The sequence below is a fragment of the Cornus florida genome, unplaced genomic scaffold (genome assembly GCF_030987335.1).
Source record: "Cornus florida cultivar Cherokee Brave unplaced genomic scaffold, ASM3098733v1 CherokeeBrave_3.0.0_Hap2_Chr08, whole genome shotgun sequence".
Lineage (NCBI taxonomy): Eukaryota > Viridiplantae > Streptophyta > Magnoliopsida > Cornales > Cornaceae > Cornus > Cornus florida.
The window spans coordinates 30986545-31112884 of NW_026775578.1; the positions used below are offsets into that span (position 1 = coordinate 30986545).

At 34.4% G+C, this 126340-nt stretch overlaps 8 protein-coding genes across 18 annotated transcripts; 3 read left to right on the forward strand and 5 right to left on the reverse strand.

Moving 5' to 3' along the window:
* The first annotated feature begins 21732 nt into the window (after positions 1-21732).
* Positions 21733-28122, forward strand: LOC132271094 (glycerol-3-phosphate dehydrogenase SDP6, mitochondrial). Its single transcript, XM_059772358.1, has 6 exons — positions 21733-22235; positions 23168-23641; positions 24105-24436; positions 25388-25548; positions 25910-26168; positions 27396-28122. The coding sequence occupies exons 1-6, from the start codon at positions 21854-21856 to the stop codon at positions 27693-27695; spliced, it is 1908 nt and encodes a 635-aa protein (XP_059628341.1). The 5' UTR covers positions 21733-21853; the 3' UTR covers positions 27696-28122.
* A 438-nt stretch (positions 28123-28560) lies between these two features.
* On the forward strand, positions 28561-32520 carry LOC132271095 (uncharacterized). Of its 3 annotated transcripts, none has more exons than XM_059772359.1 (7): positions 28561-29149; positions 30553-30668; positions 30742-30830; positions 30937-31011; positions 31253-31360; positions 31782-31877; positions 32134-32520. In XM_059772359.1, exons 1-7 carry the CDS (start codon positions 28731-28733, stop codon positions 32398-32400), a joined length of 1170 nt encoding a protein of 389 aa, XP_059628342.1. In that variant the 5' UTR covers positions 28561-28730; the 3' UTR covers positions 32401-32520. The 3 variants fall into 3 exon arrangements, with proteins under 3 accessions (XP_059628342.1, XP_059628343.1, XP_059628344.1); XM_059772361.1 differs by having other exon boundaries at positions 29018-29149; positions 30540-30668; XM_059772360.1 differs by lacking the exon at positions 30937-31011 and having other exon boundaries at positions 28563-29149.
* Positions 32521-33257: 737 nt separating this feature from the next.
* Positions 33258-34226, reverse strand: LOC132269986 (uncharacterized mitochondrial protein AtMg00810-like). Its single transcript, XM_059771212.1, has one exon. It carries the CDS (start codon positions 34224-34226, stop codon positions 33258-33260), a length of 969 nt encoding a protein of 322 aa, XP_059627195.1.
* Positions 34227-38331: 4105 nt separating this feature from the next.
* On the reverse strand, positions 38332-42234 carry LOC132271096 (uncharacterized). Of its 2 annotated transcripts, none has more exons than XM_059772362.1 (3): positions 42088-42234; positions 41277-41347; positions 38332-39375 (listed from the first exon to the last, which is right to left on the reverse strand). In XM_059772362.1, exons 2-3 carry the CDS (start codon positions 41282-41284, stop codon positions 38571-38573), a joined length of 813 nt encoding a protein of 270 aa, XP_059628345.1. In that variant the 5' UTR covers positions 41285-41347; positions 42088-42234; the 3' UTR covers positions 38332-38570. The 2 variants fall into 2 exon arrangements, with proteins under 2 accessions (XP_059628345.1, XP_059628346.1); XM_059772363.1 differs by lacking the exon at positions 42088-42234 and adding an exon at positions 41866-42019.
* A 1015-nt stretch (positions 42235-43249) lies between these two features.
* On the forward strand, positions 43250-50445 carry LOC132271097 (uncharacterized). The gene is made up of 8 exons (XM_059772364.1): positions 43250-43471; positions 44428-44501; positions 45661-45702; positions 46617-46658; positions 47137-47220; positions 48913-49000; positions 49974-50071; positions 50157-50445. The coding sequence occupies exons 1-8, from the start codon at positions 43309-43311 to the stop codon at positions 50196-50198; spliced, it is 633 nt and encodes a 210-aa protein (XP_059628347.1). The 5' UTR covers positions 43250-43308; the 3' UTR covers positions 50199-50445.
* Positions 50446-53747: 3302 nt separating this feature from the next.
* On the reverse strand, positions 53748-62998 carry LOC132271098 (U11/U12 small nuclear ribonucleoprotein 31 kDa protein). 2 transcript variants are annotated; one of them, XM_059772365.1, is made up of 2 exons: positions 62057-62994; positions 53748-54171 (listed from the first exon to the last, which is right to left on the reverse strand). In XM_059772365.1, the coding sequence occupies exon 1, from the start codon at positions 62897-62899 to the stop codon at positions 62108-62110; it is 792 nt and encodes a 263-aa protein (XP_059628348.1). In that variant the 5' UTR covers positions 62900-62994; the 3' UTR covers positions 53748-54171; positions 62057-62107. The 2 variants fall into 2 exon arrangements, with proteins under 2 accessions (XP_059628348.1, XP_059628349.1); XM_059772366.1 differs by lacking the exon at positions 53748-54171 and adding an exon at positions 55962-61431 and having other exon boundaries at positions 62057-62998.
* A 1142-nt stretch (positions 62999-64140) lies between these two features.
* Positions 64141-73837, reverse strand: LOC132271099 (uncharacterized). 4 transcript variants are annotated; one of them, XM_059772368.1, is made up of 5 exons: positions 73665-73837; positions 70368-70616; positions 67457-67570; positions 64845-64911; positions 64141-64469 (listed from the first exon to the last, which is right to left on the reverse strand). In XM_059772368.1, the coding sequence occupies exons 2-5, from the start codon at positions 70430-70432 to the stop codon at positions 64416-64418; spliced, it is 300 nt and encodes a 99-aa protein (XP_059628351.1). In that variant the 5' UTR covers positions 70433-70616; positions 73665-73837; the 3' UTR covers positions 64141-64415. The 4 variants fall into 4 exon arrangements, with proteins under 4 accessions (XP_059628351.1, XP_059628350.1, XP_059628352.1 ...); XM_059772367.1 differs by having other exon boundaries at positions 67457-67544; positions 70340-70616; positions 73665-73832; XM_059772369.1 differs by lacking the exon at positions 64141-64469 and adding an exon at positions 64554-64745 and having other exon boundaries at positions 67457-67544; positions 70340-70616.
* A 1652-nt stretch (positions 73838-75489) lies between these two features.
* LOC132271101 (uncharacterized) lies at positions 75490-101140 on the reverse strand. 4 transcript variants are annotated; one of them, XR_009469651.1, is made up of 15 exons: positions 100647-101133; positions 97245-97323; positions 97052-97141; positions 96925-96969; positions 95689-95748; positions 92888-92966; positions 89710-89771; positions 88106-88216; positions 87855-87991; positions 87726-87765; positions 83485-83547; positions 81428-81621; positions 77964-78452; positions 77309-77378; positions 75490-76925 (listed from the first exon to the last, which is right to left on the reverse strand). XR_009469651.1 is itself a non-coding variant. In XM_059772371.1 (14 exons), exons 1-13 carry the CDS (start codon positions 100916-100918, stop codon positions 77969-77971), a joined length of 1716 nt encoding a protein of 571 aa, XP_059628354.1. In that variant the 5' UTR covers positions 100919-101133; the 3' UTR covers positions 77184-77378; positions 77964-77968. The 4 variants fall into 4 exon arrangements, 3 of the variants coding, with proteins under 3 accessions (XP_059628354.1, XP_059628355.1, XP_059628356.1); XM_059772371.1 differs by lacking the exon at positions 75490-76925 and having other exon boundaries at positions 77184-77378; XM_059772372.1 differs by lacking the exons at positions 75490-76925; positions 77309-77378 and adding an exon at positions 81096-81219 and having other exon boundaries at positions 78248-78452; positions 100647-101140.
* Between the last annotated feature and the right edge of the window lie 25200 nt (positions 101141-126340).

A 126340-nucleotide genomic window follows, 5' to 3' on the forward strand; every position in this document is an offset into this window, starting at 1 on the left:
TTTGTTTTATTTTATTATTATTATTATTGTTATTTTATGGTTATGGTTAGTAATAATGGGCAACCAATTGGGTCTTATGAACTAATTGGATAAGAGGTTGGATGGGTACGAATTATTACCCATGGATAGTTGTGTATATATATATATATACATATATAAAAGGGAAAATAATTTATTAATTACTTTTATGATAACTTGGATAGTAATATTTATTCTGATGTATATGCTTTATATTTAAATAATAAAAATATACATAGATTTGATACGTGTTATGTTTTAAATTACTTTATAATATTATGGTAATTTAAATATTATTGGATAAGCCATTAATAAATAATGGGTAATTTATTAATTACTTTTATGGTAACTTGGGTAGTAATATTTAATCTGATGTATATGTTTTATATTTAAATAATAAAAATATACATAGATTTGATACGTGTTATATTTTTTAAGTTACTTTATAATATTATGCTAGCTTAAGTATAATTGGATAATTCATTAATAAATAATGAGTAATTTATCAATTACTTTTATGGTAATTTGGGTAGTAATATTTAATCTGATGTATATGTTTTATATTTAAATAATAAAAATATACATAGATTTGATACGTGTTATGTTTTAAGTTATTTTATAATATTATAGTAACTTAAGTATTATTGGATAATGCATTAATAAATAGTGGGTAATTTATTAATTATTTTTATAGTAACTTTGGTAATAATATTTAATCTGATGTATATATTTTATATATAAATAATAAAAATATACATAAATTTGATACGTGTTATGTTTTAAGTTATTTTATAATATTATAGTAACTTACGTATTATTGGATAATCCATTAATAAATAATGGGATGTGTATAATTTATTTATTTAATAAATATATACATAAATTATAAATGTAACATATTTTACTTACATTTTTAATATTTAAATATATATATTTTTTAAATTGACTTAGGTTGGAAAAAGGGTTAGGGTTATTTTATTTAGCCTATAAATATATTGTAAAAGGGATTAGAAATATTTACGTGATATATTTTAGAGAGAGAGAGAGAGAGTTAAAAAAGGAAAGAGGAAAAGGAAGGAAGGAGGAGAAAACTCTGTAGAGAGAAAATCAGAGAAGAAGAAATTTAACTTTCAATTCGAAAGTTTAAGGCAAGCTCTTCTTCTATCTCTTTCCCTTTAATTCGTGTTTCTGTACATGCCTAGGAAATTTCAGGATTTATTAAACACATAAAATTAAATAATTATGCATGTTTAATTGGATTAGAACATAGATTTTATGAAATTGGTTCATATCTGTTCTTGTGTTATAAATTGATAAATGCATGATTTTGATTTGATTTCTGGTATGAATTTTTACATGTTTAAATTATGTATTTTTCATATCTGTAGAATGATGGAACGTAGAAATATGCCTAGAATTCCTGAACATTAAATAGGGACTAGGTTTAGGTTTGAATAAATTTAAATAGACTCAATCATAATGATGTTTGCTATTTGAATGTTTTAAAAAAACGAATGGATTTAATCTTTTAAAATATTTAAGCAATTGAGATTAAATGTGTAGGATGCATTGGATATGGAGAATGCTTATTTGACGGTATAATAAAATATCATCATATATAAGATTCATTTTGTGTAAGACATATGATATAGGAAGCTTAAATAAATAATAAGTTATTCATATTTTGTGATAACTTGATATCATATTATCATAATTATTTCTGGATTGTTTGATATATTTCCTTAATCGTTACATCAATTGTTGGATTGTGTGGTTTAATGCACCGGTATGGGACGGTGGCATTTTGGGGACGGATTAACTTATCAGTTAAGTCTTACCTATTTTATATAAGGGAATGGATTAACTAAAATGTTAAGTTCTACTTGTATTCAAGTCAGGTTAGTTGAACAAGTTGAATGACTTATGGAGAATTAATTTATTATATAAGGGAATGGATTAACTAAAATGTTAAGTCCTACTTATATTCAAGTCAGGTCAGCTGAACAAGTTGAATGACTTATGGAGGGTTAATTTATACTGGATAGGATGGTTACTAGATTTTTTATATATAAGTATGATGTCATGATATGAGCTTGAGTTTCAGGATTAGTGGTTAGGGTGCGTATATCGCCAGGGATTTATAGCTAGATATAGTGTAGTTGTTTACCCTGGTAAGTTTAGGTACTCATGCCCACTATATGTGCGTTTTGAATGTTGCCTACTATTCAGGTTGAGACAACCCTATAGTCTAGTAAGGTTCCTTTAGTGTGTGTGTGTGTGTGTATATATATATATATGGACTACTAGTTACAATTTGATTGACTAGGATGTATACATGTATCGAATCTCTACTTGGACTGTAGTAGAGTAAAACTTGTTTGTGGGCCTGATCCACCATTATTTTTCAGGTGTTCGTTAGGAGTAGAGGTTGTTCGTACTGAGCGGGGATCAGTCTACTTCATTCTTTCGATTCTACATAGGACATTCTTTTATGCTTCGTTCTTCAGTTGTAGGCAGTTATTGCTGTTACTTATTCAGATTGGTTTTTTGGGGTCCACACAATATGGATTCCCAAGTTGTATTAATAGACAATTTAGTGTATCAAAATGATTTTATTATTAATGGAAATTTATTAAAAGGTTTTATTATTGGATTTTTCTTTTAGTTTTCTTTCAGCAAATTATTTATTCCCATTTATTCTTTTGTACTCTGTGTTCGTTTATTACCGATTTTGTTTTTGACATCCTCGGGTATTCGGGCGTAGGTCTGGCCAATCCGCTTTCGGAAATCCGGGGGTATCACATGGGTGATGAATCAATGAGTATGAAATTAAGTGGTATTTGCTTAACTTTTTACATGCTTCTATGTAACTCCTTTACAACTGCTTCATTTTTTATGTTAGACGACTGTACAATTTGATATATAATTGATCTATCTACTTAATGTTAGATAACTATAACAGTTGTTTGTGATGGACATTAAGGTGCTAATGATGTTCTAATAGTGGTGTCATTTTGATATGGTGTTGCTGAGTTCAAATGTGGAGCAATTTGGTTGGTCTGTGAAGTATCTAATGTGTAGCTTGAGTTTGAAAAAAAAAAAAAAACTAAATTGGTCTATTTCAGCAATATCAAAGTAGTTTTGATTGTGTTCTAATTGTGGTGTCACTTTAATGTGTTGTTGCTAAGTTTAAATGTAGTACAACTTGGCTGGACTGTGGAGTAGCTAATAGGGGAAAAACTAGAGGCCAACAGGGGCCCCCCAGAACTTTTTAATTTTTATTACTACCCCTAAATATTAATTAATTTATAAATTTTGTCCCTAAATCTATTAAAAAATTTAATTCCCCCCCCCCCCCAAAAAAATAATAGATATATTGACTAGCCAAGTTTTTTTGAAAATTCTATTAAAAGCCACTAAATATTAATTAATTTATAAATTTTGTCCCTAAAATTTATTTTTCAATTGGCCCCCAAATTTTTTTCAAAACACGTATATTGACCAAAAATAAAGAGTTTGAAAATAAATTCAGTTTATCTCCTTGAAATTTAAAAATTTATCAACTTGCACTCTTTTAACTATACTTCTAAAAGCTCAAATATTATGAAACAAAAATTTAAACTCATTATTATTTTAGTCTCTTTTTTTTTGGGTAAATAATTATTATAGTCAAAAAGATAAAATAAAGTATTGTGAGACTCTCAATAACAATAAAAATATCGTATATGCTAATACTTTTAATTATCACTCTCTAAATAACAAATTTTATAACTCAATAATAATCTTGTTAAATTTAAAAATATATATATTTGATTTAAAATTCATTTTATTTTTTTAATCTTTCATCTAGGTATATTTTTCCCAAGTGGAATCTAAGTACTTAAATTTCTTCTTCCAAATATTTGATTTTTGAAAAACTGAAACAATTAACAATGCTTATTTATTTACGTTTCATATCCATAATTTTCTTTCTAACATCAATTTTTTTTTTTTGTCGAAGTTGTCTTTTTCTCATTTTTGAATTTTCTCAAGATATATATACTATTACTGGTATTTAAAAATAATTAAATTACAATTGATTTATAATTTTTTTATTTTGTTATATAGTTCAAATCGCCCCCCCCCCCCCCCCCTAAAATTTCTGGCTTCGCACTTAGTAGCTAAAGTGTAGTCACTTAGTTTGAAAAAAGGTAAAAAAAAGTTGCCTAATTTTGGTATGTTTCAGTAATATTAAATTTTATTTGATTGTATTCTAATTGTGGTGTGTCACTTTGATGTGTTGTTGCTGAATTCAAATGTGGTGCAACTTGGTTAGACTATGGAGTAGCTAATATGTAGCCACTCAGTTTAAAAAAGGTAAACAAATATGCCTAATTTTAGTTTATTTCTGTAATATTAAGGTACTATTGACTGTATTCTAATTATGGTGTCACTTTGATGTGTTGTTGTTGAGTTCAAATGTAGTACAACTTGGTTGGTCTGTGGAGTAGCTAATGTGTAGCCACTGAATTTGAAAAACAGTGTAAAAAAAAAATTACCTAATTTTGGTCAGTTTCAGCAATATTAAGGTATTATTATGTGATATCCCGGATTTTTTTGACCATTTTTTTTTTTTTTTATTTTAATTGTGAAAGGGGATGCATGGCATAGTGTTCCGGAGGTTGTGTGAGATGTTTATTCGGGTTTAGAACCTTTAGAAACTTATTTGGGTTCATTTCGGTCAATTTCAATTTTCGTGCCGAGGAGGTGCCGGGTGGGCCCTGCGGCAGATTTTTGTATTTAGGATATTTTTCGACGTCACTGTATTCTTCGTTTATATTGTCACTATTTGTTTTGCACTAAATTGCGTCGTCTGCAACTGTTTGGAGCTCAAACGGACCGTTTTAAGCGTTTTAGTGAGAAGTAGGACCGATGGTTGGACTTGAGTATAAAAGGGAGCCTTATATCATTTTAAGCCACATTTTCCACTATTCTCTCTCTCCTCCATTTCCTTTTCTTTTTCTTTCCTTTTTCATTTACAAGTTTCAAGCCTAGATCCGATCTAGCTCAAGTAGGAATTTGATAACGCCAAAGAAGGGAAACTTGACGAGCTCGACGAGAGCTATGCGATTATAGTCTCGGAATTTAATTAGTAGCATTTTGAGGATTTCGGGTGAGATCAAAGTTGGGATTTGGGAGGCGCATAGAATGATTTCTTACTCTCCCTTGCCTTCTCTTTCATCATACAGAGTCGGATTTGCATGAGGAGCACTTTAATTTTGGTGGGATTAGGATATTCACCCTAATATGAGGCAGGGGTGTTTAATTCAAAGAGTCCTGGGTGATTTGTGAGTTCTTATGTGATATTTGCATATATTACCATGATATGAATGTCGTATTTTGATCATTTATGGGAATGATAGTTGTAACCATGCCTATGTGATATTAGTTGTGTAGAAATTATACCATCTGTATGGAAAATTGAAAAGCATGAATTGCATTATAAAATATGTCAATTTTGTATGCCATAGTGATTTTGTGGGAATATGTTTAAGATAAGGAAATTTTCAATGCTTTATGATGAAATTGGTGAAATATGTGTATAGTATAACTCGGACATTGTATTATTAATTTTAAGTATGTTGGATGTGTGTCAAATTAAATTTGTGAAGCAACTTGTTGAGTTTTGTGTTGTGTACGTGGTATTGATGTTAGAGGATGACATGTTCATTTGATGATAGCTAGGTGCATTCATGGAAGCATTTTAGCTCATGCGGTGGGTAGAGATTGTGTGGATGAAAGAGTGATATGAGATGGATGAAATTTAGGTTAAGGAAGGTTTGTGATGGACGGAAGACAAGCGGTAGTCTTGTTTCTAATATTACAGTAACTAGGCCCCAAATGGTGATAGCGATGGTCTTATGCCAGGGATAGCTACTTGGTGAGTTAAATGGTGGACGAGCGGTGGGCTTGTGCCATTTGAGTTTGTGGGCATTGGTTTGGTTGTGTGCGGAGAGTTGGATTGGCTAGGCAAGTGTATTGTGTTTAGGATGAGGTTTTGGGATTGGTTCGGGAAAGGATATGGCATAAGTATTCATTACATTAACAGTGTTGTGATGGACTTGTATGTGTGCGGATGTGGTTATGTTATTACATACTTTTGTTGCTAATGCCATGTATTGATGATGATCTTCATTATTTTTCCCATAAATGCATGACCCCTTGTCTCGACTTCCATTTCTTTACGTGTTTGCTCACGGGGCTTTAGGATTAATGCTTTAGGCATACTCTACTGAGTGGTGGTGTTCACCCTTTATTTTAAACATTTTTAGGACTTGGAAGCGAAGTAATGGATGATGTTCCCCTACAAGCATAAACGAGACTAGAAAGATCTTTCTTTTGTTATCCCTTATAGTAAATGTATTTTTGTAACGCTTTTGAGTTAGAATTGTGTTAAATTGTAATCTAATGTATTCATGAACCATATTTGGAAGTATTGTAGCATGGAAGTGTATTTTGAATTCTCTTATAATGTATAATCATATTACTATCGTTGTATATGGGATTGTTATGTAACTTAAGGAGCATTGTAGGGACGAAGCCAAGGCCAAAATATAGCCTCAGAGTCATTTCTCTGAGGCCAGGGATTGAGCACAAACTTTTGTGTTTGAGCACAGGGCCCTAGTTGGGAACCAGTTTCTGTAGGGTTGCTTGTGCTCGAGCACAAGGGCTCTATGCTCAAGCACTGGGGTCATGAGCTCGAGCACAAACTTTTGTGCTCGGACATTGGGGTAGTTTTGGATGGGTAGCTCCCAGAACTTTTCTCTACAGGTCCTAGAGCTCGAGCACAAAATTTTGTGCTCGAGTATAGTGTTGAGCTCGAGCACAAATGATTGTGCTCGAGCACAATGTGTTCTGACCCTACTTATGTTAGTTTAAACTTCAAACATCCATAACTTATTCGTTTTAAACTTAAATATGGTCGTTTTTTATCCTAACTTACATGTTTTTGAGCCACCTTTCAAATGGTATCGTTCCCATCCTATATTTTTCACATCAACTGACCATTTTGCCCTTGTGTGATCCCGGGTCGGGTTAGGACCCAGTTAGCGATCCGGACCCCCGAGTTTGGGTCGTTACATATTGACTGTATTATAATTGTGATATCACTTTCATGTGTTTGTTGGTGAGTTTAATTGTAAATACAACTTGGTTGGTTTGTGGAGCAGCTAATGCGTAGCCACTAAGTTTGGAAAAAAGGTAAAAAAATATTGCTTAAATTTGGTATATTTTAGTAATATTAAGGTATTATTGATTGTATTCTAATTGTGATGTCACTTTCATGCGTTGTTGTTAAGTTCAAATGTGGTACAACTTGGTTGGTTTGTGGAGTAGCTAATGTGTAGCCACTAAATTTGAAAAAAGGTAAATAAATATAAAACAACGTATAATTTTGTCTAATTAAATTTTTTGGTACAAATACATTATGGTCTTAATTCTAACTACCTTCAATTTTACTCTTTCGATGGTGTGTTGCTGAGTTTATATCTTTAATTCTTTTAAGGTTTTGCAAGTATGCTTAGTTGTTGATGTTTTGCATGTTGTCAGTTAATTGGTGCTACTCTCCATCGTTGATGGAATGGTTAAGTTCAATTTTGGTACTCAGTTGGTGTTACTCAACGTCTTTATAACTGTATGTTTCGTACAAAAAAATATTTTCTCTTCTCATTTTTAACTTTATGGACAGAGTTGTAACTCACTTTTTTTTGTCATTTTTAACTTTGTGCCTTCTTGTAAATTACAGTAAAAGCACTTTTAACCCAATTTTTGTAATATTCATGAATTACAGACTTGGATGGTTTTTTTAGATTGTATGCAACCCAATCTAAATTTCACTATTATGTATCCTTATGATTTTCTACGATTGTTATGCAAATTAGAATCAAAATTTGAGTTGGGGACAAACTGTAACAACCCTCACCCTGTCTAGACACAATATTGTCCGCTTTTGTCTCACCTAGACCAAAGACTTCTTAGGGGGTCACCCATCCTGGTATTACTCCAGGTTAAGCACACTTAACTCCGGAGTTCTGATGGGTTTATGGTCATCACAACTTTAAAACGCGTTGTGTCATAAAAGGGTGTTAAATCTACACATAACACTTGCCCCATCCACACTTAGGCGATGTGGGATTGTGTATTTATAGCTCGCCTAGTGTAGTAGCCTACTGGTGCCACTTGCATATGCTCACACACACCCGCCTACAAGGTCGCCACAATTACCCCCCATTTGGGGCCCAATGTCATCGTTGGCCACACTTCCCACTGGGTCCACACCCAGGGGATGTGTTAGCTGCACTTCCAGCTGGGTCTACACCCAGGCGATATGGGATTGTGCACCTGTAACTCGCCTAATGTGGTAGCCTACCGGTGCCACCTGTATATGCTCATACACACTCGCCCAAAAGGTCGCCACGACCACCTCCCCTTTGGGCCCAACGTCTTTATTGGCCACACTTCCGGTTAGGTTATGTTCTGATACTATTTGTAACAATCATCATCCTGTCCAGACACAATATTGTCCGCTTTTGGCTCACCCAGACCAGAGACTTCCTAGGGGTCACCCATCCTAGTACTAATCTAGGTTAAACAAAACACGCTTAATTTCGGAGTTTTGATGGGTTCATGACTATCACGACTTTAAAAAGCGTTGTGTCATAGAAGGGTGTTGAATTTACATATAGCACTTGCCCCATCCATACCCAGACGATGCGGGATTGTGCACGTGGAGCTCGCCTAGTGTAGTAGCCTACTAGTGTCACCTGTACACGCTCACACACACCCGCCTACAAACACACTGTTAAATCCATATCCATAATTGAATTAAACTATTTGGGATAAACATAACTTTTTAATTTTTTTTTGTTAAACTTCAATTGAGACAACTATTCAAAGCATATATATTCAAATGATAGCAACATTATTGTTGTCGTTTTGTTTTCTAATTTCTTGAAACGCAAGAGATTACCAAACACGTTTTCATATTTCAAATTTTGAATTTTTCAAAACAATTTTTTGTTACAAAAAATGATTCCGATTTATACCAAAAATAATTGTAATCGCCTAATTTAAAAAGGATAGGTTTAGAATTTATTTTATTGTTTAAATTATATTTTTATTTATTTAATTATGAATTGGTTTGTTTTAATTGAAAATTTATTTAAATTTCATTATGAGTTTATTGGGTTTTATGTTTATACCTTGTTTTAGTTTAATTGTTTTCATGGTTGTGTTTTGATTGCATTTAGTTATTTTTTTTTTAATTAGGATTAAATGCTTTACTTGATTTAATTTAACTGTTTAATTGATTTAATCTAATTTAATAAAATGGTTTAATTAATTTCATTTAAGTGGTAATTATTTTAATTTAAAATAGGGTTTTGTTTTAAAAGTCAGTTGTTGCCGACGTAGGTTTTATTAGGTTTCTTTGGGTCGGTGAGGATTTTTAGGAGGGTTGGAATTAATCTAGGGTTTGGTACTAAACCCTATAAATATATGTGAGATGTCTGTATAGGGTTTTAGAAAACAAACAAAACCCTATTCACGTCTCTAGAGATAGAGAAGCAACAGAGTAGTTTTGCAGTGGGAATCGTCGGAAAGCTTTAGAGACGGCGTAGAGATTTTGAACAAAGATCTCAAAGGCAAGTTCTAACCTTATTCACTCCCTTATACTCGTGTTCTTTGCATATTAAATTGGTTCCAGGTTTATTATATGATTTTAAAACAAAAAAAAATAGATAGGCTATCTGTTACTAGGACGCAAACTGTTTGTCCTAGGTTTGGTTTGATAAACTGTTAAAGCTTGGAACTGATCTTGCATTGTGCTTGGTTAAATCCATATTAGTAAGTATAATCAGGGCTTAAACCAACATTAGAATTTACTGGGAATTACTTAGAAATTTCTGGAAATCAAAACGGTGATCTGTAGAAGGGTTAAACGTAGCCGGAAAATAGAACACGAGGCAGAGGAGGGGGAGAACCGGCTTTCCCTTGATTGGAGCCGGCTCTCCTTGAGGTGGAGGCGGCTCCTAGGCAATTGGAGCCGGCTCCAAGGCTATTGGAGGCGGCTCCAATATTTGGGGAGCCGGCTCTACTTTTATTTTCCAGTTTTTACTACGTTTTGTTTGTGGTGTCTTCAGTTTTCAGTGAAGTGGCTTCTTGGGGGTTGATTTTCTAAGTTTTTCTAAGTAGAATTATGTCTGTAATGGACGGTTTAGCAATGGTTTAGAGTAGGATTAAAGTCTCCAAGAACAGAATAATACAGAATTGAACTCAGAGCATTAAATGTTAAAAGTCTGTGGAAGTATTTCTGTGTGTCTTACAGAGATGTATGAATTTGGTGAATTCTCTGTGTACTTCCTGTTTAAGGGATAGTGTTGATTGAATAGGGAATTAAAATATTTCTTAAAGCACATTGGAATCTAATTTAGACACTTAAGAACTCTAAGTATGAAGAACAGAGAAGAAACGCTTAAAGTTTGCAAAGAGACGGCTCATAGAAGCAAAGAGCAGGCTTTTTGCAACCAAAGAGCAGGCTCTAAGCAAAGAAAGAGCAGGCTCTTTCGGTTAAAAGAGCAGGCTCTTTCGTTTGAAAGAGTAGGCTCTTTCACGGGCTTCCAATTTTGCGTATTCTGCGACCAATTTGGCTACGGAACTCGGATTTTGGATTTTTCAGAAGCTGTAGGAAGCTATACTTGGGTGTTTTGAGATGTTCTAAGTCTAATTAACACTTGTGAGAGTGGATTAAAGTTTAATAAACCAATATGTGTTTATAGCTTAAACATTAGTAAGTATCGACGGAAGTTGTTCATTATCGTGCAGAGAAATTATAATTTTACTGAACTTAGTTTATATTCTCTGTGGATGGAAAATGGATTATTATAATGCTATTAATAGTGACAAGCATGATAATTAATATAGTTAAGTTTATTGTACTTGTCATGGATTCGTGGACGAGAATGATGAATTATCTGCCTGCTCAGAAATATGATAATTTATAATGGAGATATGGGATGAATATGATAACCTATATATTTATTTTATATTCATCATGGTATTAATTGATATGTCTTATGATTTTGGGTTATCAATTACTGGAGTAAACATGTTAGTCTATATCTCTATTTATGCTTATTACGGTTCAGTTGCTATGTGCATTGTTTATGTTTGGTATCAACTGTTGGATGGATTGGATTGTATGTACCGGTATGGGACGGTGACATACTAGGTTTGGACAGCACAAGTTGCTAAGTCCTACCTATTTGGAATGAGGGTACGGGTTATTAAATAAATCCTCCTTATATGTATGTAAGTCGGTGCGGTTGACTACGCCGAACGACTTAATGGATTTCTTGTGGATGGATGGAATTGGAGTTTAAATATATTTTTATGGTACCGTGACATGAGCTTGAGTCTCAGAGTCAACGGTTAGGATGCGTATATGCAGTTGGACGTGTAGCTGACTGTGGGGATTGAGGTATACCCTGTTTAGGCTTAGGTACTCATACCCACTCAGGTGCGATTGTGTGTGATGCCTTCTATTCAGGTTGAGACCCTCTTCATAGTCTAGCGAGGGTCCAGTAGTGTGGATATATATTTATGTACGGACTATTAGCTATTGTTGAACTATTTAGTATGTACATGCGTATCGGGTCTCTGCTTGGATTACAGTAGGATAGAACTTGTTCGTGGGCCTGACCCACTCCTATTTTACAGGTGTACGTCAGTTCCAGGCTTGAGCTTGTTCGTGTGGAGCAGAGACGGTCACTCATTCTTCCGACGATGTAGGATCTCTTTCCAGATGTTCGACTTGGATTTTATCTTCAGTTTTACTTTGATTCAGTTTGGGATTTTTATATTAGGGGTCCACTAGAGATGGATTCCCGAGTTGTTAAAAGATTGGAGATTTTGGATTGTAGGATTTTAAGTTATTAATATTTTAAGGTTTTTATATTGAGGATTTCTTTTATAGTTTCTTTCCGCTTATTCTTTTATTTCTTAAATCATTTTTTTGTAATCTGTGTTCGTTTAAAATACTTTAATTGTTTGATATCCCTCGGACTTGGGTCGGACTTGATCAACCCGTGTCTCGGATCCGAGGGGTATCACAGTTGGTATCAGAGCACTCCAGGTTCAAGTGTCTCTAGGACGTTTCGTCTTAAGTCTTTCGCATAGCGTTATCTCTTGATTAGAGTTTATGGTTAGGATTCGTTGTATTCTTACGGTCCTAGTGAATTGTACCGATGTCTATCTTTCTTTGTTAACAGATGGATAACAGAGGACAGACTGTACAAGGAACTCGAAAGGAAAGGAGAGCGGCACGTAGGCAACAGTATCTCCTACGGCGTCAGCAGATGGAGAAGGAACAGCAGTTGCCTGAGTTTCAGGAGGAGCAGGAGGAGGTTCAGCAGACTCCATATCAGGTCAGATATCCAGAGATTCCTCCTCACCTTAATGACCTCGTTGCTCGGGCTATAGAGGCTGGGGTAACAGCTGCACTTCAGAATCAACCACCGGTTCAGCAGGCACCGGTTCCAGCACCAGTGGTTCAGGTTAATACTTGGGAAACGACTAAGAGTTCTTTTACAAAGGGGAGTCCACCTCTGTTTTCGGGATCCACTGATGCGAAGGCAGCTCATCAGTGGAAACAGGACATTGAGCGTCATCTTCGTTTGGTTCAGTGCACGGAGGTTCAGAAGCAGATGCTTGCTACCTTCAAGCTAGTTGGGAATGCACTGCAATGGTGGGAGTCAGTTACCACCCCAGAGGAGAGGATGACTTTGACTTATGAGCAGTTCAGTACTCGATTTGATGAGAAGTACTTTCCATATGCAGTCAGGGCGGCTATGAAGACCGAATTTCTCAATTTAGAACAGGGGAATATGACAGTGGCAGAGTATGAGCAACAGTTTACGCGTTTATCACTCTTTGCACCGGAGGAGGTGGATACAGAGGAAAAGAAACGAAATAGTTTTGTCAAGGGACTGATGTGGTCCATTGAGCGAGCTATCACAGGAAGTCCAGCCTACACTACCTATGCTCAGGTGGTGGACGCCGCTTTGCAGCAGTATCAGTTGACCGTGGATTTCAGACAGACTCGTGGTGAGAAGCGGGGGGATAAAGACTCTGCTAATCAGCTAGCTGGAAAAGGGAATGACAATGGACATCGGCAGGATGACAAGGGCGAGTTCCAGGGACAACAACCTTGGAAGAAGCACAAAGGTGGTCCAGATACTCATAGGAATGGGGTGCCTATTCAGAGGCAGCAGAATGGGGGACCACAGGCAGAACAGGGTCAGCCACCGGCTAACCGGCAGAGGAGGCCATTTGGTACTTTTCAGGGAAGTTGCTACACTTGTGGAGAGTATGGTCATACCTCCGGACAGTATCCTAAGGCAGGTCAGGGACAAGGGCAAGGACAGGGACAGTTTGTGCAGCAGGGGCAGAGGGCACCAGTACCTCTACCAGCTCCACAGGTTCCACGAATTCAGGGACAGACACATCTGGCTTTACCGGCACCACCGCAGACTCAGGGACAGGCACTACAGCAGTTGCACTACGGCAGGGTGTACAACCCCATGCCACAGGATGTACAGGCACCTCAAACTATTGTGGGTAAGTTTTCCAATTCCTAGTTTACATGGACGTGTTTTACTTGATACGAGTACTACACACTCGTTTGTGGTTAGGACTTTTGTTGTTTTGTTTGGGATGAGGACGAGGATATGGATTCGCTCACAGTTCCCTAAATTATGGGAAGAAGGTAAGAGCGAATTTCGAGGACGGAATTCCTTTCGTTAGGGGGGAAGAATGTAATACCCCTAATTTAAAAAGGATAGGTTTGGAATTTATTTTATTATTTAAATTATATTTTTATTTATTTAATTATGAATTGGTTTGTTTTAATTGAAAATTTATTTAAATTTCATTATGAGTTTATTGGGTTTTATGTTTATACCTTGTTTTAGTTTAATTGTTTTCATGGTTGTGTTTTGATTGCATTTAGTTATATTTTTTTTAATTAGGATTAAATGCTTTACTTGATTTAATTTAACTGTTTAATTGATTTAATCTAATTTAATAAAATGGTTTGATTAATTTAATTTAAGCGGTAATTATTTTAATTTAATTGTATTTTTAAATAGGGTTTTGTTTTAAAAGTCAGTTGTTGCCGACGTAGGTTTTATTAGGTTTCTTTGGGTCGGTGAGGATTTTTAGGAGGGTTGGAATTAATCTAGGGTTTAGTACTAAACCCTATAAATATATGTGAGATGTCTGTATAGGGTTTTAGAAAACAAACAAAACCCTATTCACGTTTCTAGAGATAGAGAAGCAACATAGTAGTTTTGCAGTGGGAATCGTCGGAAAGCTTTAGAGACGGCGTAGAGATTTTGAACAAAGATCTCAAAGGCAAGTTCTAACCTTACTCTCTCCCTTATACTCGTGTTCTTTGCATATTGAATTGGTTCCAGGTTTATTATATGATTTTAAAACAAAAAAAAATAGATAGGCTATCTGTTACTAGGACGCAAACTGTTAGTCCTAGGTTTGGTTTGATAAACTGTTAAAGCTTGGAACTGATCTTGCATTGTGCTTGGTTAAATCCATATTAGTAAGTATAATCAGGGCTTAAACCAACATTAGAATTTACTGGGAATTACTTAGAAATTTCTGGAAATCAAAACGGTGATCTGTAGAAGGGTTAAACGTGGCCGGAAAATAGAACACGAGGCAGAGGAGGGGGAGAACCGGCTCTCCCTTGATTGGAGCCGACTCTCCTTGAGGTGGAGGCGATTCCTAGGCAATTGGAGCCGGCTCCAAGGCTATTGGAGGCGGCTCCAATATTTGGGGAGCCGGCTCTACTTTTATTTTCCAGTTTTTACTACGTTTTGTTTGTGGTGTCTTCAGTTTTCAGTGAAGTGGCTTCTTGGGGGTTGATTTTCTAAGTTTTTCTAAGTAGAATTATGACTGTAATGGACGGTTTAGCAATGGTTTAGAGTAGGATTAAAGTCTCCAAGAATAGAATAATACAGAATTGAACTCAGAGCATTAAATGTTAAAAGTCTGTGAAAGTATTTCTGTGTGTCTTACAGAGATGTATGAATTTGGTGAATTCTCTGTGTACTTCCTGTTTAAGGGATAGTGTTGATTGAATAGGGAATTAAAATATTTCTTGAAGCACATTGGAATCTAATTTAGACACTTAAGAACTCTAAGTATGAAGAACAAAGAAGAATCGCTTAAAGTTTGCAAAGAGACGGCTCATAGAAGCAAAGAGCAGGCTTTTTGCAACCAAAGAGCAGGCTCTAAGCAAAGAAAGAGCAGGCTCTTTCGGTTAAAAGAGCAGGCTCTTTCATTTGAAAGAGTAAGCTCTTTCACGGGTTTCCAATTTTGCGTATTCTGCGACCAATTTGGCTACGGAACTCGGATTTTGGATTTTTCAGAAGCTATAGGAAGCTATACTTGGGTGTTTTGAGATGTTCTAAGTCTAATTAACACTTGTGAAAGTGGATTAAAGTTTAATAAACCAATATGTGTTTATAGCTTAAACATTAGTAAGCATCGACGGAAGTTGTTCATTATCGTGCAGAGAAATTATAATTTTACTGAACTTAATTTATATTCTCTGTGGATGGAAAATGGATTATTATGATGCTATTAATAGTGACAAGCATGATAATTAATATAGTTAAGTTTATTGTACTTGTCATGGATTCGTGGACGAGAATGATGAATTATCTGCCTGCTCAGAAATATGATAATTTATAATGGAGATATGGGATGAATATGATAACCTATATATTTATTTTATATTCATCATGGTATTAATTGATATGTCTTATGATTTTGGGTTATCAATTACTGGAGTAAACATGTTAGTCTATATCTCTATTTATGCTTACTACGGTTCAGTTGCTATGTGCATTGTTTATGTTTGGTATCAACTGTTGGATGGATTGGATTGTATGTACCAGTATGGGACGGTGACATACTAGGTTTGGACAGCACAAGTTGCTAAGTCCTACCTATTTGGAATGAGGGTACGGGTTATTAAATAAATCCTCCTTATATGTATGTAAGTCGGTGCGGTTGACTACGCCGAACGACTTAATGGATTTCTTGTGGATGGATGGAATTGGAGTTTAAATATATTTTTATGGTACTGTGACATGAGCTTGAGTCTCAGAGTCAACGGTTAGGATGCGTATATGCAGTTGGACGTGTAGCTGACTGTGGGGATTGAGGTATACCCTGTTTAGGCTTAGGTACTCATACCCACTCAGGTGCGATTTGTGTGATGCCTTCTATTCAGGTTGGGACCCTCTTCATAGTCTAGCGAGGGTCCAGTAGTGTGGATATATATTTATGTACAGACTATTAGTTATTGTTGAACTATTTAGTATGTACATGCGTATCGGGTCTCTGCTTGGATTACAGTAGGATAGAACTTGTTCGTGGGCCTGACCCACTCCTATTTTACAGGTGTACGTCAGTTCCAGGCTTGAGTTTGTTCGTGTGGAGCAGAGACGGTCACTCATTCTTCCGTCGATGTAGGATCTCTTTCTAGATGTTCAACTTGGATTTTATCTTCAGTTTTACTTTGATTCAGTTTGGGATTTTTATATTAGGGGTCCACTAGAGATGGATTCCTGAGTTGTTAAAAGATTGGAGATTTTGGATTGTAGGATTTTAAGTTATTAATATTTTAAGGTTTTTATATTGAGGATTTCTTTTATAGTTTCTTTCTGCTTATTCTTTTATTTCTTAAATCATTTTTTTGTAATCTGTGTTCGTTTAAAATACTTTAATTGTTTGATATCCCTCGGACTTGGGTCAGACTTGATCAACCCGTGTATCGAATCCGAGGGGTATCACAATAATCCTACAAAAAAAGGATTATTTAGGTATTGACTAATAACACAACGCCCTAAAACATATTGAGCCCTTGATGTTTTGATTTTTGAATACTATTCACGAAAATAATTTTTACCAAACACATTTTCTTCTACCATTTCCTACTATAATCAAAAACAAAAATGACATACCTAACATGCCTAAATATTAGTTCATAAATTATCTCATCGTTGAGGTTGCTATTCTACCGACCGACCACACAAGTCACCTGCTAAGCCAAACAACCAATAAGAGGACCAGTTAAACTCAACATTGTGATGATACACTAGTTGACTGATGACCTTAAACTATCGGTGGCGCGCACATTATTAATATTTTAATTTTAATTTTAATACATCGACAGATTAACAAATAACCGTCTTGATTATAAAAGTATAACTGTCAATTCATTTCTCTCTTTCCTTGGCTTGATTAAATCTCAAACAAATAGATTTTTTTATTTATTTAATATTTTTTTGTTGGAAACAAACAAATAAATCCACACATACAACATAAACGGTTTTGAATTCTAACAATCCCATGCTATACTTTCTTTCCCTCCCCCTCAAATTTTATTTTATTGGGTTAAATGGTCTCACCACCTTTCAAGTTTGCACTTAGGGTGCGTTTGAATAAATATGAGAGAAAATAAAAGAAATGATAGTATTAGTTAGGAGAGAAAAAGAAAAAAAAAAAAAATGATAGTAATAATTTTTATTTATGTTTGGATAGATAGGGGGGAAAAGAAAAGAAATGATAGTTATTTTGGATAAAATAGAGGAGAGAAAAGAAAAGAAAGGATAATGATCAAATTACTATCCTACCCTTTCATAATGTTCCTAATTCTCCCAAACCATTTTATGTCGCCTTAAAGAAAGCCTCCATTGTTCATTTTTCTTTTATTTCTTAGGGACACTTTTAATCAAAATATATCAAGAATTAATTAAAGTAATATCCCTAAAAATACTTTTATTTTTTGGTCAAAATAAGTGGTTTCTTCATAACAAGGCGCTGAAGATATCTAACAAAAAAAAAAAAAAAAAAAAAATTCCCACTGAACTGGTTTTTTTTTTTTTTTTTTTTTTTTTTTTTTTTTTTCTGTATCTCCTATTAATTTTCCTTTTCCTAATTAGTATTCTCCTCAGATTTTGCAACAGTTTTTGATATACAAGACATCAATTTCTTATGTAGAATTATTTTGCTGCACTTTTAGCAGATTTTGCAACTGTGTATTCATTTAAATCTGGAGCATTTCGTTAGCATCTACTACATGTTCTATCACAATTACTGAAAGTAGTATAGTACTGTAGTCATTTATCTTCAAAGAGATTCTAGAAATAGACTAAATTCTCTCAATTCTGAAAAAGCAAAGGGGAAAAAAGGAAAAACAAACATATAAGGAAACCAATTTCATCATGATTCCATGGAATAACCGGATGTGAGTTCCAGTTTCAATTATCCCTTCCATGGGTCTCTCTACATTTATACTCTCAATTGAGAAACCACACCTCTTTCATGCTCCGAGTATGTTGCATTTAACACATCAATTTTCTATATCTAGTTCTAGTTTAAGAGGTAAAGATGGGTACCCTGAAAACAAAAATTTTAAGCAAAGTTCTTAAACCATCGATCTCTTTCAAATTCTTGTAAGCACAATGTTAGGACTTGAATGGAATAATTTTTATACATATTGATTTGTGGAAGTTATTTTTTGTATTATCAAAATACCACTTACGTTCACTGTCATTTCTCTCCTATTTTCTCAAAATTGGAAAGAAAGTAAATGAGGGATAGAGAGGGATATCCTCCGAATCAATTCATCCAAACACACCCTTACTGTTTTCATATTAAATCTCAGTCTTTTTTTTGCCCTCACACCCCCTTTAAAAAGTATGGAGAAGATGTTTTTATTATTATAACCTTGACTTTATTAATTTTCATACTTATGTCAATGCTGACATGTGCAGGTGATATATGAAATGACAATATTACCCTTTATCAATTTAATTGCCAACTCCAGAAACCAAACCAAATAAATATATATTTATATATATTGGTTCATTTTTTTTTTCGACCAATTTAGGAATCGAAGGGAACGAAACAAAAAACGACCCTCAAAATTGAAATTAGTCTCCCAAACAGTCCAAAGCAATAAAATCCATGGACCAATCTAAACCAAATTCATATTCCAATCAATTTTTGGAAAAAAAATTAATATTCCAACGGATTGGTTTGCCTTGTGGCAGTGGTGGTGAAGACGGTGGCTGCGTTGAAGAACCAAAATCGCTAATTTTCTGTACAATTTAGTAATCGAAGGGGCCGAAACAAAAACGAACCCTGAAATTATACTCACAAACAGCCCAAATCAAGAAAATTTTCTCAAACCCTTGTTATGAACAGAACAAAAAAAAAAATTTGATAAATTTTTTGGGCGGTGTTTGATTTGCGGAACCCACTTCTTAGATGTTAGAGAAGAAAAGGCGGCTGGTGGCGGTGTTGCCGTAGTGGGGACGCGATGAGATGAATGCGATGACGTCGAGGGAGTGATTCGAAGGTAAATTTATGGGCTGGTGTTTGATTTGCAGAACCCACTTCTTAGATCAATTGTCGCCATTGAATCACAATGTGTGTATATATGTATATACATATATACATATATGTGCATATAAAGGGAGTTGGGATATTTGGGAGTCTGAGAAGATAGCAAATGGAGAAGAGGATGATTTGAAACGTGTGTGAGAAGATAGCAAACGGAGAGGAGATTTGGGAGTCTCAGAATATATTGGATGTATTGCCGGAGTTTTCCAGATTCAGAAGAAGCAAATGATGGAGACATGCCTTCTCATCTTTATGTGAGGGAATAAATGTCTAACAAATTAATGGTAAAAATGTATATGAAGTAATGGAGGGTAATTTAGGTATCATATTTTATGAATTTGCCCAAAAAAAAAATACCACGAGATAAACCAAATCTGAAGAGGAGTGATGACAAAAATGGCTGAGGTTGAATATTAAACCAATATATCCAAACCTGAGGAATATTATATATATATATATATATATATATATATATATATGTATGAAGTGGGGGTGTCATAAGCCATGCAGGCGTAGATGCTTGAGACGTGGGTGTGGGCCCTTTTGTTAGAACAAAAGGCGGCCATGGACGTATAAAATGTCTGAAACATCCTAATTCCTAACTCGTAAACTGATATTTAATAATAGGAAGAAAAAAACAAAAACTCATATTTAATAATAGAAAAAAAAACTCATATTTAATAATATCTGTTCTAAAAAAAAATTATCTTTTTTAGGAATCTAGTTTTTTAGAGTTTAATTTTTAATGTTTTTTATTTTATTTTTTAGTATATAATTTTTTAAATATAACTGAGTTCACATATTTTTATAACTTCAAAACAAGGAGGATAAATTAAGAATATTAAAAATATAATACATTAAATTTTGAATTCTAACAATTATTTTGATACAAAATAATAATAATAATAATAATTTTTATGAGAAAGCTGAGTAAGTTTATTCAACAATATACTCCATGTTCCATATTAAATAGTATGTCTGAATTTTGTCCTATTTATAAAGTAAAAGTAAAATAAATACTCTGTGCTATTTTTTTTTTTTTATCATTACCCTTTAAAAATTAAAAAATCATTCATTAATATATATATAAATTTACAAGAATATATAGGTAATTTTAAAAGAAGACAATATACTCGTCCCAAAATAAATATTGCTTTTTAGAAATCTAACTTTTAAGAGGATGTATTTTAGTAATTTTTATTAAGGCAATACTTAAGTCCTCACACCCTCGTGAGCGGTGATGGTGGGAGTAGATATTTATACTCGTCCCAAAATAAATATTGCTTTTTAGAAATCTAACTTTTTAAGATGATGTATTTTAGTAATTTTTATTAAGGCAATACTTAAGTCCTCACACCCGTGAGCGGTGATAGTGGGAGTAGATATTTATTTACCAAATCAAGTTTTGTGATTAATTATCATATCCAATTTGGTAATTAAATTTACAAGAATATTTACGTAAATTTAAAAGAAGACAATATATTAGTCTCAAAATTTAATATTCCTTTTTAAAAATCTAACATTTTAAGGTGTTGTATTTTAGTAATTTTTATGAGGACAATACTTAAGTCCTCACCGACGAGGATGTACACCATCTTATATGTCTTCTTTAATCACCAAATAAGTCTTCATCGACTATTTACCAGATCAGAAATGTTGAGATATATATATTCAATTTTCATATCAGGTTTGATGATTAATTATCATATTTAATTTGGTAATTAAAAAAAAACATATTTATTTATTATTGGTAGTACATTCTCACAAGTATTATCCTTTTTTATTATTTTAATAGAGAATAAATTACCAAATATATGTATAGGTCTAAAATAATATTTAGATCTTCACACATTGTCCTTACATATGATGTAGATCAATAATAATAGATATTTGCTCTTTAATTATCAAATAAATAGTTACCAAATAGATGTGATGCTTTACTTTTAATAAATTCAATAAAAGAAGATTAAATCGGTAATATTATAAAAAATAATTCAGTAACTTTTCAATTGGGACGTTTATGTTAGAAAAACTAAAAATAGAATGGTAAATATTTATTTTGAGAGGAAGTGAATATTAATTAAATGTCCCCATGAAAACTTTTAACGGTGAAGATGAACAACAATTAACTCCTTCGTCACGAAACCCATTAAAATTGTCATGAGTCTCGTGATTGCTGACTTCAAAAAAGAAATGCGAAAACAAGTTATTCCAATTTGCAAATCCGATTCCCAATGCAAATAAGTAACAGAATTCACTTTACATTTTCCAAACACCCTCTCTCTCTTCTTTCTCTCTCATCACCATGGCCACCTTCATCCGCCTTCGCCTTCGCCTTCGCCTCCTTGGCGCCACCGCCTCGGCCGTCGCCGCCCTGTCCGGCGTCAGTTACCTTGGCCTCCGCGACCCGTCAGTCTCGGCCAACGACCGACTTGGGCCACCACTGGACGATGTCCGGAGGAAGATCGCCGACCCATTCGCCACCGTCCCGCCGAGGGAGGTCCAGGAGTCGGCCCTAATCGGCGCTAGCCCGGCCAACCCGCTCGACATTCTCGTTGTTGGAGGAGGCGCCACCGGCTCTGGTGCCGCTCTCGACGCCGCAACGAGAGGGCTCCGTGTGGGCCTCGTCGAACGAGAGGACTTCTCCTCCGGGACATCATCGCGGTCAACGAAGCTAATTCATGGAGGTGTGTGCTTGAATTTATGTATCTTCCACAATTCTAAGTGTGCTGTTTGCTTACACCTCAGCTTTTGCTTGCACATTATGTTATATAGTCCTAATTACTGTATGTATACATGTTGGTGAACTGATGATTAGGGTTTCGATTTCTAGACATAAATTATTGTTTGCTTATTTAACTTATAGCTATCGAATTGTGATTTTATGAATTCAATTTCAGATGTTTTTGTTATATATCAGTTGATTGTATTTGCATTATTATTATCATTATTAGAATTTTAGCTTTTTTGTCCGATTCAATTATGCAATTAGCCGATTATATTTGCAAAACCCATGATTTAGAGATTTCACTAAGTGCTCTGAGAGATTGTTTGGGAAGTGCAGTACAAGGCCATCTCATTTGGTACCATAAAAAAATACTGAATGAGTTTACCATATTCGGATAGTGGAATTGGATTAGATTCTCTTCACTGTGGGAGATGAAGGTGAATTAAGTTAGCCTTCTTTATACTGAAATGACCAGTTGAACACCATTTTCAATTATATTTTTTGGCTTGAACTTGTCAATGTGTGAATTACTTGTTTGAATATTTTATCTTGGTAACTTCTTTGGAATTGTGTATGATGTCGCTCCAAACTTATATATATTGATTAGTTAAGCATTACGCATGAATTAAATTAAAAACATCAGATAATTTTAACTTGTTTCCATAAGCTGTAAATATTGTATTCAATAGTGGCAGTGCAATGGCTATGAAAAGCCCCACCTGAATGTTAAAGTAACTTTATGAATATACAAAACATGTTCTGCATCTGCTATTTGTTGTGTATAGCATTTCTGTTCTTTTGTAGTGACCTTTTATTAGTTTAGCTGTTTTTGTTTAGATTCACTAATTTTACTCTTTTTTCTTTTGTAATCATTTAAATCAACTTTTCTAGGAGTTCGCTACTTGGAGAAAGCAGTTTTCAATTTAGATTATGGACAGCTGAAGCTGGTTTTCCATGCTCTCGAGGAGCGTAAGCAAGTTATTGAGAATGCTCCACACCTGAGCCATGCTTTGCCATGCATGACGCCTTGTTTTAGCTGGTTTGAGGTAATATACTATTGGATGGGCTTGAAATTTTATGATCTGGTCGCAGGAGCACGCTTACTGCACTTGTCCAGATATTATTCTGAACAAGAATCTGTTGAACTCTTCCCGACTCTAGCAAGGAAGGGTAAAGACAGAAACTTGAAGGGAACGGTGGTTTATTATGATGGACAAATGAATGACTCACGAGTTAATGTTGGATTAGCATGCACTGCTGCATTAGCAGGGGCAGCCGTGCTTAACCATGCGGAAGTCATATCCTTTCTTAAGGATGAGGCTAGTGAGAGGATAATTGGTGCACGTATTCGAGACAATCTATCAGGTAGAACATGCAGTATGCTTTGTTACATATTATCAGCTGAAGGCACTTCTTGTTTAAATATTGTTTTTCTCCCCTCTTTCTATGCTTTCAATATTTGTTTCCCTGCTCTTTTACCTCTATATGAGATGCAAAAAGACTGCAACCGTCAATTTTTTTTTCGGCATTATGATTTCATGGACCATTCCATTTCATGCTTTTGCAATTATGAGAAATGTGAACATAATAGGATTTTTTGTGCATTTATTTTATAAAACAATAAAGAAGTAGTCTCTCCTTTCATACTTATTTGGTTCTTATGTGACCAAGTCATTTCTCTCACTTATACACACGCACACATGCAGAAAAGCAATTTTTCTTTATTCCATTTTTCAAATGTTTAATGGGTAGAACCTTTTGTACCTATGAATAACTCATGTGACGAGTTATGCTTTTTATGATCCTCACTGTTTGTCAAAGTATACAGGCAAAGAGTTCGATACATATGCAAGGGTGGTTGTTAACGCAGCTGGGCCATTTTGTGATTCTGTGAGGAAAATGGCAGACAAAGATGCAAAATCGATGATTTGTCCTAGCAGTGGCGTACATATCGTGCTCCCTGATTACTATTCTCCTGAAGGAATGGGCTTAATTGTTCCCAAAACTAAGGATGGACGTGTTGTTTTCATGTTGCCATGGTTGGGTAGAACAGTTGCTGGCACCACAGATTCCAACACCCCCATTACATTTCTACCAGAACCACATGAGGACGAAATTCAATTTATACTGGATGCCATCTCTGACTACCTTAATGTTAAGGTTTGTGGATTCACCGAAAAGATTGGTAGTTTTGTGTGTGCTTACCGCAGCTTTGTTTTCACTGCATATAAAATTCTTTTTCTTAAATTATGTAAGCTTTTATTAGCATTTTGTAGCACTACTTTTGAAATCTTATTTTGATGTTTCATGCTACTTTTGGTGCACAACTGTTGTTTGTGTGTATTATGCTGTTCCATGCTATAGCATTCACTTTTTGATCCCATACCATAATGGAACTTGCTGGCGAATATTGAAGATGTTTTTTCAACTGTTGTGATCAAGTGAAATGCCCATTGGAACACTAATCTATCAATGATGTTGAAATGCCATTGTAAAATGGATCATATAATTCTGCCATGCTTATAAGCTAGCTTTGTTTTTCAGCACTTACCTTTAAAAACTTAAATATTCTTAGTGATGCAAGTCAATAAATCATAGAAGCATTACCAGATATTTGTGCTGAATTCACAGTTTCAAGTCACAGAAGATGCAGAAGAAATATCTTGTTATTTGTTCATTTTGGGTTGCTCCTTCCATATTTTCTCGTCTTATCTCATGTTTAGTTGAAACGATCCACTATTAAATTTATGACTTAGTTTGCTTGATAGATCAGTTTGTGCTCTAGGTGTGAAGTCCAACATAAATATTTGGTCTTTCATGTTGATAGACATTTTCTTACATGGTCATGCTGTAGCAAAAATAGTCGATGATCTATATTTTTCTCTCACATCTTAAGAGGTCACTGCAAAGGAACACGTTTTTCAGCTAACTTGTTCTTTGAGACTCCCCTGTTTCCTCAACATGTCTATCTATGTTGATGCGTTTACTTTTACAAGCATTACGCAGCATTTTAGAAGACTTAATATATTTATCTTTTTCGTTTCTTTTCTTCTTATTTAGTACATTTGTTCAGTTTTCTTTTGTATTCTAAAGTATGACAGGATAATTTAGGTACGGCGCACAGATGTTCTCTCTGCTTGGAGTGGTATTCGCCCATTGGCTACGGATCCTAAAGCAAAGAACACTGAGAGCATTTCCAGAGATCATGTTGTATGTGAAGATTACCCCGGATTAGTCACAATTACAGGTGGAAAGTGGACAACATATAGAAGGTAATTTGATCTCGGGTGATCTGCAGTTTTCTGTTACTCATTTGAACTTGCGTCCTTCACTGGCAACTGAGAACAATAACATGCACGAGTTTATGGTTGATGCTATTGTACAATGCTGTCAGTGTACTTAGTTATGTATTTTTGAGCTATATTTTCTTTAATTGTCCCTTCCATATGACAAATTAATATCAGAGTCGAAAAAAGATTCTGACCCAACACTATTGAGCCACTTTTAATGAGCTTTATTTATAAATAAATAAACAATAAAACTGGGGTATCTTTATCTTTAGCAGTTTAATCTATCCTCATTAAGCTTTTCTTTTCTGTAATTGACTGTGGTGCTTACTACAACCTGTTTCAGTATGGCAGAAGATGCTGTTGATGCAGCTATAAAGTCTGGAAATTTGAGTGCACCCAATAAATGTTTAACCAACAACCTGCGACTTGTTGGTGGCGATGGATGGGATCCTGCATCTTTCACAGTACTAGCCCAACAATATATACGCATGAAGAAAACATATAGTGGCAAAGTTGTCCCTGGAGTAATGGACACTGCTGTGGCAAAGCATTTGTCTCGCGCATATGGTACTATGGCTGAAAGAGTGGCTGCTATAGCTCAGGTTTTTTACTTGCTCACTTATAATTCATTCAGCCTTTTTGTTTTCTACAATATATTTTACTTAGTTCTTGTACTGTAGTTTATGTGCATTCCATATGATATTCTTCTAAAAGTTATATCCTGAGTTGTGCAACAATTTTGACACTTGGCGTTTCTGTACTTCAACTATATTATGTCAAAGATCTGTAACTAAAGGAATAGTACCATCCATAACAATATGCTTAAATTGCACTTTTAGATCTATATGGTGTTATTTCAATCGTTATTTTTGGAAACTTTTTGATATGGGATGCTTACATGCAGGAAAATGAAATGGTGCATTGTTTTTATGCATATGCAATGTTGTTTTTGTTTTTCTATTTGGAATTATTTTTTCAAAACTGATGATATGAAGTTGTACAATCTGTTTTTCTCAGCCTTCAGCACTTAGTTAATAGATGGATTTGCTTAGTGATAGAAATATGGATGCAGCATATTAGATAACCTTGCTCATCGCTCTCCTGGCAATGTGGATATGTGAGGAGCTTTCTGTCCAGACTCCAGAGTATTTCTGAAAATTCAAATCACTAGTCAATAAGTGATAATGGAATGATAGCATCTGGCTATTATACTTCTATTTTGATTTACATTTCAGATAACGGATGATCACTACACACCTTTTTATTTTCCGTTATTGTTGAATTTCTCTGGTCTTTTTTTGATGAAATCATGTCTGGATGAACTCCCCCACCTATTGAACCTCAACAATTGCTCAATTGTTAAAAAAATAAGGTTAATAGTGCTCAAAATAAGCTTAATAGTGCTCAACTATAGCTGGATCCAATCTACTGTTTTATCCAGCGGTTGAACAATCAAGTTGAAACTCGATTGCTTAATAAGTAATCCATAATCACCGAAGGGAAATAGAAATGAGGTCCTGTACCTAAGTTCAAACAAGTTTAAATAACAGGCTAATAGTCTCATTTCAATGTCATAAAAACCCAATGGTTGGCTCATTTCAATGGACTCTTAACTATATCAATTGTATATCCAAAGCCCGAATTGCTTTTGCCTTAATGTGACGTCCAATGAGCAAGTTTGGGATGCCTGGTTAGGTTTTTAACTTGACCATGATATCTGATGATCTTCTAGGTCAAAGTAATATTTATGATGAAATTGTTTCTCTGATGAAAGCATTTTTTGTGGTTTCTGTCAATTTACATTTAAATTCTGTTTTTCTAATTTCCAGAATGAACATTTGGGGAAGCGACTTGCACATGGATACCCCTTTCTTGAAGCTGAGGTTGCATACTGTGCTCGGAACGAGTACTGCGAATCTGCAATAGATTTCATCTCCAGGAGATGTCGGCTTGCTTTCCTTGACACTGATGCAGCAAGCCGGGCATTGCCACGCGTAATCCAGATTCTGGCTGCTGAGCACAAATGGGACAATGCAAGGCAGAAGCAAGAAATAAGCAAGGCTAAAGAATTTTTAGAAACTTTCAAGTCATCAAAAAATGCTCAGTTCCATGATGGAAAACACAATTAGTAGGGTTACAAACATGTTGAATCGGAAATTCAAGGAGCTGGAATTTTTTCTCCTACATTTTCTGCCGCATTTTTTTTGCTTGTTATTTTGCCGGGAAATTTCCTACTGTTCTTTCTCCCGTTGTATACCAGCACTTGTGGTTGCTGCCAACCCATCTTCGGGTCCCTTAAACTTGTTTTAGATAGTCTTTTGGCAAAACAATGTCAACTTATGACAATTGTTGGCTGCAAGTGATTGAGCTCTTTTTTTTGCCAGGTGTTGGCAGTGATTTACTTATTCTGTAGTTCATAAGAATATGTGCATTTGCTGTTGATTTTTCAGGTGACTTGAATTGGTGATCATACTTTGTAATCTATGACACAGGCCCTACATTGAGAGCTTTATGATACATTACATATTTTTATTAAATAATTGTTGTGAGAAAAAACTTATTGTAACTAGAGTTGTAGTGGTCAACAATAAAAAAAAATGTATATTCTTTGCCTCTATGACACATATGAACTTGTTGTGGATCGTTCTAACAGTTTAATTCAATTAAGTGCAATTTCATTAGAAATTTTGGTGATATGTATCATAATTTATTATTATTATTATTATTATTATTATTATTATTTTGCAAGAAAAAATAATGCTACAGTGCAATTGGGTCATCTCTCTCTTGGATGGATTCAAAAACTGGCCCCAGTCCAAGTTTGGGCCTAAGTTACACTAATGCTGTTTTTACTATCAGCGTTCTATTTATGCTTAAAGTATCTATTTATAATATATATATATATATATTTAAAATAAAAGCTTGCGGATTTTATCAGAATAAAGAACAAAAATTTAGACACACTCTCCCTAAAGTCCCACTTAGTTTGACTAAAGTACAGGTGACCACCAGATGTGGTGCAGTCCCTCACACACACACACTCTCAAGAGATTCACATTTTTGCTTTGCCGTTAATTTCAAGTTACGTTATCTGAATAACGAACACACGAACTACCAAAAATAGTTGACAGTAACAAAGAGCTCACTACACACTCTCTCTCTCCATGAAAATCCTATCATCTCTATTCCCAATTTTCTCTAACCCTAATCTACACCCATTTTCATTCAAATTTCACACTTCCAAGCTCCTTGCAACCAGACCTTTAAAGACCCTGAGGGTTTCAATCAACCCTCCACCACCAGATTTTGACTTCAAATCCGAAATTTTCAGCGTCTCTCGAGCTTCAATCGCTCAAACCCATCCCGATTTGCTCGATTTGGCCGATAATGGTAGTTTAGTGCTTATCAGAAAGAGCCAATTCGGTCCTGTGCCGGTATGGCGAACCCAATCTGGTTTTGTGGAGCCGGAGGCAATTTGGTTAATCGGGACGACTCATATCTCCGACGAATCAGCCGATCAAGTCGAACGGCTGGTGCGGGCTGTGAAGCCTGACAGTGTTGTTGTGGAGTTATGCAGAAGCAGGCAAGTTTGTGTTTGCTTAGAGGTTTTAGTTGAATAATATATATATATATTGGCATAGTTGAAATATATTAATTGATTGAAGTTTTTCAAGGTGTTTGATATTTTTGTGGTTGCTTAATTAAAAAAAAGACAGTTGAATCATATTAATTGATTGAAGTTTTTCAAGGTGTTTGGTATTTTTGTGCTTGCTTAATCCACGTGCCTTTTTTTAGTTGAAAGGAAAATTCCCCTTAGACTTGTGGTACAAAGGACTGGACTTATCATTGTCTATATAAAGAAGATAATTTTAATTTTAATTGATATTTTAATTAAAAGTTGTTCATACTCCCCTTTCAATTATTATTATTTATTTTATCAACGTAAATTTTTGTGGTGACAATTATATATTTTTATCAAAAATTTAGAAAAGTCATTATTCCAATTGAAATTTATCTCATTATTGAACAATGTAACAATAGATACTTGTTTTATTGTAGATACGGATTTGAAGTAATCCACCACAACGGAATAATTTTGTCCTTCCTCAAATTACTAAGAAAAGTATGAAATTTATGATAGAAAAGAAGTTACGGTTGTAAAAAAGAGTTGAGAAGTTGGAACATTCGAGTCCATTAGGTAAGAATCCATTAGATGAGATCTACTTGCAAAATTGTCAAAATATAATTGTATTGATGCTGCAAAATTGGTTGGACGCTAAAGAGAAACACTCTTATGTTACTAGTAGCTAGACATGGATAACAATCCTATTGTATGTCTATATATAGAAGAGCTCCCCAAATAGAATAGGAAATAAATCTTCTTACAATTTGTTAGCCAGAAATATACAAATATTCCAAAAACTATTAGAGTACTCTAGAGAAATATGTACAATAATTGTTAGAGTACTGTAGGGAAATATAATATGTACAATAGTTACATAATGAGAGATTCTTTCGTAAATGTTCAAAAATTGACGAATAGATTTTGATGAGATGATATCGTGTCGACCGAGCTATTAAAGATTGAAAACAATATGTTGAATTTTTTTTTACAAGTTGTGTATCAAGTGATCATGAGGTGCATTAACTTGGATATTAATTGTTAATGTGCGGGGTAATTTTGGAATTATCATCAGAGTGAAAATGAAGGGGGGAAAAAGAATCGAACACAAACAGAACCGGAGGGGGAATGGAGGAACACATGTTGCCTCTGAGTTTTTTTGCTATCTGGGCTAAAATCATAAAATTAGATAGACTGAATATTTTAAAGTGCAAGAAAATTTAATGTAAATATTTAAATTTCTGAATTTGTTTTAAAGAGTGGTTCTGCTAAAAAGAATCAGTGAGAGATCTGATGATTGCTATACATGTTGGTTTATCTTCAATCCATAGCTTAACTTCAATTATCACAGAGTTCATTTTCAGAGCTGGGATTATGTATACTTCCAATGACGCCGATTCTAGCCAACAGTTGAGGTCAAATATGTTCTCTTTAAGTGGGACTGGCTTTTTTGGTGCCGTCAATCGTAGCATAAACTTGGGTAAGTATAAGTTCTATGCATGTTTCACTGTGTGCATTTAAAGCACATTAACTATTCTACTTCTGTAATACAGGGGGTCAAACTGCTCTAGCATTACGCCTACTGTTGGCAGTTTTCTCTTCGAAGATATCTTCGGATGTCAACCGTCCTTTTGGGGATGAGGTAACTCACTTGCAAAAAGAATAAAACCTCACCTATATTGATGACATGTAGAACTATACATGTGTTCACCATCTTAAGTCATGAAAACTGTTCCCTTAATATGCAGTTCCGTGCTGCTCGGAAGGCATCTGAAGAAATTGGTGCTCAAATAGTTTTGGGGGATCGTCCAATTGAAATTACTGTATGCGCATTTAGCTTTGTGTAATATAAGGAGCAATGTGATCAATTGAGATTAATACTTTATATTTAGATCATAAACTCCATGTTTTGGTTTTATTGGATTGATATTTGTGGATTTGTGGATTTTGTGATTGAATTTTTGTTTCAACTTTAACTTGGAGGCCGAATAATTTATTCCTATATAATTGTGATACATAACGAGTGAATAGTGTATATAATTTCTGCATAATCTTTTCTTGCAGCTTGAAAGGGCTTGGAATTCTCTAACATGGAATGATAAATTTAGTCTAGTGATCTCTGTTCTACGTGGAATATCATCGTCATCTGATCTGTCCAAGAGCAAATTGAAGGTTCCCTTATCATATTATATTTTCATTTAAGCTATATACGGGAAATTTGTTCATATATTTTTTTGTCATCCATATATTTGAAACTTTCAGCAAAACATTTTAGAAGTGCAGTTGCTATCTGTTGAGACTGGAGAGAGGTTTCCCCATATATGCTAAAACATTTTTTATAGAAAATTTGTCAGACGGTTAGTAAATTTCTGGGGAAACCGAATTTGCATGTGAAAATATCATCCTGCTTAATCTCTCTGGTGTTTAAATCTGATTATTACTTACCAGTCTCTACACGCGCACATGCTGTGGTGCTTGTGTGTTTGTGTTTTGATGACTTCAATAGACAATGTCATGACAATTTCTATATTGCTTATATCTAGATAAAAAAATTATGATGTTCTAAGATCTCACTCTTCTTGTTCTGTTGCAGGAATCAAGTAGTGACGATGGCAACTTCCAGCTCTACAAGCAGCTAAGCTTTTCATATCCATCATTGCTGCAGCCCCTTATAGTCGAGCGTGACACAGTAAGTCCTTCCAGAAAATTCACTAGAAACCTAAATTCTTCTCGATTTCAACTCGACAATTACATTTCATTGATTATATATTTTATATTTTCAAATTAAAATGTTTTTTTTTTTTTGTTGTTGTCATGATGCAATGCAATGTAGCTGCTTATCAATTTATGAAGATAGTTGGATAAGTTATGCTGCTTTTATAGTCTACTTCAGCGTCACCTAAAATTGGCCGATTGTGCTGAGTAACATGCTGCTTTTGTTTCAGTATCTTGCGTGGTCTCTGAAGTGGTGCAAAGCTGTGAATAAGAGTAACACAGTGGTAGGCGTTATCGGAAAGGCACACATGAACGGAGTGATTTATGCACTAGTATCAGATCTGGGAGACTTGCGGTTTCGGGACCTAGCCGGGAAGAAGCCAATGGATGGCTCTGACAGCTGGGTTGATACCCTTCTCAAGAATTTAGTTAGAGACACTATTATTGGCATTTTGTTGTGGTTATTATTTGAACAAGCGAAGAGTATTGTCTTATAGAAATACAGAAATTACATTCCCATCTCATTTTTTTCTGTCTTTATGAAAGGTCAATTGAAAATGTAATGAAATTCAGTGAAATTGGGATTGCATGAAATAAACACTCACTTTTTTTCTCCATATCTTTTGCTTTGTCTTTCTTTAGTCACACTCTAAATTACAAGAAACACTAAGGAAACTCATAGATGATTGTTTTTGGTAGGGGCATAAACTAGTGTTCTGAAGTTGAGTAGCGCGACCTCATCACTTGGTTTGCAGTTGTTGACAAATGTTTCTGCCATGGTTCCATTTTTAATTAGTCCTGCTGAGTCAAGTGGTGCCAAGAAAGTCATAAAAAGAAGTGAAAATGAAATACGCTACCGTTATAGGGTCAGATTAAGACTGTTTTGTCTTCCCTGATCTTCTTCTTTTGTGTGTGTGTGTGTGTGTGTGTGTGTTGGTGTCTGTTTGTGTTCATGGACCTGCAAATGTCTTTTCTTGTGCAGCATGGTGCTTTGTTTCATAGGACTAGAATTATCTTATAAGTTAGTTATCCCTAATCTTGTCACCTTTTGGATCTATCTTGAGGTTTGACGAAGTTAAGAAAGAAGAAAAATGATATTATTCCTAGATTACTAGGAAAAGTAACTTGGTAAAATTGGCGTACTCAATTTGAGAGCCTGACTATCATTATATACAAGCGGAAAATTACAAATATGGAAAAGAGAATAAAATAAAATCAAAATAAAGAGAATAAAATAAAATAAAATAAAATCAGAATAAAAATAAAATCCCTAAAAATTAGCCTATATTGAAGACCCAATAAATTTGCCATAATCGTTGAGTCAACTTATAGATAAGATTTCCAACACTTCCCCTCAAGCTAGAGCAAATATGTTGATTAAGCCCAGCTTGACGATGGAAGACTGGAGAAGAGAAGGCCTAACAGACTTTGTGAACACATCTGCAGTCAGTTCTGAAGAAGGAACAAAAATAGGATTAATGATACCCGATCGAACCTTCTCTCGAATAAAGTGAATGTCTACCTTAACATGTTTCGACCTTTCATGTAAAACAGAATCAGAAGCAAGCATAATGGCTGATTTATTGTCACAAAACAGCCTTGAAGAACCTTTCTGTACAAGACCCAACTCTCTTAAAATTGATTGAAGCCAAAGGAGCTCACAAGTACCTTGAGCCATAGCTCGGTATTCAGCTTCAGCAGAGGATCTAGAAACAACAGCCTGCTTCTTACTCTTCCATGGTATGAGATGATTACCATAGAAAGTATAGAAGCCAGAGGTAAAATGTCTATCTGTCTTACATCCAGCATAGTCTGCATCAGTAAAGCATGAGAGTCCAGACTGATTTCCTGAGGCATAGAACAGACCAAGACCAGGGCACGACTTAAGGTACCTCAAAATATGATAGACTGCATCCATATGAGCTGAGCGAGGGGCATGCATGAATTGACTAATCACACTGACAGCAAATGTCAAATCGGGCCTTGTGTTAGTCAAGTAGATAAGACGACCTACTAAACGTTGATACACGGATGGATCTGGAAGTAATTCCCCTGACTCAACAGAGAGTTTTAGATTGGGGTCCATAGGAGTGGAAGCGGGTCGACACCCAAGCATGCCAGTATCTTGAAGAAGATCTAAAACATATTTTCTTTGAGATAAAGAAATTCCACGACGGGATCTAGCAACCTCAATTCCAAGAAAATATCGAAGAGGACCTAAGTCCTTCACATCAAAGGACTTTTGAAGATGAAGTTTCGCCTGAGCAATCCCTGAAGCATCATCACCTGTGATAATGATATCATCCACATATACCAATAACATAATGCAATGACCATCAGAGCGACGTCGAATAAAACAAGTATGGTCTGAGTGGCAGCGCACAAAGCCCATGGATAAAACAACATTGCTGAAACGACTAAACCAAGCTCTAGGAGATTGCTTCAGACCATAAAGAGACTTCCGTAGCCTACAGACTTTCCCAGCATACTCCCCCTCAGCCCGAAATCAAGGGGGTGGATCCATATATATAGTCTCAAGTAAGTCTCCATTAAGAAATGCATTCTTGACATCTAACTGATGCAGAGGCCAAGAATGGGCAGCAGACAAGGAGACAAGCAGTCGCACAGACGTCAACTTAGCCATAGGAGCAAAGGTAGCACTAAAGTCTTTGCCCGGAATCTGAGTAAAGCCTTTTGCCACCAACCGAGCCTTATACCGATCAATAGAACCATCGGCTAAGTACTTCACATTAAAGACCCACTTGCAGCCAACCGTTTTCTCCCCAGAAGGTAAAGCAACAAGTTCCCATGTATTATTATGGTGTAAAGCATCCATTTCTGTTGTCATGGCAGACACCCAATTGGGATCCTGGAGGGCTTCTGACACAGATCTAGGAATAGAAACGGTCCCAATCTTGCCCAGGAAGGATTTATTTGCACCTGAAAGACCATCATAGGAGACATACTGGGAAATAGGGTGGTTAGTGCTGTTAGAAAAACCATACCAATTAGGAGGATGACGATCGCGGGTAGGATAACAGGAGGTACGCTCAGGAATTGTATGAACAATAGGAGAAGGAGAGTTACCTGGACCTGGTTCTGAAGATGATTCTGGCAGGGGAGGTTGAGTGCGATGGCGACGAGAGTAGACCTGCAAAGGTGGAGGGGAACCCTGCATGGATAGAGAAGGAGATTCCAGGACAGTGTGATTTTCAAAGAGAGGAACAGAACGGGCAGTAGGAGAAATCTCCTTCTCCAGATCACAAGGGAGAGAATCCTGTACCACAGAATTAGTAATATAAAAAGGAACAGTTTCATGAAATGTCACATCAAGAGATGATACATATGTTTGGTCACAGGATCATAACAACGATAGCCCTTTGACATTGCAGAATACCCCAAGAAAATACACCTAATAGATTTATCATCAAGTTTATGACGAGAAGGACTACAGTTATGAACAAAACAAGTACAACCAAAAACACGAGGCAGAAGGTGAAACAATGTATAATTAGGCTGGAGAATCTGAAGTGGTGCCTTACCACCCAAAACTCGACTGGGAGTACGATTAATCAGAAAAGCAGCTGTAAGAATAGCCATGTGCCAATAGAATTTAGGCACATGCATACCACTCAGAAGACATCGGACCACAGACATAAGATGACGGTTTTTGCATTCAGCCACGCCATTTTGCTCAGGAGTATAGGGGCAAGTGAGTTGATGTAAAATCCCCTTTTTATTAAGTTCAGACTGGAACTCATTCGAAACATATTCTCGTCCATTATCAGAACGAATATTACGGACAACAATGTTATACTGGATTTTGATCATTTGAAGAAACTTGGTAAATAAAAGAAACACATCAGATTTCTTTTTCAATAAATAAACCCCAAGTACAACGAGAATAATCATCAATAAATGTCACATAATATCGATGTCCAGAGAAAGCAGTAACTGGGGAAGGGCCCCAGACATTAGAATGAATAAGATCAAACATACTAGGAGCACGACTCATATAAGAAATATAGCTAGTTCTAGTATGTTTAGAAAGCTCACAAACTTCACATTGAAACTTATGGTCCTTACATGCTTTATTTAACGAAGGAAACAATAGACATAGATATTGAAAGTTTACATGCCCCAAACGTGCATGCCACAGACTAAAAGTGCGAAAAGAAACATCATAAACACTAGAAGTAGGTAGGACAGAAGCTTGAAGACTCGTTCCTGGTGGTTCCCCAAAGTAGTAAAGCCCATCACGCTCATAACCCCTGCCAAAAATCCTCTTCGAACAAAGGTCCTGCAACAAACAGTGATCTGGTAAGAATATAACTGTACATTGGAGGTTTTTTGCAAGCCGGCTAACAGATAAAAGGTTAAAGGCAAATTTAGGTACATGAAGGACAAATGAAAGAGTAATATAAGGAGACAGACAAACATCACCCTTACTGTGAATGTAAGATGTAGAGCCATCCGCAAGATACACAGATTGGGTAACATGTATGACATTAGAAGAAAAAACTGATAACTCACCAGTCATGTGATCATTGGCCCCAGAATCCAGAACCTAAGTGGGCTGCTTGGCCTTAACATGAAATGCAGTAGGAGTACCTGTAGCAATAGTTGCAGTGGGAGCAGTTGAAGGAGCACTAACTCTAGAAGCAAGGGAGCCAAGCTGGTCTTAGATATGCCCAATCTGAGACTGAAGCTGGCTCAGTCCAGGAAATACAGTAGATCCACCAGTAGTAACAGGAGTTTCTGTAACAGCCGCAGTACGAGAAGAACCAGTTCCAGATAAACGGTTCCTAGAAAATTTTTGCTTCAGTTCAGGATGAAGTTTGAATCAACGAGCCTTAACATGTCCAACCCCTCCACAATGGTGACAAATAATCTGACCTCCAGAAGCTCGTGATCCAAAGTTGGCTGCAAAAGCCATACTATCCCCAGCGGGCTCAGACACTGGTACAGGAACAATTGAGGGCTGAATTAAACGGTGCCTGCGTGCTTCACCATCAACAGTATCAAAGGCTTCCAACAGGGATGGCATTGGTGATGCATTCAAGATCTGAGACTTTAGTGGTTCAAATTCTGTGCGTAATCCCATAAAAAACTGATAGGTATCCTGACGATCAAGACGTTTGACAAGAAGAAAGGCTGCCTCAGAAGGAAATTCACTGATAGGCTCATATTGAGCTAGTTTCTCCCAACGAGATCTCAAATACCCAAAATAATCAGTTACAGACAAATTCAGGCCTTCCTAAGAGGCCTTAGCAATATCTTGATATAATTCAAAAATACAAGCATCATCCCTAGAATGAGCATACATTTGATTCAAAGCAGTCCACAAGTCATTAACAGAGTCATAAAACATGAATATATTATAAATGCGTTTCTCCATAGAATTAAACATCCATCCTAAAATGGTGCAATTGTCCATATACCACTGAGCATATTTAGGATCTTTAATATCTGGCCTATTTTCAGTACCCAAAGTCCACCCTGATTTGCCTTTTCCACCAACATAGAGGCGGAGGGAACGAACCCAGGATGCAAAATTACGGCCATTCAACAGCATACTAGTAACTCGTTGAGCCGGTGTGTGTTGCGCCGAAAAAAGAGTTTCTTTATTATTACTTGATTCAGGCATAATATTAAATAGATCAATTCAACAGATTACCAATAATTTCAAATAAAGGAGGAATAAACCTGATTTTGATCAAACCAAGAAGCCGGAGACACGGCGGTCTGATCCGAAAATGCTGCCGAATATCCCGGCAGCCCCAAAAAATTACAAACACGTCTTCTGACCCTTAGTGCATGAAAAAGACTAAGGGAATACCCTTATAGGGGTCGAACCTAGAGGAGATTGACTCCCCCTAGGACTGTCGCAACAGCGACCTGAAAAAGAGAGAAGGTCTGTGAAAAAAAAAATAATAGGGAAGGGGCTGTAACGAGATAGAGAGAGATATTAAAAGAGGCGGTGAAAGAGAGAGAGATGGGGGAGGCGTAGGTTTGAGGCTCTGATACCAAAAAGTAACTTGGTAAAATTAGCGTACTCAATTTGAGAGCCTGACTATCATTATATACAAGCGGAAAATTACAAATATGGAAAAGAAAAGAAAATAAAATCAAAATAAAGAGAATAAAATAAAATCAAATCAAATCAGAATAAAAATAAAATCCCTAAAAATTAGCCTATATTGAAGACCCAATAAATCTGCCATAATCGTTGAGTCAACTTATAGATAAGATTTCCAACACTAGGAATAGGTAAATTTCCATAGAGAAATTAAACACCAAATATGCCACCATCAAAATAGAAAATTATCGAACCATGCAAACCGACTTGCGTGTCTTTCATAGAGATGAACCATGCTGCTATAGAAGAAGAAAAGCACAAAATAGAACTTTGAAAAACATGCCAGAACTTGAAAACATGAATCTGCAGGCAATTTTCTCTTATAAAAACAGTAAATACAATAGTATACAGGCAATTTTCACGGTGAACAGTAATAAAATAAATATTTTTAGTATCATGATATCTTGGTGTTCTGTGATATTCAAGCATAATTATACAACAACGTCATTTACAAGCTAAAACTTCTCCAGCATCCAATGTCCTGTCAAGTTGAAGCCCTTATGCATCAGTTTTTCACATGCAACCATCCTAATTGCCAGTCCCTTCCAACCACTCCTCCAGTTTTCTCTCCCGATCAGTCCTGACTTCATCATAGTTTTCTGAAGATGAGTGTAATTTGTAACTTAACAAGCTTCCATCAAGTGGTAATTCTTCTCCTTGTAGCTCATCTGCAGTCGGACTTGACAGGGGCAATTCATCAGCTTCTGTTTCAAGCATAGTCAAAGTGGTGCTGGCAGCTGCAACTGTTGGTGGTCGGCTAGGATAGGACATAAGCTTCTCACTATTGGCTTGTTTTATTTCTTTAAATTCAAATTGAGGCCACTTGAAATTGATGGCTCTTTGTTTTGCTGAGCTTAAAACCGTAGACAAATAACTACCGTTTCTTTCACCGTCATGCTGCATATAAACTGCATCACGACCCCAATTAGCTGAACCCCACGAGTTGGTTTTCCCCATTTGAAAACCTGAACTTGGGTTACGGATTAACCCTCTTTTTGGCTGTCTGGTTGACATGATACTAAGAGATCGTTTAATGTCTCTAATCATCTCATCAGCAATGGGATTACATTCTTTCATTGAACTCACCATAGTGATAGAATCCTCCAGATCTTCTGTATGCAGAGCCATCGCCTGTGACTTCCCCACAGTATTATTCTTGAGATTTATGAGGTTGGGCACTGCATTGACATTGTGCTGCTGAACATAGAAGAGACCCACCGAGGGTTCATTTGCCACGTACTTCATAATCTCCGCCAAACATTCAGTTAACTCCACAAAGCCGTCGACTGCGGAGAATTCATGCAGCGTGTCGAAGGCGAATGGCACTTCATTACTGGTTGCATGAAAAATTATGAAGGTTATTCATATCATTACTGTTTACTGCCCAAAAAGCTTACTCTAGCCCAAAAACATAAAATAAAAAGTAAGCATCTTAAGATCACACGGAACAGTAATTCTCACATCACATACTCCTGAGAATTCACAACCCTTTCACGCATTCAAATAAGTCTGGCCAAGTTTGATCACTCACAAGGAGGGTATATGACCTTATATGAAGCAACTGGCAAACATAAAATCTCTGCAGCTGAACTTTATTTTAACTAGGGCTGGCAAGTGGCAACTAGTCATACTCTCTCAATTAACAACATTAGTTAGGAAGAAATTGAAGCCAAGAACAAGCGACAGGTCCAGTTCTGAGGTTGTGTTTTTGTGGGCCATGTTCCCCATTTGAACGCTTTCTAATGATAAGAATAGATAAGCTGGAAACAATGAGATGGTTGTGGTATCTGTATAACCTAAGTGGTGTTGAAGTGGTATAAGTATAACCTAGTGCATTAATCAAGTAGCCCTCCTTTTTTTATCTCCATCTCCCTCCTTTCTTGGCATGCAATATCATGATAAATTCCCGTTCCTTATTCTAATTTTCCTATTACTTAGTTATATAATATATAGTGGATATCTCACCCTTTTTATTTTTTATTTTTGACAATTCATTTGATTTTTATACCAAAGTAAGTCTAGAAATTTCATAAAGGGCTACCCAAGAAAATTAAATGGATGAAAAATCATGAATAGGGAAGATAGTATGGTTCAGACCGCTTTCACCAAAAATTGCCTCATCATATGTGAGCATTGACAAGATGAGTAATTTGTTTACCAATGCGATGATGCTAGTGTTATGTGCAGGATTACAACGACAAGTATAGAAACGTGGTCAGAGAAATCAGAAGGCCAGCTAACTATCAATTATCTAGTTACAAACCGCCTCCAGGATTAGATGTAATCATGACCTGCTCCAAACTCAAAATAGCTTGCATATCCACAGCTCATGAAAATAGTTATTCCAATGGCCACTGTAACAGTCATCAATAGTATTTAACATAAGCCTATCATAAAACCTCTTTGAATTTCTAAGAATAATATATTTAAGAAAGTAGAAAAGGAGTTACTTATAACTAAAATAAAATAAAGTAGAAAATGAGTCTTTTACTTCTTCAACTGTTATTCCTGCGCTATTGTTAATATGGTCCAAGCCTTCACAGTAACCAGTAAATGATGTAATTTTATCTAGGTAATCTCATGGAGAACGTGTAGTTCCCTGTTAATCAAATTTCCTCTTCAAACAATCCAAATATCAGAGCGGATGGTGTAGTCCTGACTCTCTGGACCCTATAATCTCTCTTTCTCATGTTCCTTGGAAACTATAAAAATGAAGTTATTTAGCTTTTTGTAAGCCAATACATATGCAGATTCTGCACAGAATTAGAACTATCAAAGTGAAGGTTTAGTTCACATGCTGCATTCTGGATTAAAGCTCCATCGATTACCACATCAACAATTGGCAATTATTTGAATCCTATATAAGTATATAAGCATTTCACTAGGTCATGTTCTTTTAGTCACGAAGCGAACCCCTTGACCTTCCTGGGACTAACTGCTTCTAAGCAAATGAACAAAATCTCATTGTGCGATTTGAATGGAATAGATTTTTCAAATTCAAATTAGTAACACAAAATTGGGGCCAGAAAAAGAGATAAATGAATCTGGAAAAGTATTCTATTAGGTAGGGTAATTAACTAATTATGTTAAATTCATTCATTCATCACAACAAGTCTTGCCTAGTATTATCCAACATCACTGCCACGATGAAAATACAGGTTCATCAACTAATGTCAATTATACTCGTTTTAAAAAGCAATTATTATAGGCATATAGAGTTTAATGCAATCTTACTTGAACATAGATTCTGCGTCCAGCAATGAGGATTTTTGTATATACCAATATGAACTCGGTTACCACATCTCCTGCAGATATAATTTAGAAGGCAAGGTGGTTAGTTGGTCTAAAAGCTCATTTTGGTGCAATGAAAATTGTTTCCTTGAAGAAAATGCATTATATATAGTGGCCTTAAACAATATACTCTTTAAACTATACATATAAAAGTATGATTAGGATATCAGGAAAAATCATATTTACTATACAGCAAACATAAAAGTTCAAGAATCCTTTTCAATTAGCTTTGAAAACGTATATGCTCTGACATATATTTCTCAGGAAAATCTTATTAAATACTCCCTTACACTTAATTTTAACATTTTATCAGGAAAATTTATTTTGAACTCAATTAATATTTCTCCATGAAGCTTTAGAAAAAAGAAAAGAAAAAAGTATTTTTTTTTAATGATTTTATCCAGAGCTATATCAAGAATAGAAACAAAAAATAAATCTGTTTACAATGAAGAAAGATTTTCCGAGAAAATGTTTTCCGGCCAAACAAATAAACATTATTTAACTAAGAAGCCAAAGCAAAAATCATAATTACCATAAAAAGAGCAACGAACACGCATTTAAACTAATACCCACTAGAAATACAAAAGCAAACAATTTCCAAATTTGACTTTTAAGCTCATTATTTCAATCTTTCACGTCATCAAGCAAGCAAAGAGAAGAACATTGATCCACTTATACTCACAGATACAGATATATATATATATATATGTATGTATATAATGAAATGAAAAGGGAGGGGCGATCAATTACTTACAGAAAACCCTAGAAAAGAAGGCGTATTTGCAGACCCATCTTCAGATTTTCTGTGGAGTGATAGCATTCGAATAGCTGAGACGAGCCTTCTCAACCTCTTCTCTCTTCACTTGTCAGTCTCTAAAACCAGTCGGTCTTTAATCTTCTTTTTATTTTATTTTATTTATTTATTTATTTTTTATTACTTAAGTTACTAAACAGGCTCAACTAACGACGGTTACAGACAATTATTGGGGGATGAATTACTGCATCCGAGGACTTTATTGTTTGTTTTACCTCCAAACCCTGTCTCCACATTTGTTTTTAATTTAGTGGCTGAAATTACTGTTTTGCCTTTCACTTTGTATCAATTTAAAAAATAAACTCTACGGACTTCACTGAGGAGATAATGGGTAAATTTGATATTTTAATTATTAAAATTAAAAGTGAAGTGCAAGTCCGAAAATAAACTTCCTCTTGAAAAGAAGCAAATTTTGATAAAATTAAATAATATTTTATGAGACGGATAATTTAAATTGAGTCAAACGTATTTTAATTGCTTTGAAAAACTAAGATATATATAGTCCAATTTGAATTTAATGTGCTTTAAGAGGTTGTTTGTTAGTGCATATTGTTATAACCCAAATTTACCAGATTTTATTTATTTATTAGTATTATTATTACTATTGGTTTGGAACAAATAACTTGGAATTGTATTTTATTTAGGGAGGTTATGCTCCATTTTTAAAATGAAATGACATAAGTATTCGTAATTCATAAATAAAATCAAGTATTAAAGGTAAGGATATTTTTGTTATTTATATTAAGAATAAAAAGTGCATTTATTAAATAAAAAAAAGTGCTAATATTAGCTCCTTTTATTTATATGTTTAATTTTTGTACTACTTCCTTGTATTTATCATATTTTCCTTGTATTTTTTTTTTTACTGGTAAATCAATTTTAGATTAATTTTTTGAATATCCATAATCAACCATGTGGTGGTAAAGATAAGATTAACAATCAACCAATCATATCAACACTAGATACTAGATACTTTTTGATGTTGAGATAGTATCATATTATTGGTAGCAATAGTTAGTGAAGCTGGGGCTCAGTGTAGACAATCTCTACCTATTCTGGAAATGGATGAATCGAGTATAAAAAAGAAAAAAAAGAAAGAAAAAATGTAAATTAGTGAACGATAGAGAAGAGAGAGAGCGTGTGTGTGTGTGTGTGTGTGTCATGGCAACAGCTCTCAGCACCCTTCAGATATTCTGCTCTGGATTTTCACCAAAACTTGCAATTGGATCAAACCCTTTTGCAGTTTCACATGTATCAACTATTTCTTCATCAAAATGTTCCCATCATTTGAAGCTCAAGCACCTCCCACAAGCATCTTCTGAAGGTCTGTTCTTCCTTTCTTATTTTCTTATAATTTAGTACATTTATACTTTAATTTCAGGCTTCGTTGGGTGTTTTAGAACTTCACTTTTGTTGGATTTGGTGTTTTAGTAGTTCTTATTCATCTTGATTTCTGCATTTCTTGTTCTTCTCTCAATTCACTGTTTTGGTATATATATATATATATGGCTGTCAAAAGCATGAAAATACTTCCAAAATTGGTAACCTGACTATACTTCTAAATTTTGCGTAAAAGTGCTTACTTTTATGGTTGGTATTGGAAAAATTATTTAGAGAGGTGAATGTAGCCTTAGTTTCCCAGATAGAGTGGAATCGTTCATTGCTGCTGACCCAATTTGTTGGCATAAAGGTTGTATAGCGCTTCTTAATTTAACTGAGAAATGGTTGCTCGACAGGAGCTGAAAAGGAACAGTATTTTTATTGTATGTGCAATTCAATTTCTTTGAAAAACTACCACTAGGCCTCTAGTCCGGATGGTCGATCTCTCCTACCCAAAGGGGAGGTTGAGAGTTGGAGGCCCATTAGGGGCATGCTGTGGGTATGGTGTGTGGGTTTGCTTGAACTTCCAAAAATTAAAAAACCTTTGAAAAATCATGATAATTTCTTTTTGCCTCCAAATTACTTTTGAGGGAATTTGGTCTGGTAATTTATTTTCCTTCCAAAAGAATCTACTCTAAAAGTGCTGTGGGGAAGTGGGGGATGTTTTGGCACTAGACTGAGTATGAGGATTTAGACCATTGAACACTTGTCAAAGATGTTTCTGGGGAGCACATATGATGGGAGGATGAATGAATAAACTATGTAAGAGGGTGGATGCGTATCTGCGTACACTTGACTTTGATTTTCACAATGATCATTCTATTTTAATGGTCCTTTTTACAAAGTCCATTTTAAGTAGTACTTAATTTGCTCGTATAAATTTTCTTTTTCTTGCCTTAGGACTTCCGACTGAATTGATTGAAGATTCCAAGTTTGTACCTCTGAATGCTGATGATCCTAGATATGGTCCTCCTGTAAGTTCTGGTTAGTTCTTTATCAATTATTGTGAATTTCTTTTATATTTATTTATGTTAATATTTTGTCCTCTTTACTTATGCAAATGCATAGAGTTCCTGTTATCTCTTCTTACCTGTTTTGTTTTAACTGAAATAATTGTGTCACCTGTTATAAACAACATTCAAATAGGTGTGGGATATGTTTTCAAAGCATACTACCTTTGGTTATTGTCCTATATCATGCCAGAAAAAAAAAAAAAAAAAAAAAAAAAAAATTGATGTAAAGTTCTTTAGTCCTACAATGAGCTTTACCATATCTAATGATATGGGAAATAGAGGAGTACGTTGCTCATACATACGCCATCACTTGATATCATTATCCTCCTTGAGTCCTTGCCTTTATCCCAACCAAATGGGTCAGCCACATGAATTCCCTTATTCCATTTAAGTCCATCCTTTGTTTCTTACCTTTAATTTTAACTAGTTTCCCTTTTCTTATTGGTTCATCTGCCGGTCTTCATTGTATATGGTCACACTACCTAAACCCACTCTCTCTTATTTTATCATTAAATTTCACTCAATCATGCTGATTATAAATATTGTTTAAACATTCTCATTTCAGCCTCAAAGGTGTGGTGGTAATTTTTAATATCTATTATTCTCTTCGTACATGATAGTTAGCCTAGTGACGTCATAGAATTTTCTATTAATCTATTCGATGTTCTCTTATCACATAGAATACCATTGGGTTGTCTCCATTTTACCCAACTTGTTTGAATCCTAATTGGTACATCATCTTATACCTTTTGGTCCTTTGGAGTGCTTAAATATCGAAAATGATTAATCTGAGTAATCCTTTTGTCTTGACTTGTAATATCATTAGAATGTTATTTTCTATATCTCTATTGAATCTCTATTCCATATTTTTTGTTATAAACTTATTAATTCTTAGATTTTTATTTTATTTTATTTTTCCTTTAATGTATTTCTCTAGGTGTTCACTTCTATTGCTATTGTTTCCACATAGTGTCTATTGGAATTATGTCATTAGCATACAACATGCATCACGGATATGCCCTTGTAGATCTTTTGTTATCATGTACACATGCTAGAGAATCATACACAAGTTATATCTTATTGTAATCAGATAACATGATTTTACATTTGCTTGATGCAGGCTTTATTATTGTTAGGCTTTGGAGTGGAGGAGGCGGAGAAGGTAATTTGTAGTGTTCTGTCAATTTCATTTCCTAATTAACCTATAATTGATTTTATGTTTTTTAACTGTCATTGTTGGCGATGTACCCCTCTTCAGTGACCCAAATAATTGAATTTCTTTGTGAATCATGTAGTATATTTTTTTTTTTTCCATTCTTCTGTTTGGATGAAGGAGAAGAGGGGAGGACTGGGTATGTAATCTAAAGGTTCCTGGTCTAATTTACTCAAGATCATAAATACTAAGCTACTAACAACTTCATAAGAGTGCCTACCAGGCTCATTTTTTGTTGCTTGTGAAAAATGTTCCTGCCATATTGCGGTGGCACATCTCTTACCCTTGTGTTTTCATGATTTAGTCTCATCGATGTCATACATAAATATGCCTGACCTTACATACTAAACCACCCCCCTTGAGGCTAATGGGGCGGACACATACAAAAATCGATAATCCAGTTTGTGAGATTAGTGAAGGATGCTTCCGATTAGGTTCGATTAATATACAAGGTCAAAGTTTCTTAAGTCCATTGCTTTCATATTATCTTTTTCTTCTTTTTGGGGTTGTTATTTGCAATACAATCTTGCCATATCACATTATTTTCTGTTCTTTTTGTTTGAAGTAAAATAGCCTTTTCCATCCTGATATCAGCATTCATCTTCATTATTGCTGAAAGAGTATTTTATTTGCTCGTATAACTGAGACTTCTCTTTATAGAAAATTAGTGAAAGGAAAAAAAAAAACTATGGATCTGTGGTTGCTTTTATGGTCTTTTGTTTCTGTCAAAGTTGAATGGCCCTTACCAGTAGCTTCTATAAGAGCAGATGGTTTCTAGTTTCTCAAGGGAACACTTAAAAGTATGCCTGAGAGAAGTGGTCCCTTTATCGCCCTAAATATTCCTTAAATGTGTCTTGTTGCAGATTCAGCAACTTCTGAAAGAGTTGGATGGTGAATTCCTAGAGGTAACCTTTCAGATTATAGTTTTGTGCTACTCATTGTTGTGTTATCTTCCTTTTTTGTTTTCTGAAAAATATTTATTTGGAGAAATATTAAAAAAAAAAAAACGTGATGTAAAGAAGTTTCTGGTTTGTAAGGAAACCTAAACATTATTTTGATGATTGTTTTGGTGTTTTTCTTATTTGAGGTTGATTCTTGTGCCTTTTAGTTCCCTGAAGGAAAAAATTCATATAGAGGGTAATATAATCAGAAGAATGTTTTAGCCAAGAACAGATATGATAGTTGAAACTGAGAAAAATTATTTTGTGGATTATCTAAATTGACTGATACTTTTTCCCATTTCTTTTCAACTTCTCTATTTGAATGAAAAATAGTTATTACATTATTACTGTTCACTATAGGGGATTTGATAACAATGGTACATACTTTCAGAAAGGTAAACTTGCATATAAATGAATTTCGATATTCAAATCCATATTGCAGGTTATTTTTTGCACTGAGGACATGATTACTTGCTCGCTTTGGGAAGCAATGAATACGAAACAACCCAATTTGGAAGCTGCAAAGGTTAAATTTCTATTGTTCCTTGTATCTTTCCTTTCTTCTGTACCATCTATTCTGCCTTCAATTGCCTGGTATGGGTATGGGATAATGTATTCGACATGTCTGGTTGAGGACGCACCAGGCAAGCATGTCCAGTGATTCAAGTATACTACATAATGTTATATAAAAATTCTCATAATGGTAATGTCTATGAACCGAGTATTCCATGTCCATTGATTCAAGTATACCACATAATGTTATATAAAAATTCTCATATTATGTTACTTCTTGTACGGTAATGAGTGAAATCTCAATTCTGAGTTCTCTGTCACATAAAATCACCATTTTTCTTTATAAAAGAAAAATAATAAAGATTATTGATGTTTACTTGTGTACTTGTTTTCTTGTGTTGTGGACTTGGTAACTCTGATACTTAGGTATATACCAAATCGAACATGACCAATTCCATTTAACATAATTCGTTGGCTTTTCTGATGACTACTTTATAGTGATGACTGAATAATGTACACCTTCTGATAGTTTTTCAAAGACTGCATGCCACATCTGACATGTGGGTGGGTCCATGTAACATAACTTGCTATTACAACTTGTTGCTTTTGCTGACGACTCTACTACTGTGATGGCTGAATAATGTGTACCGGTTAATAAAGTTTTTCAGTGCTGCTGTTTTGTGAAGCCTAAAACTCCAAATTTTGTCCATTTATTTCAACGCTTAATTTGAACAAGAAAATACAATTGGTGCATTACAGCAGTTCAAAGTGAACTTAGTTTTTTCTTCTTTTCCCCCCTGTTTCTCTAAGCAGAGACTGAAAATTATATTGACAAAAACATAATTAATACATATTTGCTTTGAGGGTAGAGTTTTTTTCTAGCCACCTTCAAGTTGGAAATGCATTTTTTACAGTTTAGTTGGTCTCACAGCAACAAATTGTAGTTGAACTGGGGAGAAGTGCTCAGCGAGAACCAAACGGTCTTCAAAGAGGGCTGAATAATACTTGCCTTCAGTTTTTTACCCCGAAAGCATCACAAATTAAAACACTACTCGTAAATTAGAGTCTACATTAAAGTGTAGCCTGTCCTTAACAAAACCTTTTCTTAACTATTCATGTTTGGCTACATGAATGTTGGTTCGCCATTCCTTAAAGTCCATAATCTCTTAACCCCACATGCTATCGTATCTTTCTTAAATACCTCAATTCATGTTGTTTCCGTCTTCATCTTCATCTTCTCCTCTATTTCTTTAGCTGCTCTTTCAACATTGAATTCAAGATACTGTTTAGATGGCTTCTCTGAGGCTCCATGCATAATTGGCTAAATATCTCAGCAAGGTTGAATTTGGTTTCTAGTTGGTTCATATAGTGATTGTCCATTATCATGTGATAAACATAAGAAAGTATGTTATGATGTTAATAGGCTTTGTTGTAGTGCATAGTTGCTTCTGGTGGTCCACATGGCCACCATATATATATCTAAGGGGGAAGCTAATAAATAGGCGATGTGGCTATGTGTAAGTGAAATATCATGTGTAGTGGTATGTGAATTCATAATTTTGGTGGGAATTTTTTCTTCTCTTTTCTTTTATTTTGTTTTGTGTGTGTGTTTTTGGGTGGGGGCTTAAATACTGAAGAGTTCTTGAATAATAATGTTACTAGTCACTTGTAATTCCCAATGTAACATGTGTCCTCTGTTCTGCAGATTGCAAAATCGTTGCCACGGATTTGCTTCTTATCTGGTCTGACTGGGGAGGAGATGATAATGTTCATTGATGCCTTTCCAGAAACTGGTAAGGAAATGAAAATATTTGCGACTAACCAGTATTTTTTTATTCTAGTATGCCATTGATTCCGATCATGGTAGAAGGTGAAAAATTATGCCATTTCAAAATATATATATATATATATATATAATCGAACTTCCTTTCAAAATACTAGAACTTCCTTTCTTATTATATAGAATGTGGTTAAAATTCTTATAAGCTTACAATAGCAAAAATTCTTGAATGTCTCAACATTAGATGATTCTGAGATTTAGTTAAATTTTAAAATTGTTGCTATCTGTTAGGGAGGTTGCAACTTAAGTATATTTATCTTATAGCGCCAACCCACATGTGGCCAGACCCTATTATGAGTTGGACAAACATATGCATCAACAATAATTATTTAGGGAGACAGCGAAATTTGAACCTGAGATCTTACTTCCCCGATGTAATATCAACAGTTAACTACTACTAAAGTTTAAGATGTAAGATTGTGTCATCAATATGCCTCATATACTGCCAGAGTTTATCTCACTCAACCGTTCAATGAAAAGATTCGTTTGTGGGAAGGTTTGACACTTACGGAATTCATCCACAATTACTCTCAAATGTTGTTGAGTGAGTTGAGACATGCATATGTTATTAATCAATAAGGGACTGGTGAGATTTGAGCTCAAGACATATTTATCTGATACCAAGTTAATAATCAATTACTCCAAAAACAGTGTGTATTATCAAAGCTTTTGCATGGACTTCAAAAATTAAGTTCCGAAGATGCTACATATGTAAAATTAGCTGGATTAGCTCGAGGGAATTTCAATATTCCCAGACGTTCAAATTCCTTGGCTTGTGGCTGCGAAGGTGGTCGAATGATGATTCTGCTTTTTCATCATTGTTTTTCACATAGAAGTTCCCTACGGAGAAACAACTGCTATTGGCTTTTAATACTTGTACATATTATATAACAAATTTGACACAATTACGCCGGCGTTTAATGCAGGACTAGAACCTGCTGTATTTGCAGCTCTTGTTCCTAATAGTGCTGATAAACTGCTACAAGAGTTGATAGAAGAAATAATGGGGGACTATGAAATGATGGTAAGCTGATGTTTCCTTTTGTTGCTGCAATATTTCTGACGTTCTTGATGAACATACTTGTGATAGTTTTTCGTTCTCTATGCAGTCTGCAAGAGAATCAGGCTTGAGCTCGCCAAATACAAATTAGAGATTTCAAGGTTCAAAAACTCAAATTTTATTTTATGATATTGTTGTATTTTTGAGGCATTGTTGGTTGCTAGAAATGCCAAATTATGCATGTACTTTCTTCATTTACAATTATGTGTGTGTGTGACAGTTAAAAGTGTTACCGGGCAGTTGATGCTCTAAGTTGGTTGTACATGATTAAACAGCATTTTTATTGGTTACAAAGGAAAGGGTTCTTTTATAAAAAATAGTTCAATTATTTTATTTTATTTTATTCTGAAACATGACCTAGATTGATGTGTGCAAAATGGGGACAAAACGAATTGGCTAGTCCACAATTCAAAACCAAGATTTACCAGATTCAAAAATTGGCCATATATATATTTTTCCTATCCAAATAATTTCTCTCTTGGGTGTTTGTAAGTTGAGAAGACTCAAGTCATTTTTCCATATTTACTATTCTAGCGTCTAAACTATTTTTTGTTAACAAATTTATGAGTACAAAATAAGTAAACCAAAGTATTTAAGAATTCATGAATTATAGCAAAAGTGGGGATGTAAGTTTGGATTCTAGGATAGAAAGAAGAACAGATAACAATAAAAAGTCAATTTTAAGCACGAATTTATATCCAAAAAATATAAACTCTATAAAAAAACTAAAAAATATATTACTAAATTATCATTGCCCCTTCATACAAGTAGAAACCCAAAATATGGAATAACAAATACAAATGCCAAGAAAGGGATTCCTTGGATAAGTGAAAAGGCTAGGAGAAACAAGTTCTTTTTTGGAATCCTCACTCCTGTCATGGTCGTAAGCCTTAGCTACATCCAGCTTTCCTTGCCTTCTTAGAGAAAACCAAGTAACTAATAGCTCCATTCCATTTAGCTTGCTATTTTTTTTTTTCTCATTTTTCCATTGATCAAGACTAAATCAGATATTAATAATAATTCTTGGTAAATAAAAACATTGCAAAATGATGGTTTTACTCTATATAATATTTTATTTCAAACATTCTGTTTCAACATCTTTGATAATACTTGTTTTCTTTCTAAAACTCAACACTTTCATGAGCACTTGAGGACTACAAATGACCTACTTATATAAACATTTCCTCTATGATAGGTGGCTAAGATGGGTTACAATTAGCGACTATGATATACTCTCTAAATACTTTCATATAAATATTTACCTATTTACAAACTATACAAAACTCTAAACATTTATAAAATTCTATTTAATCTAACATTTTTAGCGCTCTCTAATATTTTAGAACCATCCATCCCTCTTTACAGTACACGAAACTTCACGAATGTGGAAGCGTCCCACTTGGTGGGATGGGACGCTAATCCTTGTTTAACATCTTTTGCATGCTTACACTTCTCTTCTAGAAAATACTAGAGTCAACTATTGTCGTTATGCTTGAGACTTCAAGGGTTTGTATACTCCAGTGCTTATGAGAAGATTACTCATTTTCCCTACTTTACTATTCTCCGCATCTAAACTACTTTTTGTTAGCGTAAGCAAAGTTTGACACGACTCGTCAATACGACTCGAACATGACATGAGTTAGACGGGTCTGGATTGTAAACGAGTTAGTACGATTAATCCGTTTAGTTAATCATGTCATATTTGGATTAAGGTAGTTCAACTAACCCGTTTAACTATACATGTCATAAATAAATTTATATTTAGGTTCTAAAATAATTATTTAAACTTGTGTCTTGTATAGACTAGAGAATATTTAGTAAATTGGGTTGATTGAAACTTATATTTTTATAGTATTTATTGTTTGATATTGTTAATAATTTAAATAATATAATTTTTTGTTTTAGTAAATGGGTCATTAAACGGATTGTACATATAACCTATTTAATAAATAGGTCGGATTAGTGTTGAGGGTTACTTATACGAATATTAAATGGGTCGTATTCAGGTTAAACTATTTAGTAGAATACCTTTAAATCGACACGACACGATTATAACTCACGAACACAAATTTTTTGTTTACAAATTTTCTTCCCAGAGTACAAAAATTTTACGGTTAGAAAAGTAGAGGTTATGAATTATTAGCGAAGTTGGGAAGCAAGCTTTTAGAAATCCATTATCCGAAAGTATGACCTCCAAGATCAATTTAATGACAAGCTATGTAATCCATGAGATTATTAAGTATCAGTTTAGCAACACTAATAGGCTTGAAACCAGAAACAAAATGCTACAAATGAAATATTATATGCCAATGTGCATGCTATTTATACCACGACAGAGGTAGAAGATGATAGATATATTTTAGGCACAGTTTGCTAAAATTGTATTGCTTAAGAATATGAAAAAATGTTTTTTTTTTTTTTTTTTTTTTTTTAATTAAAAATATTAAATGTGTTGATCTCAATTTCAATTCTTGAAGATGTAAGTTATTTGCTGAAGATGTCATGTGAAAGTCCATCTGGCTATTGATGCTAATATAGCAAGCAACCAGTATTTATGAGGAATAATCCAAAATTCGAGTTGCGAGTAATTCAAATGGTTATCTTTGTTTACAGTTTTCTTATATGGTTTTTTATTTTTAGGTAAAATTAATTTCAGTGAAAGAATAATAACACAACATTAGTATTTCTGATTTTAGTTTTCTTTTTTAAATTCAAACATCAATTTTAATTACTAGAACAATAGTCACAAAAAAAGATGGATACTGATTTCTTGCTCTTCTTCCACTACTCTGTTTTACCTTTCACTCCACTAATAACACTCTTAAACTCATCTAATTTCTGCTATTGAAGCTCATACAACAATCAGACTTTTAATAAACAATTTAATTTTTGATGTGAAATTAATTTCATAAAAGAATAACGACACACCATTGAGTATTTTAAATGGAGATGCCATTGGACGCAGCGTTGAGTGTGTTAAATGGTGAGGACAAATCTCTTGTTTGCTTTAACATTTGTACTCTCACGATCTTGTAATACAAAATAATAATAATAAAATAAATAAAATAAATCTCAACTTACAGATCGATTCAAAAATCTCATCTCCTCTTTTTCTCACTGGAGATCTTCGTTTTTGTATATATACAAGGAGAGAAGTGGAAACAGAAAAAATTAAAAAATTAAATAAAATAAAAAATAATAATAAAAAAATAGAGGAGGAGGGAGACTTTACGATGAAAGAGTTATATAAAGCCCAATTTTGACTCTGCAATATCAAACCTTCTCATTGTAGAAAGAAAACATCTTTTATGATGATGTTCATTATGGGTGGATGACTTTGATCCGAATTTGTCTCACTGTACACTTTTTTATTCAGATTATACAACTGTGTTTGTACAGGTAATGAGTCTTATGACAGTGGATGCTTAAGCCAAGTGCATGGACATGGACATTCTTATTTTGTGTAGGCCTTACTCTATTCTATTCACATATATATTCCAATTCCATTTAGGAGGGAAGAAAAACAAACATCAGAATTATAATTATTCAGAGTATTTATTTTATGATTTTTATTGAGTTTGCTTATTCATGAAAGTAATAGGCACACTCTCTATTTCCAATTCTTTCACACATTTTAAGATTACTAAACAATAATATTGTGTGATATTTGTTTTCAAAACAAGCTCAGCATTTTTATGTTATCAAACAATGTTTCTGTTTATTTATAATCAATAGCATAACATAAACACGGCTTATGTTTAAGCTTAAATAATAAAATAAGAAACGAAAGCGGTTACCAAACAGGCCATTAGCTTTTTAGGGTATAATTATATTCTGCTCTAATATCCTCTTGCAATTTTGTAATAGGTTCTGAGCATGCTATCTTCATGTTTTCCTTGGTTAACACAGGAAAAACTGGACTCTTGGATCGGCCACCCTAGTGAAAAGCAGTATAGAAATGAAAATTGCACAATCATTGTAGGCTCAGCAAATTTCCACCCTAGTGCACTCAAACGAGCCTTCACCAAAACTGCACAATCATTGTAGGCTCAGCAAATTATGACCTGTAAAATATGCCCATCAATTACACAGTAAAGAAATGAACAAAATATTAAAAAAAAAAAAAAAATGTGTGTATAATCGGTACATAAAGCAATGAAAAACAAAAAGAACATAATTTGTGGAAACCTGAATTGACTTGACTACCCAGCTTCTGTTGAGGAAACAACAAACATTTTCCAAATGAAAATTTCAAAATTGGTGAGGATATCACAAGTGACATACACTAATAATTTGGAGATCATAAGGGTGGTCTGTGTACCTAGGTGGTTATGTGCGGCCACAACTGAAGAAGGCATTGACAATTACATAAGGGCTGGGGGCGGTGACGGTGCTATACTAGGGTTGAAATCAGATTGGGTATGCCATTTTAGGTTCAATATGGGCTAGGCTGAATTTCAAAGGAATTGGGCTAGGATGTTGGCTTAAGTGGAGCTATTACGGGGAAATATGGACTAAAGTTTTGGATATGTGAGATTCTCAATCTCTTACCACAATCTGGCAACAAATAGAAAAAGGAGGCTAGAGAGAGCGAGAGATGAGAAGTGAAGCACACGACAGCTCTTCTCTGACACTCTTTGGAGGATGATGACCAGCAAACCAAAGGCAAGATGTGGCTGAAGCAATTGGTGTACAAGTTTTGATGGCACCAATTGAAGGCTAGGGTTTTGGCAGTAGAGCTTTTCACAATCGAGGCAGCTGCTTAATTTTGAGTTTGATTTGGGGGTGGTTTGCGATGATTTTTTTTTTTTGGGGGGGGGTTGCAGGTATCAAATTTTTGTATCTGTTAGAACTTTGGATCCTTCACTCTAACACCAAATTCAATAAGTAGAACTAATTAAAAAGAGAAATTAGAGGAAGAGAAGAAAATCTGATCGGGAATACTTTGTTTGGTATTTTCTTCTATGATTGCTACCGAATAGGTAGAACTAATTAGAAAGAGAAATTAGAGAACAGAATTAGAGGAAGAGAAGAAAATAAAATAATCTCACTATTACTAAATCAAATTTGAAATTTAACTGATACATACATGCCTGTTTATAGGCACCAAAAGAGTTAAATCCTTGACAATTAAACAAAAACACAAAAATATTAAAATAAATGTTGCCGCCCAGCCCAGTGTAAACGTTGCTACCCAACCTATCTGTAGTCGTCGTTCCCAACTTATGTTTAGCTGTCACTGCCCAGACTAGGTGTAGCCGCACATAGTATTGGATCATCAAGGATGAGGTTCGCAATATTGACCCAAGTCTCTCAACTCTCTTGGAATAATATAATCACACCAACTCTCCAAAGTAGTTCTCAAGGTGGGACAATTAATGGAGACCATAAAGGTGGCTATGCCCCCACGTTGGCGGCTGGTATAGGGATGTCAATGGGGTGGGTTTAGAGCAGGGGACCTCAACCCCATCCCCGCTCCCGTCTAGTAGAGCTCCTCTCATCCCCACCCCCGTTTAGTAAATCTTACCCACGTCCTCGGTCAAAACCATTTATTAAACGTTGCAGGGCGGGAGCAGAGGCGAGGATAGGAGAGTACTTTTTTAATTGTATTACGAATCTAACGAATGTAAATGACGAGACAATATGAGAAGAGAAAGATGCGACGAGATATGAGAGAGAGATGGGTTGAGAGGAAAAAGTCTCTACTGATTGGAATAGGATAATTTAGGGTTTATTTAATACATACCTAATATTTTTTTAAATAATATATATTCTAAGGGTAAAATTGTAATTTATCAATATACAGGGAAGGATGTGGTGCCCTTTCCCCATCCCCGCCCCACAACCACGCAGGTTTCCCATTCCCATCCCCGTCCAAAACAATTTAACCACCCCCATAACCATTCTACATGGGGCTGGGTGTTTTGCCATCCCTAGCTGCTACACCTAGGTTGGGCGGCAACATCTACCATCTATGGTGGGCGGCGACAACTACAACTATGGTGGGCAGCGACAACTACCCTCAGCAACAATTATTTTAGGCATGTATTTGCTAAATTGTTAAGGATTTAACTTTTTGCGTGCCTATAAATAGGAGTGTAGGTGTCAGTTATGTTTCAAATTTGTTCAAGGGATATTGAGATTATTTCTTTCTCTTCTACTTTCTTCTTTACTTTCTCTAATTCTATTCTCCTTGCTTTTCCTAATTAATTCTATTTATACAATAACACAAAGAATAAAATATCAAACAGATCATACATGTTCTGTGCCATGTACTTATTGTGAACAAATGAAGAGAATTACTTCTCTATCTCCCTCATATACAGTTTCTATAAAGGATCTAAACTGAACAACTTCATACAGGAGGCCTATGTTACATGAACTCCTCAAAGGTAGGTGAAGTACCCGTGTCAGACACGTAATACTTGGACATGTGCATGGGATACATGCCCAATACTTTTAGTTGGACGCGCACTTAAAAAAAAATATCAATGATTCAATTTTATTATATTATTGATTCAAAACGAGTGAAATGCCTATATTGCACACTGTTACCTAAAGACGCTATTATACTCTAGAAATAAAATAAAAATATTAAATAATATGAATCTTCAGGAGTGTCCACGTGCCGATATATATGAGGATTTGACACGTCCAACGAGTGGATCCATACGCGCACCCACAACACATACCGAGTCCATGCAACATAGCCGGAGGCTATTATTCAAAGAATTTCAGTTACACGGAGTTAAGATTTATGAAAGCAACATTCCCCTCTCTCTGTCTCCTTCTTCTTCTTCCTTTTTTTATTATTATTTTTTATTGACAAGCAATAAGAATATCCCCTAACCCCACCACTCCCTCTTAGATGCCATGCTTACGTTTTACCACTATATTCTATAATGGCTTTGGATAAAACCGGTGTCCTATCCAATACTATTTTTATAATGAGGTTAAGTAAGAAATGCCAAAGCCATTGCACATAACCGGTAGTGTGTATGCATGGATTCTAAGAGAAAGGAATGGGATTAGGTTTCAATTTTTATTGTTTCACACTAAAAAGATCACAACAATTTCATTTACATAATATGTTGGAAGTAAACGGTCTGTTTGGAGAACAAAGTGGGGAAGGAAAGAGAATGAAAGCACTAAATGGGAGAGAAAGGGAAATAAAGGATGAATAGTGGTTAGTCCCCATATTGCTTGGATGACTATGGAGGGAAAGAGAAAAGGAAATAACCCCACCTCATTTCCAGAAAAAAAAATAAGAGGATAGGAAGGTACATGGACGTTTTAATTATACGAGTTCAAGGGACCAAAAAAAAAAAATTCCCCTGTTGTAAAGAGTAGAAACAACAAGGACAATCAGTACCTTTTTCCTTCCACTTTTGGGAGGAAAACAAATCGGGTGTTGAGGAGTTAAGAAGTCTCATCATTCCCGTCTTTTCCTTCTCTTTCCCTCATAATTACTCATCTAAACGTATGATATAAGGTGGTTGTCTTCTTTTCTTTCTTTTTTCTTCATTTCCCTCCAAACCTCTCAATCTAAATGCACTGCAAGACTTATTGCTACCCTATCCATCAATATCGCTAACTATTGTTCATATAGTGATTTAAAGTTTTGTCAGAGGTCCTCTCCCTCAAAAGTCTGTCTATGCCTAAACAAAGTTTTTGTCAGTTAAGCCTAATCAAGGTTAAACATTATATATATCTTTGCCAAACTGCTAACAGCAAATGAGATTCATCAACATACCCCTATCTTCTTCAGTTCTTCTTCTTGTTCTTTTTTATTTTATTATTATTATTATTATTTTAACTTTGATAGCCAAGTTGGCAATATTCAAAGGAAACAACAAAATTGGGAAAAGAAATGAGAATGAACTTTACTATAAAAAAGGACTTAAAATGAAAAGTTTACTAGTAGTACAAAGATATAATATAAAACTACAAATCTGGTGAAATTGGCTGAGGTTGCAATAGGGTAGATACCGATCACGCCCAAAACCATCCAACCAGAAAACCTTAATGTATTTGAAAAGGCAACCCTAGATCCAACCATTTCTTATATATTCAACCTACAAACTCAACCATAGATGAAAATAGTGTACAGAATGAAAGCCATTAACGGAGGTAGTCCCATCAATTCAAGGTGTTAGGACGCGTAGAGAGCCATGACATTAACCCCCCGGTTTGATTTCAAAATTATATGCATCAAACACTTAAAATTTAGAATAGCAAAGAATAGATGTTCAAGTTAAACTTAAATGAGGGATTTCTTACCAAAAACAACAATTATTACCAAAAATAAGTTACCCGAAAAGATAGAATTATGAGAAACCTTCCCATGCCAGAGCACAAAACAAGCAAGGCTGAACATGAACGGTACAGAGAGAGCCAACTGCATAAGAAGAAAACTACAAAGTACAAACAAAACAAGAAGTGCTATAAAGGTGGATAAAATAGGTCACTGGAACTTTTTAACGTTAAAGCTCCACACTTAAGATCATTTGGTAGGAGATGGAAATTTGAGAGAAAGGGCAGGTAGAAAGATGAAAAAGATTACCTAGGGAAAAGAACTGTCTTTTCTACCATCTATTTGTTTTAACAAGAAAAAAAAAAAAAAAAAGGAAGCAAAGCATTGTATTTTTTTTACCACTAACCGATTTTCTACCATCTATTTGTTTTAACATGAAAAAAAACAAAAAGGGAGGCAAAAGATTGCATTTCCTTTTACCACTATACTCTTCCATTCTTGCATGTTAACACAAGGTATTGTTTGAAGGGATAAATCGTAAAGGAAGGGTTCTCTCTGCCTTCACCTCTAGGTCTACTTTTGGTCGCGGAGAAAATGGTGGACCTAAAGAGACTCTTTTCTGCTCCTTTCCTCCTATTTTGTACCTCACAAACGATGAAAACTCTATCCATTCCATTATAATTTGTACATTAGTTAATCATGTTAAAATTGATTTCATGGGCTATAGCCTCATCAAGTTAGTACAGTAATAATTTGTACAATTTTATCCCTGTCATGATCATTTAAAGTCTTAAGTCCACCATAAACAATCTACCACATGATTGCTACAGTCTAAGTCCATCATAAACTATCTCATACCAGCATACCCTCAACAATCTTTTACTACATTACATTATCATAAAAGTTCCCTCTAGAGTATACTACAAATGTTACAACACCTTTTAAAATCTTATAAATTACCACCTCTTCTCTATTGTGTTACCTATATATTCTACTTGAGATCTTAAATAATCTTCGTCTCTTGTATTTTTCAATCTCCCTAAGTTACAGGCATGAAGTGTTAGCCATCTTTTTGTTTGCAATACCTGCCAACTTCAAAAGTTTACCAATCAATGATTCTTTTCCAAGTAGTGTCTAAATCTCGTCTTCAATTAGCGTTTTTACCCCCACTAGTACAACAAAATGCAGAAACCTTCGACTCACTTTTCACTGCCTAATAGTCTACTACTCAAAGCCAAACACGGAAACACCTAAATTGAAAATGAAAAAAAAAAAAAAAAAACGTATTTCTCGGGGCAGAGAACCTAATACTTCTTTAAATATATATATATATTTTTTTTGATAAGTAAAAATATATTAGAAAAGCGCTCAAAAAATACTTCTTTAAATAAAAATATATTATTGTGCTAGCTATCAGCCATCTAATGGAACCTCCTCCATTTGGTCTAACATCCTACATTTAGGCCCAATTTGGTAGAGTGGAAATGGGAGGAAAAGAAAAGAAAGATTATGGAGGGTGATTAAAAAGCATGTTTGGTATTGAAAGTTGGAAGGAAAGGAAAGAAAATGGAGGGTTTTGGAGGGATAGAAATAGACTTAAAAGTAACTTTCGTAATCTTCCCAAAAATGGGAGGAAATGGATGGAAAGGGAAGGAGAGAGCAGGAGAGACTAATGTAATACCAAATTTACCCTTGATTTTAGGGCGCCAAAATTCAGTACAACCTTTGCGTTGAGGAGAGGAACGGAGGCCGGACCAGTTCCGGGTCTGGTGCTAGACGGCCAAGAGTTGATGTTAAGGGGCAGAATTGCAGTCGCCAAAGAAGAAGGGGCAAGTGTGCGTGTGAAAGACGCGTTAGATCTACTCGCATGCGCGCGTGACGGCGAGTGGGAGGCGAAGTTCAGTCCGGCGATGAATCAAGCATGGCAGATAGTTACATGGATGGAGCTAATTTCAATTTTGTGGCTAACCAGACCTCCTCACCGCTCATGGAAGCCGTTGGACCTAACTACTCCACTGTTGGTTCTGAAATATATGGGCTTTGAACTTCTGATTCTTGTAGATTTTGTAGTTTGCAGTTACAGAGAGAGAGAGAGAGAGAGAGAGAGGGCAGGTTAAGAGTTGAGAACGAGAATAGAGATGGAGGCGTTTAAGGAGGCTGAAATTATTTGCCCTAAAAATATATTTGTTTTTCTGGTGGCCCATCATCCATGGGCCTATAAATTTTGAGGCCTATAAATTTATTTTTTAAAATATAAAAGGGTATAATAGTAAATTTACAAAAATACTTTCCTTCCCTTTCCTTTCCTAAACACGATTATTATCCTTTCCTTTCTTTTCCTTCATTAATCAACCAAACACGATAAGGAATTAAAATTATCCTTCCCTTCCCTTTCTTTCCCTTTTCCTCATAACTTATGTTATCCTTTCTTTTCTTTGTCACCGTACCAAACATACCCTTAGTATTATTGTTGCCTGTACTAACTCAATTTTCACTGCCTACTAGTCATAGTAGTTAAAGGCGAGCCTAGGCTCCAAAAAAAACCCCAGGCTCGTCAAGGCTCAGCTAGGGCGCCTCAACCTACTATAGGCTAGGCACCTTCAACCAGGCTCACATAAGGCCTTCAGGCTCACGCTTTTTAGTAGGCTCCAGGCTCAAAAAAGGAGCGCCTAGTATTTCTTAATCATTTATTCATATCATTTTTTTTTTTACTTAATGACTACTAAACTAAAAGGTTCTATATCATATATCGTATTGGTTAACCTTATGAAATATTTGACAAAATTCATATATTTATGATTCACTACTTACATTAACTGTAATTACGGCTTGATTATGCATATATACAATAATATATGTTTAAATATGCATTATTATATACACGCGCCTTACTTCGATTAGGCTTGCGCCTTGCGCTTAGGCTCCACCCTTTGGCGCCTTAGTGCACCTTGAGCCTTTCACAACTATGCTAGTCTATACATGCATGTGATGATCACGTCATTGTATCACGATGCTTCTCACAGGATTTCCCTTGGTTGTTTTAAGAAGTTGCTCATGCTCCAAGATGAAACTATATGAATCAGACAGAGCAGAAAAATTAATAAAAAACAAATTCTAAAGATACATATATATAATAAATCCTCAAACAACTGATTCATTTTTTATTTATTTTGATAAGTAAAGTGTATTAATAAGCGTTCAAAAGGGGAACGCATCCCAAGAGATTTACGAAACCCAAAGCCAAAAGGGAAGTCCTATGGACCCAAAGAACCTAAAAAAATCCACGATTTCATCTATAGATATATAATTTCTCCCCATCACCCAACTAAAATGAGAAAAAATAATTGAAAATTTCACGATTTAATACAAACGAATTTGCCTCACATTGAAACTAAATTCAGCATATTAATCTCCCGAGCCCCACAATCTATGCCCAACTGAATCGAAATTACAATCTCAAAGACACTTATCAACACATCAAACAAAGAGGAAAAGGGTACCCTATACTCCTGCTAATTCTACTTGACAATCATTTGTCATCACCCATTTAGTATTAGCATTTGAAAAAAGAAAATGTAAATCACATAAATCTTCAATCTCAAATTCAATAAAATTGGCAGCACAAGCTCAAATAAAACTGCATAGTAAAGATACTGGACATAATCACAAACAGAAAATGGAGAAAAAGTCCATACCTTCAGTGACCCACTGTAAATCAAACCTTCAAACAAACCCCATGTTTACAGTCACTCATCATCACCACTCTCATCGCTGAAATAGCTAGATTTCTTCTCTCTCTTACCCTTGGCCTTCCTCCTCTCTCCCACTCCCTCCTCTCTCATCAACAACCTCTCATCCACCCCAGTATCCACCACTGACGCCCAATTATCATCCTCAAACCCCTCTCCCCCACCCTCTTCTTCCTCCCACTCCTCCTCCTCCTCCCCACCACCACCCCTCCCGCTTCCTCCACTGCCACCTCCCCGCCGTGCCCGCTTTGGCTGCGGTCGCTCTCTCGGTCCCAACTGATTCTTCGGGCACTCGTACGACAAATGCCCACTCTCTCCACACTCATAACACCTACTCTTATCTTTATAAACCTTCCGCCTTATAAATTCGGCGGCGCGTCCGTTATCGGAGGCGATTGAGGCGGTTAGGGTTCGTTTATTGAGAACCTTTCCGTTGATTCCTCGGGCGGCGTTTACGGCGTCATCGCGAGAGACGAAGAGGACGAAGGCAACACCGCGGCTCTGCCGTGTGTGGCGGTCCTTGAGGACGGTGACCTTGGCGACCTTGCCGAAGGTGGAGAAGATGGTGTGGATGTCGGAGTTGGTGAGACTGTAGTCGAGGTTGCTGACGTAGACGGTGGATTTGGATGGTGCTAGGCCCCCGCTCCCGCTCCCGCTTCCTCCGCCGCCGCCGCCGCCGCCGCCGCCGCCGGAAGGTTTGGCTAGGTTTTTGGTGGAGGGTGGTGCTGGGGCTGAGGAGTAGCGGTAGTAGAAGGTTTCGTCTTCGTCGCTATCGCTTTTCTGAACCATTTTCTCCGTCTTTCTCTCCCTACAATTCTTTCATTTTCTCTCTCCACAGTGATTATTAGATGAGTTTTTTTTTTTTTTACAAAATTAAAGCAATTTTCATTGAATAATAGAATTTACAAAAAGGCCTTAGGCCCTAAAATGAAGAAAGCAAGCCAAAGCTTGAGATAAGGCTTTGAACAAGCCCAAGAAGGAAACATTACAACCCAACCCAGGTTTAGTAACTACCAGTAACTGCAATAGCCATTGACAAAGGCTAAAAAATTATTAGATGAGTTCAAAGGCTTCTAATAAAAAACTCGGGCCCTAGGCCCAATAGAGCCAAAAGGCCTAGTACGTAAGTTTTGGATAAGGAAGATCTGCTGAATTAATTTATTCATAATAAGGTTTTGCATTGAAATGATTTATGAAACAAAAATGACTCATTCATATAATATTCAAAGTTGCAATTATATAAATATAATTTGGACGTCCATTGATATCTAAATTCTAATTCACTTTAAATTTGGTGAAAAACCAATGTTACTTGTGATTTGAGATCTGAGGGTGATTGAGGTATATGAAAGAATTATTAAGTTTCAAGTCAAAAAAAAAGTGGGATACCTTTTGTCAGAAAAAATATATAAAATAAAATTAAAAAAATCTTATTACAAAGGGTTGTAACATTGAAAATAAATACATAAATTACATTGACCTCCGTGAAGTTATGGCAGATTACACATTACACATGATAAATGGATGTTTATTACTCTGACCTGCCCGTTCGAATTACACATGATAAATGGATGTTTATTACTCTGACCTGCCCGTTCGAAAAGATGTAATACCTAACTTTCATAAAAGAAAAGGACAAGACTATCAAAATTATCCGTTTTATAAAAATTTGATCAACAATTCTGTAACATCTGTATGAACTAACTACTCACATAATTTGCATAAAATGACATAAACAAGACTTGTATGTCCAGCCTATTTCCAGAATCACAAGTTCACAACATCCTGAAAACTACAGGGATAAATCTTTTCATGATTATGAGAAGCGAAGAACTATTTAAACAAAGAATCAATTTTCTGGCACTGCAAGTACCACAGTACGTGCATTGTCCTACACCATTTCCAAGATCTTCATAGGTAAATCATATACATATATATATATACATACAAAACGACCAAAAATACAGGGATAAATCTTTTCATAACTGACTGCTACAGATTGAAATTGCATGGTTTCGCAAAGGCATGAATAAGACAAGAAAAACAGAAATACATAAAATTTGCTAAAACTTATAGCCATACTGTTCCAAAATAATGTTTAGGTGTTGATCCTTTAATTCTACAACTACTGGTACCACTTATCCTTTGAGAACTAAACTTTAATTCAAAGGCTTTTTCCAAAGTATACAACATCAGCCAAAGAATTGGATGTCAACTGAAATATTGGGTTTAAAGGTTTGTATAGTATGCATCTTGCTACTTGAAATGGCGAAGTGTCCGGAAAAGAAATTATTGTACTAATTATCTAATCATAAAGACCTTCATCATGCCAGATATCAACTAAAAAGTCTACCATCTCCTGCAAAGCAAAGCCCAACAACCAAACAAAGTCGCATTAGCACTCTCCTAAAATGATGCGCACAAATTTATGAACAGTGGGAAATACTCCGAAGCAAAAAATTTCAAATTCAAGAGAATCAAGACCAGTCTTAGTTTCATATTACGCAAATTAATGTTCCATGTTTTCTTTTAATAAATAATGTTCCATGGAAATTGATCCACTCCATTTTGTCTTCCAACAATCTTCATTTTGAAATGGGTTGCATGTCCTTTTCAATTATCTCGCATTCTCAAGCTTCACTTCAAACACACACACACAGCAGTAATCAGTAATTTAATATATATGTGACTGGTGAATTGCTAAAATCTGGCATGTGTGTGTGAAGAAGCTTACAGGTAATGGAATTGGCTCGGCAAAAGGCTCATTAGTAGAGAGCAGGTCCTCGTAGGTCATTGACCAGCTGCAAAAAAAAGAGTCTTCTATGTCAGCTAACCAATCTAAAAAAGGTCCTCACAAGTCATTGACCAGCTGCAAAAGAAACTTTCTGCAGTTACTGTTCAAGCATTACTTAATAAGCTGTAGCTAATGAAGGAGGAGAAAAGCCTATGATATCATGAATAATATGTCACTTGCAAACCAAAATGAGAATAGATACACATCATGGATAATATAATATCAATTTGTGTTATTTTAAGTTTTAGCAATTCTTTTTCCTTTTTCATTCCTTCAAATTATATTCCTCTATGTATCATCACCACTCACCAGCCACCACTTATTGTTCTATTATTCCTAAACGACGTGCAGCATGCACTCCTTTAGTCAGTGATTAACAAAACAACAACATGATTGAGCCACCATACAAGCAACTAATACAGTCAGACGTAAGTCACATACCTAGAGTGATTTAATGTAGAACACAGTATCAACTCAACATAATGCTGCCTAAGATCACGTTTATGGTGGCTTTAGGTTATGGAGAGATTGCAGGTTTACGGTTTTGAAAGGTGGAAGAAAGATTATTTACTTTATGAATAGCAAATACTGGAATATGTTTGGTTTAAAGGCAATAAAATGCTGGATGTTAAGAAAACTTGTTGCTGGACAATCCGCACAGCAAGTTCTTCAGGTTTTAGATTTAATTAGAGGGCCAAACAAGTAGTTGGGGGAAAGTTAAGGATTATAGAATTCTGGATATTGGATGAAATTCATAAAAAAAGATCAAAGTTAGTTGTAAATCAGATTGGAGATAAGAGGAACATGAATTTTCCAAGAATCGCACTTATTCTTGTTTAAGCTTCACCCATGATTTTTGACTCCGTATCTCAACTTTATTATATTGCAAATTTATATAAATAATTATCTGTTGGACTTATCCTACATCTAATAGGAGTAAGGACTCCAAAATTCAAAAACTTCAAATTTCACATGGAAAACTTGACCAACAATAAGACTAATGGACTACTACAACAACCTATCAGCAGCAAATCTAGAACTCCTAAAATATAAGAAAACATTATTATATATGCTTGCAATAAACTAACCTATAGAAAGCATAAAAATAAGACAAACTAAACAGATATGAGATCACAAGCTCTCGAACACAACTCCATATAAACCTTCAATCTGTCTCATTTCTAGTTAGCACACTCTGCATCAGGTTTCTTTCAAACAGGGACCATGGTTTGAAAGCTAGAAGTGAAAGACTGAGCCGCTAAACTTGGCCAATTGAATTTCGTCTAGGGCCCACAAAAAAATGCATGCCAATGGGATTTGAACATTATGATACCACCCTTTCTTTCTTGCTTTTCTCTTTCCATGAAATTTGGATCTGAAATCTTGTACCCAAAACCAAAGATTCACATTGAAACTAGAATTGATCTTTATTAAATATTTCTTCTCTTAAAATGTGAAACACCCAAATTATATAATCCATAAATGTAGAACGGGTTAGGTTTAAGAATTTCTCATTTATATTCAAAATTACACTAGTCATAATATTGTATTCAAAATTCGTGCATTTTTTTTTTTCAATTACTAAGATTGAATCCTATATTAATAAGATCATTTTATTCAGGATTTGAATTTACAAAAAAATTTATGTCAAATCAGATCAAGTTAAAGAAGTTCTTTATATCAGAACATCAAAAGTTTAACTTTGAAACAAAACTTTGGAGTTTGGACCATGCTACCGAACAACTTTGTGGATGTAAATATTTCCACAAAATTTTCAAAAAAAATATAAATGCATATATTTTGAGCTAGAACATCAATAAATGGCCTTATTGGGTTGTACATTCCACATATTAAGGTAGGGAGCCAGAATAACAACCTTCTCAAGTTCAGTCCTACAAAAGAAGTGGCTACGACTACACCAACTGCGTAACCTATCCAAGTTATTTAAACAGTCAAGTCTTCCCACTCTACAAGACACTTTACACTGCTACTTCAATTTTGCATATTAGAATGCACTGTGATGGTGAACTTATAGAAGTGACAGGTCTAGTGTGAGATCATTTTACAAGGTGTTTTGTTGTGATGGGAATCCAAAGTTTCTTGGATGGGCATTTGGCAAATTAAAATTCCTTCAAAAATGTCTTTTCTGGAGCTTTTTTTTTTTTCATTGGCAAGAAACACATACACAAACTTTGCCCCTTTGGGGACTCGAACCCTCACCATCCACTTTGGGAGGTAGAGCAGATACCACTAGGCCACAAGGCCCTTGATCTTTTAATGTACATTTACATGAAAAAATCACCACTTTTGATATGTTAGATTTTTTATTTAAGAATTTCTTTGTTGTGTATAGTGACCCAGAATTTAATTTGAGCATTTCCTGTAAGCACTAAAATTTACTTAGGGTGCTAACAAGAAGGGGAATTGTAGTCAGGATCCCCCCAGATATTATAGCAAACAGAACATTGCCTAGCATACAAATGCAGTGAGATCTTTAAATAGGACTACAATAGATCTCAACTGTACCTGAAGACGTTATGAGGAAAGCATACCTTATAATTGGATCCTTTGACATTCTTTGCGAATTTTGAGTTTGATCTCCAACCCATTTTTTTCTGCTCTCATGCCAAGAAATTGCAGCTACATATATAAACCATGTTATACTCCTAAAAAGGGGGGAAACAAAGAACAAATAGGAATCTTTCTAAAAAAAATCTTGAGTTATATAAACACAAAAATGTAAAAAGAGGGTTACTATTAGCAATTTCTATAGTTATATCGAGGACAGAAAAGATTTACTTATACAATTACAACATTCCTAATTTTCTGATCTTATATTTTAAATGATCAGAATTTGTAAAATCTTTTCTTTTCTCCTTTTTTTTTTTTTTGGGATAAGTTTCAGAATCTGTAACCCTGTCTTTTTTAATGATCAAATAGCGCTAGCCACATTATATCAATTTCTTAGTTACCAGACAACGCACTGCATGATCACATTTATGGTAAGCAGTCTTAGGGGTGGAAGAAAAGACGGCTTCCTTCTAGTGGTGTTTCAAGATTTTCAACACCAGATCAAAGAACCACAATTGTCATCAAGATGTGTGTGTGGCTTGATGATGGCTGAAATCACCTGTACTCACATGCTTTTCATGATTAAAATTGATATATATTCCTATTTGGAATGGGTTTTCTTGGGACATGCTAAACTGCTAGAAACACCTTATAATTAGAATAAAACTCGTCAAATTTGAAATGGCAGGTGAAGTTTTTGACTATTATGAGTGGTTTCCTAAAAAAAGGGGGATAACTCTGATGGCAACACCAAAACCCAAAACCCATTCAGCTTTGAAGGGTTCTAAAAAGAGTTGATAAAAACAAGAAACCTCTAGTTCAACCACTCATAATAGTCAAAAACTTCACCTGCCATTTCAAATTTGACTAGTTTTATTCTAATTATAAGGTGTTTCTAGCAGTTTAGCATGTCCCAAGAAAACCCATTCCAGATAGGAATATATATCAATTTTAATCATGAGAAGCATGTGAGTACAGGTGATTTCAGCCATCATCATACTAAATAAAATAGGATGGGATGCAACTTCGAGCTTTCTCCTTATCATGCACCATTAGATGACAAAATTGCTCTTGCCAGTTCTTTTCACAGCTTTTTTTGGTAAACCACAAATTTCTAGCTGCCTTGTAAATGACGGGTGTAAGTATATGCTTCATAGTTCTACCCTGATTTTTCTACATCTAAAAACCAATAATATTCATTAAGTAAAGGTAAATGACTCTGACCAACTAGATTAATGGTCGGAGGGGTACCAACTGCAATTTAATTAAAAGGTTCAGTAGATTATAGACAGAAAATGACTCAGAAAAAGCTTAAGGTATTAAAAAAAAACACACACACACACACACTAGCTCAGATATAAAGTCAAACTCAATCTGTCAAACATGTCAGGACTTGGTAGCTACGTATTGGCAAATTTTCAAATCAAAACAGCGGTTGTAATAAGACAGAAATTAGTTTAGGTCAGTTTGTTTTACCCAGTCAGTGAATTTGCCAATTGATTTGCCTAGGAAGATGTTATTGAAGACAGAAGACCGAAAACTGAATGGAAGTCATGGAATCATAGAAGTGATTAAATCGACGGTCTTGAAAAATACACACAAATCAGGTACAGAAATGTTTTACTGAGTGAAGTGTATGGTTAAATTGCAAGATTTTAGCACTTTAGACTGAAATTTAAAGAGAAAAAAGATCAATTCAAGGGGAACCAAAGAATTCAAGGTGGATTCCTGCAATACCAGTGGCTCAAGGATCAGTCAGGAATTTTGAGGTACCATTCCTATGTACCCAGTGAGTTACGGATCAATGCCTATAAGATCTAGGACCAATCCAAGTCTGTCAGTTGTGGTAAAAAATAAAAGAAGTAACTTATTGCGAAAGTTATCTTTTTCCATTTTACTTGGACTATGTTCCTAGAGGGACTTCTTTCATGAAACTTTTGCTTCTTTAAGAATACATACACAGATATAAAGTATATTTGAGAGATTTTTGAGAGACTTAACATAAACTTGTGTACGACTAAAGTCGTTATGAAGCTTGGCTTGATAATTGCTATGAAGGAGGACTAGCGGTAGTTCTTTCCATTGCATTTTCAGAGAATTGAAGGCTTCTAGGTGTACTTGTTACCTACGTGGGAGACATAAAAGACCGAGTGAACTATTACTGCCAATGACAGGTCGTAGAAGAGCAAGAGTATTGCTGATGATCAATGTGAAAAGAATTTGTCAAGGAAAAAAACAAGAGTGTTGTTGACAATCACTTCACTTCAAAGAAAAGAGGATCATGTGAAGATGAACTTGTTGACCAGACAAACTCCTAAAAGGCTTAAGTGTTCATGCGCATGCCTGATTAAAAGGGAATATTTTTATTAAAAAAAAAAAAAAAAAAATTGAAAAAAAACTGTCTTAAAATAATAAGTGTGTGAAATTCTTTGAAAATCTTAAGAAAATATGGAGGTAAAAAAATAACAAGTACAAAGTTTCTTGTATGAAAGTTATCAAGATATTTTTATTTACTTGATCTTTTCATATTTGTTAATTGTTTGATATTGTAAAAGATCACAAAGAGAAAATGGAAAGTATGAAACTGATAGTAGTTTTCTCTCGGGCTTCGTGAAACTAAAAAAATATTATAAAATAAGATATATAAGTAAAAGTTATCAGGTCCAATAAACGTAAGTAGAATTATCTGTGTTAATTCAAAACACTACAATCCCAAAATAATAGATTTCTCTTTTCAGTACTGTGTTTCTTTTTTTATGGAATTGCAAAAGAAGGAAAATATGGTATTACTATAATATAAATATTATTCAGCCCGGTCCACAAATATTTTTCTTTCCAGCTTATAAAGAGTGTAAAATATATACCATGATTGACAAACACGGAAGCGCTCACATTATTTTCTGTAGGCCTTTTCGCTTCATTTGAAGATGAGGGACCCTCCAAAGGTCGCTTCTCATTGGAACGGGAATTTCCAGTACTGACTTCCATCAGCGCTGGACTGAAAAACCATTCCCTTTTGCTATGAGACAGAAATTGTTGACAAATGTTTCTCTTTATAATTCCTTTCAAGGTAGCAGGTAAGGCCACTTAGAACATAGCTAGGTTCTGAACACAAATACTGCACTGCATAAAATATTTTTTCTGCAATAGACAGATAAAAATAAAAGAGAATAAGAAATAAAATCGGAAAGATGTAATAGATGTTCTTTAAAATAACCACGTTTATATAAGAAAAGCATTCTAAGTCACAATTATTCCATAATGGCAACATATTACTGTTTCACCTTCTAATGATGGTTTGAAATACAAGAGTTCTATATCTCACAGTAGAACAGTTGACCCTCTGAGTTAATAGTTTAGCAATCTCTAAGTATATACTTTGCCAGTAGAACAGTTGACCCTCTGATTTAATAGCTTAGCATTCTCTAATTATATATTTTGCCAGGATTGAAGGCATTTATGGCAAAAATTTCTTTCTAAAATATTAATATTTGCAGTCTCAAAAGCATAGTTACTTCCAAGAAGGGGCTATATGCCTATATCCATCTCAGAAACGTGTTGCCAGACATTTCTCAAATACTCCCAAATATGTGTCTGACGCACCTTAGATGTATCTTAATTTAAAAAAGGAACTCTTAATCTTTTACATAGCCAATATTTCTTAGATGTTCATCAACATGTAACTGAAGATTTTTCTATTTTCATATATGAATTGATTTTTAGTATTAAATCAATGTAAATTGGAAAGAGAAAACAACTAAAATTTTATGTAAATTTTATTAGAAAAATTGACCATATATAAAGAGAGAGAGAAAAAAAGAAGTAAAACACAGAAAGTAACCATCAAAGGAATACGCATCGGAGGAGCAAAATTATAGTTATGTGTATATATAAATATATAATTATGTATGTAACCTGTACACATAGCACAATAGCACAAGTATTGATTCCTTGTAGCTTTATCAGTAAACAAATTCATAATTCATAGATTTCATATTTTAGCCATAATGTATTATAATTACTTATCAAAGAGGTAATGTTCATTGTATGTACTATAAATTTATATATAAAAAAGATAGTTCTTTGTTGCGATGTTTTTGACATGCCAATAACCTACATTATAGGATTTCCCATATTAGCATGTCCACGTACCATGCACATGCTTCATAGTTTGCAATGATGGATTGGCATTGACAGATGTAACTCTTAACATTCACACACACAAAATGTATACCCCATTAGATTCAATGTGGTTAGCTTTGACGATAGCCATAGGTGCTAACCCAACCTCTTTATATTTGGGTCAAAACTAAATCCTAAAGGCCACAACTCAATTTTGATCCCACCCATGTGGGATACAGGAGGGGAAGACTAGAAAAAATACCTAACCTTTGGTATTATGTTGCCTAAAGTGGCTTCTTTCAAATTCAAAGCCATGTACAAACTCATCAGTCCGAGCTCTCATCATTTCACCATCGCCGATGTGACTTTCAGTTTCGTCACCTCAACCCCAACCAAACTTGTACAATCCTTTTAACAATGTTTACTATACCATGCATCGTGCAGTATGATTACCATAAGTCACATAAGAGTAAGACATCAAGTCAATAAAATTATAAAAATGTTTTAGGAATTGCTTTGTGTAATCTGTTTGTAGTACAATAATAATTTATCTTTTTTAAACTAAAACCGAGAATTAATACCAATTCCTATAAAGGGAGTCTTGATAAGTTGTAGAAAGCCCTAATTTTTAAATCTGGCTAGGAGTTAACCTAAAAACTTATGTACAAATTATGACTTCCTTATTCAGTAAAAGCACAAACAAGCACAGTAACTTCAACCTCCTTTACTTTGAAGAAGATAAATAACACTATGCTTTTTATGCAAGAAAATAGGATGTATAATCAGGTAAAAATTTATGCAGGAACTTGAATAGATATGTCTTTACTAATCAGTTAAAGAATCAAGTTGATATCCAATGATTCTATTTAAATAGCTAATTTGTGTCTCCCTATAGTATCGGTTATTAGAGATTTCAAATGTACTTCTCCTGTGCAAAGGTAGAAACAACAAAAGGAAGTCAGAAATCATCTATACGCGTACTTCTGTTCCCCAACAAACGGCTCTAGCCAAGTGGTACGTCCTCTCCTTCCAAAGGGAAAGGTCAAGTGTTCAAGTCCTCATCGGGGTAAGTGGGGGTGTGAGTTTCTTGCCATGATACAAAAATAAATAACTAAACAATACTTTCGTTCACAAAAATATTCTGTACTTTATAAAAATTAAAGGCATTTATACCATCTCACACTTAGATACACAGTACAGACATGTGCTAAAGCCCTCGCATTGCGGCAAGACTTGACTTATCATCATGGCTTCCTAATAGCAAATACAGTACTATGACATTCTTCGACCTAATCTCAAAATCATGATCACATATTGATATAATTTATTATCTCCTACTGATTATGATTACCTTCCAATATTAATCAAAGACTCTTCATCATCACCTTATTCGACATAAATCCAAATCGGTAAAAACCCAAACTTTTCATCACTTTCTAAGCACCTAAACACTTCCAATAAACCACTCCAATATATGAGCAATAACTTGTTACGTCATTCATATTCTCAATAATTCCATACCTCCTCATTCATAATGACATATACTGCCTATATTATATGAATTGTATGCCACCAAAAAAAAAAAAAACTTACTTTCTTGAGCTCAACCAATTTCATAAATTTCAAACCTTCATATTCTCAATAATTCCATACCTCCTCATTCATAATGACATATACTGCCTATATTATATGAATTGTATGCCACCAAAAAAAAAAAAAAAAAAAACTTACTTTCTTGAGCTCAACCAATTTCATAAATTTCAAACCTTAATACCTAATAAAGACTTGCTTTATTTACAAAACTCAATATTAAATTAACAAATTAACTACGATAACAAATTTTCTGCCAAAAAAAAAAAAAAACAAAATAGGAGTCACATAGATTATACATAACAATTCAATATTTTGTCATAAATCGACACAAGCGCCAATCATAGACAAAACCCAGAAAAACCCATTAACGTTTTTCATAATAGCAATGCATTGGCTTGTTTAGGGCTCATGACTCAAAGAGTTCGTGCGCAAAATATCTAGAAGACAAGCCCCAGAGAGAGAGAAAGGCCGTACCTCGTCGGTGGCTTTTTGGAACTGATTATAGCGAAAGAGAGAGACTGAAAGAGGGAGAAAAAGAGATTATATTTACGTTACGAATTTTTAAATTTTCTCTCTCTATTGCACGGAGTTGACAGGCCATTTTCTTTGTCTGGTTCTTGTTTTGTTCGCATCTTCTTTTCAGTTTTCCCAATTTTCTTCTCTCTCTCTCTAGTGAGTCTCTTTCTAGCTGACGTGGATCGGGTCGGGCTTTTAATGGATAAGATATGTTTTGTTTTGATGTGATGACTACTATGCCCTCCACCTACTACAAGAAAATGTAAAAAAAATAAAATATATAGGGGTATTTCGGCCATTTCAATGATTATTGCCCACAACTTTACGTTTTAATTATGTTTTTGACAAATAACCCCTCATCTATGGGTAAAAAAAAATAGTTATACCCTCCATGGTCTCTTTACGTTGAGAGTTCAGTTCTGCTTGGAACAAAAAAAAAAAAGAGAGTAGAGATTAATGATACAAAAAGGGTATCAATTTTGTTCTGATTTTAATGAATACAGCCAAAAAGACTATTTTCAATATTTATAAAAGATAGAAGTTTCTTCTCTAAAGCATCTAATTTTAATTATAAATTGTCACATTTGTCCGTAGTAATTTCGAGTGTTGTTTAAGTTATCATTTTTTTCAACTGTGTGAATGACTTTCAAATTATGTTAAAAAAATAAAAATCAGATATGAAGGGAATAAAAGTACAAAATCACCCAATGATAAAAATATCCTGTCTAAAAAAAATTGCCCTTCTAAAAAACTGAATATTTTTTTTTAGACAGAGGGAGCAACATCATAGAGATTTAGCAAATTTTGATTTTAATAATATTGTCATTTTGACTCTTTTATTAAAATCTAAAAACAAACGGGTAAGATGCAATTTTTTTAATAGTTGGGGGAGTTATCAGCAAAAATACAGTTGAAAAGGTGCAATTTTTTAATAGATGAGGCTGTTATCAGCAAAAATGCAGTTGAGAAGTAGTGTTATAACAACGTACAAAATCATTCGAACAAAAAAAAATATATACAAAACTACTGTGTATATATATATATATATATATATATATATATATAGAGTAATGATAAGTTTTCCGATTTCAATTGTCGACTCCTCCTCCAAATACAACGTGGTTGGAAATAAGTCGAAGAGAAAGAAATGTTTACGGGATTTTTTTTAAGAGTTCTAACGTGATCCAACCACGTTGTATTCTTAGGAAGAGTCAGTAATTGAGATCGAAAAACTTATCATTTCTCATATATATATATATATATATATATATATATATATATATATAAGAAGTGACATTTATTTCAGGATAGGCAAAGTGGTAGTCGTTCAAACATTAATATGAGAAATCTATCCCTTTATTAATCCAATTGAAAAGTTTCATTTGTTAGAATAACAACTTGAATTTAATGTATTAGCTTATCTCTTGTAATGTGAGTAAAACTTAAATTTAATGTGTTCAACTTATTAAATAATTTGTCAATTTAATGTGTTCAACTTATTACATAATTTGTCAACTTTTAATATAAAAGAAACATATTGAAATATGTTGAAGAGACATATCAAATTGGTGTTTTGAATTGGATTGGATTCGATTAACATCTTTGAAGTAACTAATTTACTTTTTAGATCAGTTCTCCTTTCTCATTAAGATATAACACAAGGTGCATTTCTACTATTGGAATAAGCCCAAAAATAAAATAAATAGTCAAATATTCTAATGTGCTATTAACATTCTATTATATTTTGAAGGGGGGTTGTTACAGTAGAACACGAAAATAGTGATTGCAGTCCACAATTAAAATGGTAGAATAAAAGTTAAGAGGTACAAATGCTCAAAGCGGAGTTCCCAATGACAACGAAAAATTCTATTAATGTAGCTTAAATAAAAATAAGACCTCACATTTGGATCAGAGATGACAGCGCACACCCATTATCCACAATACGTCCCTCTCATGATACTTGAAATCTTAATCTCCCCTTTGGGTAGGATTGATCATACCATTGGACTACAACATTGTTCTTCAATCTTGGCTCAATATAATATATATATATATGGATCAAGTACAAAAAAACACTCTTAAAATATGCTTACAGTGCATATCACACCCCTCATGTGCCAAAAAAACCTCTAAAATTTCAATATGGTGCAAATAAGTTCCTCTAACAAATTTAAACACTGAGTTGACTAAATTACACTCACTGAACCATTTTATAAAAATAAATAATTTTGTAAAATAACCGAAAATGACACTATTGAAGGATATTCCACGCGTGCAAAAACAACCCTAAACTTTCAATTTGATGCAAATAGATCCCTCAAACAAATTTAAACTCTATGTTGACTAAATTACCCTTACTGAACACCATTGTATAAAATACTTAAAATTAAATAATTTTATAAAATGACCGAAAATAATACAATTGGAGGAGGCCGACAATGGACAAGTAAAGAAAATAAATAAAATTAAAAGTATAGAAGAAATATAAAGATAAAAATAAAAAATAAAAAACAAAAATAAAGTGCAAACTAAAGAAAACAAATCTGGTTCGAAAACCAGTACACACTGATATTGAATTTTTTTTTTTTTTTAACAGTATCGGTAAGAAAAAAAATTAAAATTAAGTGCAAACTAAAGAAAATAAAGCTGAACCAAAAACCAGTACACACTAATATTGGGAATTTTTTTTTTTTTTAACAATGTTTGGTACAAAATAAAATAAAATAAAGAAAAACAAATTTTAATAGAAAAAGAGAAAACTGAAATCTCAAAAAATTCAAATCTTTGTTCTACAAATTCTCAAAGTTTTTTTAAAAAAATATAGTTTAGAAATATATATAGAGAAAAAAGTTTCAAAAAATATATATATATAAGGTAATGTGTACATAACACCCCTATACTATGATATTAGTAGCATATATACCCCCTTTTTTTTGCACAATATGAAAAGATTATGAGTGTTTTTTGTACACTTTTTTAAATAAAGGATAAAAGTGTTATGCAAAGTATAATTTAAGGGTGTTTTCTGCACTTGTTTCGTATATATATTAAGGGTGGAACAGGGATGGTGAAGGTTTTAGAAAATTCTTACTAGTTAGAACAATTTAAACATTGTGAAGATGTCTCATCCAAAGTGGTAGGAGTCGGCCACTCTTCTAGCACAAGACCGGTAACAATTAAGCAAAACTTCTTCCTTGTCCTGAATTCTCATACCCAAGCCTGAACAATTGGAGCAATCAAGCCTCTTATTCAATTATTTAGAAGTTTGAAACATTAGAGGCTCAAGAAATCTGATTCGTGAAATATGTGTATCTATATACATATATATTATATACAAGGGCATTTAGATTTCTGTAATATCTAGCTCTGAGAACCAATCAGAACTACCTTTTCCTCTTCTCGATCATATACGTCTGGAAGTGACGACTGCTTATTTCAAGCCTAACAAATTCTAATTTCCACATTTGTGGTTTAAAAAAAAAAAAAAAAAAAACCACCCCCACATCTCACAACTACATCTAAAAGTTAAACAAAGCTAATAACATTTAAAAGCCATATATTCACATTCATATACACAAGCAAAGATCATGTAATTTACTCACAAAAATTAGTGCCAGGTCAAAAACATGTACGGTATATAGCTGAACAGCACTTCAAAAAGCTGCGACCGCCCTAAAAATTGAAGAATGTATGAGTACAAGCAACATCAAAAACCAGTTAATATTATCATTATTTACGTATGCATCAGTATTATGCAAGGGTAACAAAGTGATGAAGTGAAACTAATTTAAATAAACTATTCAGATTTTATAGTTTAATAGGGAAACGAGTATTGCAAAAACTAATTATCAGCAGGAGCTTTTTTGTTCCTTCTGTCTTTCTCTGCATCAGTGTCATCGTGATGTTTTAGAATGTAATAACATAACATAAATGTTAAATAGCCCCATGTTAAATAGCCCCATGCTAGAGCTCGCATGACAAGGGCGCCATGTCCTAGTGCAATTGGTGCATTCTAACAAGCTTTCATGGTAAAGAGAACTTGGACTAAAAGCAGAAACATCTACAATCTCAGTCTTAACTATAACCATCTTCTCTTTTTCTTCTTCTTTGTATACTTTACTCTTGATTTGATTCTCTCTTAAAGTCAAACACAAAGGATAACACTGACAATAATAAATGTCAAGTGCCAGTGTAGGGTATAGTTATACATGAGGCAATACTTAACCTATCAAAAACCAGAAGCAGTAATAAAAATACCTTTCTCACGAAATCTTTGCAGAAAAAAGTTGCAATTTGTCTTCACTTATGCAACCTAGTATACCGGAGCTATGCAACTGTGCATATTTCACATCAAGAATGGGATACTGATGTGGTTTAAGAGCCTGGCTTACAGTTAAACTTGGCAATTCCCGCAATCTTAATCCACATGTTACATCATCTCCACAAGCAAACAGTGGGAAGCAATTCTCAACATTTATAATGGCAGACTTTGTCAATAAAGCATCACCCACATGTGCAGATGTAGACGCTAATTTATGATAAAAGCTACCAGCCACTCTCTTGACAAGAATCTGAGAACACAGTGTTCCTTGTTCATGTGCAGCAAGTGAATGTGGTTGTAAACTGCCAGTTTCATTGGATATAGGTAATCCAGGACGGTATGTAGCAAGAATGTCATCACTTGAGGGGCTGTAAGCAAGTGATATACACCTGCCTTGATTCTCTAATTCGGGGACCAGAAATGGCCTGCGGTAAGACAGAAGAAACGTTAGTAAAACCACAAAATTTATGGCATTAGTGCAGTTAATATAGCAGTGTACAGTGTATAAGTGAAATACAGTACATTTCAATAGAACCTAAAAAATAATAAATATCGGAACCACCCTAAGGAGATTTTATTTTCTCTACTATGACTGCATTTTTTACTATTGTGTCTACTACAATTCAAATTTATAAGAATTTACAGCATATCAAAGATGACATTTCAGTTCTTTTTCCTATCAGATTCTCTCATTATTATAATTTTTCTATGTAAACTTTTCCATTCTAACTTCTAAGTTCTTCCAAAACTTGTGTGTTATAAATACTCCTTGGTTCTCAGGACATTACATTTGGTAACCGACAAGAGAAAAATCATAAGAGTGTCATAAAATTGTAAGGGTTTACTGGACAGCTTTGCACAAGTAGCATCTGTTTCTGGTCATGTTTAAAAAACCTCATACGAACAAGTGCATCTTCATATATGGCAATCAGTGCTAGTGTTACTAATCAAAGGAGTCTTCCATTTCAGTAATAGGAGAACCCCTTGAGCATTCTAAATTAGCTTCATCACATTCCAGCGGGCGATGTAAATGAGCTCAACCATACCATACCACATTTCTGAGCAATCAGATTACTGCGTTCCCATCCTCATTTTACATAGTGATCTAATATCCAAGTAAGGTGGATAGATTGGGTACAAGTTTTGTAAGCAGATTCTAGTCCAAAGTAACATTTGGCTTTAATCAATGTTCACAGATCCTAGTTCAACGATAATATATACATTGTTGCAGCTATTGTGTTGACGCTAAAGTTCAAAATATAATACAATAGTGCATGATAATAACACTCTCTTGACATTAATAAATTCCGAAGCATTTTCTCTTAATGCTATCACACTATTGCTTGTCATTGTGCTTTGATTTCCTATATTCTTGATCCTTTCCTCAAGGACTTCTCCTCTAACACTACTTTATACTCTTTTCCTTACCTCTTCTATATTATTTTCTTTGAGACTGTTTGCCGCCTGCTAAGTAAAATCAATCGTTTTTTCCCCGGAAAAAAAGGTAAATTCAATACTTCCTTGGTAGGATTCCAAGTTCTGTAATTTTTGAACTAACAAGGTGATACTCCTACCAAGTTCCCTTTACCTCTCTTTCCTTCTATAACTTCAAACGGTCTGTGTAAATATCTAAGTGAGGAAACCAACTTCTGATTTAAAGGAGGATCTGTTTAATATGGATTTCACACCAAATCTTTTCCAATAAATCAAGTCTCTTTATAAATTTTCTTTTTATTCAGATTCAAATAAGTCTTACATGCATGTAAAATGGATAAGATTGATGCATATATTGCATTTCTCAATAACCTAACATTTGAGTGGTGTGATCTGGGTGACAAATGGAAAGAAGAAATAACTTTTCTGTTTCTTTACAGTTAAAGTACAGTGAAGGAAGTCAATAAGCAATAAACAATAAGCATCCAAACCTAAAATGAGAAAGCAAGATCAATGTGCAAGCAATAAAGGAATCTATTACTTGTATGGAGGTTAATAACAACTAAGCAAATAACTCCACCTCTAAGTCTTCATTCCCGCATGGAGGTTCCAACCATGGGCTGGCACATCTAAGTATTTATGGATATGGCCTATCACCCACCAAAATGCATTAAAAAAAAAAAATTTATCCCATGGCAGGGGTGATGACCGATGATAGTCACTACATTTTTTTCTCTTCTTTTTGGTAGCCGACAACATTTTCTTTACTTTGAAACCTGCAGAATTCAATGTTCATTTATTGGGTTACATAGTTGATGGCTGATGAGGATCCTAATGATCTGTTTTGACTACGTGGATAGGTAGCACCTGCCCTACATTATTGAAGCACTACCGCCACTAGTTGTAGCAGTAATACCAGTGACACAAAAAGAAAGGCAAGGTATTCTATCCAGTATTAAGATCACGTATCTATCATGTTATGGAAGTTAGAAAAAATCATTTCAATTTTTCTTTTTATTCATAATTCAATGTCCACTTTGAGTGTTAATGCAACAGCATGTTCGATAGCAAATGACGGGGATAGCCGTAGTCATAATACTTGAATACATTTTTTTTCTTTCTCTTTATTGTGGTCACTCCGGGGGAATGGGCTGTGTTCTTAATTCATTTATGTAAACATGCATTTCATACATTTTTTAATAAAATAAATTTTCCTCACACGTCATATACTTCTCATATATTCTCCCAAACACTAGCATTAATGCTAACCACAATAATTTTCAAAGCATCTTTACATATTTTGTTGTTTCAATTTTAGAGTAGAAAATGGAGTTATCAAGACTAATCATATTTGACACTAACTTTTTAGAGCTGGTTGAAAACTTAACTCATTTCTCTTTGACTTAGAAAGAGGTGTGGATAAATGAAAATAACAACGCATAAGCAATGAATTTAAATACCCCAAAACAAATATTGGTTTCAAGAAACGCTATTCTGAATGTTCCATGCTATTCACTATGAAATGTAAGTCTAAACATTAACAGATCCCCTAATTCTTTAAAAAATACATAGCTCCACTCTCCATGGTTTTTTATTTATTTTAAATTAGCATGAGATAGTTTAGATGAACCTACATGACCAATCAGATTGAATTCAGTCCGCTTATAATTTGTTGTTGTCAAACTGTTGAAACGTAGTCGCACATAGGAAACGCTCTTTTTTGCTAAGAGTTGACACCAGACAGCTCGAATTGAAAACCTAGTGTTAAGGGAAGGCTGTAACTAATTCAGATTACAGCAACAAGGAGTCAAAGCATATTAATGAAGATTCATATGCAAACAAAAACAAAAAACAAAATTAAATCAGATGAACAATATATCTCTTGAAAGTGCACCCTTTTAAATAAAAAGCACAAATCATGCCACAAATACCCGGAAAATATATACCACAAGTCAACAAGACCGACCTTTCTCTGGCACTAATATTGTTCCACACACATGGGCCAATGGAAGATGCTGTAAGGAGCCTCGTAGAAATGTGAGGAAGAGCAGGGTCATGCTCAAAAGAGTGTATGGTATGAATTGGATGTGAGGTCAGTCCATCAATGGATTTAACAGGAAGTATAGTCTGACGCATATCAAACACCAAAAGTTTACCATTCTGCAAAACCAGAATGAGAAGAGAACATTGAACTTTAAATTATCATCTAATTCCAAACAATTTGTTACATTTTTTGGCCAAAAAAAAAATAGCATCATAATGACTTGTTAAATGAAAAAGCAAAGGGTTAAATGCTCTCACACCCCCTCAGGTTTGGACTTATTGCTCTCATATTAAACCTCAGCCAAAATTGCCCTCACACCCCCTATAAAAAATATGAAAAAAGTGTTTTTACTATTATACCCTTGACTTTATTAAATCTCATGCTTATGTCATTGCTGACATGTGCAAGTAAAACGTGAAATAACAATATTACCCTTTATTATTTAATTGCCAAAACCAAAAAAAATAAAATAAAAATAAAATAAAATAAAATCCTCAATGGTCACCGCTAAAAGAGGAAAACCAGGTTGCTACATGACCTAGTATATGGGAATGGGCAGCGTGGTTGAAAGGAGGCGACCAAGGAGGTTGGTCGGTAATGGAAGAACCAGGTTGTCGTAGTGACCTGGTGGTTACAGTAATCAGCGACCTTTACTGGTCGCTGCGGGATGCTGTGGGCAAAGCTTGGGTTGCATACAGAGACCCAGCGGCTTGAACAATTTTCTCACCGCGGTTCTGTCCTGCATCACCAACACCACCACACCGCGCATCCTCGCTGGTAAGTTCAGTGCACTGTCGGACTCCATCGTCGCCGGTAAGTTCCGTTCTTCAAAACCTCCTCAAGGAGAGAATATCCATTCATTCTCTCTCTCTTCGTCTTACTCCTATCCGTCACCTTCTTTCTCTTTACTACCACTCAGTCCCCTCTCTATTTCGCCGTCAATTTCGACCAATCACAGTACATCTCATCGCCTCCTCTGCCGCATTTGATCTCATCACCGCCGCCGCCGCAATCAATATCATCGTCTCCGCAGTCACAATCAACATCGTCCTCTCCCCCGCCAAAACAGTCGATTTCATTGTCTCCGCCCTCCCACTCGACATCATAGCCTTCACCATCAAAACAGTCGATTTCATCGTCTCCGCCCTCAGATTATAAACCTCCGATCTCAGATGCCAGCACGAATGTTTGTTGCGTTCATTGATTTGGAACTGGATTGGAAGGTTTGTGAATTCTCTGTTTGGTTGCCGAGAAATGGAAGGAAAATAAAATGGAATTTTTTTTTTATTTGGAAACTAAAATGGATTTTTTTTTTTTTTTTTTTTTTCTATATCATGTTTTTTTGGTAAACTAACCTCTGTTTCTTTTTTTTTTTTTGGTAAATTCTATATGAATGACTTTGCAGAAATAGTGATGGCCATGGCTTCTATTTTTTTTTTTCCCCCTCCCAGGTGGTTGTGGTGTGGTGGCGGTGGTGGCGGTTGGGGTGACCATGGTTTGTTTTATGCTCTTCCAGTGGTACTGTGATTGTGGTGGTGTTTGGGTTGGCCAGGATTGTTAGGGTTATTTTGGTCCATTAAATTGGCATTATATTTACATAAAACCATGGAGGGTAATTTAGGTATTATGTTTTATCAATTTGATAAAAAAGGGGTGTCACAGCAAGATAAACCAAACCTCGTGGGGGTGTACTAGCAAAATTGGTTGAGGTTTAATATGAGAGCAATAAAATGAAACCTCAGGAAGTGTGAGAACATTTAACCCAAAAGTAAAGGACTCTCATGGGCCAGAGACCCAATCTAAAATTAAATGGAGCATGGACCCCTTAAAAATCCTTAGCAGCTAAAAACAAGAGCGCAATATATGTTACAACTCTCTTGGAAACTACAACTGCTGGAAATGCTGAGTTATCAAGCATAGCTTGAAGACTAGGTAAATATAAATTGTTGAAAAACAATGACGACGGTTGAGGATTGAACCTGTAATCCAGCATACATATAATGAGGACTGTTGAGATCCCATGAGCAAGACCATGCTGGTGCCTGAAATACAATGCTCCAACAATTTCAAACAAGACAACAAAAACAACAATATATTTGAGGCAACTACTTTTCTTTAAAATTTTATTTTTCCAAAATAACAAGATAATAATATTCAAGAACAAATATGGGAACTCTAGTAATTATAAAGGAGTCAGCTACCTTGCTACTAATGTCTTTAGGTGTTGTGCTGAAGACATTGGATTAAATCATGCCTTCATTTTTTTTTTTGGTCGGAGTGAGGTGGGGTGGGAGAGGCAAGGTTTATGCCTACTTCGTACTTATGTAACCCATTGTTAACTTTTGACAAACATAATCTATCTTTCGGTGTGTATTAGTGTGTGTGCGTGTGTGAAACTCTAATGCCTTTAAATGAAGGGATTTGGACATTCAAGAAAGTAACCATATATCTCACTAGCAGTTGAAAGATCATAAGGAATCCCAACTGAATTCCCAGGAGTTTTTATCCAACACATAAACCAAAAGAGCAAATTAGGAAGAGCTTCCAGAGAGCCCTTCCAACACTATGACCGTCACAGAACAGTTGATAAATAAGAAGCATAGGTATAGACATGAAAAGATACGGATAGATTTATATTTTACAAGGGATATTTTTAAAAATTGGGACACTGACAAGGTCAGAAGATGACAACAAAAATATATATAAGTTATATTAAACAAGATAAATAAATTTTTATGATTGTATTTGTTACCTATAAATCACAAAATTATAATTACCCATGTCGCATAAATAAAGGCATATCAAGGACATAAAATATATCTGTAGGAGTGCACTAGTATATTTATGTAAATAGGTATGTGCATGTATACACATAATTTGATGACTCCTATTTCGATACCCACTCTTACACTAAAACCTTCCTTCTTTTGATTTTAAATATGGTCGTTATACATAATTTTTATATAAGCTCAATTTGATTTTTCTTAAAAATTATAACTGTTTTTACACTAAAAGAAAGCTTTGTACAACATAAGAAATTTGCCAACCTAAGTCCTATTGACCTAACAAGTACTAGAGATAAGTAAAGAATTTTGGAAGACTGTCTACTAGGGTTGGACTGTTGTGAGGGATGGAAGAATTTTGCATGATGTCTGTTAGTATATTCGGCCGGGAACATACACAATAGAAAATCTTCAAGAGGAACTTTGAAGAAGTTGAACTTTGGATTGTTAGGTTGACATACTAGTAAAAAAACTCTCTTTGGAAAGCAAGGCCACTGTAACTTCAGTTCTCTGATTCTTTGTGTTGGGGGCAGCGGAAGCAAGAGGACACAAAGATCCAATGAAAGCCAACAAAGCAAATCACACACAAATACAAGATATAACATGGTTCAGCCAAAACTGGCTTACATCCACGGATGAGAAGAGATTCCACTATGATTTTCGTAGAGATATTACATCAGAAGAGTACCGACACCACGTACATGTCTTCTCACCATGTACCACTCCACGAGCCTATCTCCTGTCTACCAGTGCCACCGGTGTTTTTCTTACTCTATCAACCCATAAAGAACCATTACCCATCAACTCCCTCGTGAAGCTATATCTCTCTCAATCTCTTAAGTCTCAACCCACAACCTAGGTATCTATTTATAGAGTTACAAAGACAATTCCATGTTGGACAAAGATTACAATTCCTTGGAGCCCAAGACTTGTCTAACAAGAAATTATCAAAAAAAAATACAACTCTAAAATAGAAACCTAATTAAACTAGGAATTTGAGACACAAGTTCTACCACTTTGTCAGTCTAAAATCATTATTCATGGCATAATACTGCATGTTTTACTGGCGTAACCATGTGTCTCGATGGGCTTTTATCCCTTATTATTCTATCAGTGAATCTACTAATTGACCCTATCTAATAAACACTAGGCAAGGGGAGCTAGAATAGTGAGCGAGGTGACTTTGGCAAGCAAAGGATAAGATCCAGCAGGTGGGATCTTTAGAGCAGCAGCCTTTTTAGATAGTTATTTGTCCTGTGTAATTCTGCAATCCTACATCTTTGATCTTTCTGACATCACTTTGAACATTATGAATAATACTACCTCCATCCCAAAAAGAGCGTCTCTTTTGGGATATGGTGACCCAGTGAGTCACCATTTCCCAAAAGAGACACTCTTTTTGGGACAGTATCCCAAAAGAGACACTCTTTTTGGGACAGAGGGAGTAATAATATATACAATACGAAACCTTCTTATCTGGAGTAGACAAATCTTTATTTCCCAACATTTGGAGCCAGCAACGGCTGCTACACTAATATTTTCTCCATCATTCCAATCTATCTAAAACTATAATTTTGTTAAATCATAGGCATCACATCTTTAACCTGCCACTTTAAATCATGTATCTTTTTTTCTCTTTTTGTCAGTTCCTCCGTCCCAAAATTCTTGACCCATTTTAGAGTTCCAACTCTTTAAGGAAACGTGCATTTAATGCATTGTCCTCTCTTTAAATTTCAAGACTATCCATTTTAAAGTTTATTTTTTCAGAAGTTTTCAAAAGTTAAGGATATTTTGAGAAACATTCTATCTTTTTACATTAAAATTTTCAAATGGGACAAGAATGACATCCAAAAAATGGAAAAAGGAACAAGAATTTTAGGACGGGTGGTATTCCTCTTAATCCTTTAGCTCCTTCTACATAAATTGAATCAATTATCCTAAGTGATGCACTCGGTGACCTTTAAAGCTTACTCACGGGCCTAGAGTTTCAGCACCACTCTAGCCACTCCCGTGTGGCACCAAGGCGTCGCTTCTGCTCCTGCAAGGCCTTGGTCAGCCTAACTCCCGCGCACCACCTCACAAACACTCTCCTTGCTTGTGCACTCACTAGTGTTGTAGTGGCTCTCGCCCTCTCCTAACTTGGCTTGCACACTCACACACACTTATAGGCACTACTGGTTGGCAGGGAAAGAATGCCTCTATTACTACAAAGAAGACTTTATACAAGACTCTACCTTTGGTGGCTCCTTACCCCGCACTTGGAGTTTCTACTCTTGGAGCTTCTTGTTGGCTACAAATGAAACTCACTCCCTAGTTATTGGCATCCCCATCCCTAATGGATGGCTAAGATGCATTCTAACCAATGGTGGAGATTGATTCTCTAGAACCTTCTCCCACCTTCTCTACTCTTCCACTACAATTTACAAATATCTACATACATCTACAACATTCTAGAACTCTCCATATACTACACACAATTCTGGAGAACTTTAGAAACTCATCTTCCATGCAGGCGCCATGTAGCATCCGACTCAGTGCGCGTGTCGCCTGCGTGACGTAACCTCCAGAGGCGGGGCATGACGTTACGCACATTGGTAAACCATCTTAAATGACTTCATCCCGCTTATCTCTTCAATGAGTGCCACATCTTACTTTCCAGTAATGAATTCATCTCTTTGCCATTATTAACTTAGACTACCACTCATCCATGTTCACATCATCCTTTGAACTATGCCAATTTCTATGACATATTTCTTCACTATCCAACATTTTTGTTCCATTATGAATAGCTGACTAAATAGCCAACTCACTAAATTTTTCAAAGCAATTCAAGATTAATTCCAACCTCAAAATTTGCTAAAGCATTTAAGACATAGGATTTTGTCAAACCAAGAAAGAGAATGGAAAAGTTAAAATGAGGACAGAGCTGATGTAGCACAATTGGTAAGTGATGTCATGACATCCAAGAGACAAGAGTGGCGTTAAGGTTTCAATTCTTACTTTGATCTTAAAAAAGAAAAAAAGAAGAGTCTTGGTAATTACTACTCACTGGTAATACTACCTTGATATGTCTCACTTTCATAGTAATGAATTACTAATTGGGACTTCTTGTATGATATGAATACATTACCAATAATGATCATCTCATTAGAATAAGACTAATCATTTTCCAAAGTAACTTGATGCTTAAGATTTAGCCTTGTATTGGCACCTCGTGGTACTGATATTATGTTGAGCAACATTAATGTACGCTATCAATCAATATTTTAAACAATAAGAAAACTCCTTGGGAAATAATACAAAATGAATCAGAAGGGTGACCAATTTCACAGAAATGGTACTTTAAAACAGGTTGGAAAGGCAGTGAAAAACAGTACAAAAGGTGAACATACATCCAGATTTTGTAAAGAATATATATAAGAAGAGAAAAGTTTTACCGGTAAATCATAACTGATAATAACATTGTTGCCACCCATGCTGAAACAATGATATAGAGCAAGTTATGTCAATTCGTGTACAAAGCATAAAGAGAAAACCATTTGACAAAGAGGAGATGATAGGTACACCTCAGAACCGATAATTTTTTCCCAAGTGAAGCTAAGAGTGCAAGTCTACTACAAGGGGAAACACGTAGATCTTTAACAGCTTTCATACTTGAAGGAAGCTCTATGTCTTCATTTTCATTAGGATTGATCAAGTTGATCTACAGAAGCAAGTTTGAATCCAATTAACCTCATAAAAGTTGGACCAAAGTAGTAAACCACATGAATGTTTACATCTTACCATATTTATTTTCTTCTTCGACAAAGAAATTTACCTTGTTGAGCATATGTGTCCCACCCATCCCAGAAATCCTTCGAGCAACAATTAGAGTTCGATTATGGGCATCCATATCAAAAAGGCGTGCATTGTCTACTGCCATCTCAAGCTGCGAAGTTTAAAACTATTAGATACAAACACATGACAGTAGTTAACTTCCTAAAGTGATAAAAATTGTAGGAGGAGTCTGAAAGACACAACCAGGAGAAGTTTAAGCAGATCACATCAGGAAAAATTATCATCCCTGGACATCAAACACTTGATAAACTGATTAATAATTGCTGACAATAAGGACAGCCAACAAATGAAATGTTTTTGTTGGATTAGCTTTACTTATTGAAAAGACATGGTAAAAGCTTGTAACTTAGTTTTCACAAAATTAAACTCTCCAGTCAGAAAATAAAAGAAACTCATGATGTGAGAAAAGTACCAAGTCAGCATCTATCGATCTATCAGGTTACCTTTGTATGTTGAAAATCAATTCCAAGTCACTATTATCTATCTATCCATATATATATACACACACCCCATTGCAGTTTCTGCTTTTATTTTTTTTTTATTTGCACGACCAAAGGGAAGTGTTTAGCCAATAGGATTTGTGTTGGCAAATTTCATACGAAACTAGAGTCTGCATCTTTTATTCTAGTTTTTGTTAATGGGAATTCAAAGCATCAAGCAAGGGCAAAAAGTTAATATCAACTGTCAAATTATGCACTCACGTATGCATTCATCTATTTCATTAAACATGTTAGGATTTTCAAAAAACATGTTTTAGAATGCATGAAACTGTTTTACAAAACTCAAATCCTAATTGTAGTGGGCAGGAGAGTTCGATAGACCAAAGGGCAAATCGAAATCCAATGGACTAGGTTTGACCAATCGATTGAACCTGAGTCTCGATTGATCAAAACCTACGGGAAAGTAATTTCCAATTGTAACTCAAAAGTTTTATATGTCAAAACCATTTTAACCCTACCCTGATTCAAAGTTCTATATGAACACAAAAAGTTTTAAAAAATTAAGGGAAGCACAGAGAAAAGCATATCCAAGCATACATTGAGAATTTTTTTTTTTAGAAAAGAGTGCATTCTTGTGAGTAAGATTGAGTGAGAGCTCCAAGCTAGGATGCACGGATACTCCACCTAGGGGTGCTGTGGCGGTATTGGACACGTGTCACACATGTGGATACAGCCCAGACACGCGTTGGATACGGCTAGAACTATTTTAAAATATAAATATGTTATTTTCTGGTTGGACACGGCTGAGACATGGCAAGGATACGTTTTGGACACTTTCAGCACACGGCAATTATTGTTATTATTCTTTTAGAAGAATGAGATTTAATATAATCTAAAATATATTATGGGTTAATTAGAAACATAATATAATATTTAAGAAAACAAAAATAACAAACATCTAGCTCTAAGTTCCAAATTAGTGAATTTCATTCATGGTTATATGGAGAATAAATTGATCATTATTAATGAATAGAAGAAAACACAGCCCCAAGACCAAGCAGCAAAACAACTTAATCACTAGGAAATAACATTATGATAAGTACATATATAGTCAAAAGAACGCAGCCTGCAGCCAAAGATGTACCTCCAATACAAATTTGCAGTGAAAAGATCCCCATCTGCTGATATTCGTGCCAAAATTAAGTCCTACATAACAACTTTCCAGGTATTAAATCCAGGCTGTAATTGCATTCATGTTGCCAAAAGTATCAAAGTCATCAGAGTAAGCAATACTAGGTTCTAGGAGGTTAACAAATCACACATAGAAACTTAATAGAGTAAATAGGAGCCAATAGAATTCACTGAACAAAATAGGAGAAGTAGAAAGTACATATTTTGATCTAGATAAATCAACAATGTTACAAGAAGATAAGGACAGATTACTTATTTAGAATGTGGTAAATTAAATATCCACAAACCAGAAAGCTACTGAACAGACCAAGGATTCATAATTTTTTCTGCTTATTATTGGAGCAAGTAGTTCTGTATATATCTAGGTATTTACCTCAAATTTGGCCTCTCTATACAAAGTATTAAACATAATTTATGTTGGTAGAGTTTATTAATTTTCAGGAAGAGAATTCTTTCCATCTCGCTATGGTCAAGAGTTCAATGTTCCTGTGGCAACGCTCTAAGATCTTTATAGAAGGAGGAATTCTACAAGTTCTGATGATCTTCAAGTAACTCCTTGGGTAGCAGATATAGTGAAAGACTACCTTGTTGGTTGGTGCATCCGATACCACAGCATTAGGCATGAAGCAGTTTATTTACATAGTGAAATTCCTTTGTTTCTAACCGGGAGAAGGAGGAGGGAGGGAGGGAGGGGGAGGGATGACAGAATTACCTGAATCTGCTAATTCCTATTACAATTTAATAAATTAACACAGTTGAAAGTAATTTCTACTACGATTTTATGAATAAACACATTAGGAAGTATTTCCTGCAATAGTTTTATGAATAAACACAGTTCGAAGTAATTCATGAATCAAATTAACATGCATTTTTAATATTCAAAAAAATTCTCAAGTTTAAATTGATACTCCCTCCGTCCCTACTAGTTGTCCAATTTTATTATTAGGACTTTTTAAGGGGGCATGCAGTTAATCCATTGTCCCCTTTTAAAATTAACAAGTTGTCCCTTTAAGTTTAAATATGTATATTACTAGGTTTTGAGATTTTTTAAAACTTAAATGGTAATTATAGAATGATAGCATTTGTTTTGTTTGTAATTTTCAAATGGGACAACTAATTTGGGACATCCCTGAAAGGAAAGATGGACTACTAATTGGGACAAAGGGAGTAAGTGATTAAATAAAAATTAAAATATGAAGAAAAAAACACCAAAAGTATAAAAAAGAAAAGTATTATATGAAATATATATTCATATATAAATCATTAAGCAGGTTCTAATCCTACAGGTAACATCAATTTTCTTTTCCTTTCTTTTTTTTTTTTTTTCTTGGCGGACAAGCGCATGACACGGCTAGAAGTAATATGAAATTTGATTTTTTTTTTTGAGCACGGCATGGACTCTTTCAGGACGCGGCAGGGTAGTTCTGTAATATACATATATACGTATATTAGAAGAATGTGATCCCAATGTCGTTTAAAAATATAATGGTTAATTAGAAAAATAACATAAAATTTTAGAAAACAAAAACAACAAACATCTAGCTCTAACCTCCATATTAGTGATTTCATAAATGATAACGTGGAAAAAATGACCAAAAACTATAGTTTAATACATAATAATATATTATATTATTATTTTTGTCATATCCATGTCCTATTTTTTTTAAATTCGTCACGTCTCCGCGTCATACCCATGTTCGTATCTATGCTTGCTAGGTTTCAACAGTAATACATCTAATTCATAAAGTTCTATGGAACTCATCTTCTACATGACTAAACAAACATCGTCAATTGGAAAATTATAACAAGCTCTCTCTTGAAGACTCAATTAAACTCAACAGACCAAGGGCTACAACAGTTCCTCAAAATGGGATTGCAAAAGTTGATGAGCTTCTGTTCTGCCAGGTTACCATATGAGAATTTACATCCAAATCCTTGTCCAAATCTCCTACAACAGGCAATACTGCTGGTTTGGAACCACAATTCATAGGCAACTAAGAATCTAGTAAGCAAGTCTGCCATAACAAGGTTTTGGTTGTATTGTAATAGAATCTTGAACAAGCTTCAATCAAATTTGGGATCTCAAAATTTAAAATTTCATCCATCTGATAGCATACAATAGACAGGGCTTATATTTATGTATAGAATAGGGCCTTTGTAAATTAATTAGAAGTATACAAGTTACCACCTAACAGTGAGTTATGTGTGTTAGGTCACCTAAAACAAATTCTAGAAAAAATGTTCTGAAAAAGTGGTTTTTCAATATAAACATTTTGGTTTCGGTATTGTGGAAAGGCCCCTTTGATGAGAACTCCATAATTAGTCTATGCTACTCAAAGTTATGGCTTCAAAGGCTCGCTGATGATCAGACCAAAACATCCATAAAAAAGTTGAACATATTTCTTTGCATCTCCCAAGAATCTTTTCAAGCTTGATTTTTATAGTTGTGTTTATGTTAAGGCACTAACAAGTAAGAAAATGGAGTTTTGGGGAAAGGATTGGATCTTATCAGAAATGTCCCCAAAAGGTGCCGTGAACAAAATAGAATGCAAAACCAAAACTAGCATCAGGTATAAAACTATAAGAGGCAAAAATGTCCATGATGCATTTCTTTCCTTGTTTAACTTTATCAAGATCTTTCTCATACTTCCGTAACTGCATCATTGTGTATTTAAGCTATAAGATGTTTGTCTTTAGGTCGGAACTCACTTCTGTCCAAAACACTACAAACATGTAATACATATCTGGGTCTAAATTAATTGTATACAGCTTTGGGTCTGCTGTTAAAACTAAAGAATCTTAGCTACTAACAAAAGTAAAAAAAAATATATAAACTACATATAAACAGGAAGAAATCCCAAGGGGATAACCTAGTGGCAAGGCTCTCACCTCACATCTTGGAGGCTGAGAGTTCGAATCCCTTGAGGCCACCCCTAGGGAACTTTTTAGTAAATGCCCAGTGCATGTGCAATGAATGGACTGCATGTGCCCGATGGTAGACCATGGGGTGCTCTAAGAGGCCCGACCACCATTGTCAATAAAATATATATACACATTTATAAACAGAAAGAGGAACATTAATAAGAACCACAGTACTGGCTCAATGAAGTTCTCTATCTGTAGTGATTTACCAGATTGTCCTTTCTGCAACACTTCTGAGGTATTAAATCCATTTCTCCCCATGACTACTGAAGCCCCTAAAGCTGACTTCTACAAAAACAAAAAAAAACAAAAAAAACAAAAAAAAAAACAAGTTTAGCACTGAAAGAGAAAGGAAGAAAGCAAATCAAGTTAGAAATTCATTCAGCCTAACCATGTGCTTACTATAAAAAGAAATTTGGCTAATTTGATCCATTTTAAAAATAACTCCCAGCATATGATACTTTCCCGTATTTACCAGGAAACTTAATCATAAGTTGGACACCCGTTTCCCAAGCAAAGACAAAATTTCCATCAAATTAGATGGTAAATGATTAGACAAGTCTGATAGAAGACCGGGGGGTTACAAAGAAATGCCCAGAAAACTTAAAACAATCTTATAATACCTACCCCAGGAACTCACAAGAAAACCTTCCCTGTAATTTTCAAGTTCTTGATGACCTCCATTTTCGCAAATGGAGCATGGAGATCAGGGGCGGACCATAGTGAGGACCAAGGAAGGACATGTGAACCCCCCCCCCCAAACACAAAATATATATATATATATATATATATATTAAAAACCATTACTACATATGCATATAAAAATTTGACTTTTAAAAAATATAAAGAAAACTTGAAATTTGGCACCCTCAAAAAATTTGAAAAAACTTAATATAAATATGCATATAAAAATTTAATTTTAAAAATATATAAAGAAAACTTGACATTTGGCCTACCAAAAATTCACTAATAATATCAATAGGAACTTGTTGACGTCTTATTTTGGGAATGCTTCATGTTGTTACAATGTAAGTCTTGTTAGCCAAGTGAGATAAATTCTATCTTCTCTTTCACAAATTGAAATTCCAATTAATGGATCAAGCAACTCAATATGTTTGTTGTGGATATCAATTTTATACTATTTTTTGCTGCATTGGTTATCATACTGTCATAATTAAGATGTTTGATTGATTAAAAATTACTTATAATCACTTTAATATTTCATTGATTAAATTTGATGATTTACCAAGGATTAAAAAAAAATTACAATATTTTTTATACCATTACATTGTCATTAATTTACCTGACACAATAACTTAAAATTATACATATTTTATCTTTTGAACCTTTATTTCTAATTATTTTTACATATTTATGCCATTCGTATGCAATTCATGGTAACACAATATTTTCCATTGATGGTTATACAATATTTATGCCATTCATATACACTTAATGGTTATAAAATATTTTCTGGGTAAATCATATTTTAGATTTTATTGGTGTTATGAATCTATATTAAGACTCATATTGTAAATAAAAATAAAGTACAACAACGTCGGGCTTCCCTTCATATGATAAGAGAGTTTGATTCCAATCCTCCAACAATAGATTATAGTAGACTGAAACTTATTGCTCTTTTATTATTGTTATTTAAAAAAAAATCATATAATTAATTCTCCCCCCCCCCCCCCCCCCCCCCCCAAAATCAAACTTTCTGGGTCCGCCCCTGTTGAAGATCACTAAGAGAGGTGAAAGGCAGTCTTTTTTGTGGAGAACTAGTTGCAATTTTGTATTAAATGTTCTAATAAAAGTAAAACTGTCACCTAAACTAAAAGTCAAAAAATTTTAAAAAACTAATGAATAAAATCAAATTTTGGAAGAAATATTTTACTGCCACAGCTACTGGTGGTAGGTGAGTTTCAATAGAATCTCTAAACAAAAATGAATCCAAATGAATCCAATATATCACTTTCATAATGGTAAGGAGAGGGATATTATAAAAGAACTAAGTTACTAATCTACCATTAAGGGATATTATAACTAAAGTTTGGAAGTGTCTAGTTTTGGAAGTTAAACAGATTTCAATGTAATTCAGGAGATAAAATGCCACTCTATGCAAATCTATTATTCCATATTAAGTCTCAGGTAGCTTCATAGGAATTTTTGTAGAAACAACAAAAAATTAAAAGAAGAGTATGGAGTTTAGGGGCGCATGGCCCCTAGGCCCCTTGCAAGTCCCCACTTCCCTCTATCCCTACCAAATTCAGGTCTCTCATAGAGTTCTTGGACCATTTTTCTTGCTTACTCCATACCCATGTCATTTCACTTTTACACATTTCTGATTCTGGACCTCTGGTAAGAACGTGATCCCTCCGCATTATAATCAATGGTCTCTTTAGTGTATCTTAATGTAATTCTTGCACAAAATTAAAGTGGATAATGTAAAGCTTAAATTAAATGAATACATATTAGTGCTTATGAAGATTTAATGTCCTAAAAATAAAAATAAAAATTCAGTCTGTAGTGTGCTCTGGAACATAATTATTTAAAACTTTAAGGGAATCCATGCAGGTAGTTGACTTGTCAATGCGACAGCTCAAAAACAGACATCTCACATTTGACTCTCATCAGGATTACCCGATGCACACAGTTTGTGGGTTATTAGATGCACATATAAGGATTTGTCTTGTCTTAAAAATGGATTGACACCCTTGCACAACCAAAATGATAAAAACGTGAATTTGAGAGCAGAAAGTTGGACAAACTGAACCATTCCAAGAGTAGGAGTGAAATCGCCTTAAACATCAACACATAAGGAATTGAATGCCAACATAAACACTCGCATTTGATGGCGAATATGAATGACAGATATTCGTATACACATCCATTGACCAAAAATAATTCAATGAACTATACCATAGTAAAGACAAAACCAAAAGAGTATATCCTGTGTGTATGTCATGACAGTAAACTTTCAAAACATATATAATAAAAGTATGAAACACACCTCCTTGAGATGGCACAGTTCTTTCAGCAAACTATCTTGTAAACCAATTAAATTAGCTTTCTGCATAAAATTTAAGAAACAGATTATAGTATCTCTGCAGGCAGCCTACTTCCAACTAACCAAAACTAGAGGTAAAGTAACCAACCCAGTGCATGACAACAAAGCATCACAAAGACATAACCATCGTATATAAGTTAGATCCAAATTCAATCTCATGAACTACTCAAAAGCCAAAACCAGTACCAAAATTTCTAAATTCAAAATGAGCAAGATAGAACGACATAACATACCACAGACATGATAATTAGCTTATTATATAACCTGATCTAAATTCTATAACAGCTGAAAGATTTAGCATTGTAGAAATATGTTTTAGCAATAAAGACACCAACAACAAGGGGGTAACTTAGTGTCCAACAATAATGCATAAGGTATAATGAAGCAAACCTCAAAAGAAATGACATGCATGCATATTGAAATAGCAACAAAGGTCAAAAGTTGCATGTTGTTGTCATGTAAAAAAAAAGAGGTTCAAACAGCAATACGCAAGAAGTCAAAGCCCAGCCTCACTGAAGAATATAAAGCCAGATTCTTCATCGTGGGGGGGGGGGGGAAGAGCGAAACTGGAACATGATTATATATACGATATTAGAGGAAGGAAGGATTGATGGTTAAAAAAATTAATAGAGATTAAGCAGTGTCTTCCTTTTAACATTTCATTTGTCAATTTGACATGTGGACAATGTGAAAATTAACAGTAGTTTTTTTGTTATAGTGTGGGCTCCACACAGTTAGGCTAAAGCATTTCTTTTCAAAAGATAAAAATTGCTTCTTCAAACACAAATTTTCTGGATTTTGAAACTTAAATCAAAATATTTATTCTTTTAAAGTATTTATATTATGCGGATACACAACTGATCTGTTTTTATGTAATATCTTTAAAATTAAACAAAAAAATAAAAATGGAAGTGCATAATATTCATAAATTGAGGTATAAGAAATTCCAAACAGCAAGCTCTTTACTTTCTATGTCATCCCAAAAAACTTGTTGAATTAGCTTCAAATAGAACATTTAATCTCACAACATAAAGATGCATGGACCCATAGTAATTCATGAAGAGTTGAAGTAACAAGTCATCCAAGATGTATCAAAGTATTGATATTAGATAAAATATACGCATTGCTCAAGCCAACGATCAATCTACAGTTTGTTTCTTTGCTGGTAAACAATCTTACCTCAGTTTTGAGATACGTATTTTCAGCCTCAAGAGATTCAATTTTCTGCAGAAGAGTAAAGCCACTAATCAATAAAAGTTTCAATAAATATAAAAAGTGAATCCCATCAGAGTAGAATGATTATGACCTTGTGTAAGTCTTCATCAACCATAATTACTGGTGATGCATACAGCCTCGTAACATCCTTCATATTAATCTTTGCATTGCATTGAGGGCACTACAGGAAGAAATGCAGAGGTGAATGAAGATCAATATCCTTCGCGTTGATCTTTTCCAGTATGGAATCAGTACATGTTGACAGTAAAAAGCAGTACAAGTACCTTGGCAGAATGTCCACCTCGGTGCAGAATCCATCTATTGATGCATGACATACCAAATATATGTCCACAGGGAAGACAACTGCAATTCATGGCCAGATAAATAAAAAGAGAGAAACGTAAAAGACAAGTAATGGACTACATAAAAATAGTTGCAATATGGATAGAAATATCACAAGTGCATGAAATATGATATCAGGGTCTACATGGATGTGATGATTGTTTCTTTTCTTAATGCCCAACACTCGACTCCATATAAAATAGCTAACTTTATAATTGTCCAATAAATTTTTCCTTCTATCTTATTTAGTATTGTTTTACCACGTAAGACATTGGTCATTACTAGCCTACTTATACTTTATCCAACATGCACTAATCCTACTAATTACATTACCATATACCACCCTTTCAAATTGTACTATTGACCCTAATAACAAAATTAGTTATTTATAGTAATCCCCAGATCATGGAAAATATCATTGATCATCCATATGGGTAGAGGAATTTACAGTGAAACAGATTCTACTTGACCAAGACCCTTTATCCTATTTTCTTCTGAAACTAAGTTTAAAGCCCAAATACAGAAGTAGTCTTATCAAATTGTTGTTATTATCATTATTTTCTGAGACATTATCAAATTTACATTTCATAGATTCCATAATTTTACTAATTTTAAGCCTTTCACCTCTAATGTTTTCTCCATGTTTTAATTCTATTGCTAGGGCTACCTTAGAAGTATCCAATACCACTATGTCATTGGCAAATAACATACACATATTGTAAGAACTCTAAGTCTTGTATCCTTGTACATAACCAGAATTATTTTTGTAAGCTTTCTAGGGATCCTTTTTTTTGTAAGGCCAATTGGTGGGGATATTTTACTAAATTCTAATTCTTGGAACTATTAATTTTGCCTTTTTGAAGTATAATTATGGGAGTTCATGAATAGGATTTCTAAGGCTCTCCAAATAAGAGTTGATGGATAGGAATTTTTAGAGGTTGTCCAATTATTCAGGTTCAATTATTCATACTGAGGGAGAAATTGGAGATGACTCTAATCATAGATCAAGGCAGCATGGGTTAAATGGAGGAGGGCACCTAGTATATTGTGTGATAGGCATATTCCCTTAGGATTGAAAGGGGAGTTCTATAGAACGACTATTAAACCAACCATACTTTATGATACCGAATGTTGGGCAGCTTGGAAACAACATTTGCTGTGGCAGAAATGCAAATGTTGAGATGGATGTGCGGTAATCCGAGAAATTATAGAATTAGAAATGATCACATTCGGGAGATGGTTGGAGTAGCGCCATTTTTTTTTATAAGTAAAAATTAAAATAATAATAATTTATTTATTTATTTATTTTAAGTGAGTAGTACCAATTGGAAGATCAAATGAGAGAAAATTGGTTAAAATGGCTTGGACATATGCAAAGAAGACTGGGTAATAATAGGGGAAGAGGAAGCCCAAAGTTAAAATGGATAGAACTAATAAAGAAAGATATGATATCATGTGGAAAAAGGCTTGGTTGTTGTCATCGTCGTCGTCCAATTATTCAACGAGTTTGGATTGTAGGTTAGGTGCTTTTCTTACTTTGGTTGAATGTGCTTATAATCTTTGCTTTCGTACAAAGTCCTATTGTTGATGGACCACTTAAATCCATTTGCTTTATAAGTTGTTCCTTTTATATCTATTTTTTTCTTTAATATTCTAACACACTGAATGAGGCCCAAAGTAATATAGTAAGTTGCTCAACAAACTCTATTTAAACAAGGATATAGAGATCAAGGGCATTTTCCATTCTTCTTAGTTTTAATACTAACAGCATGGAGTTCTTTAAATAAGGAAGTTTGGGAATCAGAAAGTTGAGGATCTTCAATCCAGATTTGCTGAGTTGGACAGTTAGTCTTCCAAGTCTAGCAAACTCCATCCCATTAAGCACCTATAACTTACGCCAGTTCACTTCTTCTAACTAGTGCTGGCATTAATCTTCTTGAAGTATATCCAAGCATACCTTATCTTATTAGAGCTAGTCCTAAAGATTTGTCAAATTTTCGCATTCTCAACTGAGTCAACTCATTCATATCATATCTCCATTCTAGTGCACTTTATCAAGTTAAATTTCAGTTCCAGTCATATTAAAGAGAACTTCAATCAAAAGCAAATTAAATTGCCTCCAACAATGACAAGGACTTCTTATTTTAACAATAAAATTGAGAAAAAGGAGGAAAAAAATAGAGATTCCTTATCTATTTCTTATGCAAAAGAGGAAATTGTAGAAGCCATACTAGACCTTTCACTTTAGTTTATAAGTCAAACAAAGATATTAATATCATTCGGGAACTACAAGCTATCGGGCATTTTCAATTTGGTGTTCAACTGCCAAAGAGGAGATACATGATAGCTCCAACAAATTAAGTTGGTGAGTAGATATGACTAATGTCAAGAGCAATTAGGGTACGTATCTATAATTGTCAAAAACCACAAAATATCATCTTAGTGCACCTCGCACTTGGCCTGATACAGCAAATGTGGATCCATGAAGGCAAACTTGAAATCAATATGATATGCAAAAAAAAAATCCAGTAAGTATGACTAACGTTGCAAGCCCATGCCCTACAACTTGCAACACCTCCTCATGTGGTGGCAGAGAATACTGCAAAGCTGAACTGCAAGTGGTATCCTAGTCGGTGGAATTTCAAAGGCAAATCAACAAGACTCTTCAATATAACAATAAACCCAGTGTTAAATATAGTTCTCAGTCATCTAATCTGTGAAGTTGTGGCCAGAATTTTGTTTCGGGTTGCGACCCAGATTTTCTCTTGCGAGCCCGGGACCCTTTTCTAGGATTCTCTTGTAGCCCAACATATAAGGTCATTTAGAGTTTGGGGTGTGTGAAGAGAGCCCGCCCGCTAATAAAAATCGCAGGAAAGAGAACAATAAAGAGAGCTAGGGTTTGGGGGTTGAAACTTTCACCGGATCCTCACCATGGACGTAGGCTTATGCCGAACCACGTGAATCTTTGTGTTCTTTGTGTGGTGTTTACTATTTTCTTGATTCTTGATTTGTTCTTGGTTTTCGACCTATTCGATTAGCCCCAGGGCTTTTGGCATTACCTATGGTGTCAGAGCAGGTGCCATATTTGAGGTTCAAGCAGCCCAGGAGGAAAAGGACCTAGATTAGGCTTACAGGATTTGATGCGTTACCTATATATTGGCCATGTTCTTAACAGCTACAGAACGTGAAAACCCTAACTCTCCTAAACCCAATTTCCAATTACCCTATTATTACCTATTTTCCTATGCAATACAACAGATTCATATCAAAAAATGAAACACACACATATTAGCTATAAATAGAAAAAAAAAAAAAAAAAAAAAAGGGAAAAGGGTGTTTCTCACCAAACTTGATGATCGCCTTGAGATGTCCATAGGTCCATACAGATTGGACATTTCAGTCCATTCAGATTATACTCGCTCAAGTCTCTCTTTTTGCCAGTTTTCGTTTGACCTTCGGACTCCTCCGCATTCTTCGACACAGGCGAAGCGTCTCTTTGTGCAATTGCTTCAGTGCAAACCCCTTCTTCTTCGCGTTGTTCGCCGTCAATGTTCATTGGTGTGGGATTATAGGAGTCTGAGGGTTGATCGGAGACCGAACCAACGGTCTGTGGCATTGTAGCTCTTCTCGCTACAGAAACGCCATTTTGCGTCCGTGAGATTAAAAATAAGTTGTTCAGAGTCTTGTCGAAAAGTGATGAACACAGTTAGCTTTTGCAAACCATGAATAGCGCAGAGACTCAAAATAGCTAGCACTAGTGAACTCATTCGATTCCTTACGCTCTGTTTGGAACCAAATCCTTCGGAATTTGGATTTAAAATTAGAAAAGGAATTGGATTGGAATAAAAATGAAATTTCATTTATGTGTTTGGAATAAACTGAAATGGAAATATTATTTTTTATCGTTTGAGATGTGTGTAACGTATATTTGCAGGACATATATTGATATACGTTTTTTTTTTTGTTTTTTTTTTTTGGGTCCAAAAGTAAATTGTTATCATTGCAAAGGGCACAAAGACCAAGCCGAGAATGACAGTACAGAGACATAAAGCCAAGTAGAAAAAGGCAAACAGAATCTGAAGCAAAACAAGAAAAATGAAGACCAGGCTCCAGATCAGCTGAGAAAGAGCCACCGCTCAACAACGGAAACCACTAAAGAGCAGCAACTAGAGGGACATATATTGATACTTAAACCATAATTTTTATTTATAATAATTTTGACAACTTAAACCACATAGTATGAAATAATATTTTAATATACTTCTTTTACTCTTAAATTTTTTATTACTACTATAAATATACATAACTATATACATAAAAATATACAAATAATAATATGTATAATTACATGATGTTTTGTTACCATATATATAAATATTTAAAAAGAGTGAAATAAGTCAATTTGATCAAATATTCTAAAACATTATGGTCAAGCATTATTTGAATTATTAATCAATCCTAATAACAAATAAAATATCTACATGAACTAAAGTACTTTATTTTTCTCTCTGAATTAGGTTCAGAAATTGAACAAAAATAAATAAAATAAAACAAAGTAAAAAAAAAAAAAGAAAATATCCATTCAAGACTTCATAATCATTTTCCATGACAACCAATCTTTCATTTTCCATGACAACCAATCTTACGCATATGAACTGGGCATCCAAAAAATCCTTCAGCAGTAGCTACTGGATCCGAAATAAGAAAATCATAACCAGCAAATAAAAAAGTTTTGTCAATTCCCTCCATCGCTTGTAACTCTAAAAACACTTCTTCTCCTGAACAAAATCGTCGTTTGCCTTTCTCAACCACCGCATTTGCTTTATCAGCCACAACATTTGCTTTGTCAAGAGCACTTGCAATTTTGTTCATATTTAAATATGTGTTTCATATTAAAGAGATCAAAATTGATCTATAAAATAGAAAAAGCTTACAGTTTGGCCTGGTCTTGCGTATTGGAAGAGAAGGATTGATGACAGAGAAGGAAAGACAATAAAATGACTGAAAATTCACGCTAATATTCACTTTTACAAAAAATAAAAAATAAAAAAATAAAAAAAAAGTGATACATTAAAAGAGGAGGATATTTTGGTAAAATTAAGATACTTTGAAAAAGTTGTTACTCATCTCGTCACAAATCCTATGAAATTCTGCCAATTTTCTCCGGATTTGTTACAACTACGATATTTCCTATCAAATCCGATAAAATCCAATTCCTATTAGAATTCCTTCCTTTCCAAACAACATAAATAACATAAGTTATTTTGCTCTCTGAATTCGCACTTAAGTTCTAAGGCCATATTAGCGTCAAGTGTAGAAAACATCTTTAAAGTATGTTTATAGTCTATATCATACCTTTTACATGCAAAAAAACATCTCTAAAGTTTCAATTTGGTACAAATAGATCCCTCTGACAAATTTAAACCTTAAGTTGACTAAATTATCCTTACTGAACCATTTTATAAAATATATAAAAATAAATAATTTTGTAAAATGACCAAAAAGGATAGTATTGGAGGAAGCCCCTCTCGTGTAAAAAATACTTTAAAGTTTCAATCTGGTGCAAATAGATCCCTCTAACAAATTAAACCTAAGTTAACTAAATTACCCTTATTATATTTTATAAAATAAATCAAAATAAATAATTTTATTGTAATACCCCGTATTTTATTAAAGAGTTTAGTTTATTTAAATTCAATTATGTGTGGATTCCTTTACCTATTATTGTGCATGCTACATTGTTATATTAAGATCATTTAATGGTGCATGTAAATTAATTGTGTATGTCAAAATAGTAAATTTATTCATTTAATTATGCATGTATTATTATTAATAATTTTATTTGTTGGTTATGCTTATATTAATCATTATTAGTTAATTAAAGTATTATATTTGTGTTATAAAGTATTATAATGATATAATGTATTCTTATGTAATAATAATAATAATAATAATAATAATAATATTAATAATTATAAAAGTTTTATTAATAATAATATTAGTAATAATAATATTAGTATTAAATCAATGTAATGATGAAAAATTAAATCTTATGATAGGATTTACCTTAGGACATCTTGCTTGACTTGGCTTGCTAGCCTTAAAGCCTTATGGTTGGGAATGTGGTTAATTAAATGCAAAAATAGATATTTGTAATATTTATATTATATAATTTGTATATAAATTAGCTAGCCTACCTTAGAAGGAAAGAAAGGGAGTTAGAAACAAATTATAAATTCTAGTGAGCCATTGTAAAAGTGTGGAAAGGAAGAGAGAGAAAGAAAGGAGCTTGGACCGGTGTAGGAAATTTACCCGACTACGCGCAACCGGCGGATTTATTTTAAATCCAAAAAGGCAAGTTATTATCTACTTTTCCCCTTTGAATCCATAAATTAATTGTTTAGATTATTTAAATAATTATAGAGCTTAGAGATCATGCTAGGAAATTATTAAATTAATTTTTTTAATTTATTAAAGAAAGGAAATTTTAATTATTAAAGGTGGTCGATAATTATTTTATGGCCTATGTAATCAAAATATAGCTAAAAATAATTATTATGGCCTTTGGGATTTTTTTTAGAATTTTCTAGAATTTTCCGGTAAGTTTCTGCAATTTCCGGCGAGTTTTCCGGTCGCCGGCAATGGGGGAGATGACCGGAGTGATCCGGTGTGATGCGGCGCACCATAGGAGGGTATGCGCGCGCATCTGGACCATTAAACAGCAGCGATTGATCCGGTGCACCGCGGTCCATGTTACCGCGGTACACCCGGATCTGTGGGCGTTGGATGGAGGGAAGATAGGGTGAGATGATCCGGTGTGACGCGAGTACGGAGTCCGGATGCAGCCAACCAACCAGGAAGTGACACGTCTGCAGGAAGCCATGGTGCGCGCGTGGGAGCGCGTGCGCGCGCGTGGCTGATGCCAGACGCGCGTGGAGGCGCGTGGGAGGTTCTAGACGCGCGTGAAGGCGCGTGTAAGCGCGTGCGCGTGTGAGAAAAGTGGCGGCGCGTGTGGGAGGCTCTGGGAGGCGCGTGAGGGCGCGTGTGGGGTCTCTACAGCTGCTGGAAATTACCAGAATACCCCTAAGGCCTGTTTTGTAAATTCCAGAACCTTAAACTTGGATTTTTAGGTACTGTGTTGGTATTTACGGGTTTAACGGGCCACGAAATTATTATTTTAATACCCGTTACTTATTCTTATGACCGATTAATCTTTTCTAAGCATTTATTGACTCGTTCACAGTACGGATATTAATGTGATTTATTTAAATGACATTGTTAAATATAAATAGTGTTAATATCTTACTAAATGGTATTAAATTAAATAATGCCATGTTTTAGTCATATAAATTATCCAATATATATTATGGGATATTTATACTGTTAATCATATATCAACCATGATTATTATGCTGTGTGCATTTCAGGAAATAAATGGACTGTTTCAATTATGTCGCATTTATATTATATGGATGTGTTGCCATATAGAACCATGTGAGTTGGCTAATAAGTTTAGACTCATTTATACCTTATGCATTCGTTGCTATAGACAGATGTGTGGCTGTCGGGGTATGTGGTTTAATATTATTGGCATATGTTGCCTAATTAACATACTCGGTATATTTATTAATATTGCTGGCATGTGTTGCCTAACTTATATGCTCAGTATATTCATCAGTACTTTGCGAGGTGTTATCACTGTGTAGTTCGTTATAGTCTGTGTTGTCAGTACCGTGCACCATGTATAATAGCTGATTTCCCGGGTGGGGAAAGGCGACACTTAACCACCTAGTGTGAGTCTAAGTGATCACCGTCTATTCTGGTTGAGGTCATGTTATACATGGGATAGTTCCCTTAGGATGTATACAGATATAGTACTCAACCGATTCATAATGATTAATTTATTTGATTCTCTGATTTGGGTCATAGTAGAGAGGACTTGCTCGTGGGGTTGACCCACCATTGTTGTTATTTCAGGATACGGTCAGTACCCGTTCCAAGGTTGAGGTTAGCAGTGTGGGACCACCATCCGAACTCATCTACTCTTACGATCCAGTTCAGGGTAGAAGTTTTATGTATTACTTCAGTTTCAGTTTTTATTTACTTTTGACGTTGAACTCTCAGGGTTATATTTAGGGATCCTTGACATAGGATTTCCAAGTTGTAATGAAGTACTGTATTAAATAAAGGATGGATGGATGTTGTATTATTTAGTGTTCCTTTCTTGTCTAAATTCTTTTATTATCATCATTTTGTATTCCATGCTTGTATATTGCCAATTGTTTTTGATATCCCTCGTTTTTCGTGTATAAGCCTGATCAACTTATGCGTGGAAAATGTGGGGGTGTGACAGTTGGTATCAGAGCATTCCAGGTTCGAGTGTCTTAGGGATCTGTGATTACTATACTTCCGCGTTGTGTATTCTGATAAATAGAGCCTAAGTATTAGGGTTCTTTGTATTCTTTTAGTCGGTCCATTATAATGTACTGACGTTAGATTTTTTTTAATTTAAAAGAAGGATGTCTCGGCGTGGGACAAGGAATGCGAACCAGCATCGCAGTATTTCCCCAACTCAAAATGAGAATCAGGAATTTTCCCCTCAAGTTGCTGATATCATTGCACGAGCAGTAGCAGCAGGAGTAGCATCTGCTATACGAAACCAGCAACCTCCTCCGATAGTACCTATTCCTGAACCAGTGGCACAGCCAATGTCATGGGACAAAACTCGTCACTCGTTTATCAGGGGGAATCCACCGACATTTGCAGGGTCCACAGATGTCCTGTTAGCATATCAGTGGAAACAGGAGAGCGAGCGTCATCTTCGGATGGTAATCTGTACCGAAGTGCAGAAACAGATGCTAGCTACGTTTATGCTGATAGGCAATGCATTGCAGTGGTGGGAGTCTATTACTACTGTCGAAGAGAGGACCAGATTGACTTATGCTGAATTTCAGACTCGCTTTGACGACAAGTATTTTCCTATGTCAGTGAGATCAGCGATGAAGACTGAATTTCTGGATCTGCAACAGGAGGATATGACTGTGGCTGAGTATGAACAGAAGTTCATTAATTTGTCATTATTTGCACCAGAGGAGGTCAACACGGAAGAAAAGAAGAGAGACCGCTTTGTGAAAGGGTTGATATGGCCGATTAAAGTGGTGATCATAGGTAGTCCTGCATATACTACTTATATCCAGGTGGTTAATGCTGCCTTACAGCACTGCCAGATGAGGAGTGATTACCGGAAGTCCAAGGGAGATAAGCGGGCTAACCGAGACTACCAGACAGTGGAGAAAGGAAGCAGCAGTGGTACCAAGTCCAATGATCGGGGCAGATTTCAAGGACATCAACCTTGGAAGAAAAATAAAGGAAACACAGATTTGCAGAGGGATGGAGTCCCTAATCAGGGTAGACAAGGTGGGATACCTCAGACCGGACAGGAACAGTGGTCGGGAAGTCAACAGAGGAGGCAGGCAGGTCCTTTTACGGGACGTTGCTATCACTGTAGAGAAATTGGGCATCCGGCCAAGATGTGTCCCAAAGCTAAGCAGGGACAGTATAGGCAGCCGAGACCTAATCAGCCGTTACCTCTACCGGCCCCACCGATGCCACGTGGGCAAGTTCAGAATTTTCCGGCACTTCCAGCACCACCATTTCCTCCGGGACAACCTCCACAGCAGTTGCATCATGGCAGAGTTTATAACTTCATGCCACATAATGCGCAGGCTCCTCAGGCTATTGAGGGTATGTTTTCTATACATGGTAGAACTGCTCGTATACTGTTTGACACTGGTGCATCACATTCTTTTGTGTCTAGATCTTTTGTTATCTTATCTGGTATGACGACTCAGTTATGTGACCAACCTCTTAATATTTATACACCATTGGGAGTTGGCGCAATTTTACGAGAGTGTAGCGGTGATATCCTTGTAGATATGGGCCGGCTTCGATTTCTTGCAAATTTGTTAGTGTTAGATATGCATTCGTATGATGTTATACTTGGGATGGACTGGTTATCTCAGTACCATGCTCAGGTTAACTGTTACGAAAAGTCTATTGTATTTTCTATACCAGGATAGGAGATGTATCTTCTTGTTGTACCACAACCTGATAGAGGGCCTAGCACTTATTTATTCGTTCTTGAGGAGGACTCACAGGAAGCGACTGCGGTATCTCGGGACAGTATCCCGGTAGTACAGGAATTCCAGGATGTATTCCAGGAAATTCCAGGCTTGCCACCGAGTCGAGAGATAGACTTCGTTATTGATTTAGCTCCAGGCACTACGCCTATTGCTAAGGCGCCGTACCGAATGGCACCAGTGGAGATGCGAGAGTTGAAAGATCAAATTCAGCAGTTGCTCAGCCAGGGATTTATTGCAGGAGTACTTCACCATGGGGAGCACCAGTACTGTTTGTAAAGAAGAAGGATGGATCTCTTCGTCTTTGTATTGATTACAGAGAACTGAACAAGGTCACTGTTCGCAACAAGTACCCGTTGCCCAGAATTGATGACCTGTTTGATCAGTTGAAGGGAGCTACTTACTTCTCAAAGATCGATTTGAGGTCTGGTTATCATCAGCTACGAGTCAGAGAACAAGATGTTCCAAAGACAGCATTTCTCACAAGGTACGGATCTTATGAGTTTCGTGTTATGCCCTTCGGTTTAACGAACGCTCCAGCTGTCTTTATGGACTTGATGAATAGAGTATTCAGAGAATACTTAGATCAGTTTGTCATTGTTTTCATTGATGATATTCTGGTTTACTCTAAGTCGGAGAAGGACCATGCCAGACATTTACGCACAGTGTTGCAGACACTTCGAGAACATCAGTTGTTCGCGAAGTTTGAGAAGTGTGAATTTTGGCAGAAAGAGGTCAAATTTCTGGGACATGTAGTGTCAGAAGAAGGGTTAGCAGTAGATCCAGCCAAGGTTGCGGCCGTTATGGAGTGGGGACAGCCTACCTCACCAACAGAGATTCGCAGTTTTCTGGGATTGGCAGGGTATTATCGCAGGTTCATCCAGGGATTTTCCAAAATTGCGGGTCCACTTACTCATCTGACTAAGAAGAATGTACCATTTGTATGGAATGATTCTTGTCAGACTGCTTTTGCTGAATTGAAGAGCAAGTTAACTTCTGCACCTGTCTTAGCCACACCTCAGAGTGGAATCGAGTATTTAGTATTTACCGACGCTTCTCTGAAGGGTTTGGGTTGTGTGTTGATGCAAGAAGAGCGACCAGTTTCTTATGAGTCTAGGAAGCTTAAGCCGCATGAGCTTAATTACCCGACTCACGATCTAGAGCTCGCAGCAGTGGTTTTTGCCTTGCGTATTTGGAGACATTATCTTTTGGGGGAGACTTTTCGATTGTTTAGCGATCATAAAAGTCTACAGTATTTGTTCGCACAGAGGGAACTGAATATGAGACAGCGCAGATGGTTGGAGTTCGTGAAAGACTATCATTTTTCTATTCAGTATCATCCAGGGAAAGCGAATGTTGTAGCAGACGCACTCAGCCGCCGACCCTATGTCAGCCTTTCAGCTTTGTTTGCGACAGGCGCGGTGAGCTTAGAGGATGGCGGAACTGCAACCACCGCCACCGCCTCTACTGCAACATCGTTGCCGCCACCACCCGTGTGTATATATAATTATCCTTGTGTGTGTGTGTATATATATATGTATGTATTTGTATATACATATATGTATATATATGTATATGAAAAAAAAAAAAAATTGAAGGATAAAGAAGTGGCTTTGGTGGAATTAGGGGGCGGTGAGGAGGAACAGAGAAGGAGAGAAGGGCAGTCTGTAAATTGAGGATAAAAAGGTCATTTCAACTTTTAAATTGGTCAATATAAAAGTCAAAGGGCAAAAATGTTAATTCATTAGCATTAGGGTGTCTTTGGCAACTATGTTAAAGTTGAGGGGATGTCGTTGTCCAAAAATAGTTAAATTTTTATGTGTGTGTCTTTATCCCAAACTTCAGGAAGTGTTGATGTACTTTACTTTTTTTTTAAATAGGGAATAAAAACATTACACAAAATATAATTTAAAAGTATTTTAGGCACTTGTCCCGCCATATTATGCAATTCCCATTTCTCATTAGGAGGTTCACTAACCGGCTGTTTTTTATTTTTTTATTTTTATTATTATTTTTTTTCCATTGCCCATCATAGTTTACCTTTGCCATCTCCATGTCCACTTCTCTTTTTAGAGTGAATTACATCGATCTCTCTCATTAAATGCCTAAATAACAAGAAAATATCTTCTAATTTTAAAAAAACACTGATCTTTCTTATAGTTCTCTCTCATTAAATGCCTAAATAAAATTTGTCATCATTGTCTGCTGATGTGAAGCTTGAAATTTATTTAAAACTTAATTTTACCCTTAGAAAGTTTGAAATGACATTTTTATTCATACGTAGTATGTTGTAATGATTAATAATAAAAATACAACAGGTATAATTGTCATTTAACACAGGAAGGTGAGAAGGTCTATAAACCAATAGTATTGACATTTGACCATGATAAAATTTCAATAGTATTTTAATTTTTCTATATATATTTTAATGAACATATTATATACTAATTAGTTTGTAACAATATATAATAATTAATTACTGTTTGTCCATCTAATTTCATATTTCATTTATTATAAACATTCTTATTTGGTCTTATTTATTTTTTATACACATTTTATGATGATTAACCAAATATTTGATTCTTAATGATAATTAGTTGCATTTTTCATTTTCAATGATAATTAATTATATTTTTACTTTGTATGAATTCTATTCAATTTTGCACGTGGGGTCACTATTAAAAGTGCATAAATTATTAAACCTACCAACTTTTACCGATCCATTTTTTTCCCACTTAACGAAATTATACGAAATTAAAATCTCATGACAAGCATAATCTATAGAAACTATTCACTTCATTCATGATGTTGCCACGATGTCTCGTGTATACATGTATTTAGGGCCTGTTGACAAACTTTCACTTTCTATTTTCAATTTTTTCCTTCTCCCTTTGGTTAGATAGAAATAAATAAGAAAATAAAAGAATTGAAAAAAAAAAAATGAAGTGAATGAAAAAAAAAATGATTTTTTATTAAGCATTTGGTTAGTATGAAAATATTAGTTTGTTAGTTTGGATAGCATGAAAATGAAAAGAAAGTGATTGTACATACCAAAATTACCCTTATGATTTCAAATACTAAAAGAATAAATAAATTTGTATTTCAAGACTTCTTAGGTACTAGTAGAACTAACTATTCATTTAAGAGAAATAAGGAAGCTTAAAAATATAAAATAAATAAATAAATTTTGGGCTCATGGACTCATAGGCTTTCAACCAAAGAACACGAAAAGAGCAAAATATATATTTTTCTCTGTATATATAGTAGAAGTGTATATATCAGATACAATGTATATATTTGGAACAAAAAAAAAAAAATTGTCCAAATAGTATTACAAGAGTACATGTTTAGATGCCTTTTAGAAGTTTACTAAAATAGAAATTGTTAGAAAAAGAAAATATTATTTTCGCGTGTTTTATGTGAGAAAAGTAATTACGATTCTTTTTCCATCTATCCAAACTCTAAAAAAATTTAAAAATTTTCTATTTCCTTTCTTTTCTAGTTGATTCCATCTAACCAAACGAAACCTTGAGATGAAATAGAAAGTAAAATGATATTTAATAATTTATTATGCTTTTAATATTTTGGAAAATAAAAACATAAAAAGTGAGTTTAATAATTTTAATTTTAATTTTGTTTTCTTGTTATCTTTCTCTCTCTCTTTTTTTTTTTTAAAAAAAAAATTAATCTGGTTTTGATTACAATAAGTTCGTTCTAGAGCTGGGTAGCGGTGCTTGGGTGGGTAGAGGCGGATCAAATGGAAGGTGTGGGGAGATAGCTCGATCTGATATTGGGGTCACAGCCTCGCTGTTCTTGAAATCGTTGGTTTTTGTCACCGGAATTGTGAATCCTTTGTCACCGGAATATAATTCGATTTGCTGATGATGGAGAGTCAACTTTGTTTTCTCCGATTCGCCTTTCTGTGACTAGTTCAAGTTGGGTATATTATTGATGAGGTTTGATGTGTATGAGAAAGGAAAGAGAAGCATTCGTCTACATCTTCTTTGTCCAGATATATAGAGAGAGAGCAGAAAGAGTGATACTAATAGAAAGTGTGGTGGGTGGTGTCTTCCATCGTCACTGGTGGGTGGTGTCTTCCATTATCGTCAGTGCGTAGGGATGGCAATGGGGGGTCGGTTTTGGGCGGGTGTACCCTTCCCCGCCCTGTAACCGTTTAGAAAACCCCCGCCTAAAACTACTTAAATGGGGACTTTTCCACCTTATTCCTGCCCCGTTTAACTTTTTTATCCCGCGGGCACCCGTCCCACCCCATTTAGTTCCATAATTTCTCCTCATTTTTAATTTTTTTTTTTTTTTACAAATATAATTATATAACTATTGAAGAAATTCATAAAAAATAGACAATCAATAATTTAACATAAAATTTAACGGTATATACGTTCTTTGTTCGTAAGGTTTTGTTGGTCTCTAGAAGTGTGTGAATCTAACCTAGGGTTCTAGAGCTAACTATATATACTAATAATATAAGGATACTTTAGTAATTTATCTATCTAAACGGGGTGAAGCGGGGAGGAGGGTCTCCCTCCCCCGTCCTAAACCCACGCGGGTTTTCACTGATAAAAATTTTCATTGTCCAAATAAGCTAAACGATTTCTGAAATCGCTATAAACGAAACGGGGTGAGGCAGATACCTATTCTCGCGAAGCAAATTGCCATCCCTATCTGTGGGTGGGATGAGATGATGATGATAGAGAGGGAGAAAATGATGGGTGATGGTCAGGTGAGAATGGATGGGTGAGATGATGATGATGATAGAGAGGGAGGACGATGGTTGATGGGTCAATAAATGCTAAAGTAAGAGAATGAATGCTAAAGTAAGAGGAAGTATTTTCCCACTACAGGAAGCCGAGGAAGTATTAAATCATCACTTTCTCTTTCCTTCATTAAATATGAAAGTACTATCTAAAAAATGAAAAATAAAATTATATTAATAAATATGATTTGTAATTTTACTTTACATTTTAGGATTTGAAAGTAGAAAATTCGGATAGTGAACAGGCCAGGCCAATGTTTTAAAGCACTTGAAGTAAAAAACAGGAAGAAAAAAAAAAAAGCGTGACATTCAAGACGGTAAAATGCATGTAATAACATGTTACAACTCATTTTAACTCTATCTATCTATATATATATACACACACACACACATACATATTCTAAGAGGTTTGGATCATCACAGCAGAAACCATTGTGTTCATTCCACACATGCCATGTCCTCTGCAAAGTCGGCACTAAATCGTTCTCGCCCCATGCATCGCTTTCCCCATGAGTTCTTGATTATGCAGTAAGGTTTGTAGCCAAACCTGACAACAGATCGAGAAGCCTTTGTATCCATACCCCACCAGTAGAACGCCGTGGTTGAGCCCTTCTAGCCATACTCCTCGTAAGGTTTTTATTCCATGTGATATCTCCATTAATCTGACAATTGTGAGAACAAATATATATAAAAATATATATATTAGAACTTTAGAACTTATAAGTAGCATTAAGTCCTATGAATGTAGACTCTCAACTCAGAAAGAGATAGTACACTATTAAGGCTTCGTTTGGATAAATAGGAGAGAAAATAAAAGAAATGATAATATTAGTATGAGAAAAAAGAAATGAAAAGATAAGTTGTATTTATGTTTGGATAAATTAGGAAGAAAAAAAAAAAAAAAAAATAATAGCAATCTTGTCTGGAAAAGGAAGAGGAGAGAAAAGAAAAGAAAATAAACCGTTTTAACCAATTTACTGTGATACCCTTTTGTATTTAATTAGGGTTAAATAAATTTATTGCTCATGTTCCATTTTGATTTCTTTTCATTATTTGTATATATTATCTTTAGGTTTCATTATCTGCAATATTTCTATTAGTGCTCCTCTTCAAATAAAAGAAAGATTTCAATTAGGGCTGCACTGGTTAATTTATCAGTAAAGTACAATAAGAATTACTGTGTGTAGGGTTTTATGACATGTTTGTAACATTGTAATCCATCCGATATATTCATCCTAAATGGCCAGCAACATTGAGTGGTCATTGAACTATGAAATAGCCACTGGAATCGTAGGAGGAGTAAAGTTCCAAATTTGTTGGTCATCAAAAGCCTGAGTGCTCGACTTGGATCTTCAATCAAACCAAATCTATATCTATACTATTCTAAAAGTGTAGAGAATTTCTTAACATTTTGGATTTTTTTTATTTGATATATATACTTTAATTTATTACTTTCATATATTAATATATACACATACAATAATTAATTGATGGTTCGTATTCATAACTCCTGTCTCTCCATTACTATATATATACTTTAATTTATTGCTTTCATATATTAATATATACACATATAATTTCTCTCTCTTTTTTTCTTTTTTTTTTTCTTTTTTTTAAAAAAATATATTTATACCTAAAATAATATATTTTTTATTCTAAAAATGTAGAGAATTTTTTGAAAAACATTTTTCATATTTTTTAAATAAAACAATTTTGTTAATTGTATCTTTTTGGTTATATATCTATACCTAAAATAATATTTTTTTTATTCTAAAAGTGTAAAGAATTTTTTGAATTTCTAAAATTTTTTCATACTTTTTAAAATTATAAAAAATAAAGTTTTTGATTTGATTCAAAGTGTACAAAATATTTTCTAATACAATTTATTATTTGATTAAATATAGTTTTTAATCATAATAATTGCAATTCAATTGCTTTTAATTATGATTTAACACTTGTGCCTTTTGAGATTTTTTTTCACTGTTTTAATCGAAAAGTGGTAATATACCATTTTCATTTCTGACTTCATTTCCTACACTGAACCAAAGAAGTTGTAAATAGTCTGCTAGCTTGAATTGCACAAAACTATTTCTGAATTTGAGAGGTTCTCTGGAGTTGCAGTAATGGAAAATTATCTATATCTTGTGATTGGCCAAAAAGGAAAGCAAAGCTTCTCTCTTTGATGTTTTATCTGCTTCCCTCTTTGATGTTTTATAACAATGATGTTTTTATCCAATTGTTCATTACCAATTATTTATTGTTGTGAAACTTGCACATTCTTTCTTATACATAGTAACAATATATTCTAACATTTCTGCCTTGAACTTTTAGGAGACATTGCTTCATCAAATGAAAATGGACCTTGTTGACCAACCCTCAAGGTTTTGATTGGAATTTTGGAGGGAAAGTGGATAATGAGCATTAATGGTTAGTACATGCTTTTTAATCATGACAAATTTATAATCAAATATTAGCATTTTTAGCTTTTTTCCATGTCAATCTTTTACTAATCTCTAGTTTGCACTTGACTATTTATTTAATTTATTTTTTCTTAGTCCCTTTTTATGGTTTTGCAGGAATTAAGGATTGCGTGAAAGCCATGGAACCTATTGATGGAAGGATTACGAAATTGGTGCTGACATCTATGGAATCAGGATGGTCCTCCTCAACTTGAAAGATTTAAAATCTTAAATAAGGTCATTTCATATCTAAAATTTTAGTAAAAGATTTAAAAATTATAGACTATTGAACTAAATTTGACATTTGATTTATGATATGTAAACTCATGAGGAAATACCATAATAATTACAAATGATAGTATATAAGTTTTTAGGTATCCTTTTAAAAGTGTAATTTAACATTTTTTTTTGGTCACATAAAAAAGTTCATTAAAGCATAATAATTCATGCCTCAGTATAAATTATAAATGTATATATTATATATGACCTAATATTTTATGAAAAAAGTTGAGGAAGATCAAAAAAACATGTTTTTAATCCGATTAATTATACTATTTGATTGTTCAGATTCTTCAACTCTTTTATATATGTATATATTTAAACCATAATTTTTGTATTAAAAGGATATTAAAAGTATTTTTAAATCAAATTAATTATACTTTTTATAAAAAAAGGAAAAAAAAAAATAATATTCCCACTATTTAAAAGCAAACGTGTTCCTTTCCAAAAATTTCCTCCCAAAAAATTCTAGAGCCTAATTCACATTATTCCAAAAGGAAAAAAAAAATTATAAAAGGAAAAAAAAAAAAATCGTACCAACTTTGTTTAAAAAAAAAATGCACAACAAACGGAAAAAGAAAACGTAAAAGGGAATGGAAAAAATGTACCATTTTTTATTTTTAAAACACATGTCCACCCAACTTCAGACATTTTCTCTATTTCCAAATATTTTTTTATTTATTTTAAATTTAGAAATTTTATTAACGTATATAACAACTATATATAATTGTTCATAAAGCCTCCAGAAAGGTTAAAACAAAAAAAGTACATTAAAGCATAATGAATCATGCCTCATTCATTAATAGTTTAGCTTATAAATGTATACATTATATATGACCGAATATTTCATGAAAAAAGTTGAGAAAGACCAAAAGAACATGTTTTTAATTCGATTAAAAGTGAAATGATACCCTTGGAATTTTCAACCTTAAATTTTATTAAAACTGTATTATTTTTATTTTGATACTTGAAATCTCCAACCAAGTATTTCTTAACTCTTTTTTTTTTCACTTTAAATTAAATCCAATTTTATTAAAAAAGTATTAATGGACATTAATTACTTGAATTTCATTTCATTTTTTTAATGGTTAATAACCTTTGGGATTTTCAACCTAAAAAAATGTCATTAAAAGTGGACTACAAAACATGTATAACCTTTTGGAATTTTTAACCTTAAATTTCATTAAAAGTTTATTATTTTTATGTTTAATGCAAAACTTTTGTAACTTTTGAAATTTCCAACCTTTAGTAGTATTTGATGTCTTTTAAAATTTTAAACAATAACATAAAGGTCTGTTATATAAATAAAGGTCTATTACATAAATAAAGTTAAAAATTATAAGATCAAGCTCTAATATTAAGGGAGCAGCAAGATTAGATGTCAACAAGAGCATTACATGGAGCGAGCACAAGAAGAAGAAGTATCAAGGAGTATTTTTCGTTAATTAGCTTTGGTGATGAAGATGAGAATTCATGTGCAACAAACCAGGAGCATCAATTAGCTTGGTTAAGTTATTTGTTTTAATATTGGCATAGTGATGATCAAATGATTGTTAGGTTTCGTTCATCAAATTAACAATTATTGAGTTTTCTTGTACTTATGTTGAAGTATTTATTTGAATATGAGTATTTTGTTGTATTCTTCCTTTGGATTTTATTATTATTATTATTATTATTATTATTATTGTTATTATTATTTTATTATTATTATTATTTTTCTAATGAGGACTTAAGTTTGGTTATTGATGTTATCGAGAGCCTTCAATTGTTTTGGTTTTCATTTGATTTGCATTTGTTAATTCAATTTTTAAAACATTTTTGTTTAATCTTCCTTGGTCCTATTCCTTGGAAAAATTTAGATAGTATTTGTATGTCAACTTGTTTTTGTGAATTTTGGATTGTGATTTTTTCTTTTATTTCTCCATTGTATTTATTTTTTGAAAGTTGGTTCATCTTGAGAAATTTGAGTCAACGAAAAGGAAAGTCTTAACAAAAATGTTATAGAAAGAAGAAGTATCTTAGTATCTTCTTTCTTGCAATGCAAAATGCTGGAAGGTTATTCTTTTTGTGCTTGATCCATGTGGATTACAAAATGCTATATATATATATATAAAATTGATTAGAATCTATATTTTAGAATATATCTTAATATATATAATTTTGAGTTTAAAGCCCAAGAAGCGAAATAAAATATCTTTTGGTTGGCATGATGACCCATGAAAATATATGAGAATTGTTTTATTAAAATACTTAGAGATTTCTATATAAAATGATTATAGATAGAAGTGTGATAAAACTAAAAAAATATTTAATCCGAGTAACAAAAAAAAAACAAATTAAAAAGTAGAAGCTCATTTGTGATATAGATAACATATGAAGATATATTTTCAAATTCCTTTCACGTTGAAAAGTATCAAATCAAATAAATCAGTTTATCAAAGTTTTCTTAACCATTGATCAAATAATTTTTTTCTTTAATTTATTACAATCTTATTAATAACTTGGATTTACACCACGTGCATATGCACGTGCTCTTTTGCTAGTTTATATATATATATACACACACATACTAGAAGATATTGGAGAAGAAGAGACGAATGCTCACAATTGGAGAATGAGAAGAAAACATTGGAGAAGAATAGACGAATGGGGCTGTGATAGTGAATGACGAAGGATAATGAGCCCGCCTGCTATTAAGATGGATCCATATGTCTTTTAAATTTTGTTTTCAAAAATATGAGGGTTATTTTTGGTATTATAAAAGACTTACTTAACTTCATATCCTTTCTTCTCTCCTTTTAATATCAAACCAAACATTAAAAAAAACACCATCCGTCTATTTCTTTTCTTTTCTTTTATTTTTTCTTCCAATTCCATCAATAGAAGCGAAGCCTAAGGGAAATATATATATAGAGATTTTTTTTTTCTTTGAAAAGGTGAGAAAAATTCTTAAAAGTGGATTAAATGTGCACATATCATCCTTATATTATGATATTATTAGCATACACACGTCAATTTCAAAATAATAAAAAGGTAAAACGGGCATTATAACATTACTTCATATCAAATTTCTATTTGAGGGGTGCTTTCACACTATGTTAAAAAAATAAGGGGTTATTAGCACACTTTTTTAAATAGGGATGAAAATGTTATGCGAAGTATAGGGGTGTTTTATACACGTGATCCAAATAAATTTAGTTCAAAATTTGTACTAAATTCCAATTAAAGACACCAAGTCAAGGCCACCAAAATATAACAAAAGTGATAAGATTAGGAATATGTGTTTATGCCCTTTGTGGGTTGACTTCTTTTTGGTTATCATCGCATCATTGATAATTTTTTGTGTTAACATTACTTTCTTTTGAGTGCTTGGACCATCCTGCAGTCGGCATTATTGTTAGACGCCCCCAGTTAAAAAACACATTTATTTTAAAAAAAACTGTCAGTTAGAGGTGACTAAATAAAGTGAGTTTAGGTTGTAAAGATTTTTTTAAAAATGCGCGTTTACGTGAAGTTAGAAATCGTAACTTTTGAAATTGAGTTAGTAGAAGTTAGGTAACTACTGTTTTTTGACAATATAATTCATTACTTTTTTTTATAAATACAATTTTATACCTTACTAATCAACATCACTGTCATTATTCGCATTATACCTAATAAGCCACACAGACACTATAACATGCGTAGAGTAAAAATTTTAAACTATTTTTCAGTTGTAACGTGTATTCGTAATCATGCAACGTTAACCGACAACTATGCCATGTGAATGAATCGAATCACTAACATTAATATCATACAACATCGTTATTAGTGTATGTCTAATATAGTAAATTAATAATAAAAGTAACATTGTTACTAGACAAATTTATACATGATTTAATTATGTAATTGCTTTATAAAATGCATTATCATACATATAATATGATTTTTACTGACAACAATTTTGTGACAGCTTTACTGTTAAAAGTGCTTTCATCATTCTAACAGCAATCTCAAACGGGCTAATTTAAGAATTCAAAAAACTTATAAATGCGCCAGTAACCCATCACTTTCATCATTCTAATAGCAATCTCAAATGGATTAATTTAAGAATTCAAAAAATTTATAAATGTGCCAGCAACCCAACGGTACCATACTCATTTGGAAGGTCATAGTTCAGGGTTTTTTTTTGTAGTTCGGGGGATTAGTTGCAATTTGCCAATAGTTAAGGGGTGGTTTTTTTGCACTTTTCTCTTTAATTATTGTTATTGTTTTCTCAAGCCCTTTCCCAGAATATCATCCTTACTATTTCTATCTCTCTATCTAAATATTTCAGTCTCGTTCTATTTCTCTCTCTCTATCTCTTCTCCTTATCACCTTCTATATATAAAAGTTCTTTTGCTTAAGACAATCATGAACTCACAGATGAGTATATTTGTTCTCTTTCTCTTCGGATTGTCTGATAGTCAATATTCTCAAAGAGAATACAGTTGACAACTTACACTCGAACCACATTACTGATTCTGGCACGCCCGCATTATATCAAAATTAGAATCTGCTTTAGCAAGCCAATTTTAGGGTCAACATATGTAAATACCATTATATCAATATATATTGCTTGAATTTTTTAAAAACTACTTTATTTTTACATATTAATGAAACTATGATACTAGTCTAATTGTTTTTATTTATTTTTTCTATTTATTAAAATAGAAAACCTGGTGTACATGAATGATTCGATGATCCTAATAATTTTTTGAAAAATCGTGACTAAATATTAAAACTATAAGTCAGGGACATAGCCCATCACACTGATTTTTGTCCCATTAAATACTCTTTTCACTCTCAAATAAATATCACCAAACATGAGTGTGCAGTTTGAAAATGTATTGCGTTATTTGAACATAATTTAGTTTTTCATTTTTCTCCCTAAAAAAATTAAAATTGTCTCTACTCATCGTTAGAGCTCTTAGCTATAAATGAGATTCTTATATGTATGTATATATATATATATAGGTATTTTACTCTCAAATCAGTGTTTTAATTTTTAGAACTCTCCACCTAAATATCTATCAATTTACAAATTCTATAAAATCCTATAAATACTTTTATAAGCAATCCATTCTAGAATCCTTTATTTATTTTAAAAACATTTCACAATTTTCACATAAATATGAAAGAATCTACTCATGTCATGCAAAATACTGATATATCACCTATGTGGCAACCCATCGTACCAAATATATCACCTATGTGGCAACCCATCATACCAACTCCCTCATTGAATTGTCTTTTCACTTTAAGTTCATCATTTAGATTTCATTACTTTCAATTTTATAATTTATGTGATTTGTTTATCCATCTAATATTATCGAGAATAATAACTTATCCATGGAGCTATGCGAGAATAATAACTTATATCCATGGAGCTATACGAGAATAATAACTTATCCATGGACCTATCCATCCAATAAATTACTTTCAATTTATAATTTATGTGATTTGTTTCATTTTTTGCCCAATTATTATTTCGTTGTGGAACTTAAAATTGATTACATTAAAATACATGACCACGGTCACTATATGCAATAACATCGGTCACTTTCATTACTTTTCAATGACAACAATTACTAAGACCCAAACAAAATAACAATGAACAAGTGCACAACAAAGGTCTTAATTTTTTTCACCACATTACAAATATTCCCTCGGTATAATAGAATTTAAAGTCATTTTGTCAACAATTCTTTTGAAAATTGTTAAAAAATAAAATAAAAATGTGAACATTAATAGTAATATGTTATATATATATATATATGTGGGGCCCACAATCTTAAGTCATCCATGATGACATTGTTGGCTTACGGAGAAAGCTCAATTTACTTAAAGTGAAAGCCTTGTTGGCTTACGGAGAAAGCTCAATTCTTGCTTACAGTGAAAGACTTATTATGGCTTGTTTGGGAAGCTACAATTTTGAGCCTATAACTAGGCTATGTGTATATACTGCTTATGAGGACACAATTGAATGAAAAAACTTTTCATTCTTTCTCTCTCCGTGCGAAAGATTTATTTCTCTGAATATTACTCTATATATACATATATATTCATTACACGTCATCAGCACGAGACTCTGTCAACTGAGAAGAAAATTCTATTTTTCTTTCTCACTTCAAATGGTAAGAAAAATAATTATTTATATTAAACTGCTGTTATTCAAATTTTACAGATAATTAAAATTGTTGAGCCTGCAGTCTCGCAAATACTTATTTATTTATTTATATTAGACTATTTTTGTCTATTCTTTATAGAAAAGTAAATTGATGAACCCGAAGTCTTGCAAATACTAAATTATTTATATTTAATTGGCAAACTCGAAATTTTGCATATATTAATATACTCTTTGTGAGCCTGAAGTTTCACGAATATTTGGTATAGTATATTTACTGACAATTCATATCATATTTGTTAAATTTCTTGTAACAATCTTTTACATGTTACTTCATGTACATTACTATACATATAACTTGGCTATGACTGGATCCACCTGCGATTGCAGGCTTTTAAAAGTGTAAGTGAGTACAATTCAGCCTTGTTTAAAATCAGCTCACAATTGAAATTATGTAGAGAAAAAATTACTGATGATGATATGTTAGAAAAAACATACTCCACATTACATACTCCACATTTTATGTCTCAAATGTGCTCCTGTAGCAGCAATATAGAGAGCGAAGATTTACAAAATATTCTGAGCTGATTTCTTGTTTATTGATGGCTGAACAGAATAATGGCTTTTGATGAAAAACCACCAGTCCTATCCAATTGGATCTGTACCATTCCCAGAAGCAAATGTGTCCTCATTTCACAGTCGTGGACGTCGACGTCGACGCGGACGTAGTGGTGGTCGTGGATTTGGTCGCAATAGAAATAATTATAATAATCGTGGTGGTCATAATTCCTCATTGATTCCCAGAAGGAACTCCACACCGTTCCACCAGAAGTGGAATTCAAATACAACCAAGCAAGCAAAAGGAAAAGCTTTGCAGAACAAAGCTCTTGAGATATATAATGACAAGCCTTGCTATAGGTGTGGAATGAAAGGTCATTGGTTGTGTACCTGTCGTACGCCCAAACATCTAGCTGATCTTTACCGTACCTCAATGAATGATAAGGGAAAAGGAAAGGAAATTGAAATGAATTTTATGGATGACGACTTACCAGTTGATATTACTCATCTTAATGTTTCTGACTTCTTTGTTGATCCTAGTGGTAGTATTGATCATTTGATTGGTGATGGAAATGTCCATACCAATTAATGTGTCCTTCTCTAACATGTTATCCCTTATGTGTTTTATCTTATCTGTATCAATATGTTTAAATTTTCATTGTATCAATATGTCTCTATCTAGGTTGTACCAGTATGTTTTTATTTTGGTTATCTTGTATGTAAATTTAGTTTGTATTTCAAGTTTGAAGTAATGAAATATATATCTTATGTGTATGAAGAAGCATGGATCTGACTAAGGCATTGACTGTACCCAAGATAAATGGTGAAGATATATGTCTGGCAGACAGTGCAACAACGCACACTATACTCTGAGATAAAAAAAATATTTTTTGCGTATAACATTAGTTGAAGCTAGTGTCAATACAATATCAGGTAAAACAGACCTAATTGAAGGCTCCGGAAGAGTTATCATTGTATTACCATGTGGAACAAAATTGAATATTGATGATGCTCTAAACTCTACCAAATCCAAAAGAAATTTATTAAGTTTTAAAGATATACGTCTCAACGGTTATCATATTTAAACTATAAATGAAAGGGGCGTTGAATATCTCTGTATTACATGCCAGAAGCATGTATTAGAAAAACTCCCTGCTCTATCTTCTGGATTATATTATACAAATATAAGAGTAATTAAGTCACACGCAGTGACGTATCAGAAGTGCTTTGACCCAAATATTTTTATACTTTGGCATGATCGCCTTGGTCATCCTAGGTTAACAATGATGCGCCGAATCATTGAAAATTCACATGGTCATCCATTAAAGAACCAGAAGATTCTTTTAGCAAATGATTATCCATGTACCGCTTGCTCACAAGGTAAATTAATATTCAGACCATCACCTTCCAAGGTCGTCGTTGAATGCCCACCATTTTTACAACTAATTCAAGGGGATATATGTAGACCAATTCATCCAGCGTGTGGACCATTTTGGTATTTTATGGTCTTAATTGATGCATCAACACGGTGGTCACACCTAAGTTTACTTTCTACTCGTAATGTTGCATTTGCTCGATTCCTTACTCAAATAATCTGATTACGAGTACAATTTCCAAATTATCCAATCCAGACTATCCGTCTTGATAATGCCGGGGAATTCACATCTCAATCATTTGATGACTATTGCATGTCAATTGGCATTCTTATTGAACATCCTGTTGCACATTCTCACACCCAAAATGGTCTTGCAGAATCTTTTATCAAATGTCCTTAGTTAATAGCTAGACCATTACTCACGAGAACTAAACTACCTGTTTCTGCCTGGGGACATGCGATATTACATGCAGCATCACTTGTTCGCATTAGACCAACTGCATATCTTAGTTTTTCACCACTACAACTTGTGATTGGTCAACAATCAAGTACCTCTCACTTACGAGTTTTCGGTTGCGCTGTATATGTTCCCATTGCACCCCCACACACAACACACCAAAATGGGTCCTCAACAACGACTTGGTATTTATGTAGGTTTTGATTCTCCATCTATTATTAGATATCTTGAACCTATGACAGGTGATGTTTTTAAGACGCGGTTTGCTGACTGTCATTTCTATGAGGTTGTTTTCCCTCCATTAGGGGGGGAAAAGAAAAAGCCAGAAGAGCAACGAGTTATTAATTGAAATGTCTCGACTTTATCTCATTTCGATTCTCACACAAATTAATGTGAACTAGAAGTTCAAAGAATCATTCATTTACAAAGTATTGCAAATCAATTACCCGATGCATTCACTAACACAAAGAAAATGATGAAATCACATATACCAGCTGTAAACATTCCAGCAAGAATTGATGTCCCTGTAGGATGGTCTGTCAGTGTTATTGCAAATGCATCTAAGGCACGCCAGAAACGTGGTAGACCAGTCGGTGCAAAAAGACACTGTTCCCTGAAAGAGGAAAGCACAAGAGAAATCAAATAAAGAAATTGGCGCTCCTGAAGAGGTCATACTTGCAAAAGAAACAACGAAAATGATTAATCAATCTAAATTTTATAAGCAAGTAGCCCCAGAAGATATGCATGCCTCGGAAGTGGCACAAGCCCCTGAAGAGGTACTGGTACCTGAAAATAATGAGATCTCAATAAACTATAGAGAATTGTTGAATAGAAATACAGTTATTATTAACGATATATTCTCCTTTGCAGTTGCTCTTGATATTGCAGGTGAAAATGAGGATCTTGAATCTCAAAACGTCGAAGAGTGTCAACGTAGAAATGATTGGCCAAAATGGAAAGAAGTAATACAGGCAGAGCTAAATTCATTAGCAAAACGTGAAGTATTTGGACCTGTAGTCCAGACACTTGAAGATGTCATGCCTGTAGAGTACAAATGGGCATTTATAAGGAAATATAATGAAAAAAATGAAATTATAAGATACAAAGCCTGACTTGTAGCCCAAGGTTTCTCGTAGAGACCTGGTATTGATTATGAAGAGACATATTCTCTTGTAATGGATGCAATCACATTTTGCTTTTTGATCAGTTTGACAGTCTCAGAAGAACTGGATATGCGTCTGATGAACGTGGTTACAGCTTATTTATATGGATCACTAGATTGTGAAATATATATGAAAATCCCTGAAGGATTTAGAATGCCTGAAGCAAATAATAGCTTGAAACCACGTACCATGTATTCGATCAAGCTACAACGATCCTTGTACGGATTGAAACAATCCGGATGCATGTGGTACAATCGACTCAGCGAGTATTTACTAAAAGAAGGATATGTGAATAATCAAGTTTGTCCATGTATTTTCATCAAGAAATCAAAATCTGGATTTGCCATTATAACTGTATATGTTGATGATCTAAATCTTGTGGGAACTCCTGAAGAGCTCACCACGACTGTTAATTATTTAAAGAAAGAATTCGAAATGAAAGATCTTGGTAGAACAAAATTTTGTCTCGGCCTGCAGATCGAACATTTACCAAGTGGAATTCTTATCTATCAATCAACATACATTGAAAAAGTCCTGAAGCGCCTTTATATGGATAAAGCTCACCCCTTGAGTTCTCCAACGATTGTCTAATCACTCGATGTTAAGAAAAATCATTTTCGTCCTCAAGAAGAAGGCGAAGAAGTTCTTGGTCCTGAAGTACCATATCTTAGTGCAATCGGTGCTCTAATATACCTTGCGAATTGTACCAGACCTGATATAGCATTTGCAGTCAATTTACTAGCACGGTATAGTTCTGCACCAACTTGAAGACATTGGAATGGGGTTAAACACAGTATGCGTTACCTTCGGGGAACGACTGATATGGGGTTGTTTTATTCAAGAAAATCAAAGCCCCAGTTGATCGGATATGCAGATGCAGGTTATCTTTCTGACCCACATACAGCCCGATCACAAACAGGGTATTTGTTTACTTGTGGTAATACTGCTATATCATGGCGATCTATAAAAGAGACCATGACTGCAACTTCCCCAAATCACTCTGAGATACTCGCAATTCATGAAGCAGGTAGAGAGTGTGTTTGGTTGAGATCTGTTATACAACATATTCGAGAATCATTTGGACTCTCCTCAATCAAAGATAGTCCAACAATATTATATGAAGATAATACAACATGTATTACACAGGTAAGAGGAAGATACATAAAAAGTGACAGAACCAAGCACATTTCACCAAAATTCTTTTCCACACACGAGCTCCAGAAGAGCAGTGATATTGATGTTCAGCAGATACGCTCGAGTGATAATCTAGCAGATTTATTCACTAAAGTGCTTCCAATTATAACATTCAAGAAGTTAGTGGACAATATTGGAATGCGTCAACTAAATGATCTTCAGGGTTGAACTAATGAGGGGGAGCAAGTGATCGAAAAGGTATTGGTATACTGTACTCTTTTTCCTTCATCCAGGTTTTGTCCCACTGGGTTTTCATGGCAAGATTTTAATAAAGCAGTTTTAATCTATGCAATACCATACACAAGAATACTGTACTCTTTTTCCTTCACTAGGGTTTTGTCCCACTGAGTTTTCCTTAGTAAGGTTTTAATAAGACATATTCTTAGTGTAATATTGTGGACTCCAAGGGGAGTGTTATATATATATGTGGGGCCCACAATCTTAAGTCATCCATGATAACATTTTTGGCTTACGGAGAAAACTCAATTCTTGCTT

Bases quoted from the DNA above. Each gene is read 5' to 3' on its own strand.
- LOC132271094 (XM_059772358.1), top strand. From the start codon at position 21,854: ATGGCCACCTTCATCCGCCTTCGCCTTCGCCTTCGCCTCCTTGGCGCC. The intron at 22,236-23,167 runs GTGTGTGCTTGA...CAACTTTTCTAG, and splicing joins AACGAAGCTAATTCATGGAG to GAGTTCGCTACTTGGAGAAA. The intron at 23,642-24,104 runs GTAGAACATGCA...CAAAGTATACAG, and splicing joins TATTCGAGACAATCTATCAG to GCAAAGAGTTCGATACATAT.
- LOC132271095 (XM_059772359.1), top strand. From the start codon at position 28,731: ATGAAAATCCTATCATCTCTATTCCCAATTTTCTCTAACCCTAATCTA. The intron at 30,669-30,741 runs GTAAGTATAAGT...TCTGTAATACAG, and splicing joins CAATCGTAGCATAAACTTGG to GGGGTCAAACTGCTCTAGCA. The intron at 31,361-31,781 runs GTTCCCTTATCA...GTTCTGTTGCAG, and splicing joins TGTCCAAGAGCAAATTGAAG to GAATCAAGTAGTGACGATGG.
- LOC132269986 (XM_059771212.1), bottom strand. From the start codon at position 34,226: ATGTTATTGGTATATGTGGATGATATCATTATCACAGGTGATGATGCT.
- LOC132271097 (XM_059772364.1), top strand. From the start codon at position 43,309: ATGGCAACAGCTCTCAGCACCCTTCAGATATTCTGCTCTGGATTTTCA. The intron at 44,502-45,660 runs GTAAGTTCTGGT...TGCTTGATGCAG, and splicing joins ATCCTAGATATGGTCCTCCT to GCTTTATTATTGTTAGGCTT. The intron at 50,072-50,156 runs GTAAGCTGATGT...TTCTCTATGCAG, and splicing joins TGGGGGACTATGAAATGATG to TCTGCAAGAGAATCAGGCTT.
- LOC132271098 (XM_059772365.1), bottom strand. From the start codon at position 62,899: ATGGTTCAGAAAAGCGATAGCGACGAAGACGAAACCTTCTACTACCGC.
- LOC132271099 (XM_059772367.1), bottom strand. From the start codon at position 70,463: ATGGAAGTCAGTACTGGAAATTCCCGTTCCAATGAGAAGCGACCTTTG. The intron at 67,545-70,339 runs GTATATATTTTA...TTATATATGTAG, and splicing joins TTCCGTGTTTGTCAATCATG to CTGCAATTTCTTGGCATGAG. The intron at 64,470-64,844 runs GTAAGCTTCTTC...TTTGCTTTGCAG, and splicing joins CCGAGCCAATTCCATTACCT to GAGATGGTAGACTTTTTAGT.
- LOC132271101 (XM_059772371.1), bottom strand. From the start codon at position 100,918: ATGCCACAGACCGTTGGTTCGGTCTCCGATCAACCCTCAGACTCCTAT. The intron at 97,324-100,646 runs GTGAGAAACACC...CATGAATTGCAG, and splicing joins CAAGGCGATCATCAAGTTTG to TTGTCTTCCCTGTGGACATA. The intron at 87,766-87,854 runs GTGTACCTATCA...TCATTGTTTCAG, and splicing joins AAAAAATTATCGGTTCTGAG to CATGGGTGGCAACAATGTTA.